Below are 144,179 nucleotides of genomic sequence, written 5' to 3'. Positions count from 1 at the left end.
GTTGATGTAGACAATAATCACTGCTCTCGTCTCACCCATTGAGGTAGTTGTTTCATTGCAGAAGGCAAATCAAGCATGACTTACCTTTAGTGTAAATCAGTCAGTATGCTGACTGCTCCTGATCACCTTCTTGGCAGCCACATGGACAGAGATGGCCTCAAGAATGAGGGATTCTATCACCTTTGCAGGGACTGAGGCTGACAGGCTGGTAGTTCCCTAGGTCCTCCTTCTTGCCCTTTTTGAAAGACTGGGGTGACATATTTTTTTTCCCCAGTTCTCAGGCATCACTCCTGACCTCCATGACCTTTCAAAAATGATCATGAGCATCCTAGCTGTGGCATCTGCCAACTTCTCAACACTTGTGGATGAATACCGTCAGGGGTCATGGTCTGGTGGATGTCAAGTTTTCCTGGGTGCTCTCTAACAATCCCCTGACCAAGTGTAACTTTTCTTTCCAACATTCCTATATCTTGGTCTAGTGCATCAGAAATACCTGTGGTCAGCTGCTGGCTCATTGTAGGTGATCTCATGCTCACTTCATGAAAGCACAGCACTGATCGATTTAGACAATCTATATTCTAGTTCAAAACAGGAGCAATCTGTGCAATTTTTTGATTGTCTAATTGTGTCAGCACACTTCATGTTTGGAAATTTTACCCTTCAATGCAACTCAAAGTCTTATCTGTATACCTAAATATGACTTCTTAGAAACTCTAGGAACAAAGAAGAAAATTAATCAGGAAGTTATCTTCCTTTTTTAACGGATAACCCTGTTATAAATCAATGTTGGGATGGAGTTATTAATTGTTAGTTGTAAATAAATTAATTTGGTCTCTGTTTTTAAAAATATTGGAAAAAAATAGTGTCTGAGATTGGTTTCTAAGAAAGGGAGAGATAAAATATAGGTATAAGATGGTTCATAATAAATAAAGTAGGATAAATCTCGGTAAGACTTGTATTCATGATTCCTAGATATAGAACAGTGTCTAGTTCTATGATAGAGGAAGAACCCCATTTAGGATCTGCTCCATTTTATTTCATGACAGCTTTCAGAGTACCAGCAGTCTATCTTACCTTACTTTCCAGAGAAAAGAACACATTCCCCTACTAGTGAAATTAATCACTTTTCTGGATTCCCTGGCTTTGGGAAGGATGGATTTTTACGTTCACCCTTGTCCAGTCTTCAAAACCTTGTCAGGAGATATGTATTTGTATTCCATGCTAAGCTTACCCCTATATAATACTAATCTTTATCACTTAAGGTTTTGTTCTTCCTTTTTATTTTTTTTTTTCCTCATTCAAATAATTTCTCTGTCTCAGAGGGCAAAACCCTAACCTGTCAGGGTAATTTTAGATTTTTCCATACAGATTTGTAGTGGTTGGAAAGGTATAACTTAGCAACTGACCTTACTAAGTGTGTCATTACTTCTGGAGTGTTGTTTACTGTGGCCGAAACAAATGGAAATTATTAAAGCAATATTTTACTGAATTTAGTAGAGAGGTGATATGAGAGAAGATAGCATGGAGATGATTAACTGTAAATCAGTCACGTAAGGTATCAGAAATGACTGGAATAAAAAAATTCCTCAAAACCTCTCTTACAATGTATCTAGAAAGAGGAAAAATATTCTTGCCAACAACTAGTATTAACTATTACATGTTAGTAACTTTTACTCAGGTTTTTGACACAACAGCATTGTCTCTTTTGGGCTGGAATTTTAGTCCTTGAAAAACGACATAAAGACCCCCAACCAAAACACTCAGACATCAGTCAAAATAACCTGGGAGACACAAGGTTTCTGACTGGGCACATGCAACATTACAAATCTGCCCTGATTTTGGATGGAGTGTACCATTGTTCACCCCTAGAACATCACAGCTCCAGCATTATTCAGTTTTTTTGCCCTTCCCTAATGTAGCCAGCTAGGCTGGTTCATGAGGCTGGAGAGAGAATTTTACAAAGGCTCACCAGGAGAACAGAAACAAGCTTTGTGGGAGACATGCTGCGGTAATTAAAACAAAATCCCAGAAGAACCTCTTTCCCTGAAAAATGCATGCCAGTTTGTAAATAAAAGCAAAGTTTTTTTCTTGAGACCTACAGGAGAGAGAAAAGAGGTCGGTCTTGGAAATGAGCCTAAGTCCAACAAACTGATATTTACAAAGCTACTAAAGTGTAAATGAGTAAGTGACAGGTCAAAGAATTTCACTGCAGCAGCATCCTTGTGTTACTTAGCTACTCGTCAAAGACTGATTTCTTGGGAAAATATGTATTCAAAATTGACAAAGATAAATAGTCAGTTGAAGAGTATTTGCCTAGAAAAGCAAATGGATGCTGCAAGAGAATTAGAAAACTTTTGCTCTAGTACTACTGTACCGTACTGTGCTTACTGGTATGGTATTTTGCACAAAATCTGTCATTGCACAGAAGTACTTTTAACCTTGCCATTTTCAAAAGTTCCACTAGATTCTGATTATCTTCTTTTATTGTTTTCTTACTCTGCCTAATATGAATTTGGGGAAATAAAAATAACCTAGCTTTACGACCAGGGCTGAAAATTACTAATGTGCTATTTTCAGATTTTTCCCTTTTTTTTTTTTTCAATGGAAAAATGTTATGGTTTTGTCTTGTCTGAGGGTTTTTGGGTTTTTTTTTTGGGGGGGGAAGGTGGGAAGGTGTATAGGACTACAAGTGATAGACCTCTCTGATGTTAGAAATTAGAACAAATTAAGAACTTGGCCAGAGTTCTGCTCTTCATGAAGACATGAGGTAGCTTCATTTAGGTAGAAATTATTGCTTAGAGTTTAGTATCACCACAGGACACAAAGTGAGAATTTTGGGTTGGATATAGGGGAGTATAGGCCTTCTAAGTAAGAAAATTTGCAGTCCAGAAAAAATGTATTATAAGTCTGTCTGGAAACAGAATATTAAGAATCACTGTAATGCTACTAAACATTAAATGGTACTCAGATTAAAAAAAAAAAAAAAAATTACTTTGGGAAAAGTATGTGATAGAATCACCACAAAAATGAAAAAAATTAGTTTCTGTTACAACTTGAGGGTTATAGTGAAAAGAACTTTAAGACAAACTTCTGAAGATCATACCAGCATTTACACTGCAAAGCGTATTTGCCATTTTTCACTCAGGTTTACAACTGAATGAGGGTGTTAGAACTGACATCAGTCCTTTCAAGTAGCAGCAATAGATAGGAACTTTCTTCCATCTCCACTTGGTAAAGAAGATGCAACTGTTTCCTCTAGGTGTAAAGCCCAAAACCATTGCTTGTTTTTTCCTTCTTCTATTTTTTTGTGGGTTTGTTTCTTGTACTGCTTGCTTGGAAACCCATACCTTGCTATCAGAAGGAATGAAATGAGGTTCATTCCTTCTGAGCTCTCAGTGGGTGCTTTTTTTTCATTAATTCTTCTCAGGTTTACATCAAAACTTATAAGCAGAACTTCCTGGAGTGAATTTTGTAATAGTGCAGATCAGTTTGTCTTTAAGTTGTTTAGAATACCTTTTGGCCAGAATTTCAATAACCATAAACAGTGCAAATATCCAAGATGGGATACTATTCTGAAGCCCATGAAAATCAGGTTTAACTGTCTCAGCAATTAACTTTCCTGCCTTGATGTGCCAGGAATGATTTGTCGACGATGAGAACATGTTGTAAAATTCCCCTCTAGTTTTGTAGGCAGTTTGGGAAATAGAGAATGAACATGTAGGATAGCTGAAAGAGTCTAAGATTTGTGCTTTGGATGGATGATAGATGATATGTGTTTAATTAAATTCTTTTTATGTGAGTTTGATGTGGAAATTTTTGATTTATTCTACAGGTATACAGAGTAATAAATACATGCATGCTATTGTAATGAATTAAAGATATACAATATATAATTATGCTTATGATTTGCAAGAGAAGCTATAATAAAAAAAGAATTTGTTCAAATAAATTGGATCTTGAGGACAGTGCATGTCATGAGATCAATAAACAGCATTTGTTAAGCAACTCTGAGATCTCACTGGAAATGCAGGTAAATGGATGAGGGGGAAGAAACCAAATGTTAAACCACTAATGTTGATAAGTGGAAAAAATGATGCTATTGAAATGTGTCTACTTGAATTATAATTTAATCAAGATGTCATTTGTCCTCAATTACATAAAGATACCTATAAAAATACCTTTACTATGTCCAGTGCAAGTTTATTACTTTTTAATATAAACCCAATTGGCAGTCATATCCAGTTAAAGGATGAAAAGATGTAAGATGGAAAGTCTTATTGAGAATATTAAGGTGTGTAGATCTGCACTTTTACATTTTTCACCATTCAAATCACAGTGGAATGCAAGTCTTTGATGCCTGTTAGATCCACTTTTTATGAGACAGAATTTTTAATATTAGAAGTTGGATAGCACTACAGCAACTTCTGAATCCCTGTTGGTAGGTTAAAAAAGAAAAAAAAAGAAGAATAAAAAGAAAAAGAAAAGAAGAAAAAAAGAAAAATATTTGATTAATTTGGTGATGAAAATAATTGGAGTATGCATTAAATTCTCATTTCAACGGTGGTGTGTCAACCCAACCACACTCAAGTGTCTAGTGCTTTTTTTTAATGTCTCCTGGAACTTTGGCCTCCAGCTGTCAATTCAGAAAGGCAGGGTATCTCATAGGGACTACAATATGTCCAGGAGGTCGGTATGGGTGTCTCATATGATGTTAGACCACCACGTGTGGACAATCAGGTCCTCACATTTAACCAGCTTAATAGCTGTTTGTACCTCACTCATCGTAGTGTTTGCTCCCCATTGACATTATATGGATATTTGGACACTTGGCTCAGATGTTGAGACTCTTACAAATTGAATCTTGAACTGGATCCCATCCCAGTTGTTTTGGTTTGTTTTTTTTTTTAGAACAGTCACAGAATCATGGTGCCTAAGAAGGCTTAGCTGCTGATCAAATAGGGTTCTATAGTTCAAACTGTTTACACAGGAGTGAATTCCAAACAGGCACAAAATAACAGATTTAACATGCCTATTTTCTCTAAGTATCATGAGAGCTCAACTGAATGGGTTGAATTAAATTTTTTGCTTGGAACACAACACAACATAACATTAGCTACAGCTAGATGGTTCCAATCTGGAATTAATTTGCATGCATGTAGCATGGAGTCTAGGAAGAAAATGCCTGTGTTTGCCTGTATGAGGTGTGTGTATCCTTGAAAGAACTGTATCTGCAACTTTCTTCTTTGAGATTCTACCAACAGAGGTGAACAAAGCAACCAAACAACCTGCTTCTGGCAAATGAAGTTTGGAAAATAGAGGAACCTGGAAGATAGTCTGTATTATACTTCTTTATCTCAAGGTTTGCCATCTACTCTTGGAAAGCTGAACACGCTCAGCTTTCTTCCTATTCAGGCATCTGTGCTTGCCTGAAGAATTTTTAAACTACAATTTCTCAGGTGTTAGACAGAATTGTGTTGGTTTCTGCTTCCTCTCTCTTATTCAGTGATGTGGACATCTTGGAAGACCACTGACTCCACCCCATACACAACTGCATATATGTGTAGTCTTGCTTAAGTTCTGAAAAGCAGATCACTTCATTCAGTGATCAACTCTTTTGTTAGTCCCCAGCACAGTGATCCTGACTGAAAATTCTGACCATTAAGGCAAATTACATGTAAGAGTATTGTTAAAATTCCTACTGTTGCTACTTAAAACTGCTACTAACTGAACTTCATTTTACTAAGCTAGCTAAAATGTTTTTAAATAAACAAAATCAGCTTTATATTGTAAGATGTGTTAGATAAAACCCTTTTTTAAAAAATGAAAATAACTTTTGTCTTTTAAAAAATATTTTCTTAATAAAAAAGGGTTGGTTTTTTACTTTAAAAACATTTAAGCTGAAATTTTTTATCAGGTGTACCATGTATTATCAAAAAAGAAGGAAGGCAGGATGGATGGCTACTGCAAAAAACCCCCAAAAAACCAAAAGCAAAGCAGAGTTTTTATTGTGATACACAGTCATCAAGCAAACCTCAGCATTATCATGGTGAACTGTATGCACTTCCATGGGCGATGATGAAAAAAAAGATAAACCTTAGCACACAGAAACTCACTGTTGCAGTATGATGACTCATAATTACTAAGGCAAATGCTGAATTATCTAAATAAACTCACACTGAACAAAACAACAGTAAGAGACAGAGTTGCATACAAATGCTCATCTTCATTAATGCTGAGCTAAAAATAGGCAGTGTGCCAGCTTAGTACATGAGTATTAAGGTCAGACCATAATCTTTTCCAATAATGGCTACAGGTATCTTAATTAATTCTAAAATTACAGTGGGATTCCTACAATGCTGCATATCACATTTTCATGAATACCACATTCATTCTTGTTGGTTTATCAAAATAATAGCTGCATTAATAAGGACTGGTCATTTGTTTCAAAGTGATCCTGTCATCTAACACATGGAAAATCCTTATTCATTCCTTCCCTCTTCACTGTATTAACATTATTCATGCTGTACCCTGCTGGCATGCATGCAACAGAGTATGGAATTTGAGAACACTTGGGTATTGAGCAGCACCCAATTATCAGAAATTATTACATTAACAGAAATTATCCTGATTTTATCAGCAAGGAGTACTTTGCCTCAGCTGTAGCCACAGGATCTCTTAGCCTCCCCATTCTCTTTGTTGATTAAAACCAAAGCACAAGTGGACGAATTTTTTTCTCCCCCCTGCCCCGGCACCCTGCCCCCAGCCCAGTATCCTGATATCTGACTAAATTAACACTGCCCTCTGATCACCAAACGAGTGGTCTTTGTGGGCCCAAACCATGGGTGATCAAACAGAACGTCCGCCTGGTTTGACAGGTACAGAGCTGAGTTGCACATGTGCCTCTCCTGTGCCTGACATCAGCAGCAGGAGGGGTGGAGCAGTCTGGGGAGTCAGTGCATTTACAGTTGTTACCAGGGAAACGAGAAAAATTTCAGACATTCTGTATTATAGATAGTATGATCTGAATCTGGCTGTATCACAGCAGCATTTGGCTAATATAGCAATGTACTGTGCAATATTAGCAAAAAATTTCAATATTTTTATGGCTGTAGCAGATACTTCAGGATTTTTATGGCTGTGCTCTCTTATGTAAAACATTAGTCATTAGAATTTAAATTAGACTTAAAAGAGAAGAAAAATGGAAATATCATGTTCAGCTAGCTCCTCAGAATAAAAAGACCCTACACTGAATTTCCACTGCAACTTCATTCATCTTCACAGATTTGCATGGCTAGTAATGCAGATGGTGCCTTTACTCTCCGAGACTTTCCCATCCAGTAGGTCCTATATTCTTGTCTCTGTGCATGGAGCCTAAATTCCTCCTTAGTATTGCATAATTCTCCCCAATTTCACTCCAGTTTAGATCCTTCTGTTCCCTCTGACACAGCACACAAGCATAAATAGCTTGAAAATAAAACAGGCTAAATGAATAACTGAAGATAACTGGAATCAAATTTTTGACACTGCAGAAGAAAAGCAATTTCTGCAATCTCAGCTCTGCCTTCTGTGGTGTTACAGGGCTATGTGCTATCCCTCAGGACAGTAAAGATGAAAAGGAGCAGGTCTACACAGTGAAGCAGCTGGGGCTGAAGGGCTGAAGGACTGAGGTGCACACAGTATGAAGCTTGGACTTCAACTAAGGCTGTAAACTGACCAAACCAGCCTGTAAACTGAATTCCTGCTAAGGCTGCACAGAGTTAGACATGGAGAAACTTAAGTTTTTTGGTTGAGAGATAAACTCCAGATATGAATTGAAATGTTAATGCAGATGCACCCAAAGTAACCCACCATGTCGAACAGCCAGTGAAACGGCACAAAAAGATATCCTGCCACTTATATTCATCTATCCTTTCTACCACTCCTTCTCAGCAAAAGTGGTGTGATATTATATTTGAATAGTGTATCTTGTGCTCAGAACAACTAAGCCAACTTATTTCTTATTTCTCCTAGAGGAGAATGTCTCTTCATTTTTAAGCTTTGTTTTACCTTGGCTATATCTTTAAGGTTTGGAGTTTATTTGTTTGGGTTTTTTCAGCAAAATTGTTTTAGGCTGAAAGACAAAATTGTTTTTCAGCTGTCTGAATCAGAGATCTTTTTAGATACATCATACATATCTCTATAATTTAAGCCAAAGCAGTAACTGGTAGAAATAGAAAGCTGCCACTCTCTCTGAGTTATAACTACTTTCCCAGTGCCTTATGCCAAGCCTTTGTTATATGTCAAAGGAACATGAAAAACCATGAATCTCAGCTTTATTTTTTTAGCTTCTTTTTTGTTGAGAGCAGTCAAGTAATTTCCTTCATACATTCATCCTGAATGGCAGACACACACTCCCAAAGAATCACCAGAAAAAGGACCCTTAGCAACTCCAGAGCTCTCTAGCTTGGTATCCTAATTGTGGGATGCTAGCAGAGTGCACTTCAGAAGTGTGAAACAACAAAGTACAATTATCCACAACAAGTAAAAAAAAAATAAAAATCAGAAATTCACTGGTTTTGAAGCATCAAGATGTTCACTTCTGATATGACCTCTGAATTTTAGTTTCTTAAGGATGGGTGCTGCTTGGGTATTCAAGCAAAGACTCAGACACCAGGATTTGGGACTGGAGAGTGCTCAGTGCAGATTTAGTGATAAGGATTCTTTAACAAGCCCTACTGCAGGTATACAGCTGTAGTATATAACCTGGTATATATATTTCAGTTTCAAAAGTCTGCAATATGATCAAACCCAGCTGGTTTTCAAGGTGACAACAGAAGAAAATATTTTCTGCAATATTTATGCAAAGTTTCATCTTGCAACTAACATTCCCCTGAAAAAATAAATGGAAAATTAATTTAACACTATCAAAATAATCAGTAATTCCCTACCTTTCCTCTTATAAACGGTTTTCATTTGTTCCTTGTGTTCTAGGGTAAGTAAACCTTCATGAGAGGAAATAGTGAAAAACTATAACCAGTTAAATTTGCAGAATTATTGGCAAGAGAAAGCATACTAAACTAAAAAGTGATCGACCTGCTCTGTGCCCAAGTAGTAGCTGGCATTTCTGTTTCTGTCCAAATGTTCAGGTGCTAAAGTTTAGCACCATCACAGCAGTGGCTCTGACAGGGACACTGCAGTGATGGGCAGGGAGACGGGGACTGCTGCTGCTGTAATTCATCAGAAGCGCAGGGAAGGGAGCTTTCCATCCCCTCCCCACCTGCCTCCCTTCTGCCTCAATAGTGGGTCCATCTCAGCCTGCAAAGTGCATTAAACACCACCCCAACTCAAATCATGCCAGTTCCCTCTGAGTGACAGCAGCACTTTGTCAGCCTCAGCAGCTCCCGGCGCCTGCTTCAATTTTAATTACAGACATTTTTACTCAAGGAGAGGAAACAAACACAAAAAAGTAGATGTATCACAGATCTACATAGTCAACTGTGGCCCCAATGAGGCTGACACTGGGTTGCTGGCAGTCACTGGGCGTAGTAGCAATTTGAGGATGAGGGGAAGAAAAAGGAAAGGGACACAGGCATTGGATTATATGTTTTAATTGAGAGCATATTAAACCATTTCCACCATACTTGGTCATCTTACCAAGCTACATGTTCATTTAAAAATATAAATAAAAAATTAAAACTGTCTAATTATTTTCTTTCAGAATTAAAGTCATAAAGAATCCCTCTGAAAGATTTTTTAATCAGCTTCCAAGAAAACCTTCGAAAAGCAAGCCCCCCTTTCACTTTTTAAATGGAATTTGTAATCTAATGAGGAAATTATTTATGAAGTATTTGCTCTGCACCTGAAAATACCTCCAGTGAAATTATGTTTGGCAACCTGAAGCACTTTGAAGTCGATGGAGTGGCAATAAAAATTAGGCCTTCATTAAAGAGAAATGCTTTTTCTCCTGTAAACTGGCACCACCTCAAGAGGTCAAACTCTGGGAAGGCCACAGATCTCTGCCCAAGCTGTGCCTCTGCACCACACATGGAAGCAATTTTGTCCATATTCTCTGCTGCTCTTTATGAATTTCTTCTTCCCCCCTTCCCCACCTTTTTTTCAGGCTTCCCTCAACAGCTTTCATGTTGCATTTAGGAAATTAACAGTAACTGTCAAATTACTCTGCAAATAGGAGAATATAAGTTTGGAAGGAGTAGAACTTGCCTTTTGCCCTAGGGCCAAGTCAGTGGAAAGGCAACAAAGGGATCCTTGAGAAGTGTTTGGATAGACTGTTTTAGCAAGCCAGGCTCTTATTTTATCAAGTGCACACAATTTTTCCATTGGCAATTTTTTCCCCCCTTCCTGTAAATTATTCTTTCCCCTTGTGCACCCCACTTGCTGCATGGATTGGGAAAAGTACTGGGAAAGATTACAGCTGCAAAGACTGGCAGGGTGGGTATTAACCCTTGGAGAGAGATGGAAGACGTCCGGAAATGGAGGATCCTTGTGGGATTACGTACAAAAGGTGCAGTTTGGTTTGGGAAAAAAACACCTCACTTCTCACATGTGCGTATAAAGACCATGTAAAGGAAGGAGTAGTTACTTTAATTAAATACTGAAATCTTTTGGGGAAAAAAGTGAGAGAGGAAAGCTCAGAGGAATTGTAATCTATGGAGATGTAAGCTAATTACTTAATCACTTGCATTTGTAAATCTTATTATTGGAAAAGAAATTCCTGTAGTGATTAAATTACAGATATTTATCTGCTAATAGCCCTGATTAACTGGTGATGCTAATCTGTCATTCTGAAAGCCAATATTAACGGCATCAATCTCACAGAACAATAAACAGTTTATATGAAAGAAAACTTTGTCTGTGCACAGTCCAGATGTGCGAAGGGAATGCGAGATGTGTGAGATTCTGGAACCAGTTTGCTGGACCAACACAGCCGACACTCTCAAAATGAGTTGTTTTGGCCCATTAACCCGTTGTCAGGCACAATGAGTTACTTAGCTATGAACAAGTGCTGTCTTATACTGCAAAAGCAATTTAGTTAGCAGAACTTCTAGAGTAAATAAATAAATTCCAGGCTTAATTTATTAACAGAAAGTTATTAGGACTACGGTAGGTAAGGCAGAGTGAGTTGTTACTACATCTTGTTTGCAGGACCTGGAAAGAAAAGGTAGCTGATAGAAGGCAAAAAGAGGTATAATTTATTTATTTTTAACAGATACCTGACTGATGCTATTGATTTTCACTTTGGCTAAATAAACTTTTTCTTTTTAATCAGTGTTTCTTACCACAAGGGAAAGTGATGAAGAGGAAAAGTGGAAAGACCAGTACCTTAATTTCCTCTCCATGTTGCAGGGCAGGTTTTACAGGGAAATGAAACTCCAGCAAATAAACCCAAGTTAGCCCTTCAGAGGAAATTTGCTGTGAAGCAGACAATGGCAAAGTACCCAGTGAAGATCAAGTTTCCTATTTAAGCTGTTCAAGAAGTACTGCAGGAGAAAAAAAAAGAAAGAAATGAAACAATTACAGTAAGTGCTCGCCTTACAGAGGTCCTATCTCAAATATAACTGGAATCTACCAATGTAATCTTTATGATGACCAGATGTTACTATTTCTGGGAATATCCTGAGTTTTCAAGGGCTGCTCAAGTTTCCTGGCTGATTATATTGAAACTGGTGCTTGCCTCGGTTAAAATAAAATCTGCCAGCTGGCTCATCTCATCCTATCACTGCTTCCCACTGCAATCTCCTTTATCCCAACAATTTAAGCAAGATTTCTTTGTGCAGAAAGCACTACAATAGTCTTTAAAAAAGACTCGAGATCTTTTGATTAAATTGTGTTGTGTTGAGAGTTATTGGTAAAGGAGAAGGAAGTACGGAAGGTGAAAGAGCATGTGTTCCTTGTGCTGGATGCAAAGGCAAGGATATACTGATAGCATTGATAAGAAAGGGTAAGAAAATGCATCCACTTCATCTTAATACACAACAAATACTTTTTATTTTACCTTCAAGATTTTCTGTGGCTTGTCTTAATGGATTTTCTTTTGTTTTCTGAAGATTTCCAAGAATGACAGAGATTTTGCTATAACAATCAAGTCAGATGTAATTAAGTATTTACCATTGGTTTAAAAGGCTGCCACACATCCAGAAGTCCCAGAAAAATCTACATCACCCACCCAATATAGTTCTACAGTCTGAGGTAAGTGAATCCTTCCAGAAAACCCCGGACACATATTAGGCCCAGTCTTTGAACAACTGCCCATGAAGTTGCCTATACAGCAGTCCCAGATAGCACCTGACATAGTGAAAACCTCCTTGCAATAAATCTGGGCCTAGGAAGTCAGTCTGAAGTATCTCAGAGAGTGCTGGCTTTATGGTCTGAGTGCAGGCAACCTGTGCAGTGCGTGCACCAGTATTTTTCTGTTGTAAGTATTTAGAGGATGCCCAGTTTTCAAAGGTTTTGTTCTCAGTAGCAAGAACAAGCCAAAAAAAAAGGAGAACAATAAAAAAGATTCAAGAGCCTGAGCACTGAGAGAGGCTTTTTGAGGAACAGAACCTTGCCAGACATTTGATGTGCTTAATAATAGAGAATGCTTCCATGGATAAAGACAGATTACCATGTGTTTGCTAACTCTGCATTTTGAACTAAATGTGACATACACATATATGGTTAGGAACATGGGAGAAGAAAATATGCAATTGATTGCTTCCATTGCACCAGGCATACACAAGAATGATAGCCAAGGTGTTACTCAAGCTGGTTGGTAAGGTTTGGTTGAATAATGATGCCTGTTTGGCACTCTTGGGCAGCTCAACGTGATCTGGATGTCACCAGGAGGGTGAGAAAAGCTCCAGGGTCAGATAAGATGAAAACCTGAAAACCTGCAGTGGCAGGTGAAGAAAAGGTAGGGGGACCTTCCCATTATCTGATGAACACCTGTAGGGAAGAGGAGACCCTGTTTTCAGGTAATGTAGAAATGCTCTCAATTTATGAATGCACAGACTGGGAAGTGCAACAGAGCGCAGCTCTCAGGTTCCCTGTCAAGTTTTTCTACCAGAAAATTGGAAAATGCAGAAAACCCTGTGACTAAGGAGTGACATTGAGTGGCCACTGATGAACGTTTCTGGTTTCTGTTGGCTGCAGTTTTTTGTGTGTTTGTAAGACTGGGGAATTACTTCCCCAACATATAGTGAGCTTGCTATGTAAAGATTTTATCACAAGATTCTTACCACACAATGAAAAATACTTTATCCTTGGCAGTGGTGACTTGATTACACAAAAATACTCAAATAAAATGGACCTTCTGTTTTTTTCATCATATTTGAATGAATATATATCTCATTGGGAATGAAACACAACGAGCAAACTCAAAAGAACATAGTGTAGTGGAAGATCAGTGAAGTTCTGAAAGAAGAGTGGGAGCTCAGTAAGACATTACCTTTTGGTTCAAAAAGTTGTAGGTGAAGCTCAGGAAAAAAGTATCCCCAGTGAAGAATTCAAAATAATACTGGAATATTTCCATTCACATAAGGGAATTATTCTTTATTTATCATTCTCTATTTTTTTCTGAAATATTTTAAATAAAAGGTCTGTTTTTATAAAACTTTGGTGGTAAATGAGTAAAATGGCAAAATTATTCTTTTTAATTTAGGCCCTTCATTTTCCTTTCCAAGTGTCTTATTGGTGTATTTTCTCTTCCATGGTTGTACTAATTATGGGACTGTTATAAGTAGTGTTATCCTTTTGGTAGCAAAAATGACAATTATGAGAAACAAAAAAGCTTTGTCCTGTTTTCAGTTTGTCTTGTCTCTTTTGACTGGGAGGTTTGCAAGTCACTCTCTTAGTCTCTGCTTACCAAGTAGGGATAAACACGATTCTGCTGTCAATGGGAGCTGCGGGAATTCTGTAATTACTTCTAATGTTCCTGTTTTCCTGGTAAGGGAGCTGGAACAATGTTAGAGCCAAGCACACATCTTGAGCGTCTTCTGAACATTAGGAAACTGAGACTGCTTCATCCCCCTGAAACCCTCTTTAAAAAAAAAAAGTTTTATTTTTTTAGAAGAAATACATTTTTCAGGTTTTGGGCCAGTAATGCTTCATCAGTAGAGACGATGGACAAGTATTGAGGAAAAGGATGAAAATCTTGTTTTCTAATTTATATGGTATGTGCAGCAGGAACTCTTATTAAAGTTGAAATATTTGGGCATAAAAGAGGCACATCCGTTTTTATCTGAGCCTAATGGTAGCTTCCCAGTTTTGTTTCCTTCCTGATAGAAGTAGGTCTGTCTACCATAAAACACAAATTCCAAGGGGCTTTACAAAACATTGCCAGTATTTATAATGATGCCTAAATGCAAACCTGCAGTCAATCTGTTTGGACAACAGCTCTGATGTTATCCTTATTTTTGAATAAACATGTCTAATAACACACCATTAAATAAATGATTTTTCACAGGCTTTAGCAACTGCAACTGCCCAAACAGCAACTTGAGCAGCCTTACACACACAAATAGTACATTATGAGCTATAAAACTGCCATGAATTCATTTATGAGAACAAAGTCTTTACTGTGCAAAATATCAGAGGACAAAAATATATTTCTCTCCATGTATCCCCCAGGTCTGTGATTATAAGATGAACTTGCAGAAGTTATAATTTTGGTTTTGCAAGCAGGCCCATAAGATTTCAGACAGCATACATGCCACCTGCCAAAATATTTTCAGAAATGGAACCTAATCTGGGGAAAGACAAATCTTTCTAAACCTTCTGGATCTGGATGAAGAAAAACAGGTGTTACAAATAGGCATGAGATGAGACTGGAGTCACAACCATTATTGTTGTCTGAATGCTTGTGTTCAAGATCTTTCTTTTACATTATTTGCAGGAGCTGTAGAGCTTCCTCAAAATAGTAACCACACATCATCGTTCTGTCACCCCATTATGAGACTGTCTACTGAATTTGAATACCTGGATTTGCTCAGGTTGCTTGCCCAGTTACAGAGACAATTCTGACCCACTCAGGTGTGGGTGCAGATCCCCTGACCCAGGCAGCTGCCTGTTCACCCCTGCCCAGAGATCAATCTTTCCCCAGGCACACCAGGACATTCCAACCCCATGGGTGTGGCAAGAACCAGCACAGCAGAACGAGGAAAGCAGGTCCTGCTTTCCAAGTTTGGTAAGCAGAGACTTCTTAAGGAAGCACACGAGTTAATCTTTGGTAGAAAGACAGTCTGGAAAACTTATTCTGGGGTTTGAAGGACTTTTCAACTTCTGCCAAGTTGAAAAGAAGACACTGAGCTCCTAGAAGTTCATGAAGGGTGTTTTCCCTGGATGTGACTGGAGCCAGACTGGTTGTCAGGATCACAGGTAGCCGATAACCTTTTGTGTAAGTGTTGACAGAGTCTTGGAGATTTTTCCTAGGAAACCCTGAAGCTTGATACATGTTGGACAGCAATCAGGGCATAAACTACCTAAGGTCAAACACCTTTCGTGCCTGACTTGGAGGAGGTTTCCACTCTTGTGGGTATCTCAGGGACATGATGGGGCATTCATTTCCTTTATCTTGTAAAAAAAGGCCTAGACCTGCTCTGAATGTACCTCACAAAATGTTCATTTAGAGAATGCTGCTTTCAGGGTCATCTGTTAGTCAAATTTAATTTCCATACAAAAGTAATTATGACTATTGGGATAATTCATATTTAAGTGACGCAAACTTCCACATACAAGAAGAGGAAAAAAAAGAGTTTATCCGATAGCATCAGTGTAGTGACAACTGCATAAAGATGTCCCAAACCAATAATGTGTTAATTCTGTCCTTATCAAGAAATATTTTATTCACCTAAAGTCTTGTTTTACCTATAAATAACTGTGTCCTAGTTAGGAAGTGCATAGGAAGGCAAGGAATTGCATAGTTTTAACCTTATCAGTACATTCAGTACATCATTTCTCAACTTTCTAGCTGAATAAAACCATATACTTTTTCCATCTAAAAAAAAGGAAAAAACAGAAAAAAGTATATTCATGTGGATAAATTATTAAGTATAGAAAACCTGCTTTGCTGTACTTACCAAATACCTTGATTTGTTAAAATTCTACTATATTTCTAGACATTTTAAATTGTGATGTTGTGTCAAAATAGATTTTGTTTCACTGTCAGATAGTTCTTAATTGCCTTTCGAAAATGTAATTTTCCTCCTTTTGATACTCAGAAGTGAAAATTAAAGCAAAGAAAAGGTAATGCATTAAAATAACTTACATTACTAAAAACAAACAAAAAAGCTGCATTTTCCTCATAAGAATTTTGAAAAACACTAGGAAAGTAAAAAGTTTTAGTTTGCTGTGAAACAATTTCTTAAAATTGTAAAGAAGGTCTAAACAAAGCCAAACAACACCTCCTAGCAGACCACAGAATTGCTATTGATTGAAAGCACAAATTAAACTCTTAAATAAAGCACAGGAAATGAAATTAAAAACTTAGTAAAGAGAATCTGTAGTATACATACACAAGGCAGAAATACCAATACAAGTTTTGTTCAGTTTTGCTCCCTTTGTACTGATCTCCTTGGAGAGGCTAAATAAATGACAATATCTCCCATCTTACTACACTGTCAGTTTTTTCTAATGCAAACCAGCAAACCCAAAAGTAATTTTGCAAAAAAACCATGTGTCAATTTATGCAGGTGTGTGTGCTCCAGCTGGGTTATATTGCCAGTGATATTCTACCATGGAGAAATAAAGCCTGTAAGTATGTAAATATATACCTATAGTATTTGGAAAACAAAGATGCTGCAGTTGCACTGCTAAAGGAAAGAGGGCACAGTTTTCCTGATATAGAATTCATCATTCTCCTGAGTTTAGTTAAGTGGGAGGTCTGTTTATGTGGTGGTTGGGGTGTCTGTCAAAAGAGCGCTTGGCACTTCTCCTTTGTGCTTTGAAGTTCATTTCCTACAGTAACATGTTCCAGTCATAACACCTCCTCCTTCACAGCTAAAAGTCAAGTCTGCTAGTCATCCCCTGTGCTTCAAAATGTAGAAACCATAATTTAGCCCTAAGGAAATAAACCAATTACAAGGAACCTGGTTTAACTTCCTGCTGTGGTAGACAAATGGAGATCTACTATGAAAGTAAGCCTGAAAGCTTAAGAAATATGTGTAGGTATTGAGCAATTACAGTCAACTGGAACACGCAAAGCAACAAACCAAATCCCCTTCTGAAAGCACCAGTTGCTGCACGTAGCATCTGAGGATAACGAAACCATTATGGTTGCTGCACTCTGGAGAGAGAGGTGTGTGAAATTTCCTGTTCTGGTTGTAGACTTTGGTGTTTTCATGATAATGAAATAGAGGACTACTCTATAAACTGCAAAGAATGTGGTTCAAAAAAAAAAAAAGTTTTGATTTCTGCCAACAGAAAAACAGAGGTATCCTGCAGAGCTTCATACACATAAGTGGTATGGATATATTCACAATTAAATTCTTAGTCTAATAACGAGTAAAATTCTGGAGTAGAAGTTTAGGACACTCATTACTTGGTGCCTGAAAATTTAATATTTTCTCTGAAACCTGGGAAATACTGTAAGTTATATCAGTAATAACATCAGAAGTTAATTACCTTCCTTATTTCATCTTCTAATAGTGCTGATTTAGGAATGGTAGTCCAAGAATACAAAGTAAACAAATCTTTTACGACTCGTCTCTACTGAATTTTATAATTTATTGGCTGGGTTTATATCATATGTAATCCCAATACTATTTATAATTTTTTAACATTAAAGAATTTTTCTTAAAAATCATGGATTACTTTTATCCTGGTAAACAAATAAGGTACACTATGTGCACTCAATACAGACAAAAAATATGATCATGTCATACTGTATTATTAATCAGGTTTGAAAAAATATTTTAAAAATTATTGCAGTCAGCTTTCTATAGAAACTAATATAAATATTCAATATATTCAGCAAACATTTGCAAAATGCCTAATGATATCAGCAAAACTGATTTGCTAATGCTGCTTTCTTGAGAAAAATGTTTTAAACATGACCAACTAATGGTTCATAAACATTTTTGAAAACACTCTTAAGTAGGCTGTGTTACTTATTTTGCTGTTGCCTTTTGAGATGTCACTGTATAGTGTACTAAACAATGCAGTGAATAATGTAAGAAGTGCATAACAAAAGGCAATATAATGCTCTGGAAAGAAATTATTACATTTTTATGAGTACCATTTCTTGGCATTTTTTTTTCATTCTAAAGCGCATAAAAATTAAATAATGAAGTGTCAGAATAAGGTGAGGTGAGCAATCGCAGTTTTGAGACATTCTACAAATACTATAGAAAACTGGTAGACATTCAATCAAATATCTCCAACACAGGATTCCTCATTTCTTGTTTACTGGATAGAGAGCAAGCATTCTTTCTTCCGTTGGAATTTCTGTAAATTCCTTTAAGCTGAAATGATGCCATGTAGTGCAATTTGTTCAATCCTTCACCAGCACTCACAAGGTAAAGGAAGGCAGTGTCAGACTGGGTTAGGATTGCACATGAGGCCTCCAAAGAGAGCTCAGGATGCAGCAGGAAGAGGTCACAAGGCACAGGGACACATCCAACACTCCCTGGCCCTGATGGGAAGCAGTGCCCTGGATGTTTGGAGCAGCCTTGCAAGCAGACCTGCTGTCTCAGTTTGAAGTGAAAGCCAATGCCTTGCCCCTGTAAAGGAGGATATCCAATTGCATACTTGGCAAGCTTGAATAAAGTCAAGCATGAATTTTTTTTGACCTAAAGCTCATCTGGGACTGTGGTTGTGTTGGCCAAATTAATTATCTGTAGTTATGTTGGCCAAATTAATTAATTTAGGCAATTAATTCAGTCTATATATTTGTTTGCTTGTTTTGTCACCATTTATTTTCCACTTAAAACATGAACAAATGTTTACCTTTTCAGGATGTTTCTGATGAAAGGGTTTTGCAAAGAGTTTATTTTTTTGTGATCACATTATGAACCAGATGACAATGAACTGTAATTTTCTAAAGAACTACATGTTTTATAGACTATAGCCACATGTGCTGTGGAGTCTTTCAGTATTAGGTACTCATGATAAAAAAAAAACCTTAAGCAGAAATAAATTTTTACTTAAAAAAAAACCCCAAAACACAAAACCAAAATCTGAACATGCCCAAACTAAATTTTTTCATCTCAAAAGGTATACATTTAGAAGACTGAGACTATGCTGCATATTCACATATTCATCTCACTTCTTAAGTAATTTCCCAGCACACTGGACAATTTTTTTAAATAGGTGAAGAAAACCCAAACTAACAACAACAAAAAAAAAAACCCCCCAAAAAAAAAAAAACCAAAAAATATCCAAAAAAAACCAAAACGAAAAACCCAACCAAATAAAAAAAACAACCTCCAGCAAAAGGAGTAGATGATTCAAAATCACATTCTGTAATTTTTAGGCATATCAGTGTCTTGTCAGAGGAGACTCAAAGCAACATCTCCACTGCCAGGTGTGACTTAACAGGCACAAAAGGACTGCTCAGCTGAATATCACGGGTTTATCTCCAGATGAGCCAGGAGTTGTTTGCTAACCAGGGAACACACAGAAGGGAATGGAAAGTATTGTTATCATGAGATAGTTGATGACTCAAAGATTATAAAACCACAGACTAGGAGGCTACATTAATTCCAGTGAGCATGGACTAACCTTTGCTGATATATGGAAGGAAGATATACCAAAAGTTGGCATTGTTTCAGAAAATATTGATATGCCATAGGGGTAAATAAAAACTAAATTTATACAATGATTTGGTTTTCATTTTTGGATTGTCTGTGTTATTCATATGTTGTTTCATAACCTGCTGTGCCTGTATAGATCAAAACAGGTGTCAAAATGCCAAACATTTTGTGCTCAGTGAGAAACCTGAGTATCTGTCTGGCTTTGTTTAAGTATCTGTTTTGTAGACAAGAGTAGAACTGAGCAGGCGGTTGCTTATTTATTGTTAATTTTATATTCTCTTACTGGATGTTATTTCATTTTATTCTTCCATCTGTGTTTCATAGGGAAATAAGATAATTTCCAGATATATGTGTTCCTGATTTGTAGTCTTCTTGCCAGATCCCCACCCTCAGACCACAACCTCACAGCAGTCTCCTCATCCATCTCGCTGTGCAAGCCTCAAAAGACTGCTGCCTCTACATCCCACCAGTTTTGGATGTAGCCATGCGAAGCTGCCTCCAGCCCTGCATCTGGACAAAGCCTCAAGCCAGGACTTGTGATTTACCCTTTCCCTCACCAAACTGGTTCCCTCCTTGCAGCCAGCATTTTGTCTTGCATTTCACACTCCCAAGACCTCAGGAGACCAGACGGAGCTGCTCCTCCAGCAAGAAAACATTTGTGGATATCCTTTTTTGCTAGGTAGTGTTTTCGTGATGATGAGATGACAAGGAAGGCAGCAACTGGGGCAGTTCTGGAGCAAGAGCCATGGCGGGTAGCGAGGCAGCACCTCAGATTTAGCCTTGTCTCAGAAGTTGAGGAGCTCCCTGTAGTGGAATGCCTGTCCTCACGCTTTTGTCTTGACATTCCCTTCATAGTGAAGGGTTTGGTAAACAAGCTATAAGGTTACATGCCAGTGAAAAGGACACAGTCAGCGATGTCTTGGCTTCACCAAATGTCTTATTGTTCTTTGGTATCTCACCCTGCAGAAGCAGTTTTTGTCCCATGTGAAGGAGGAAGGGCTGACCGAGGAATATCTGCTTTGAGGCTGAGGAGCTTGTGATAGTAGTGCAGTAACTGTAGCTAGCAGTAAATATTAATAAATCCAGGCAATGATGGCAACCTGTAAATACTTCCCCCAGTCAGGTGACTCTATCAGCACACTCCTGGGTTCTGAAATATTTTTAGAGTTGATTGTTGTTGTTTTTTTTAAAATTTTCTTCCATCCAAACTTTGCATGTCCCTCAGCTTCCATTAAATACAATCCATCTGACCACTAACCCAATACATCTGAAAAAAAAAAAAAAAGTAAAAAAGTAAAGGGGTCAGGGAAAGGTTGCTTGAATAGGCAATTAGTGGGAAATTTCATAAACAATAAGGGAATATTGTTAGAGAGCAGCCTATTTTTTTTTATAAAGGTCTCCATTTCATCTCCAGGATTATTCTTTTTATGCATACTTTGTTTAAGAAGAAAATCCCATAATACATCTTTCAGGATATTTTTCATTCTTCGTTTATAATCCTATAAATGTTTGGGTAATAATGCTGGTATTGGAAACAAGTCAAATGAGCACAATTCAAATTAGTGGGCAAACTAGAGCAGAGTCTTTTATTGAAAGTCTGCTTGATCAGACCACATTAAAATCAGCAAGAGTTAAACCTACTCTGTTTACAGCCCACAGGTTGTTATCTAGTTTCAAACCTTTCTGTTCAGAATTGTTAAACCAGTGCTGTGCTGCATGCAGCTCAAAATTAATTGGAAGCTTGGATTCTAATGGCTGTTTTTTAGGGCGGGAGTTGGAAATCCTGAATTCCAAACCATGCCCTAAAAATGTATTCATTTAATTTAAAACCTTTACATTAAATTACAGGTTATTTGAAAGTTAAACACTTAGTCACAGCATTCTGTATCAGATGCTGTGAATTTATTCACATCTAGATTTTAAATTACCTCCTTTCCATTTCAGATGCCAATTTCACTAGGCTACCTGAAACATCATTTACATAGAGTTATTACATCAGGAAAGAAAAAAAATCCTCTCTTGTGTTCAGTGCCTTGTTTCTCTAATCCCCACAGACAGTGAAGAAGAAAGGCTGGCTTTATACTGTCAATTTCTTTTACTGCACCCATTGGCACTTGTCAATATTCCTTACCAGAAAAGACGTGCAAATATTCTAGGATGTATAACAGCTTCAGAAGCTTGCTGCCACTTATATGTGGATATACTGTAAATGTCTACAGATTAATTAATGGCAAACTAGGAATGTTTTGATGTTGTAAAGCCACAAATAGACGTCTACTAGCTGAGTTGATTAAACAGCTCCATGAAATGTTCATATTTCTATATGACTATCACATTTAATAAAAAAACTCCAAACCTTCTTGTACTATTTAGTGGGGAAAAGTCACTGTATAACTAACAGAATCTTGTAAACATACAGTTCCTTAGGGCTTTTCTGGGAGATGGAGTAATATATGCTTCCATAAGTCTCCTGTTATTTTTAAACATGGATTCAAACTGAAACATAAACAAGATCTGGGGCCATTCAGCACTGGACGTGTACCTTTTCCCATAGCTCAGTGCCCTAATTTATACACATTCTGCTGTTTCTTGGTAATGGTATTCATTCTTCTGCAGTTGTGCAAATATATCCCTTTCAGTCAGACAGGATTCAGTCACACCTACTTGCAGACATTCTCTTGTCACACTGAATTAGAGTGACCACTTACAAATGAGAAACAATTGAGAATCATGCCAGTATTTTCTTTTCTTACCTGACAAGTCCTCCTGAGAAGCCCTAGGTGTTAGACCTGTCTAAATGTAATTTGAGAAACTGAGCTCTGTTTAACCAGCTCTCCCCACAGTGATAACTCAGTGATACATACTTCTTTGCTCCTTGCCCTCTTCTCTGAGCTGGACTTGCTTTGTGTATCATTTCTCAAAATAAAGAAAACAATTCTATTCTGGAATGTCATTGAGATGACCCTTCACACCACCACCTGCTTAAAATTTAATCATGAAATCAGGTCTAGAAGGTGTGTGTTGTGGAACATCTGAAAAATGAAATCCTTCAGATGCTGGGTACTAGAGTGAACTGTATCAGGACTCCCATCCAACCTACACACAAGATTTTATACCTTTCCAGCAAACAAACAAAAAATGGGACAGGAATAGTTGAGATGAAAATGAAAAGAATAATTTTTTGTGTATGTAAGATTCAGCTGAGATGTGGCAGGTGTGTGTATATGGACTCATGAGATCAGAATTATTTCCATTCCCCACAACTTATATCTTAGAGATCAAGTACTTAGACTGATATTGAAACCCTGAATGGATTGATATGCCCTTTGAGGGTATGTTGTCTTTGAATAATTCTAAAAATTGAGTTATTAGTTACTAAGAATGATGAAATAAAGAAAATTATAAGGCTTTTATTTTAAAAAAAAAAAAAAAAAAGGATACCGTTTTACAAATTGGATGGAAACAGAAGTTTTCTCTAAGCTTTGGCTATTAGGAAAGTTTCAAACCTCAGGAACTCTGATTATGAAACACCCACATGTATTCCTGAACCACGATCCCGTAATTCTTCTGGTGCTAGCATTCTGACCTGATAATGCTTCAGTCCAGTATGAGGCAAAAGGAAAGAAAAGCAATGAGATGGCATTTTTTTGTTGAATACAAGACCTTTTATGATTTAGGAGTCCCTATTTTAAGTCTGCACGCCATTTAATGTCAAGGTAGATCATGCAATTTGGAACAGCCTGCACTGAGCTATGCTGCACAATATCACATTATGACATTTAGGTCATTTACATAGAGGGCAAAAAAGGAAATCTTCACTACCCTGACTTTAAATATCTACATCTGATTGTGAGTGTCTACATATGACCTAATAATCCTGAACTCCTTCTGCACTAATGAGAGAAACACAGTTTCCAGGAGTGACAGTTTTCACTAAATATAGATGTCTACTTTGGGACAAGACGAATGACTTTCTAGAAATGCCTTTTTCTTTCAATTAGCTATAAATAGACTCACATTGATTAACAAAGATGTAGACATCTGGGCTATAGATTCTGACATCCAGTCAGTTGAATCTCATACACACACTTAAGAGACTTAGGAGAAAAGAAATATATTATACAAGTAATTGACAATGAATATTACGACATCATCAGATAAATCCTTAATCCTTTTCTCTGAAATAAAATGGAATTCTGTCTTCCTGGATTGTATTTTTCTGGTGTAATTTTAGATGAGTGTATGAATTTGTGTATGTTTACATGTTCTTCCTCTAAGGCCTTTTAAACTGAGAGAAAAAAGACTCAAAACTTACAGAGTTAAAAAAATACAAATGATTGGCACCTTTTATACTTGTCAAATAATACTATCTGATTACAAACTAAGTTTTAGTAGTAAATGTATGAACTGTAAATGATGTCTTCTCTGAACAAGAGTAATGATATATTTGTATAATTTCCATACACTGCACATATGACAAAATTTCCCCTCTACCACTCTGTTATTCTTGTTCATATCTCACAGGACCAGGAAATCCACCTGGCCATGGAAAATAAAAAAGGCTTTTAATGTTGAAAAAGAAAGCTGAGAGAAGCTATGTATGGTGTGTTTGGTAACTTTTTGTAATTATCTTCACCAAAAAGTCAGCTAAACCAGGGTAATTAATTTGCTATTTTCTGCAAAATATATGTATGCTGTGTGGGGATTGATTGCAATTACGGTGTTAACAACTCTGTGTCACAGGATTTATTCCCATAAGCACTGAGAATCTTTGACGACCACTTCCTAAACTACTGCATTGACTATGACTGTTTCAGTGCTGATGCTCTGAACATTTGCCTAGATTGAGGGGATACAGGCTTCATGGGAAAGACAGGCAAAATTACCAGACAGCCTGCATAGATGAACAAGGAGCTCCTGGCCAAACTTAAAAATAAAAATGAAGCATACAGGGAGTGAAAGAAGGTACAGACAGCATGAGAGTAGAGGCACTGTCGAAGCATGAAATGTGCTTAGGAAGGCCACCTGAAGTTACATTTTTAATGCAAGGAAAAACTTCTGTACATACCTAAGTGGCAAAGAGAAAGATGTGGAAAATGTGGGTCCATTGCTGAATGTGGCAGAGGACCTTAAGTATTAAATACTTTCTTCACTTCAAGCTCTACCAGCAAGACTAACCTTCAGAAAACCCAGGCATAGCGGGAAAGCCTGGACCAGTGTAGACTTACCCTTGATGGAAGGGTACCAGGTTAGAGAATATGTAATCCAATTGGACATATTTAAGTCCTTAGACCCTCGTGGGGTGAACTGATGAGTGCAGAGTGATCTGGCAGATGTCATTGTGAAGAATGATCATGACAAATAGGACTGGAGAAAAATGCATTCCTCTGTCTTCAAAAAGGTCAGGAAGAGTAAGCCATGGGACTGAAGGTTGAACAGAAATAATAAGCATTATTTCACAGGATAATATAATGAATTTTGCATTTATCTTTTTAATCTCGAGTTTTCTATCTTAGCTTTAAAATACCAGTCAGATTTAATTCTAACCCTTTTATTAAAGGACCATCTGTATCTTTCCCTTGGCCCTGGATCAGGCCTGGTGTGCTTGTCCATCCTTGGAATATATTATCAGCTGCTGTGAATGCTGTCTTACCAGATCGTGAATTGACTCACCAAATTAATACCAAGGGATTTTATTTTCTTTTGAGCTTTTTTTTCTTCCAAAATTGGCTTCCATTTGCTAAAAAAATATTGGCCCTCTACTGTAGACAATAAATCAAAGCAAGCCTCTTGTGTTGCATCCAAGTTGCTTATCTACTGTTCCAACTAACAATAGAAAGTATCACATTAGGGAAATCTATTGCCTCATCTGTGGAATCTATCCTGAAATTAAAAAATGATTGGTTGCTCTCTGAATCAAATAACGAAGCTAAACTTGCAAATTTTTGTGGTACAGGAGAAATGCATTGAAGGAATTCATCTATAAAACCAAGGAAATAGGTTTAAATCTTCTCCTAAGTGGATTTTTAATTTTGGAAGTGAAGCCTTGTGTTTTCAGAATTCCCCTAGATCTACTTCTTACAATAGATTATGAGTTTTGATATGCATATTATTACATTGTTTAGGAAAGATAAAAAGAACAAATAGATATCTGAGGTTACTTGAAACTTTAGACTGCTACTGATACTTGTGAGCCAATGAACTTCATGGACTAAGCTGGGATTTTAAAGTTTTTCCCCACTATATTGCCTCGTTCTATTAGCACAGTCCCGAGAGCAGTATTTAGGAATCTCACCTTGCTGCATTATGGGATCCAAAAAGACAGCACAATTCAGTTTGAAGATGGACTTTAGAGAGGAAATGGGTTGAATGTAAAAGGTTTACTTATCTGGAAGAATTAATGACAAATGAGATGATGGGGGAAAAAAATGATTTAGTTTTAAACCGTAGAGACACTGGTGATTACAGGTTGAATTTCAAAAATGGTGTTGAAATTTTCTGACAAGTTAAAGGAAGAACTACAGAGATATTTTGATGACCAAAGAAAAAAAACGTTGAAAAACTTACAGCACATGCTTGTAAATAAGTAACTAGGTGTGAACTTACAGAGGAGTAATTAATGGTTCATATGTTAACTTGTCCTGCTGTAAATTATTTATATGTCCACACTAACAAGTGTTTCTCTTTTGTTTACTTGTTTTCCATCAAGGACTGCTTTATGTAATTGCTCAGAATACATAAATACTTCTACAGGAAGAAATTACTGAGAGCTGCAGTGAGAGAGAGACTTAAGTGTCTGGCATGGAAACTTCTGTTCATATCAGACCATCCCCCAGTGGTCCTTGCTTACTCTGTTGAAGTGCATATTACATTTCTCCTGAATAACTGCTGGTAAAATATCTGAGATGAAACTATCATGAAAAATGTTTTAGTGAATTTGGGAGGCTAGAAACAACCTCCAGATGATACAATGTTGTTTCAAAAGCACTAATGCTCCTTAGATTTCCCATTGATTTTTCTTTTTATAACAGAAGTAAGTCTGAGGATGTCAGAAGATTTTATATCTGATCGATTTAAAAAACCCAAAAAACGTAGAGATATATTTTCTTCATGTAATTTTTAACAATTGTTTTACCTTGTCATAATATGTATATCATCATTTAAATGTTATTAAGAGGGTTAAATGAGATGTTAAGCATCTTCTTTTATTGGGTTGCTGCTGGATTGTACACATGCACACGTGACACTAATAGCACCTCACTGTATTTACTTTAAGGAAAATATTATCAGAAAATATTATTGATGTGACTTAATAATAGAGAAAAGATGTAACAAGTGCTGGATCAAATTTCTCATGAGAATAATAATTTCTTTTTACAAAAACCAGGTCTTTTTTCTCTTCTTTTTCAGAGTCTCACTTTAAAAAACAGGCTGATAGAACTCATCATTGATCCATCCAGCTTTCTGCAGCTATCTGTGCTTCTTAATAGTCACATAGCTCATACACTTGCTTTGGGGTAAAATTCCTGTTTAACTACTCCAGGATGTTTAACTTCATGACTGGAACCTTATAGTAATCTATTACCATACAGGAAAAATTTGACATACTTGTGCTACTTATATATTTATATTTTATGTGTGCTTTTTACATAAGCGATGGTATTTTACAGTGTCATATGACTTGAAAATATACTGTACAGATCAAAGCAGATTTTGCAGCACATATGAAAGAAATACAGCAAATAAAATATACAGGGGCTTTTATTTAATTTTTTATAATAAGTACTTCTGCTTTACTTCCTCCCATACATACGGTGCTGGAGCATCTTTCATACAACTACTACTCCTTAGTACTTATGTTTCCAGGGGGAGGTTTCTGGGCCATACTTCAGCAAAGGTTTTCAGATTTTTTTTGACTAATGCCAAATGGCAGCTGTTCCTGTATGGCTTCCAGAGTGCCCTAAATATGAAAGTCCATAGTACCAAAAAAAAAATTTAAAAAATCAACAATTATGCAAGGAAGGCATCCAAAGTAAGAGAAGACTTGGAAGCAGAAATAAAGAATAGGAATTGTATGGTAATATGGATGTCAAATATTTAAAAAATTTAGCAACTAGACAGATTTTATATTCACTTGATAGTAATAAGTAAAGCATTGCCTGGTTAAGTGTATTCTATAAACTTGAAGCCAAGAAGCAGGAATTTGAAATTAAAATAGCTACAAGTAAATTCACAAATTGGGAATTAATCTATTCTGTCATATAGACAGAAGAATTTGAAGCAGTGACATGGAAGAGTTGGAAGTGTTAATAAGGTATTTTTTGCTATGTTCAGAATGAAAATGTGTTTGCAATAAAACCTGTGTCATATGATGTACCTGAGGCACTTCTTTACACTAAAATCAAATCTTATTTGGTCAATACACCCAGAAAAAAACCCATGCATTTGAACTTTCAGGAGATAGATAAGGAACTCTCTTAATCAAAGAAGGGCTCAAAACAGCTGTTTGGAGAAGGGCTCAAGGGCATCTCTTGCCTTACAGTGAAGGGTTCATGATGTGCTGAATCATGGTCACACCACTACAAACTGGTTCAAGCTAAACAGACTCTTAAATAATTTGTAAACTCTTTCCTAGAAAGATTTCATTATGTAGGCAGTATGGTTTCCAAATTATGACTGAGGTATAACTTTGTTCTTAAAACCAAAAACAGCTGAAATGAGAAGACAAATGATAGTACTGATGGATCAAATCTGAAGCGAGGAGAAAATGGCACCAGGATTTGAATGACTACTCACTTCATCTTTTCAAAATCACAATGTTAACAAATGTTTACAAGGCCATATTCTTTATCCTTGATCCTGGTTTATAAGTAATAGGATGTACATTTTACTTCTAAATCAGGATCCTTTTCTAGTTTAGCAGTAACAGTGGTAGCAGTTTTGGAGCTCTGCCTGCATCCAAACACATCCAATTTTAGCAGATGCTTTGAGGCTCAAGTCCCACTTTTTTTTTTTTTTTGCAGTTGCCTATATCACATCACAATATTTAGCCTACTTGTCACCTTAATCAGTTGTAAACACATAACACCAGCGTTTACTATTCTACTTCACAACATGCTTCCTAAATGGATTATACATCTCATGAAAATACAACAGTGTATTCTGGCACTTTGGTAAGTCTGGGAGCTCAAGACCACTGGGATTTAGACCCACATTCCAGCACTGGAATTAGACTTAATACAGAATAACAAATCTGAAAAGTTATTCAGCTCCTCAAAGATGCATGTCTATCCAAGGCAGAGTGAAGCATCTCTTCAGGCTCTGTATTAATGATAGTGGGAGAGTAGCCACCTAGATCACACCTAGACTTGGTCATGGATGACTTCAGTGGCAGGTCTGTGAATCTTGAGTGCTAAGATCCAGGCAGCATGCTCTTGCATAAGGAAAAATCACCCTGGGCCTCTTGAGGTGCCTTAAGAGCATCAAAGAAATCTGCACAAATTGGCAGGTATGAAGAAAGAAAGTGAGACCTGACCCTTTCTGCACTCCATAGCACCTGTTTAGCTGACTGAATCCTACTTTTTGTGTTCAATATATTGTTTTAGCTCACATGGCTGTCTTGGATCTCTGCTCTGTCAGGCTGCCTTTCAAGGAGTGTTATTGGATGATATCATTGCATCTAGGTTTAGCCATATCCTCAAAAGACATCCTTGTATCTATCCAGAAACCAACTGCCCTGAGCAACCTCATCTAAGTTAGTGGTTGTCTCAGCAGGAGCAGATGATCCACAGGGACCCTTCCAACATGTAGGACTTACATCTGAAATGCCTACCCTGGGGGCACTCTGGGACATATCTGACAAGTGTAGGCACCAACCCTAGCATGAGGTGATTCACACCCCATATGTACTTATTCCTTGCCACTGACCTTAAAGATGCAGACACCTGCACAAAAGATTTAAATACCTGGTCAGGTAATCCCCTTTCTCAATAATTCTGAGATCTCTGTCTTCTGAAATTTTTCTACCCCCATCCATAAGGCAGTAAAACCCATTGTGGCCAAATTACACTTGTTTCCTTCAGAAAGAAAGTTTAACAATGTAATGGGGTAGCAAAGTTTAAGAGAATAATGACAGGGAGCACATTTAATTCTTAGTGAGATGACAGATTTTTTTCCTGACTTTTATCCCCACTTGCTGTGTGAGCATAGGCAAGGCACTGTGTGTGCCTCAGTTTATTCAAATGTAAAATGGTTACAATTAATATTCAGCATAATTAATGATTAAGTGCCTTGAGAACATGTGATGAAACAAACTCTAGAAGAGCAGAGTATTTTTGCTTCAACCTCTTTAAAACTGTATCCCCTTGCCACATATTTTCAAAAAGTCTACAACTCCTTACTAGAGCTAAATGACTAATTCAAATGAATAATTTATCTGAAGAATTTTGCTTTGTTTTCTCTTTGCAAATTGTTCTCAAATAGACTGCAAAATTCTTGGGCTTATTAGTTATTGCCAAATTATGCACAGATCTCTTCAGTGACTAATTTTATGTCTGAAGCTCATTGAATTTTTTTTCCTGAAAATGTTAGCAATTTGCTGTTTGTACTGTGCTGGTAGTTCTTTCCTATTATTGAAAAGCATATGCAATTAATCAATGCAGTCATAACTATATGTAATGATATTTTATAAATAAATACATTTATATGAAAAATTCCTGATTCATGGACCTTAAAGGTCAGAGAGCACCAGGAGACCACCTACTCAGAACATCTGTAGAGTCAGTTTCCCCAGAATTGAGACTAATAATTCGTGCTTGACTCAACGTGGCAGACCCTTTTTAAGAGGATCTGCAAAAGATTATCGAGAAAACGAAGCATATTTTCAATAGACTTAAATTCACTATAGTGGGATTGATTCTTTCTTCTCCTTCTACTATGAATCAAAGATGACTAGAAATGATTGGATTAAATTACATTCTCTGTTCATTCTTGATTGGACCACTTCAAGAGGCAGAAGACAATGTACTGCTCTTGGTGTGTTTTTCCAATACTTAATTACACTGTCTGTTAGAAATGTTTCTTACTAATAGTATGAATTTGTCTCAAAGGCTTTAATTTCCTTTTGATGGTTCTTATTAATAACTTACACATCACAATCAAGTTACCTCTTGATCTTTTTCATGAGCTAAATAGATCAAGTTTACTGTAAGCCAGTTTTGAAGCCCTCAAATAATAGTTTCTTCTGAACACTCTTAAATTTGTTGACATGCTTTAATATTCTACTGTCAGTCTCAGCAGTGCCATTTATATAGCTAAAGTTCATGACATATTGATTAAGAACATCCATTTCCTGCCTGGAGATCAGGAGAAATATCATTGTGACTGATGTCAGACAAATGATGAATCACACACACTTAAAAAAAAGTTGCAGTCAAATACACCCATAACACATGCACACAGAATTTCAATTTTGGTCAATGTAAATATTTCATTTGGCTGAAAATTGAATTTTCTTTTCAAACATATTTTTGTGTCTACTCAATCTATTCAAAATTATTTTGTTAACACTGGCATATTTTTAAAAAGAGAAAGAAGCAAATATTTAATTTCTAAAATAAGTAAGTACAGTGATTCATTTTATGTGTTTTTAAATTAAAAGCAAGACCCAAATTTTGATCTGTTTCAGGCTTCTACTTTTCAGTGATGCTGAAAATTATCTAAATAACTTTAATCTCTCTGTCTCTGTGACTTATGCTGTTAACTGCATGAATTGCTATTGTTAGGGCACAATATACAGTGAGACATTTTTCCCAACTAAGATTTGGAATTGAAATTAATTCTACACAAATAGTTAATTTTTATTTAAAGGAAAGCAAGCAAGAAATAAGGTCACCCACGGGAACTTGAACCAAAAATTGCCTTAAAATCAGAAAAACCAAACCAACTGTGAGGGAACTATATTCATCATGTACATATCAGGAAAATTGTTTTCAGGAAAGCCCTGTGGTCTCCTCCTGACCCCTGATATTTGACAGATATGCTCGTGCTGGATTCAGTAGAGCTTGGATCAGGCTCTAAGCACAGGAATTTACTGGCATCACGTAGCAGGTTATATGAATGGACACTTTCCTTTACTTTGTGCCTTCACCATCTGTTCTGCCTTCTAATTAAAAATGCAAAATGAACATAATTAAATATTGGCATCACAAAAATAAGCTAGAAGTTTTTTTCAATGCATATGCATGTTCTTTATTAAATGCAACAAGCATCTGTTTTGTTTTCTTATGTTTCAAGACACAGATAGAGAGAAATTGCTTTTTCCTGACAGAAAGGATATTTTTCATTAGTAAATTGGAATTAAATAGAAGAGGTAACACTTTACAACAGTTGGTAAACAGCAGTTTCTGTAAATGGAGATTCAGGCCCAAGATTTTTTTCTAAGAAAACACAAGAGGAACAGGAAAAAAACAGGAAGGACAGTCATTACTAAACATTGTTTTAACTGACTACTGAAGTCAAGCTCTTGGTCCAGGTTCTACCAGAGTTGTGAAATTCAGGTATAAGTAACAACTTTTGAGTAGGCATCAAGACTTGTGCCACTTCCTCCAAGAGCTGCTGAATCAATCTTCCCCAACAGTGTACGCCTTGTGACTAATCCTTGCAAACAGCTACTAATTAAGTGTCTTGGCACTTTACAACATCTAGGTGGGCTATAAGCACGTATCACCATCCCTAGTTTTCAGATGAAGATGGGCAACCCAAAACCATTACGGCCTGTATGTACCACACATTTAAAACACAAGTGACCGGGAAGGCCAGTGGCATCCTGGCCTATATCAACAATAGTGTGGCCAGCAGGACCAGGGAAGTGACTGTGCCCTTGTACTTGTCACTGGTGAGGCCACACTTTGAATCCTGTGTTCAGTTCTGGGCCCCTCACTACAATAAAGAAACTGAGGTGCTGGGTCTGGCCCTGAAGAGGCCAATGGAGCTGGTGAAGGTCTGGAGCACAAGTCTGATGAGAAGCAGCTAAGGACAGTGGGTTTATTTATCCTGGAGAAAAAGAGGCTTAGGGGAGACCTTAATGCTGTACAACTACTTGAAAGGCAATGCTAGTCATGTGAGTGTCAGTCTCTTCTCCCAGGCAACAGTGACAGGATGAGAGGAAATAGCTTTAAGTTGCACCAAGGGAGGTTTAGAATAGCTAGTAGGAAAAAAAATTGATAGAAGGAGTTGTAATGCATTGGAACAGAGTGCTTGGGGAACTGGTGAAGTCACCACCCCTGTAAGTGTTCAAAAAAAATGTGGATAGGGCACTTGAGGATGTGGTTTAATGGTGAACATAGTGGTGGTGCTAGGCTGACTTTTGGACTTGATAATCTTAAAGGTCTTTTTCAACCTCAGTAATTCCATGATTCTTTGAGATATCTATATCAGTAAATAGAAACAGGGAGAGGGACTCACTTCTGGGCTTGAGGATACGTGGCACACAGTGGATGTGTCCTGGCCACTCAGGATCAACCTCCTCCAGAGGTGCATTGGTATTACATAGTACATTGTCCTACATTTCCTCCTACATTTCATTGTCCCAACCCATGATACGTACTTTTTGTGTGATCAGTTAGTTCAGAGTGCATGAAATAAAGAGGCACTGCCTCTTTGGCTGCAGCCAACCAGAGCAATACTTTTGTAGCTTGAAACTGAGGGCACATGTAGCATGTCTTAGCAGCCAGAAAGCACGTAACCGGCCTTCAGGACAAACTGCTCTGAAAGAGTGTTGAGGTGTTTGAACTACAAGGCAAACTTGATTCTAGCCTGTCCTACCTGCTTTGCAGAGTGAGGTGTCCTCCAAAGTGTTCCTGGGTTTTGTGTCAGAGAGCTGAGGGAGCTGGCCCAAAAAGCCAGGAAGCAGGTGATGTGCCCTAGGGGCTCAGTAGGCTGCACACAGCTGAGTAGCAATGCTCACTGAGACTAGACCCACAGGAGAAGTCATTTGCTATAGCACTTGCCCTGCAATAATAGTCAGACCTTTGGTCACTTGACTAATTCAAAGTCTAGGATTAGGTTTATAGAGTTCCTGCAGAGGCTGTAGGAAAACTGAGGCATCCCTGACTGGGATCTGCAAAATGCCACCTGACAAGGGCTTCCTGTCTTATTCAGTAGTGTAGCTAGGGAGAGAAGTTTGTTTTAAATAAACTGCACTCTGTATGTTAATTTCTGAAATCCAAGCTTCACTTTGAATTCCCAGACATGAATTCTTTCCATTAGCATTATGCTGAAACTACTCCTTCACCACATATTTCATAGTAAGCATTTACTGGATCATAGACTAGAATTGAAGTGTCCCAGTTGCCAGGCTGTGGAACAACCTGGTCAGAAGCTGCTTGATATAAAAATATAAAAACCGCGAGAGGTGAGCTGACTAGAGCATCTTATCTTGTGGATCAAGGCTTAGGGTCACCCTTGATTAGACAAGCACTCCTACACTTTAGTTCAGTGCTCAAAACACCAAGCAGCTGGGTAACACTACTACAGACCATGGCTGTTGCAGTGCACAGGTTAACAATACTCACTCAGCCTGGACTGGCATGAAAGACCCAGGAAAAGAACCTGGTGTTTATGAACCTGTGGGACTCATCTTAAGAGAAGTTAGAGAAGATTATCAATGTGGAACTTGCTCTTTGAGAGGCAGGGCAGTGCACTCTGTTGTAATTCTGTTTCGGTGTTGTCTTCATTGTTCCTTCACCTGCACCAGCAAGGTCTTGCTGGAGCTGAACTGAGCGACTTCTCAATGAGTCCAAAACCAGGTCATTAGGCTCTCTCAGCTGGGTTTTCTATGCCCTAACTTCAACTCTAAAAATTGGGTGTGCAGTCCAATTTTGTCATTTGGGCTCCCTCTAGAGCCAACTGAGGAAGACAGAGGCTCTACCACATTTTTCCAGTCACAGGATACGTGTTGAAGACAAATAGTGTGACTTACTCAACAACTACAGAGGGAATCTTGCTCATTAGCTCAGTCTAATGCCTAAAATTAGGAGAGAGGAAAACTACTCATTATGGGTTTTCCTAATGAAAAGTGAGGAATGTTTCCAGTCAGTGCAGTAATTTAACTTTTCATCTAAAATACAACTCAATATCTGTGGCTACGGGTGTATTAAATACTGAACCAAGCAGTATTAGGTATTTTTGAGAATTTTCTACTGCTATTAAATCAGTGGTGAATTGAATGTATAAACCAGTCCCTATGTACAAATAAATGGCATTTATCTTTTCCTTGATGATCTGTTGAAAATTTATAGTGACTGTTATACTGTTGCAACTCTGTTGCAGGGTAGATCAGCTGCTAAAAGTCTAATTTAAGTATTCTATTAAAAAATAAAGTAAACAAGGCCTATTTTCAGATTGAATATTTGACTATAAATGAAAGTTATAACAGAGGACAGGTATAAACTGCTCTTATCTCCCTGACAAGTTTTTTCTCGGAAAAAGGAAAGGAAATTTCATCCGCATCTGCTGACCAGAGCCTATGGAAGTCCTATAGAAAGACTAAGCAATATTACTTCAGAAAGTTCATGTGGCTTATGTGTATCTGGTAGAAAGAAAGAGGGAGAGTAATAGAGACATGAAGTATGTTTCTAGAAGGAGGTGTGAGATACAAAATTCATATTCAAGGTACTACATACTGTAATGATGTTCAAAATCACTGTCCCCATTTCAGGCACTCCAAAAAAATTTCACTACATGCCCTTCAGTGCTGTTTTTTAAACGCAGTTTGTCTTGGGGAGGATAACAGAAGCTTGGTACTGTACCTCACACAGTGTAAGGAGGAAAGAGTTTGTTTTTCCTTGAGTCCTGTTGAAGTGTTAATTTAAAGAAGTAATAATGTAAATCTTATTTCAAACATTCTTTCCCCCTGGCAGACTTCTATATTAAGACATTTGGGTAATTGACCAATGTTACTGTAGCTCAGCAGGCATTATTTTCTTTTGGTAAAAGGATACCATAGTAAATTTCAATGAGAAGGAGCAAAAAAAAATGAACAGACTTAAATAAGACTTGAATATGAAAGGAAAATATAAACCAGATGGGAGTGATGGAGACAGGTTTTCATATCTTTCTTTTCTTTTAAGATCGGTTTAAAAGTTTCCCTTCACTGCATTGGCTTTCTGCCGCTGAGTAACATGAGGCAACATATTTGTTCAGCAGCAGCAGCTGGGAGCGATTCACTGGCTGCAGAATGCTGGCTAGCCACGACAGGGATGGATGTGGTGTCCAACACAGCTCAATGGGAACATTCCTGCTGCCTGCTGTGGGTGCTGGAGCAGGTGCTGGAGGGGAAGGGTCTGGTCTGCCTGACACTGGTGGCAAAGTCTTTGGTGAGACCAACCTCTCTTTAGGTCCTGAAGGCAAATCTGGCAACTTCACCTCCAGTCTGTTTGGAGCAGGAGGCTTTATGTTGCTCCTGTGCATCATATGCCTCTCTGACCATTAATAAGTTTAGAACTGCAAGCTAAGTAACTGTGGGGCCTGGTTGTGACAGTGCTGGACACTTCATCCCTCTTGCACCCACTAACAGAAAGGAATTATCATTTTCCTTCCTGCTCCTCCTAATTAAGCCGTAGCAGCCATGGTGGCTCTGAGGCTCTTTCTTCAAGTCATTGTTTCCCACTATGGTTTTACTGACACATGAAAAAAGCTCAGGGGCAGGAGGCACATGGTGTTTTCTACTGAAGCTTGAGCTTTAAAGCTGGGACTCAGACTGCTTCACTCCACTGCTGACAATTTAGCAAATGGTCCATGTTATGCCGCTTTGATCTTGTGAAAGTTTTCAAAAATTTCATCCTTGAAGAAAGCTACAGGCCCAACAGATCCCCCAGTTCATTAGCAATCCTTTAGCGGTTCCCAACAATTAGAGCTGTCAGCCAGTCGAACTCCGTTCGGAGGCCGTGCATTCAAAATCCCTGACTAATGACTTGGTAAAAAGACTTGACAGTGTGTTGCAATTTGTTATAATTGAATCTAAGCTGCATCAGCTGTTTGAGGGGCTGAAATGTTTTCAAACATTACATTGATTTAAATTAATGCCACAAAAATATTCAGAAATCGTGTCTGTCAGATTCAGTGCTAATAATCATGTTCTCTTCAGATACGAAGAAGACATTTCATCACCATTTGAAAGCATTGTCAGGCAGGCAGTTTAAATTCCCCCTCCTCTTCCCCCTTAGCTGAAAAATAAGTTGATAATCATTATACTCATGAAAGGAAAGTGCTTGGTAGCTGGAATGGGACAGGGTAGAAGGGAGATGCCTCCTGAACTCTGGTACCTTTTGGAAAAAAATTTGAAAATACCATTACAAATGGTAATTTTCACTGACTATATTTCAATGTAAAAAAATTTAAAAAATAAAAAAAATTGAAACCAATTCTGCAGCAACTGTTGGGAAAAGTTCAAAAAGAATCTCATTTTCTAACTCATTCTCTGCCTTTATTTTAACTGTGGACACATAAACTGAACAGTGGGACATTTGGCAAGCAGACTTCCAGCACAAGCTCTCTGGTTAAAACTTACATCTGTTTTCAGAATACCTTTCTCTCAAAAGCAGTGGGATGACATGAGATATCAAGGCAGCTTTACTTTCCAAATAAATTGTTTGCTCTGTTTTTTTAATCCTCTGTTAGTACTGGAAAGCTTTCCATTTAAATTAAGAGGGGCTCAGACTGTAAGCACTAAACCTGAATTTTCCTACTTGTGAATGCTCTAGGGTCTAAAAATGGAATTTAAAGTCATTATTCCATTTGTATGAGCACTATTTAAAAGCCAAATCCAGACTTGTGACTTTGTCCATCCAGAAAGTCAAGGCAGTTTGGATTCTGTATTTGTTCCTTCTTGAAGTACAGAACACCTTGAGTGTACAAAATAATGAGTTAAGGTTTAGTCGGCACAGAAATTTCAGTAGTGACAAAAAAGGTCACTGAAGGAGCACATTTCTCTGTAATATACCTATGCAAACTAGGCTGAGCTGAGACACTACAGGTTTTAGTTATCACATTACTTTGCCTAATAGGCAAAAAATCTATTGACAAATCCGACCATAGAAAGAACAAATGAACTCTTCTGACCTCAGAAACTGATTGCAGCCTTCTGTTAACACCAGTTTTACTGCTATGTGGTTCTGAAAGTCACAGAATTCACCTGGCCGGGAGTGGATATCTACTGTATACATACCAAACTCTGAGCTGTTCCGTGGATACACCTGATGGGAACAGCTGATAATATCTCAGCTTGAACTGTAGGAAGTTGATATAACCTCAGTTCCTAATCAGGAATTAGATGTTCTTAGAAAACTGGCTGATTACAAAATCAGGCAAAGAAAGAAACAAACAGCACCCACTCTGAATCTCTTCACACTGATAAACTCTTTTGAAGTCCCATTTCTTCTTTTTGAAGTTCATATACTTTTCCTAAACAGTGTATTATGAATAATTATTAATATTAGTAACCACATTGTAATCTATATTTGCTATTAATATTATGGTCTGGATATTTAATAGATTGCTAGGAAAGTCTCAGGAAAGTCTTTAGTATCAATGCAAAAACCCTCTGATACAAGTATATAAACACGTCTGTGTTATGTTAGAGGTAACTCATCCTTTTCTATTCCTTTCAAAGTTTTGTACATTTAGACTTCTGTATTAGCTAGATGGTATGTGGGAAACTAACAAAATACTGGTTAGTTTTTTATTCTTGCTGGTTTCACAAAAGACTGTGGCTCATAAAACTCCTTATACAAAAAGGCTTTTATGCAATATCTGATTATTAAAAAATGTCAGTGGACAGCTTTGAGTTCTTATGCTTCATCCTTCCCAGATTTTACAAAGATGTGTGTTACTGGGATCATGGTTATCATTATATAAATCACAGAAGACTATTCCACTAACACATCCTATGTTCATTTAACATATTCGTTTTCTTTAACTATTATGGATCTGATTCTACTAGGCAGGTATAATTTCAGGAATGCTGATGTATGGCCTGTATTGAGTGCTTCAGGGTGGATTTATTTGAATAACCTGATCTATTGAACCCAGTCATCTAGGCTCCTCCTATAGTCCCAGGAACATGAGAAGTATCTCCAGACAGTGATTTAGCTCAGTACCTGTCTTACACAACCATCTCCAGATGCTGCTCCTGCCATGGGCATGTTGTTCATCCAGATGCCTTGCAAGGTCAGAGAACACTGCAGCTTTTCAGATACAAATATAGGGAGAAAATTCAACAGGTGAAATCCATGAAACTTTGCCTGCCTCAAGTCAATCTTCTGTATTTTCATACCATAAACTGGGGAAGAGTTGCCATGGCTCGTAATAACATCTTAATTCCTCTTCGTGGTGTCCTAGCCCTGGTATGGGCTTTCAAACTAGTTAACCTTTAAGGTCCCTTCCAACCCAGATCATTCTATAGCCATCTTTAGTCCATGTAAAGTCACAATACTAAGCCATCCCCCAAAGTTAATACTGCAATAAAAAGGAATTTCCTGGACAGATAGAACCTCCACAAGATTCTTCAATCCCTGTTAGAGCGTTTTCATTATAATTATACTCTGGTATACTCTGAGTTCTTAACCACTTCTGTTGAAGTCAGAGGGAACAGCTTCATACATGCTTGCCAGTAAAATTTGAATTTAGATGCAACAATGTGCACTGGCAGCTTGATATTATGTGCTATTTGATAAATGTATAGAAGTTGAGATTTCTTCTTTTATGCAGTCATACCTTACCTATTTTATATCATGCCAGTTTGTTACTGCAGTCCCCATATCATCATTGAATCCCTGCTGTGAATTGCTACCTTGTAATTATTTCTAACATCTTTTCATGTTTTGTATTTTGCTTTATTCTGTGAGAAGTTTGTCTTCTCAAAAGTGTAGTTTTGCTTCTTCTTTCATCACAATCAAAACATGCAAACTAAGGCAAAAGCTGTTTCAGAAAGGTGGGAAGGAGGGAATGTTAATTATCTGAAGGTGTTATATCTACAAAAAGAGCCAAGTCACAAAAGGGTTATCCATTTAACCTAAATAGCCAAGTCAAACAAGACACAATTGGGGTTAATTTAGCTTTCCAGGCTTGCATAAACTCATACTTGGGAGGTCGAAGGAGGGAAGTCAATTAGCCCCAATTGTGTCTTGTTTAACTTGGCTGGGGTGAATCACTAGCCTCTTTGTAAGTTGGCTCTCTTTGTAGCTATCACACCTTTTGTATGACCGTACAGTTTTCTAACTCACTTTTTTATTGACGTTAAATATTTTTTATCAGATATCACAGTTTCTTGGGGGCAGTGGTCTGATAGCAGCATAATTAAATAGCAAGAATGCATTCACCCATTTCAGTGCTCATAGAAAGCAAATAAGTATGGATACAACTTTGTATGAAATCACATACTCAACAGGCTTTGTATTCATAGATTCCTGAAACAAAGCCAAGTGCATAATCCACAGGGCTGTGCAAAGCAGTCAGTGAAAACTGGCTGGAATGTCCATGTGTTAAATTAGACACCAAAAGAAACATCAACACTCACATGAATGGGACAAAAACAACAGACAAAAACCTACTTAAGCACCAAAAGAAACATCAACGCTCACATGAATGGGACAAAAACAACACAGACAAAAACCTACTTAAGTTTGTAAAATAAGCCACTTACTTGGAAAAACATATTGTGCTGATTTTAGAGCTCTTGATGGGTCATCTTCTTGAATGCTACTACTGAAAGTTTTTAGATTTTTTTTTGTTTGTTTTTTATTCTACAAACTTCTGAATTTAGTTGTAGTAACTGTTTCCACATAAAGCAATAAACTGTACCTGCTGACTGGGAGCTGAGTTATGGCCTTTGTAAGTAAGATGCAAATAGCGAGTGGAGAAAAAAACTTCTGTTAGGATGTCATCAAGCAATAATCCTTCCTTTCTGAAACAGAGTGGAAACATGGCCTAGACACACAAACAGCATGTCTGCAATGATTCCCTGTCAGTTTTTGTCATTGCAGAACATGTGTATTCCAGGAATTGCCACTGCACTGGCCTTCATCCATCATCTACCACACACACGAAGGCTTCCAGTTCCCTGTATATGTCATATACATGCAAGCTACTAAAGTTACTTTAACACAGTATTTCTGTCCCAGTAGGGTGCTGTAAATATTTCAGCACTGAAATCAGTGAACAGACAAACAATATTTGAATAAGTAACAGAAGTGTAGGGTCTGGATCTCAAGTAAGTGTTTAGAAGTTCTTTTAGATCATAGTGTATCTGATATGAGGTGCCTTCATTCAGATGTTACATAGATACGAGAGTTTAGCAAGAGACTTTCCAAAGCATTCTGGTTCTAGAATTATCATTCCTCCTTGCAGTGTTGCTGGGTGATGTTGCATTTCTTTCTCTGTGTGTGTTATTAGAAATGTTTTTCAGTTCCGTCTAGAAATTACCAAAATATTTGAATTTTTCACTCTCCCCAAGTGTGCATATTAACTATCATTAATCAGAAAGATTTTTGGCACTTTAAGAGAATTAGGATGAATTGAGCTACTGCCTGGAAGTAATATGACTTAGGTGAATATAGCTTTCTTCAATTTCTGGATAACAGAAATAACTCAGTATGAGCTCTGTCTTGCTCTTAATATGTAATATGATGGACCCATCTGATGGAAACAAGTAATTAATTAATTAAAGTATAAAGAAGCCAGATAAATGCAAAAAGTTTTCCTTGTGATAATGACTGTTTGAAAACATTTAATTCTAGAGCCATTTATTAGGTGTGTTGATAGTTGCATACACACACTTATGTTCCATGTGAGCTCATAGCCTTGTAATGTTCAGTGCAGTACTGGAAGCAAGACTTTAGGTTGCATCCAAACTGAGCTGACAGATTTTATTTTCCTCACTTCCAAATTATCTTCCCACGTTTCTGTTGTCTCACCTTCCTAAACACTTCGTTGCCCACAAACTAAGATTTCACACACACAAATATTTCAATAATATTGAATATTATTTTGATATATATTATCTAGCATTTTGCTTTTGCAATTATTGTAGCATGAGACAGAAGAGACTAAGGTAAAGAAAAGTCTCTGATTGGATATCATAGGACAAAGTAGCTGTCACAGGATGTGCTCATTTAAATTAAGATTTTTTTGTCTTAAACTTGTGTTATTGTGATATTTGACCAGACTCTTTGGGGTCATTTATCATCATCCATTCTTATTATTTCAGTAGATTCCATCACTTCTTTGATCTCATTCGGTATTTTGTGCTGATCCGGAGGCCGGTAGCATAAGGCCACTAGTGTATTTTTACAACTTAGTGAGACTCAGCATACCTAAAATAAGTGCCAAAATGGCATTTGATCTTGTCACTACCACCCTCAGCAAAGCAGCCACAACAGAGTCAGAGAGGCTTTTTCTCGTTATTACACTCCAGAGGATCTCTGCCTGCCAATAAGGAAAAAGGTGATTGTGAGTTCACATGCCTACCATGGCTGTAGTTTTGACTATTTAGCAAGCTCCAAAAGCCTTAGATACTTTGAAGTCCCTTTCTTTCATTACAGCCAAGGTCACATAAGTGCTGTGGAACATAAATTCCCTGACCAAATATGATATGGTTTTCCTTGGGAATATTGTTTCATGTTACAGCACTTGAACTGAGGTGTACAGTGCTCAACGGTAAAAAAGAAAAAAAGAGAGGAAGAATGGAAGAATCGTTGTAAACTTTTATAATAGTTGAACCAAAGCAAATTTGTTTCCAAATGATCAGTAAAATAGAATTGAGGCTTATGCTGAAAGAGAATAAAGTCATTTGCCTTTGTCATAGAAAATAAAGATGGTAGAAATCAGTCTGAAAATCATAGAAACATGGAGTGGTTTGGGTTAGAAGGGACCTTAAATTCCAACAAAATTCCAACCAATTCCAACCTCTCTGCTTTCCAATCCTGCCATGGGCAGGGATGCCACCCACAAGAATGTAATACTCCCTCTTAGTTTTCTGAATTTGTTCCCTGAAATCATGTTCCATTATGGAAAAGATAAAATTCATGACAAAGGCAATGATTTCATTGTTTCCAGGGGTTTTGTAACTCTCTGTGTATGTCTCCTGACATTCTGAAATCCTGTTTGAGTTTTCTACCCTCTTTCTTAGCCTGCTCAGATGACAGCTTGCAAAGTCTCTTAGTACTTTGCATCAGATGAACCATATTGTGGAAAGGCCTTTTATTAAATGAACAACTGCTTTTGAAGGATTTCCATCATATGGGGAATCTTTGAGGGCTCTTCAAAATTAATAAAAAAGCAACCAGATAATTTAAAAAGTTACACTGTTCTAGGAAAATCAACGATATTCAAGCAGTGTGGATAAGGTTGGCAAATAGGCTTAGGCTGATGTGGACAGGGAAGATCTTGTAATTAAAAAAAACAGCACAAGTGTGCCTACACCAACTGAGCGTGCACAAAAAAAGAAAAACTAAGAGCCTGGCATGGGGAGGAAAAACACACATGTTTTCCTGTGAAATTAGCACAAGAAAGTAGCTTTCTGAAGTGCTACACACAAATATCTGCAGCATGGATAAAAAAGAGAAGGAATCGGATGTCTACATGCAGTTACAAGGCTATGAACTCACTAGGATGAGGGAGATGCAATGGGATAACTCGCACAGCTGGGTGCTGCAGTGGATGTGTACAAGAAAAACAGACATCCTGGAGGGTATCCAGTGTAGGGTCCTGAAGAGACTAAGGAATTGGAGTATCTGTCACGTAAGAAATCTGGAGACATCTGAACATCTTCAGTCTGGAGAAATGAAGGCTCAGGGGGATTTTAACCATGTGTGTAAATGTGGGAAGGGAAGGGAAGGGAAGGGAAGGGAAGGGAAGGGAAGGGAAGGGAAGGGAAGGGAAGGGAAGGGAAGGGAAGGGAAGGGAAGGGAAGGGAAGGGAAGGGAAGGGAAGGGAAGGGAAGGGAAGGGAAGGGAAGGGAAGGGAAGGGAAGGGAAGGGAAGGGAAGGGAAGGGAAGGTGGGAAAATGGGAATTCAATATATTAATTCTGTAGGAATATGTAGAGCATGACATGAACAAAAAAATACTTCCTTCCAAAAGACAGGTACATAGATACGTTTTGATGCAGAAGAAATGCACTAGATAGTCCTGGTAATCTTTATTTTCAAAAAAAAACCCAGCCTCTACATTCAATATTACCCACCAATGTTACCTTGAAGTCTCCTGTCTTCTAACCAATTTAATTTTTAACCAGTCATCTTGTCCTTGAAAGCCATCAGCCATCGACAGGTCAGGGTCTAGCTGCCAGCTCCTCAATTGTCCATTAAGGTAATAATAGTCTTTTGGCAGCACTGCTGTTGGTAGACTCAGGTGATTATGGAAACTGCTTCTGGCTGGTGGAGTGGTGCAGTTCTCACTGAAGAGCAGATTAGCTCTGTGTGTGGCACCTTTCAAGGAAACCCTTCCCTTTTAATCAACCATTCCTATACGAGTGAAAGGCAATGAATAAGGAGAAAGGGAGTTACTGGAATTCCTTGTCCATGTGTGTCCCACTTCTGTTGAGCATGCACCAGAAATTGAATACCTTAGCCACAGGGGTTTAATAGGTTTCACCTGTACCCAGAATCTGAACTATAAAGATGAAAAGGGAGCAAAACATACAATCTCTTTCCTGTTATTGCAAATTTTGTACCTGGCAAAGCCCACATTGTGACATTGCTTTGCAGCAGCCATCTGCAGCTACCCTCTTCTCTCAAAAATATTAAAAGTCATGATGAGGATGGAAACTGCTTCTGTGTAGCCTTGCCTGCATTTTCCTTCAGCAAAAGGACTTTGAGTAAACTTCACAGAGCCTGTGCACAGGCTCCCATGCTGATGTGCAAATGTCCTTAAGTGTAAATTCCTAGCACAGCCCTGACAAGGTTCTGTCCTATATCAGATAGATGTTTCCTGAGTTGGTCTTGAGGAATACTTGGGACATAGTGGTATCCCTGAAATAAAGACTGTCTCCAAGAAGCAGTTATGAGATTTTCCTGTTCTAGATGAAGATCATTCTGTCATATGTACAGGAGGAAACCCACCCTATTATTATATGGTGTATTGTATCAGTATAATATAGCCCTGAGATTCCAGACAGTTCTTTCCCTTTTCTTAAACTGCTCTTATCCTTGCTATAAGACAAATAAGAGAACAAGGGGTACCTACATAACACTGCTGAGAGAGGTAAACAGAAGAGTCTCATAAAATTTTGTGATAGGAATTTACTTAGATAGCTTTCAGATTTTAGACCAGATTACTTTTTGAGAAGTATCCTCAGCCATATTAATATTTTGTGTCATGTTCATAGCAGACTATATAAATACAAATCATCCAAGAAGAGCCAACATTTCCTCCACTCTAGTATTTGTGTTTGCGACCATACAGAAAGTAATACAAGTTATTTGTATCAAACCCATAGTTAATTCATGGGGTGTTGTCAAAATTTGCTATAATTGTTCTTGGGCCTACTCATTCCAGTGTAACTGGGATTGTAGTGGTGATTGCTTCTGCAGTAGACCTAAATATTTCCAAGAACTGTGCCTTTTTCTACGCAATACCTGTAATCTGTCATGCTCTGCCCTTGCTCTTTATATTTGTGCCATGACTACAGATGTCTTTCAAGCAAGACTATCAAGACGATGCATTTACATTCTAGTGAGCTCAGCTGGTGCTGAATGATGTTTGGCCTATGCAGTGTCACCTCCTCTCAGCCAATCTGTGTGATTCAAAAGGCACAGCTCTTGTGTAAAGGGGAAAAAAACCTACTCACTGCTGGATGTTCAGGCATTCATCAAAAAATATCAGCTACTGAAATGCAATAATCACATGTTATAGGTACACCTCAGAATGGGCATTTCCTCTTCCATCAGTGCTGCTACCTCACTGTGGCAGTGTGAAGAATGGGCAAGTCTTTTTGATATATGAATTCTTAATCTTTTATTCAGAAAGTATATCCTGATCTGTGTTTAAATGTGATAGATTACAAAATGAAGACTCTTACTGTTTAAATTGCAGCCTTCAAGGCACAATGAATCTGTTAATCTCCCTGCATAGTTACACAATGGCAGCTATCATGATGGCATTTCTTCTTATCACAGTAATTTTATCCTAGCAGAAACCCCTCCCCCATCTTTGATTCCCTTTCTTATTCCTGGAATCTTCTAGTTTAAGAGGTTACCAGCTACCCTTGTTCACCCACTTTCTAGCCAGCCTTTTTGCATTTATGTTACATCATCATAATTAATTTGGAAACTTTCAGCTAGAAAAGCTAGTCATAGATTGTCTTCTAATCAGTCGAGCAAAAACTCAAAAAACCCCACAGATATGGTTGCTGACAATGTTCCAGAAGCAAACATCAAGGATGCAGAATCTCCTGTGTTGTCTACAGGATATGTCATTATGGCAATCTCCTCAATTAACCTTTTTAATAGAAACCCTCAAACATAGGATGCTTCTTCTACTTGAGGATTTCTAAGGCCCCCTCCCCAAGTGCTTTAGTTGTGTTTGAATTAATGTATGTTGTCATACAAACATATCTTGGGATGCTTTACAGTGGGAGCAAAAAGCCAAGCAGTTGACTTTTTAAAAATAGTTGAAAATTTGTAACTGGTTTTTCAACGTGTTTTAAATTGCTCCAAATGATAATAGTAGAAATTGCAAAACTATATCAGTTTATTCTCATCAGACAGCCAAGCATGCCTCAAACTATGCCTTTTTTCCCCCAAAAGTCAGAGGTCTCCTATATTGATCTGGAAAGAGATTGCAATTCATGCATTGTCCCTGAAAGCAGGTTTTTTCTTGGCTCTGTTGGGCTACTTGTCCTCTTGACCTGTAAATGGGATGTATTTGCAGTAACAGAAACAGAAAGTTAAACACTTCCAGCATAGGAAGAGCAAGATGCTCACATCAGCACTGTCAGGCTGCTAAAGACATAGCCAAAATTGTTTAGACAATTGTTGGGGGTGGCTCAATCTAGGTTCTTGTTCTTACTTGTGATTACAGGAATTAAATAGCTGTGAGCTAGTGTAAGGAACAAAAGAAATGTTTTGGGTTTTTTTTTTACAGATGGATAGATTTCACTGCATTTGATGTTAGCTTAATAGAAATAAGGCAATAAATAAAATAGCATCATGTAGTATCTCTCTGGAAAATGGCTGGTATCATCAGAGAGCAAATATTTATGGTAAATTCCTCAGATAGGTGGAATAAATCACCTGCTGGAAATGCTTATCTACTGCATTTAGGGCAGAAGCTGAGATCATTGGTTTATTCTAGATGTTTAAACTTCAAATGGCTCAAAGTCAAAAATTTTATCAAGTCAATTCCAGTTAAGTTTCAAGCTTTTCACTGGAGAAGATTTCAACTTGCATTTCTCTGCAATGTGTACATGCACCTCAGCATAAAGCTTGTACATCTGTTGCAGTTCCATTGTGCATTGTCTTGTGACATACTTTGTGTATTATAGTTATCCTCTGCCTCATGTCAATCAGGGAAAAGCTAATACAAAAACATGGCTATGCAGAATTATACATTTTTGATGTTTTTCACATAAAAGTACTAATATTTCCAGACACACATAAAAAGGGGTTTTTTTCCTTCATAAAAAAGCTCAGGTAACTTTTATCTACATGAAGTTGTGAAAAAATATTGAATCCTTGACCATTATGTTTCATTCTAGAAAATGAAATATTCGTAGCTGCATGTGAATTACTTTAGTCAAATGGTAACAGCATTTGAAAGAGAATGTTGTGCAGTTACAGGGACATTCTTGGAAATAACACTGTTCACTTGGCCTATAAAATTTTAGGATGTTCACATAATATTAAAAAAAAAGGGTCTCTCTCACTTACAATGAATGTGTAAACAATTAATAATTTATAGTTTAAAAATGTATTTAGTAACAATTAGGAACAATTCTGTTCCAAAGGAAGAAATGGTGAATATAGAAATGAAAACCCAGTTGACTCCAGACCCTGTTGTCATGGCATCAGTTACATCACAATGAGCATCTGCTCACAAACCCAAGAAATTCCCCTGGAAGTTTAGGCTGTTGATTCCCTATATATCTACTGGGCATACTGTTCAGATACTTCTGAAATGTTTATATACCTTCTTCAGATTTTAAGCTTCAGTATTTTATGGTCAGTTCATATCTGCTTTTTTCTTATGCCATCACTTTCTTTCAAGGTGGAGAATAGTATTCACTATATTGTTAAACAGTCACTGAAAATCAAGGAATGGGATTGATCTCAGGAAAATGGTTTGGAAATTGAGTATTCAGTCACTCAAAGCTTCATTTACACAGCTGATGTAATGAAGCAATCAACTCTGAAAGATATGACACCTCCTTCTAAACCAGACATATGTTAAGATCGTTAGATACCTTTCATAACTTCTTCACCCAGTGAATACTGATTGTCAGATACATGCAGATGATGTCTGCAATGTCTTTTTTAACAGCAGTATCTATTTGAGTAGCTGAAGTTCATCCTGTGTCATCCTGTCTAATGGACATGATCTGAGTCTTCTACCTTAAAGCAACAGACTTTTGCAAAAGCTCCTGTTGCCAGTCCCTATTTCCCTTGATCTCAATACTAGTCTGCTTACATTTCTAATTCTCTTGCTCTCCTGATCAGCTGGTTCTTCCAGTATGTTCCTCCAATATTCTTCTGAAATGAATATTACAGCCCCACCTCTATGTCATCAGCAGTTTAACTAAGAACCTGATTCCTGTGCTGAAGTTATTATTGAAAATACTAAGTACTAGATAATATTAGTCCCAAGATCAAATCTTTGGGATTCCTATTAGGAATCCTAATCCAACTCATTAGCTGTCTCTTTCAGCTCAACTGACTGTAATTGTTTGTTTATTCCTTTCTGCATCTCTGTCATTATTCTGTATCTATCCAGTCTTCCTCTCATAACTAATACCTTCCTATCATACCAGATGCTTTACTGTTGTCCTAATAAAAAAAAAAATAAATTCAGCAATGACAGCATTTTCTGTTAGTCTGCTACAGAGTAGACTACTTTTGCAGAGTTCACAGTTTGCTTTAATTCAAGAATCACAGAGCAATAGAGAAAGATAATTAATGATAAAAATAACAACATGCAGATTTATTTAGTCTGCAGCCAAAACCTGAAGTCTGTCTTTGAGGAATAAATCAATCAGAAACTTTATTCAGAGCTTCCAGCTTATCTGTGAGCCAAGTTTACATCCAGAATTGGAAAACAAGGGTCTTTTCATTCTCTTCCTTGTGTTGCCTTCATTTTACAAATACTTAGTTTTTATATTTTCTAATAAGCATATCCAATAAAAATCTAGACCTCTACCATCCGGTATTTTCTTCCTACAAAAATATTTGTAGGAAGAAATCACTGTCTCCATTTCTCAGGCAAATATTCAATGGTTGGCATGATATTTTTGATTACAGGTAACTTTTTCACTAGTATTCACTAATATAAATGTTATATTTTGCAATGTTTCCAAAGTACTTTGCAACAATTTTGATGTTTATATATGGTAAATCTCTTTGTTCAAGCACAAAAAAACCTATAAGGGATTTCTTTGTTAACATTTTGCCCAACAATATAGTGATAGTTGATAAAATCCTACATTTTTTGAAGAACATTTAATGATAGAATTTCCATTGCTTTACAGAGAGTGACACTGGTCTAACAACTTTTAAATTTGCTAGTAATGTGCTTGGATACTGCCAGAAAATTTGCCATCTTCCTATTTTTCATACTACATGCTAACCATGCTAACAATACACTGATACAATGTGAGAGAACCTCCTGCAATATGTGCAGTATTTGTTATATAATCAAAGCATGTTAGTGGAATTAGGAGAGTGGAGTTCAGCTGAAACTGAGCCATGGCCCCTCTCTTAGCAAATACAGTCACACAATGCAGACCTCTAAATCTGAGTGAGTCACCTTAAGAGTCCCTTCACAGGTGATGCAGAGAAACAGATAGTTCTACAGCATCATTCCTTTCCTTATAAATAAATGTATAAAATAGATTAAATGAGTCACACCTTAAAAATTCTCATTTCCTTCCCTGAATATGAAGGAGAACTGCAATAACTCACTCATCTACAGAAATGTAAAGCAAGGTGGAATAAATTGTAGCCTTAATATGTTTGCCCCCATCTGTGACATGAGCAACAGCATAAACACAATGACTGAATATTTCTGAGTCTTTATTCATTAATATTTATAAAGTACTTTAAGATCTTGGGATCAAAGCAGTAAAAAGAGGCAATCAGCACTACATGGCCAATCCACTCAAGTGTCAAAGTCCTGTTTTATAAAGTATTGTATGTCTAGGTAGCCCTTCCTTAAAAATCTTATGAATTAATTGAGAAGATAGTTGGGCAACAGAAGCGGGATGTTTCTGTTCTAGCACACGAGAATAGGGGAGAACTTTCAGGGGCATCTTGCTACTCTTAACCTTGCCAAAATATCAGAAACATTATCCTCCACACATCCTACATATGCTGCCAGTTGCAAGAGTTGCCTTCAGCCACTCTGCACTGTCCTCCAAAACTCACCAGCCTGACCAGGGGGATTGTAGGACAGTCCTTTCCATCTTCAGGCACATCAGTTCCCTGCTTTGCTTCATTGTGACTCCTGGGTACTACTGCCAGTCCAGCAGGGAAGGCTGGCTCCTTTCTCACTGGAGGAATCTGCCTAGTGATACACTCTAAACCTGAACATTTACTTTAAAAAGGAGCAACCAACCCACAGCCACTATCCCCACAGACCACCCCAAAGAACTCCATTGTCAGTGACCCATATACCAGAAGTATTTTTTAATCACTGAATACATTTGGAAAGCTAAAGGGGGTTAATGGTTGCTGATTTCCCCTTTCTGTGTTTGGGAGGGCTCTAACCACCACTTAATGACTGTGCAAAGTCCTGTTTGCTCATTTTTCTGAAAAAATTGTACACTTGGCACATGGATCCTTCTGATCAGATTGCTGGAAAGGTAAAAGGGCTCTATAAATCCACACATCCAGCCAATGTGCACAAATGTTCTTTCAGGTTTTCTTCTTTTTCAGTCTGAGCTGGTTTTACACACACACACACACACACACACACACACATACACACACACACACACACACTCATTTCTGGTATATTTTGTATAATTTAAGTTATTTTTGTGTTATATGCTCTTTCTGGTGTTCCCATGGATTCGTTAGGATGAATAATTTCTGTCAATAATGAACACAGGAACCCAGTACATGAATACTTGACGAGATGAATATATGCATAGGTTATACATATCAATTTGTGGTGAATGCATGAAACAAATGCATAAGAAACTGATTTAACTAGCACGAAACACAGATGAAATAGATGGCATATAAATGTAATTATATTACTTTCAGGCAAATAAGACCATGTAGATAGGAGGGTGATGGGTATGTGGATTCTCTAATGAACATCAGGCCAGTGGAGAGGCCCCTTGCAAAGATAATGCATCATTTTATGTCTTTAGAAAAGCCACAGTTGTACAAAAAGCCAGTAAGGAAGCACTGTTAATAGGTGGGAAAATAAATATATTCTGTGGGTTAAGGAGCTAGAAGGAGTATAAAAATGAAAGCTTGTGCATGGAAAGAAAACTAATGAGAAATATATGAAATTACTATAAACCTATTGACCAGGTAGAATTTTCATTATCACCTTCAGTGGATTTGGAATCTGCCCTTAACAGATTAACAGACATGCAGCATCAGCACGAAAATGGTATTATTTATTTTTATTTCTGATCACAGTAAGAATAGATATTTAAGATAGTCATATTTTGAAAATTTTAAAACATTTTAAAATCCCTTTTTAATGACTTGACTATTTTTTTTAAAGAACTTAAACCTAGTGTTTTCTAATGCTTAGACAATTTTGATACTAGGCAATAATATTATGTGATAAAGTTCACCATGCTGGAATGCCTCTGGGGATGTGATCTCTAGCAGTGTATGTGTGGAGGTCCCAGTCTGCTAGCTGATTAGTTTTACTTCCTCCTCTCTTTCATAAAGTATCTCAAGTTACCAATAAAACAATGTACAACTTCTTACCTGCTCCAACATATATCCTTCACCCACCACCATTTTACTCACAACTCTTTTCAGGTACAACCCTAAGCCTACATTTCACAATCAATGTTTCCTTGGTACTTTGGTTGAGCCTTACACATCTTTTAGCATTTCCTCAAGAGTTTCTTTAAGAAACTCACAGTTAGAGTAAAAGGTAAATAATGTTTATTCATTTTGTGATTTCCCCTCATTCTCCCTGTTGTCTTCCCTGTTTCCTGAGCTCCTGGATACCAAGGCACTAACCAGCTAGATAAAATTTGAACCTTGGTCCAGGGCTCATCACCATTCCTCTCCCAGAGGAACGACCTCCATCAAGCATGTGATTTCTCACAGGGTTGCCTATAATGGGTCTGTGGTCTCCTGTGAACCCTTTTGTTATGAGAAAGGTTATGCCCCATGTCATGCAGCATAAAAGTGAACACTCTGAATAGTTAAGAGTTAAAGCATACCTTGGTTGTTTCAATAAAATGCAATTTAATACGGCAAGAAACACATTTCATATCTAATGTTGACATTGAAGGATCTTGTATTGCTTTTTTACCAATAGAAATGACAGTGATTCATCAGCTTTTATTCCATTTTATATTGCTCTGGTGCTCTATCAGCCAGAGAAATGCTCTAATTTTTGGCAAAGTTTATCCACTGAGTTCTTTCCTTGCTGCCTTTCAAATAAAAAATATTTCTTGTAGAAGGCACTCACATTTTTTGCTATATTCCTGATCTTCCCACCTTATAGCTTCTCTGTCACTCTGGAATCCACAGCTCAATATTTCCTATAGTTTCTTTTTCAAAATGAACATATATAGGAGTGTGAATTCTGTCAGACTTGACTATTTTTCATGTCTTGGCATCCTCTGTTTTATTTTTAGAGTTTCAGCATGCATCCCTAACTTTATATGCTGTGCACTTTGAATTGCCCTAGACTCAGAGGATTTTCTGAGATCAAACAGCATCAATATTAATTACAGAGAGTTCACTTTTAAAATAAACTTGGATTTAGAATACTGAGACAGCATGTTAGCAATTAATGCATTACATTTACTTTTACACATGATCCATATATTTTAAACATGGGAACAAGAATTGCTTAGATTCAAGTTCTGTATTGAAAGAGGTTCAACATCAGCAGTTGAATTGGTTTGTAGATTTGAGGTTTGGACTGAAATTACATAGAGTGTAAATCTCACAGAGGCAGCTGTCATGAACCCTTTACTTCATGAGTTAAGGGAGCCTTAGTCACATCTATATGTTGCACTCAGCTAGAATATTAAAAAAGAATATCCAGAGAGAGAAAAAATTAAAAATAGCTTAATATTAAAACCTAAACCAAAATATGTTCCTTTGCACATTCAGTTTTCTTTTACAAATTTGACTCCTTAAACTTTCACCTCTACTTGTATTTCGGAGAATTTGGGATGTGGAGGCTTAGATCCAAGATGAAGAATGAAGCAGACCATATTTAAATGAAAACACACACCAAACTGTTCCTTTTGCAAATTGGATTGCATATCCTCATCTGAATGGGGGAAAAAGAAAAAAAAAAAAAGAAAAAAAAAAGAGAGACAAGAAAAAAGAATATTTAGAAGAGCAGGAAATGTGGGAAAGTTATGAACAGTCAAAGACTGTCCTCCCACCTGACACGGTCTGAGTGGCAAGCCCTGGCAGTAAGAAAGCACAACTCAAGCAAAGTAGTAAAAATAGCAAAGCCACATCTGTAGCCACAGATGTCTGCTCAAGATGACTTAGAAGTTATGTATAAAGCAATAAAATAGAATTTCATTTTTCTAAGGAGCATTCATTTTCTAAAAAGATGTGGCATATTTCTGTGAGCCATCAGCCAACTCTGCCAGCTAATTACAAGATCTGAGCTCTCTGGATACACCATTTCATGGTACCAAAGTATATTCTTATGCTCTTTTATTCTGTCCATTTCTCCTCCTCACCAACATCTCCACTCCAAAACCAACACCAATGCTAAGAAGATACTCAGAATGAAATTTATTCACTCTGTCCTTCTTCTAGTAATCAAGTTGTAAACCCACATTCAAAGTAGGGCATAATTTCTTTAATATACTTTGCTCTGGAAAAAAATATTGTGGAAAGATAGAAAGAAAAAGACAAAAGTATAACCTCTGAGCCAGAAGAAGCATTATTAGAGATGTCAAATGAGGCAATTTTAAGGCACAGTGAACAGATTGAGGCTTCGAAATACTTCAGCATTAAGTTAGAAAACAGCATGTGTGCGAGAGGCTCTAGAAAGGCACTCAGTATGAGACACACCAAAAAAACACCCTATTCTCCTTTTTTATATCTGAGACATCATAGGAGAAATCATAAGCTTAGTGTAGATTCTTTATGTTTTGCCAAAGGTCTGGCTGGAAATGATTCTGCTGTCATAAAATCTGTTTATGACAGTGTTAAAGTAAGTATAACACTCTGAACGTGCTGTCTATTCTACCCCAAATAAAGGCAGCAGGGAGAGCTGAAGCTCATGTTAACATTGGGGTAGGGAAGAGACCTCAGCAAAAGCATTGGCACAACCTCACCACTGTATCATGCAAGGACCATGGGCTGCCAAGAGGGAGAGGGTGGTTGGTTCTCTTTCAGAAACCAGCCTGAAGAACTTTCTAGGAAAATGTGAAACAAATTTACTGACAATGTCTGAGCTGCATGTATTTTGGTGCCACGGGAGCAGCAATAATTGTGGGGCAGTGTGTCTGCTGCTGCGTTGTAGGGTCTGCAGCTGTCAGTGTTGGTAGTAAATGAGTATCCAGTGGGCTTTGCCCATTTTCCCTTCAGTGTTCATATGTTTTATGGGCTTGAAAGGTAAGGAGGAAATAGAAATGCTTGTAGGAGGAAGTGCTTTTAATACATCATAGTAATTTTTTAGTTGTGACTTTAGTGTTAACATAATTTGTAGCTCTTTCATGTTCTCCTTTCATTCTCTCTCCCCTGATTTTTGCTGTGCAAACACTGATATTTCCTGATAGAAGGAGACTTTAAACAGCCCACAAAGATTGACTGTTTTCATGCTTCCAAATTTTCTCAGGCAGTTAAGCTCAAGAGACTTGTGCAAGTGCATGGATCAAGTAACTTATTGACACACACTCAGACAAGCACTGGGGAAGGGAGGACATGAGCCAGCTGCCCTGACATGAAAGGGCAGTATGATTTTACATCACAGGGCCATCACCCCACTTGACCCATGTGAAACCAGCCCAGGCAAGCCAGTTTCTCTGTGCCAAATGACTGCCCTGCCTCCCATTCCTAGGCTAGTTTAGAAGTAGAAACCCAGAAATACCACACAGGCCTTTTCAAGGAACAGTCATCTTGTTAGTAAAGAGCAAAGCTATTCCTAATGGTCATCCCTTCAGTGTTTGTGAACCCTGAAATAGATATATATATGGATATAGCTATAGCTATATAGCAATATAAATATATATAGATATATGTATGTACACACATATACATGTACATTGCTCCATGAAAGTAAATGGTGCAAAAAAAAAAGAAGGAAGGAAGGAAGGAAGCAAGGAAGGAAGCAAGGAAGCAAGGAAGCAGGGAAGCAAGGAAGATCAGTACATAGAAGCAAAGAAGTAAAGAAAAAATTTTGGATGTGGTCAAGGGGAAAATGGAAGAAAGGTGAGCAAATAGTTACAAAATCTAGCAAATGCTATTAAAAGCATGAGGGCTGGAACACAGCTAATTGGGAATAGCTATAAAAATAGTAGGGAAAAACTCTGCTTTCTACAAGAAGGTAGCTCAGAAGCTGAAAAATTCACTAGGTGACCTCAAATTCAAGGGCCTGAGCTCACCCTTCAGATATTTTTGACCACTAAGCATATTTCTGCTAGAGTAAGGTTTTTTGTTTGTTTCCATTCCAATGACACCACCTTTCTGTCAACTAACAGAAGAAATCTAAACCATTTTGAGCTAGAGGCCAGGTGTATTTGCAGTTTAATTTCTTTTTGGCATGAGCTGCTGCTAGAGCTAGGATAGTTACAATCAGCAGGCATATCACCTTTTCTTTCAGCAATTTCGATACAAATGGGATTTGAGACTAGGTACAAAGATGAATACAGACACAAATATTCCTTGGTGCTCTCCGGAGCAGCATTTGTACATTGTACATTTCCCCCACTGCAATCCTGCCATTACACGAGGATGTAAGAGAAGATATTCTCAGTAAAATAGAACTGGTGTTCCATCCAGTCTGGCCCTCTGTCTGCAGAAACAGTGACTGGGAATTTAACACATGAGCATAGCCACTTCATGCCAGACCATTTCCTTCACACTGCACCAGTTTCTGCAATTGTTTGATTTGGGATGTTAGAAGTATTTTCCTGTTTAGTTCTCCTGTATCTGTTAACAGACCTCTGACCATGAACTTTTCTTCTCCCTTTCTCAGGTTGCTGGTACTGCTTGCCTTTTCCCTCACTGTCAGAACAAGTTCATGTGCATTCAGTAAAAGCAGTCAGCTTCTTGCTTCATCAGCTTCAAGGGCTCAGTCAATAACAGCTTTGCATCCAGCTTACACAGCACCCTCTTGATGGAGTCATGTTCATTCTTCCTGTTCAAAAAGATGGGTCCCAAAGCTCTATATCCTTTTAGAAGCCAATGACCTAATCCCCTGGATCCTTTTTATTGCTCCTCTCCCATATCACCTCCAACTCCACTAAGTCCTTCCTGAATCACAGAGCTGGGACTGCACACACAACACTCGAGGTATGGCACATTCTAGCTTTATATAGTGGCAAAAAATCTGTCTTGTTCTCACTGATAGTGACTTTCTGATGTTTTGGCTCAATAGCACCTAATATTATTTCCTGTTGCATATTTCACTGCCATTTCACTGACAGAGATTTAGAAAGTCAGCCAGTGATGACTCCAAGGTCTCTTTTTGGTAGTTGAAGTTCAGTTACAGCTGGCATTTGCAGCTCAGGTTTCAGTGTCATACAAACTTGGTTCAGATTACAATTCCTGAGATGCATTATCCTGCATTTCTTGGTACAGGAGCTCATCTGTTCCCTTTTTTCCAACTCATTGTTGGAAACTCCACAGATTTGTGAGGTTTTCCTAGGATTTTTACAGACAGTGATCTATTGTCTACCCAAGGCAGACTTGCAGTTTTTACTGTGCATCTGCTTTCCCACATCCTTGCTGAGCACAGCCAGCCTTGGCACAGGTGTTGGTGGGCAGAACTGGAGGCAGAGCACGGGGGCACAGCTTCCACACCTGCCAGGTCCTTCAGCACAGGGGAGGTACCTTACCCTGGCCTCTGGCCCTCTCTACACTTTGGTGGCCACAGGATCTCACTAATCTCCTGGGCCTTCATACTCTTTGCTTTCTTTTTAGATATTCTTGGTTTTTTACTTACTTTCAGCTTGCTGTATATATAGGTTTTACTGTTCTTATTTTCTAGGCCAGATTTCTTTTTTTTTTTCCCCCATGCTTTTCCATGCAATAGCCTGCACAACTTTCCAGTAAAGGCTTGAAAGGATTTTCTGGATTGCTTTGTTTTCTTTCTGAATTGTGGTATACATTTTACCTGGCTTCTAGCACTTATTTTTTCAACAGCCTCCAGGCTGCTCCTAGGCTTCTTTTGTTTTGGAAAGCTGCTTTTATGAGGCTTTTTGCTTTTTTATTTGTTCATTTTTGACCAGTTACACCATTGTTTACGCAATTTCTCTGCTTGAAATTCAGTACTGCAGTCACTATTCTGTCCTTTACATCACTCTGCATTATATACAAAAGGCCCTCCTTTCTTGTGATTTCTGAGGTTTTTTGTTCCAGGAAACAGCCATCTACTGTCTCCAGAAAATTTATGTCCTGGTTCATTTTTTTAGTACTGATGTGTAAATGCACATGTAATTTTTATTCTCTTGCTCAGTATTGCTCAAGGAAATCAAATGGTGGTCCATTTTACCTTTTTTTCTTAATGCATTGTGATTTTTTTTTTCTCTCTTGGCCTTTTCAGGGAGCCACTGCACATCACACACATCCAATTTGTATGTTGTATTATCCCATATGTTCTTCCATATCCATTCACTTTCTCCTGTTTGTAGTTTAGAGCACATCATAGATAAGTGTTAAGTTACAGTGACACCTTGTGAAGTCTTGTCCCTTTGTGTGCAAAGGCCAGATACTGTGCCATCACAAGAAGTTATCTGAGTGTCTGATAGTTGATTCTCCACTGTCACCAGCTGTTTCTTTCTCACTTTTCTTGCCACAGAAGCAAGGGCAGAGCAAGATGACACTAATGTCAGGTGGAGTGAAGGGTTTCATCCAAAACAACCAGAACACTCCCTTGGGATATAGTCCCAGGCATCCCAGCAGACCCATGTTTGCCTGGCACACAGGGTCAAAGAAAATCTTCCCAGCATTTCTGGTCTTTCAGGAGCCTTTTTTTTCCCTTTTTTTTTCCTTCCTTGCAGCTTTCCTGAACAAGACTGCCCTGCAGTTGTCCCCTTTGCCACTTGCAGCAGCATAACATTTCTCCAAAAGCCAATGGCGCTAATGGACCGCATACAGCACTGCTGCCTAGTGAGCCTGGCCGGGTAAAGAATGATCTTGTGGCACAAATCACTTCATGTATGGGTCACTGACCACAGTCAGAAAATTTAAATTCAAATACAAAGAGGTGGAAGAGTAGGAGAAGGAAGATTTTCCACCAAGATGGTGTATTGTCTGTTGTCTTTCCATGGAGTTTAAACTAACCTGCATGCCAACAACAGGCATTACTTGCTCATCAATTGGTAGGTGTGACCTGGTGCATTTTTGTTTCTCATCATGTTTTTATATCTGGGAGCAGTTCAAACGCAAGGGACTCAAGAATCATTTTCAGGAGAGAGAAAAGAAGCAGATGTGCTTTTTTGTTTTCCAGGGGGAAGGGGGACAAGTAATGCAAGATTTTGCATCTCTGACCATAAATAAGAAGCATTTCCTCCATGCCAAGATGATTCCAGTGACTTTAGGATTTTTTTTCAATAAAAATTCTCATTCTAGAGTGGATTCAGTTTCTTTTTATCTGTTTTATTTATTCTTTTTCTTGGAGCTAGCAGATGCATACAAAATGACATCCAGAACTTATTAACAATTTGGAGTAGGAGTGTTTCAGCTCTTTCTTGACTTTCCTGACTATTTCTATCTGCAGAATTTAGACAGCAGCTCAGAATGTCCACCCACTCTTTACATAAAGTAAGCAGTTCATTACAACCAGTTTAATTTCTGAGTTTGATGCAATAAGCCCCTTATCTAAGAGACTCTTATGCTCCTGTGTATTCTTTTTTTCTCATTTGCACCATCCTCTCCATTCTCAATATGTTACACATAAAGTCCTAATTCAGTAGTTCTTGAAATAGATAGGAGCATGCCAGAAATTTTTTATCCATCACTTAACATTATTCTGTAATATTTTATACAAGGATGTCCTTGTTCTCTGTAACCACATGATGAGTGAGAAATTAAAGCATGAGGTTTTCCAAACAGCATTAACTGCAATTCCTGCAAATTCACATGCCTTTGCCAGATGCAATGTCTGTGACTGTTTCTGAAGCGTGCATGCAACAGAAAAGCATACTCTACATGGAAGAAAAATCCCACAGTTTTATAGAAAAAAAAATATCCCCACTGTAAACATTAGGAAATGACAAATACTCTTAGGACATATTTATGTATCCAAAACAATATCAATTATTAAAGCAAAATGGGAAAAAAACAAAATTTAACTAAAAATAATGCAGAGTGTTTAATAGATTTGTTTAATAGTCATAAACAAATAACCCATGAATACTTTAAAACAGTTAGTGTTGCAAGAAGCAGACACCCAGAAGATTTTATTAAATATTCAAACATTTATGGAGTGTGCTCTAGAGGTTAGAGCAGAGGCCTGACAGTCAATAGAGCTGCCTTAAATCCCTGCTCTGCTGCACATCTTTCCTGGAGTGAGCAAACCACCACGCACACAGTTGTTCTTGTGCAGTACTGGGGGTGGAATTGTGCTGACCAAGCTTTGTGTCAGCTGTGCTGAGGAGCAGGTGCCAGTCTCAGGCTGAGGAGAAGGTTTTGCCACAGGAGTCTGTGTGATGACAAAATGCTCCATGAGGATGTGTTTCTGGGACACCTCCATGTCATCCTGACGCTGTCAGGGCATAGACTTTGGCCACTTTTATCCCACTAAGGCAACAACCAGGAGTATAGCCATCCCAGAATATATGACAGGTCTCAAATAACCCCAGCCTTTGTCTCATGAGCTGCTGCTGTTGCATAAATGAGATCCCAGTGCCAGGGAGACCAAAACACATCAGGAAAGGGGAGAGGAAACCCATTGGCACCAGGAGTTCAGAATACCTCATTGGTGCTCACTGTAAATGGAAACAGGTCCAAGAAAGCTGCATGAGGCAGTTTCCACCTTTTCTCCTGCTGCTTGGGATGAGGAAAGCATGAACAAATAGCCCACGTTGTGGTAGCTTTACAAGAGGGGAGCTGGAGTAGTGATTCTGTTGTATAATGTGAAGACAACACCCACTGATGATTTTCCTGCATCTTCCTTTGCAATCTGAATATATACTTCAGGCAACCTTAAAACTGGTAAAAGAATCATTTCTATGCTACATTTACAAATGAAGTATGTGTGGGATGTGAATTAATTAGTAGGATGAGTGTCCATAAATATCCAGAGACTCCGCTAGGATCCTTGTGGAAAAAGTCCATGTCCCCAGTTTTCAGCTCTCCCTAGGTGCATGATCACTAAATCTTGAATGAACTACCCTCATGGAGTTATGAATATTAGAGGAAAAGGACAGGTGGGCTATTATATCTTGCTAAGAATTTTGGTTTTTCTCAACAGAGTGTGATTCTCCCAAGATGCTGCATAGGAGAGTGTCAGCACCATGCATGACTGGCATGGTCCAAATTCCAAAGGGTAAAACATGCCCTGAGGATACTGGGTGTTGCACCCACCCTTGCTCAGGTGTTGGTGCTCTGGGAGATGTGCTTGAGGCCAGAAAGAAGGCAGCTGACAAAAGTGGGTCCAAATAAAATGTTGCCCTTTTCTCTTAGTTCATTTGGCTTGCCAGTTGGTCTTCAGAGAAAAGAAATGAAGCAGAAAAGATGGCAGCAGAAAAGATGTGAACATTGAGGAAGATGCCCTCTGAGCATTCCAAAAGTCATTTACTGCCCTCACAGATTCCAACCTAATTTGCCTTCTTGCAGGTAAATATGATTGAGGTGATTGATCCTAACAGATTGTAAATCTAGGGAAAAATATCCAGCCTTTGGTTTGTTACAAGGTATTGGAGGACCCCTAGTAGGGTGCTGTCTGAGCAGGTGGGCATTCCCTGAACAGGTACAGCTGCAAACTGGGTCAGATGGTGATTCTGTGCAGAAATTTCTAATGAAACAGACGGATTTATTTCTTGTGACATCTCTAAGCTGAGGTATCCCAACACTCAACACTACAAGCTCTTAAAAAACTAAAGTGGCCTTGAAGAATTATTGGTTCAGATGTGAGACCAGCACCAGCAGGTGAGTCTAAGAAGTGAATTGAGGGTTGGAGGGTGGCCCTGAAAAGTCACAATGGCACAACAGCAAAAACCCTGGTGAGCAGAAGTGACAGCAGCTTAACTGCTCACCTTGGACTCACTTGTGACAGGGGTGAAACTGTGAAATGCAATTGCTTTTGTACCTAGGTGGGGAATGGACACTGTAAGATTTTGTGGCTGCTCCAAAGCCAACCACTTACCTGCATTAGGAGAGTGCCCATTAAGCCTCTTGTGAGTTGCACAATCAACCATAATTAATGGTTAAAAAGGAAGTCAGTTCCACAGCTCATCCTCTGCCCCACTGGCCCTGCCTTTTTCTCTGTAAATCTTCCCCCAGAGAGGAAGTTTTAGCAAGTTTATTTTGTTTCTTTAGAAAACATCTTAAGGCAGTATGCAAGGCATGCATTTTTACTTTCAGAAAAAGGTAAAAGAGAAGACAAATATCCTTGTTTTCTTGTAATCCAGATTCTAAGTAGGTTTAATGGCCCTGTTAGTGCTGGGCAAAATTAAGACCTTATGAAACATGTTACAAAGTACCTTTGTAGATCTCATTTTCAATAAAAAAAGGGTTTAGGTCATGTTGAACAATCTGCAACTTATTAGCACTTTGCCTTCAATAGGTCACCTTTCATGGTATAATACTCTGTTTTCATTAACGACTGAATCCAAAAAGGCTATATTTTTAGAACTCAAGCAAAATATATTACTGATATTGTAAGCACAAAGATAAAGAAACACAAAACACTTAACTACAAAACTCGTTTCTTACACAAATCTGTCAGATTCAATGCTTTTCTCTAAATGCAGTGATCATTACAAGAACAGCTTGTACTCTTTAAACTTGAAATATTAGGTGTAATATTTGTTGTCCAGCCAGGAAAGAAGGGGTGGGGGGAAGCAATAAACAAAAATAAACAGAAATTGCAGGCTTTGACATGTTCAATCTGGTCTATATCTCAGAATCATGCACACCTGAGAAAGAAAGAATATGAGGTAATGTGAAACTTAGTTTACTTAGATTTTAATAGATAAAACTAGATACCAGTTATATCAGGTTTTTTATTTTTTTGTGAGACCATTTTGTTTCAGGTTTGCTCAAAGAATATTTTTATTATTAATAAAAAGCCCCCCTTTTGTAACAGCAGTTGCTTTTAAACATAAAAACCCAACACTGCTCACATTTCTTAAAGACTATTCCACCATATGGAATTCTTATTATTTTTCATTGGTCATTTTCTTTTGAGGGCTTGTAGTGATCCAGCTTCTTTTATATGGCAAAGTAAAGTTCTTCTCCACAGAAGGGAAGGAAAAGGAGGAAGGATAAATAATCTTTTCCTTCATCCTTTTTAAAAGTGATGTATCACCTCTAGCCCTTCTGCCATAGACAGTACGCTTGTTCCTTTAGGAGTAATACATTATTTGTTTTGACAAAACAATCCTCCCAGCTGATGAGTCACATGCAAGCAGTGCATTTGCATGGGATGCATTGATGGACATCAATGAAAGAAGTACCAATAGCAGGTGAGATCAATATTATCTGTCAGAAGAGAGAAAAGTTTAAATTCTCTACATCTCTGCTTCATAAATGCAGCCTGAAAGCTGAAAGTAGTACTACCTTCAGTCCTCTGTGCCATAAACAGTGGCAAGGAATTTCAAGCACCAGCAATTTTTTCCTTATTTGAGTGATGTTCAGGGGGATATTTTAATTTTTTTTTTTAATTAAAAAGAAAATATTGTGGAATAAGATATTGGAAATGGATACACTGTCTCTTTCTTCCCTGTTAGGTGCATTAATCGTGACATAAAAGACCCTCACACACTTTATTTCTCCAAAAGAACAAATATGGGGAGATAACCTCAGTTCTTTGCATCTCATGAGTGGAGCACAGGCACTGAAGGATAATCTTCCTAAACCATGTTTAGAGAGAGTTCAGCAACATTCTTCAGCAATTCTCATTTATCAGAGTAAGCTGAAGAAGCTGACAACATGCTGGTCCTCCTTCAGACCACCAGCAGTTTTGATCTGAGCACTGTTCCTCCCATCACCCACAGAGTCCCCTCTGCACCTGCTCCTCTATGAGTCTGTCCTTTTGAATGGGGTTGTGAAGTGCCCGTGACTTCAGATTTAGCTAATCCCGATGTCACGTGCAAAGCCAGAAGTTCCTGCCCTACTGGAGACACATCTCTCTGCATCCTGACAGTATGTTTGCCATTCTCATGCCAGTGTCTCTCTCGTATTGTTCATTCTTTGCTTCAACAGACTGTGATAAAACACACCCAAAAAAGTTTAATATATGAACTACAGTCCAAAGTAGGACATCTAGGGGTCACTAGTCCCTAAGTAACACCTACAGTCACTCAGGAATCACTTTTAGAGCTCAGAACTGGAATAAGTCCTGCACTTCATGTTGCCCTTTCCTCTTCCTTCTTCATCTTCTAAGCAAAAAATTGCTGGTGTTTGTTTTGTTTTGCTAACTATTTTTACATGCCCTATCAAATGAGTTATGAAAGCTCTGATTAAATAGAGCTATCAAATTTCCCTTGCTTACTAAGCAAGTGCTCTTAGAAGAGGGAGGTAACTGGTTTATTTGGAGAGATCTACCATTCCTAATTTTATCACATTTTTAATTTACCTCAGTGGCTTACTTGTTCTTCTGTTCAAAATACATTAACAGTACCACTCCATTAAGGATCAGCACTTCATTGATTAATGTTTTCCTTTCATGGTTTGTGGTTTGATTTGGTTGGGGGCCACTGTTGGGGTTTTTGTCTGTTTGGTTTTTTAATAGAACAGGAATCGAAGGTAATTTCAAATGTTAAATCCACTGTCTAAAACAGTAATTAATATTAATTACACATATTAATAACACATTAATATAGTCAAATAGGTAATATTTATACATAAATTGTATGCAGAATGTACAAATTTGAGCAGTATATTAATGTCTAAGTGAAAAACAGGTAAGATGATTTATATGAGAGATCTCTTTGTGCAGAAGAATAATTTTAATTCTGTTTCCATTCTGCGTAGATTGGAAATGATTTCTCACCATACTGTGGATTTTAACTGGTGTGTACATCCTTGCAAGTGATAATCATACACGTTTGGGAAATTACTCCCATAAATGTTTTTCCATTTGAGAATCTTACGTTTTAAGTATCATGTTCAGCACATATTGGAAAGAAGGTTGCAGTTAATATATGGAAACATCATTTGTATTTAATCACACAGTTGGGAGTAGTTATAGTAACTAAGTAGATGCAGACAGTTTAAAATGCACAGATTGTTCCTGCAACCTAGCTTGCCACGGGCACTTTTCCCCTTTGATAGCTCAAGTGCCGAATAAATAAAGTACAATCAATGCTCAGAACTGGCCGAAAAAGCTGTTCCATGTAGGTTATGCTGTCAGACCCGTTAAATAAGGCTTCACAGCTCAGCTATGATAGTGTGAAAACAAAGGGCAGATAGGCAGCTTTATTGCTGCCTTTTGCACGTTGTCTCTGGCATCCAGAGGGCACAGTGGCGATTTCACCAGGCTTAGCTGGGTTCCCCTTTGTGCCTAGGTGTTTTTCACAGCAGATGGAAGCTGGGCCAGGACATTTACCATGTCTCCAAGCATCTGTGTGATGCCAGCTGCATGCACGGGGTCAAAGGTGTGGCGGGGTGGCTCTTGTACTGGGTCTCACCTGGCAGTTTCTGTTCAGCACCTTTCTGTTCACATAGTGTTTAATCCAATGTTTGACAGATATTGGAAAATAAACATGTGTTTTTACAGTCATCATTCAGGGACTGATTTTAAAGAAAGAAAAATAAATTTAAACAGAACCTGAAACTATTTTCTTAAACATTATCAATCTATAGACACAGTTACAACAGTGGTCAAAATACAAATGTATAGACCTTCTTTTCATATTAAATTTACATAAAAACTGTCAGAATAAGGATGTTTGGTTATTAAATCTTAATAAATTTTCTCAGTAGAAATAGTAAAAAATATATGCTGTTATATACATATATTGTATATATGTTCTGATATGTGTGCAGATACATGCAAGAAGCCCTACAAAGAAGGAAGCAAATGATTCTGTGTTTGTATGAATACAGTATAATTTGTTGTAAGGCACTTACATACTGCAAAAATGGCCAAGAGAGAAAAGCTGATGCTAGAGAAATCTAGTACCATGCCTAGTTTTTAAAGACTCACTTATGCAAGCTTCCTATAAAACATTGAAACACATCTATGACCTTATACTATGACAGAATTGTTGATACAAAATTTGCTGCCTCCTACATTATTGTTACACATGATGTTTGTTTTCCCTTCCCTCCTTTTCCAAGGTATAAATGAACTGCTTATGTGGAGTTCAGTAACATAACTGTACAAAATTAGTGACAAAGAGAAATGTCAGAGTTGATATTCCTGATACAGCCTTTTTAACTCTTGTTATGTCTTAGGTTTGCATATCAGAGATGGAATAATGCAGCAGTCCAAGATCCCAGGAGGCTCTCTCTACCATTGTCTTTTAGGTTTTTAGCCTGTGGCCTTGATTGAAAGGAGAGCTTCAATTGGGACTAGTCATTCATTATTATTAAAAAATGGGCATTCTGGCATGCCTTTGTGAGGGAAAAAATGGGGGGAAAAAAGGACGGAAGTTTAAAATATTTGCTCTCTGTTCCTATGTAAAAACTTCTTAGATAGAGTTTGGCAATTGATCTTGAAGTAGAGTTAGACAGCCTTTGAAACACTTACCTAGTTCACGAACATTATGGAGGATCTAGTTCACTGTAGTTTAGATTTATAGACAGCATTTTGCTTTTCTGTGATCAAAATGCCTGTACAGTTTCAAGGGCTTATCATCAGAGTTGAATCCACACAGAGCCTAACCTAAGAACAGCGAAGAAAAGCATACATTTGAAGGGCTTTGATGCTCCATCACATAGCTGTTCAGTGGCTATAATGGAAGAGGAGTACATGACAGACTTTGGTCGTGCCTGTCATTCATAAATCTTGGTAACACATACCAAGTGTTCCAGATTTTACAGAGAAATTGTGCCAGTACCTCACTCGGCTGCAGAATGAGCTCTCACTGCTTTAATTGTGTACATTATTTTTCTTTATTCATATTACTGAAGATATATATATATGCTAAAATTAGATTATTTTCTTTTCAAGGAGATCTCTTTAATATATTTACATCTTTTGGCAGATGGTGTAACCTACCAGATCACAAGAAACAGGAATATTGACATATTTTATACTTCTGGTTAAAGTGCAGGCACTTACAGCTGAGAAGTAAGAAGAAAAATGATATTTAGTATTATATGCAGGATAATATTTTTCTAACTTCTTCAGTCTGAGTCCTTTTTAGAGCAGTTTGGAAAAGGATTAGGGCTTGTAACATAGATGTGGTTGAGACAGTAAGTAGATTAGCCAGAAGCTACGTATTTTTGCCACTGGCTTCAGCAGAGCTAAGATTTTGGCTCATGGTCTAATTCTGTAGTTTTTCATAAAGAAAAATGCATGAGGATCAAATATATCAGAAGTGTTCCTGCACAGGTCATCATCAAGGCTGTGAACACACAGTAAATAAAATAGAGAAAAGACAGAACTTTTTCTTTTGTTTTTTTTAGTGAATGAAGTCATTCAGATGAGTGGCATAGCCAAATGCTGCTCTGTTTGACTTCCTCAACATGATGCATTTCTGCTAATACAGCTTTCTCTTTTGCAACATATTATCCTTCCTTAATCCAAAAGCACATATTGCTTCTGTATTGTTCTATCTATTTCCCTGTCTGAGATGAACATTACCAACTGCATCGCCTGTTCTTTGATTCTCATTTCTGTGATTGGTTTTATACATTGCTGCATGGCCTCATTATGGTGAATATGTGCTTTTATACTTTCATTTTTAATCCTTAAGAAGGATCTCTTATTTTTATTAAGAATACATATTTCCCTCCTCTTTTCCTCCCAATAATTCCATCTACTGTTCTTATAAAAACAATTAACAGGCATGAATTTACTTCTATTCCTTTGATAAAAAATGAACAGTTAAATTATTTCAGCAGAGGAAAAATCCTGTTATATAAAGGCCTTTTTAATTGTTTAATTAAATGATTCTTTCTGAAAAGCAAAACAAAATCTCCAGATGCTCATTAGTTCTAAGAGTTACTAGGGATGTGCAAGTCATGTCCCACATTCCCTGAGAATTCAGAGATTCATCTCTATTAAAGAAATCCCATAGCCTTCTCTTGGTATCAGAAATCCTTTTGTATCCAGATGCATGTATAACATCTCTGTGGAAAGTGCACGAGGTGAGAGGGTCTTCAAAACGTTCAGAGAGCAAGAGTCAGGAGAGGGTGCAACCTTCCCTCGTGCTCTCCCCTCATTCCCCGTCCCTCCCTGGGTGACAGTGCCTAACTGCAGCCCTCCTCACCAACATTTCTCTGCAAGGCCATTCAAGGAGTACCCCTCTCATTTGGTGTGATATTTTTAGCAGGCCTTCTAGTCTTATCCTTGGAAGAGGTCTGCTACATCTACTCTCTGGAGGCAGCACACAAAATATTTAAAAAAGAGAAAAGGAGAAGCCTATGTATTTGTGTGGTAGCACAAACAGAAGTGGCAATTTGAGTCAAGGTTTTCACTGTTCACCGACACAGGTCTGAGACTGAACCTTTGTTTTCCATTCATACTGGCTGGAAGGTTTTAGTCTGGTTGGCGTATTCACCTAACCCACATCCATCTGAGTAATCTTTTAGCCCCTGCCAGTGCAGATGACAACTAAGCTTGCTAAGCCCCCACTTTAACTCAGATATGAGTGGTGCTAATTGCCTGCTCGTTGCCAGACTGAGCAATATGTTTTCCAGATTCCCTAAAAAGAGAGTGACTTGTTGGCTCAAAACTTCTCCTACTCCTTCATCACTTCTAGTATTTATTATTATCTTATTCTCCAGTAATACCTCGGTTCTAAATTAGGTCAGTGACTCAGTAATTGGCAGTGTTTCTGTGACATTGCCACTGAAATGGTATGGTGGCTGATTTCTTCATCACTTTTATATAACCCACAATACACACAAGTCAGGTGAGGAATTTTTCCTCTTGCAGTCTAAGCTCCAGGTTTCAGCCTCTGCTGAAACCTGTCAAGTTTCCCCTTTGACCTGACTGATTGCTGGCCTTAGATTCAAAATAGATTGCCACGTAGGTTTTTATAAGATCTTTGGGATTTACAGCCAGAAATCTGTTTTAAAATGTGTTTTCAATCAAATTGCATTGAGTAATCTGCCTATCTATTCTTTTGTAGACGATATTTTAAATCTTGTTTGTAAAATTTCTGTATTCCACTTTAGCTACAGCTGTGCTAACTCCACGGAACAGAGATATCAACATCCTCCATAGCAGAGTTCTTGCATGCCTCACACACCAGTCATTTGCAAATGGATTAGGAGTTTTTGGAAAGAAAAACATTCATACAAATGGTACAATTTTTAATCTTTTTTGATCTCCCCAACCATATGGGAGTTCACAGGCTCCTATTGTTGTCCTGCAGGGAAAACATTTCTGGATTGGCCTGTTCACATTGACTGTTACTAGACTTAATATGAGAAAATCAAAGCACTGTAATACAAGAAAGTCACTCATGCGTGGAGTTGCATCTCTCCTTAACAGGGAAACTTAAAAGAGTTGAGAACGTTTCATTGTGGGCCCATGCAAGGTATATCATGCATGAAAGCAGAATGAGGAGGAAGGAGGTAGCACCACTGAAGGGTCTTTTCCATATAAAGCCACAGTGAAAATACAGAAGTTGCACAATAACAAAAGAAAAGAGAAATGGGAAATAACAGGGATCAATTTATTAGAGGTTGTAGAAATTGAGAATAGACCATATAATCAGAAAACATCTTAAGGTTATGATTCAGTGTAAGCATGTAAGTAAACCACTTTTCCCTCCCTTCCTCCAAAAATAAAAGTAAATTTTAGGTATTTCTTCTGCAAAATATTGTCAGGCAAATCATTGAAAGAATATTTTTTTAAAAAAGAAAATTCAGCACTGAATGGGGAGTGCTGAGACAACATGGAATCCAATAGGGTCAGCCAACCACAAAAATGGAAAACTGTATAGAGATCTTTGTCCTTTATCTAAGCACAATTTCCTTGTTTCATCACTTCCCATGGCTCATGTGTCTTTCAGAAATGCCACATATGATGCTGTTACTAATCTGTGATTTACTGCAGCTGCAGAACCATAATATGATGCCCACAAAAGATCCACTTCTGCTATACCAAGCACTTCATGTTGTTTGCCCCATATAGGAAATGCCCAGCTTGGAATAACCTTAATACAAAGGAGACTTCCAGTAGATAGCTTGTCAGTAGGGCTGGGCCACCCTTGATGCTTGTGGGCTGCCTCTTACAAGCTGTCATTCCCTCGCAAACTGTGTTTTGGTGCTACTGCTGTCCTCAGAAGAAGGAAAGGAGAGCAGAAGTAGTCCAGAGTAGACACTGCTGGTGACCTTGACACTTAAAGGGAGGCACAATAAACTGGAATGGTGTGCAACCAGAAACAATGAAAGGGAAAGATTTCCTAGAATAATGTAATTAGGCTGTGTAATTCTCTGCCATAGCTATTGATTGTAATTATTTCAAAAAAGTGACTGTGTGCATACCCTTAACAAGAATATTTGGTTATCATCATTTGTAACAGCAGTTTGGGATGAGAAGCTTGAAGATCCTGGTACTGGCCTTGGCAGAGATGGAGAAAACCTCATGATCTATCCATTCATATGATTTCTGACAAACCTAACCACTCCTTAGGTCATCATTTCATTGTGCTCTAAAAATCAGGGAATAAACAAATAAATAAATGCCTCATGACTGTCAATGTCAGAAGGATACTGAACAGATGGGATTTGTTTCCCTCAGAATGCCTATTACCCTTTTGAAAATAAAAAATATTAAAGAGCTAGGTGAGACTGATTTGCCTTTGATGCTTTGTCCTGTTCTAAGAAAAGTTGGTTAAAAAGGGTACTAAGAGACACACAACATGGATCACCTGAAAGATTTCAGTAACAAGGCATACCTTTAGGATGCTTTCCCTATCAGGAGCAGATGAGAACAAGAAGTTATTTTGTTATTTCATATTTTTTGTTTTTCTATAGAGTATTTTTGTTTCTTTCTTTTGCTGAAAGTTTGCAAAAGGAAAGATGTTCCTTGTCTATGAAGCTGGCTTCATCATTTTGCCAGACAAAAATATTATAATGGTTGGGTGTGTACAGTAGGTCCAATCAGTGACAAGTGCTGCTTTATCGTATTTTTTTTTTTAATAAGACTGTTGCTCAGTTCCTTTGGAAATCATAAAGAGGATTATCTGGATTTTAAATCAATATCAATAAATCTGGGGCAATTTGCTTGGAACATCTAATTACTTTTCCCCTCCCACTAGATTTTCAGGCCAGCTTCTTACCTCAGGGCTTCAAATACCTTGGGATCCATCTTTCTCTCAAAATTGTTCTCAATTAGCTTTGCATGCCTGCTTCAAGACCTCGGAATTGGCAGTCTTAGGTGGCAAAATCTTGTATTAATTTACGGGCAGAACCATCATAATAATAGGGTATATGTTTTTTCTGTGTATTGTATTTATTTCAAAATAAGCAACAGTGGCTTTTAAGACGTTACAGGAAGGAATTGAGAAAGAAATTTTCTCTGGTAGTGAGGAAAGAAGCCCAAAAACTAAGAACCACCAACTTTCTCTGAATCACTTTTTTAAGACTACCATATCTAAAGCTAGTATTAAAATTCATCTAAATATCCACTCGGCAAATACTCTGTTTAAAAGACTTTGGCTCTGTTGTGACAGAAATTAAACAATTGGCAGAGCCTTATCTGATCATTCGCTCTTGGCTTCTTCTACTGATATTCATCTTCTCTAAATCTGGGGTAACCAACAGTAGAAAGTCATCACAAGGACTGTAGCAACCTGTTTGCTTTCCCTTCTGTCACAAAAGGCAGCTCCCTGGGATGAGCTCTCTGAGAATTTAGAATAGTTCCCCAGAGGATGTGTGGGGAAGCCTCATCATCACTAAGATACTCTTTGTACCAGTTACAGCACTAGGAAAACCATGGGGATATCCTTTACCATCAAGGAAAGGGACTAGATACTATGTATTCAAATAATATCTAGATCTGGAAAAAAGTCCACAAGTAAAGGAGTGATGGAGATCTCTAAATTTCTGAAAGCAAAGTCTGTTTGGAGCAGTTCACTGTCTTCTCCAACACAGGAACTAAGCTGCACCAACATGCTGTTGAGAATTCCAAAGGAAAATATGGGTAAATTCTAATTTTGTACTTTCTTGTCACAGATGGAAAATAGTGTGAAAGCATATAAAGGTTCCAAATAGCTGCTCAAGAAAGAAAATTTTGTGCAAGACTTTTCAGTACAAAAATACCTATTCTTGCTCAGGAACATCTCAAACGTCAGTCAGCTGTTTTCTGTAAATCTGTACTGGGGAGGAAGCGCCATTACACATGTTCTGATTTTCATCATCTTCCCCAGATAGCTGATATTGTTCACTGACAGAGACAAGATAGATAACTAGATAGTTTGACCTATCACAGGCATTCTTTTATATTTTATGTGAAATATTGTCACTGACTGTGAACTGAAATATGTTCCTTGAAATATGCTCTCTTTTGCTCTCAAACACAAGGGTTTGAATGAGTCTCATCACTATAAGCAAGGAACTCCAGGACGTTCAGTTAGGTATCTGCGAGCCTAAGGTGGAGCCTACTGAATGATTCCACCAGGATTTCCACACATGCTTTGTAGGATGGAGGTTGAGGGTGGGCAGGAGAAGAGAAAAGTCAGAATTTAAGACTGGAAAGAATCAGCCAAGCACCTACACTGCTACACAGATATACATGTGTTAAATACAGTTATTCACAAATAAAAAATCTGCTTTTTAGGAAGGTAAAGTTGACCTATTGATAATTTCTTGGGTTCTTCTAGTGGTTAATTCCAATTACTGTTTCAAAAACATACCATAATATTCATGCCTTCAAATACCAGCCAGAGGTTGTTGAAAGACCTGAATTTGTAAGTGTTGAGTCTGACAGAAGCTGCTATATTTTTCCTACAGACAACTCTTATACTTTGTAGTTAATCTATCTCTCAGTCTTATGTTTTTAAGAACTCTACTTCTTTCCCTTTGCTTCTTAGAGAGGCCACTTTATGTGTCTTTAAACATTTCTGTGACTTATGTATGTTTCAAATTTCTACTGTTCTTTCCAAACTGTGGGTTGCAAAATGGGTAGATGACCCCAATTACAGCTTCACCCCACTTGTAAAATAGCCTCCCTACCTTTACAATGTGGGATGGGAATATCCTTTGGTATTACAATACTGAATGGACAGCTTGCCTTCTGCTGTTTGCTGGTTCTGATGTCTAGGTCACAAAACAGATCCCAGTTAATTTTACAACAATGGACCAAAGATACAATGACAGATATACAATGCAAATAGAGATTTGATTCTATGTGAAATTTGAAGGGTGTTATTAGCTGGATAATGAAGCCTTCCTTATTGCTATGTTAAAGTCAGCCCGCTAGACCAGTTGGTACAGCTCACTGACAGTCAGTAGTTCCTAAACACCATTTCCAAAACTACCCAGAAATCCCAAAAGCATAAACTGCCATGGTCCTGATATGTGCATGAGCTAGTTACGAAAAAATTGCATTGCATGCTAATCTAGGCTCCTAAACAAACTACTTCAGACTTCTAGTTTGCAGATTTATTCTAGGACCCTTGTGAATACAACACTCAAAATAAATGTGCTAATTAGGTGCCTCATAGCACTTGGTGTTGCACATGACTGATCTATAAACATATGCACAACACAAAACTTTCAAATGTCTGAAGACAGATGCATTTATCACAGCTCATCAGTATTGTGACATAGTTTATCAGCAAGGGAATAATGTAGTGATTCTGCTGGGACCTGAAGAGGAGTAACCACCATGTCTATTTGTATATGAATGGCAGGGCCTTAACAGTAAGCATAATTTGCACCCAAGTTCATCAGAACCTGAGGAGTGAGGGGAGCATCCCTGCCCATGGGAGAGATGGAGGAAAGGCACACTGTCCTTGTAAGTTAGCAGTGAAGCAAGAGGTTTCACAAAACATTGTTCAGTGCTTATTAAAGCAGAGCAGTGAACGAGACAAGGGCACAACACCAAAGCTCTGAATTTCACTTCTCTTGTAATTATTGGCAACTGTTGACAGTAAGTCAAGCAACAAGCTCAACACCTTGATGGTACCTGTAGGGTTTCAGGATTTCTTAGGAAAGAGGGTTGGAAAAAGCCTGGTGCGAAATATCGGCAATTCACATGCAGTCAAGTTTACTTTCACTCAACCAAGAGTATTTCCAAAAAACAAAAAGTAGGTCCATTCAGCTGCCTGTAGAATTTCTGCCATTTTATCTGTCATTTCTGTGGATTACACTGCAGGCTGCAAAGAAAACTAAATACTGAAAGAACTACCTGTCTCTTCCTGCAGAGGAGGAAAACATGATCCTGACTAACGGGCATACTGGGAATATGGAAGTTGTCAAGAAATTCTTGTTTTGAGGTTGCCAACACTTTTTGCCACAACTTCACTCCTCACCAGCTCTAGCCCTCTTTCAGCAAGCACACCAGTCAATTCTTAATTGCACATTGGGATATAACAGGCACTTTTGACACAAGAGTTTAATTTAATGAAAAGGTTTGCCATCTTTATGGCTAGAGAATGTCAGAGGTGGTGCATAGACATTGGGGGTTTTTTTTCAACTGGTTTACCAACATCAGATTGCTATTTGTACCTAGGGGATTTAGGAAAAACACAGTTCCTGACACAGTTACCATGAAGGCCTAATGTTCATAAATGCCAGGTTGTCAGTCTCATCAGGTCTAAGCAACTGAAATAGAAGGTGCTTTTTAATGCTACCCTAGAGTCAATTAAAATACAGTAATGCTGACATCTGCAGAATACAGAATGATCAAAGTAAAGAATGCCCATACAGCTTCTGACATAAAAACAGTGTGTTTGGCGGCAGAGTGACACAGTGTAACAGGTCAGGTAATTATGAGAAAATCTATGATGTATCTGTTGCAATTGCTTAGCTTCTTTCCATTATCAGAGCCATCAAACAGAACAGTGCTCTCACTTCTCCTGATGGATCGTAAAGCTAGTGACACCCTCGCTCTCCTGATACAGATGGCATCTCAGGAGCAGCTGAATTAATTTGACAGTAAATAGATGATAGCAAGTGCTGTCTTCTCTCTCTCTCTTTTTAAAATTTTTTTTTTAAATATTATTTTTTTAATTGCACCAAGACAGCTTTTAACACTTCTGGGAATACCTAAGAAAGCCTAAGCCATGATTAGCAGTGTACCCTCCTCTGCTGTAAGTCCCTTCCAACGCATTTGCTGCTGTTTTGTTTACACGATAATTGCTCAATGGCAACAAAATTTTATTTTCCCCCATCTCCCCACCCTAACTCTCAGTCTGAACTATGTGCATTAATTAATTTTTGCCTTGATATGTTTATTAAATTAATGAAGGAATCTGACAGATGGGTTTACATGCTTAGGGTACAGTTATGCAAAAGTCATGGGTTTATTTTAGATGGCTGTACATTTTCTGCCTCAGTAACATTATAATTGGCTTAATGGATTTTCAGTTATGTGCATTGGCTTTCTCCCCTCTCTGAAGCAGACTAATTACAGCTTTTTACATTAAATTCTAATAGATAACCATTTATCTTCTCTAAATTATCACAATAATTACAGTAATAAATTAGGCATGTAACTGTCATTAATCTAAACAATTTTAAGTGGGTATCATAGCAGCACAACACAGACTATGTTTCCTAAATGTGTATTCAAATATGTTTCTAACTGTGTAACTATTGTGTGGGAGGGCCTAGTTTCTCAACAAGCTGCAAAACCCAGAAGGCAGAATGGAAGAAGACAGGAAAGGAAGGGGCTTGGGGGCATGGAAATGGGATGACAGAATGGAGTCAAACAGACAAAATTTGAGGGTCCACTGCATACAATCAGTAATGTCTGAAGAATTGTCTTGGACAGTAACATCCTGGCAGACCTCAGATTCCATCAGTAATTCATGACTGGTTTTTTCCATCTTACATAGAAATGTGTTGCAAATGTTTCTTTACTCAAGAACACCTACTTGAAACTATAGCTGGATGAAACACAAAATTTTACCTTTCACAGAAATTTTGGCAGAGACGACTTGGTTTTGTTTCTCACTTAGCACAATTTCCAGTTATTCAGAATACATCACATAATGGAAATTCTGAAAAATTTCATGGAGGAAACTCATGTGATCATTGCTTTTAAAGTAAGACCATTCCTCACTTTTATCTTTCCCTCCACAGAGAGCTAGTGAGAGAAATATTGACTAGACTCTAGTCAGCTTTATAACTGCTCTTCAGCAGAAAGCTGAGGCATTGACTCGCTCATTCCATTTTCATTGGTAGCTGCCAGGCTTGTAGGATTTAGGCTTGGGACAAATCCCTCTGCATCCCTCTGTTTCTTCCCTTCCTCCCTAGGCATCTGGACTTCCAAAACATCTCTGTGCGCCTGAACCCCAGGCAGATGGACCCTTCATGCAGCTGCACAGTCAGAACCAAGTCTGCCTCAATAGCACTTCAGGCAGGACTGTGGCAACCTTACACCAACAGACAGATCAGTCTGGCTGTGATGGATGTTGGGTTCTAGATTCTTACAGGTCTCCAAGAGGTTACAGCTGGTTTGGCAGTGCCTACACTAATGCCCAGCCATGCTGATGTGCTATAAAGAAGGGCCACTGCTCACCAGGATGACATAGCCAGGGCCTAGACACTCTTCTGGGAAAACAGCCAGCCTGACCCTTGAAAATGTGAAATTCATGTTCAAAGCAGCAGCTCTTTCATGACTGCAGATTCATGAGGATGGGTGGGAGCACAAGAGTTTGCTGCCCTGGAAAAACTGTGGACAGGAACATACATGTGTTCCCACCTGTGGGGACATGTGGACCCCTTTCACTGTTACCAAAAAGAACCCCTAGGCTCTTCCTCTAATGCAAAGCACTGCTGGTTCAATTAAGTGCAAGTTTTTATGGCACCTCATCTGCCTGAGCACTTTCCAAACAGCTCTACTGAAAATACATTTCAGTAACATAAAACACTGGGATACTTTTATCCTGCAAAGGGGAGAAAGATTTAGATCTGTGTTGCTAGCTCTGCTTTTTAATCCCAACATGTAAAAACAGAGGCCAGAATTATGCAACACCTGAAAGCAAATTTGTATGTACTGAGTAATTTTATATTTTCAATTATCAAAATATTAAGCATTAAAAATTCTTATATGGTACATATCTGTGAAGCTTTTGGCTGTCTGTGTCACAAGAGGGCAATGGAACTTGTGTAAACATTTAAAGCATTAGAAAAGTGAACTTTGTGCAAAACTCCAAATTTTAAACCACCTGTATTGCAGTTAAAGTGGTCTTAAAACACTGGTACTACATATATATGTGTGTGTGTGTGTGTGTGTGTGTGTGTGTGTGTGTTAAATAATGTCTACAGCTTTCCTGAGCACTAAAAGGGGACACTTAATTTGCAGTTTGAATTGAGTTTCAATATATAAAAACAGTCACTACATTTCTTTTATACCTCTGCAAGATGAAAAAGAGTCACTAGCATTTTTCCTAGTGACTAAATCATTTTGCAAATTCAGGCTGTTCTGTGAATTTAGAGAGGTTTAAATTGGTAACACTTAAAATAATAGCACGTTGATTTGTGCAGCTCTGCAGTGGAATTCCTCTGGAAAGATGTATGACCTCTCCATTAATATGAAATGAGCTCCTTGTGATACCTTAATGAATATGCAGCGTCCCCTTAGTGACATGAGTAACATTTGAAACCTTTATGCATTTTCAACGGGCATTCACCTCAGCTAATCCTCAGAGCAGGTTCATTCATAGTCATATTTCCTGTTATCTGCTTACAAAGTTAAGATGTTCTTACGGTTTGAAATTTGTCACTTACTCCAGAAGAAGACGGAAAAGAAGGAAGCAATGGCTTTAATAGGCAATGTGCCAAGATAAATGGGTCCCTGCTGTGTGTGTTAGATTTGAGGCAAGTGTTCTTTCTGTAGACACTACTTCCTGTACAGAATATTGCAGCCTTATGGCAACCTTTGTCCTTTGTCTTGATGATTGTATAAAATATTAATCTCTGAAACAGTAATGCTAAAAAGAAGCATTCTGCAATGTATCTGGTGGCTACAGCTGTGGACAGGGATTCAGATGCTGGATCATCTGCACCATAGTCTAAATGGGCTCATTTTTCTGTGTTTCAGCTCCCTCACTTGTCAAAGAGGAAACATCGTTGTTAACTGAGTCCTGGGGGTTTTCTGCAACCTACCTAGATAAGCTGGTAAAACACACTGAGTCCATGTGGGAATGGGTGGTAAAGCTTTCTGATATTCTAATTAAAATACTGGACACAGAGAGAGCAACATTTGACTGTCCATAATAGTGAACACTGAACACCCTGACCTAGGCAATACTTTCCAGTCTTACATTCTTGAAAAGTTGTTGCACTTATTGCTCAGGCTAATTTAATGGGTTTCTGCTTGAAGGCATATGCATAAGGATGTATTTGGGAGGCTGACAGTCTCATAGCTCATTTTCATCTTTTGGGCATTGGAAAAGAATGGGTGCAAATTTTCTTTGTGTCCATTGATAGTAAAAATTTAGAGATGATATTTGTAGAGATGATGGGAAAAAAAAACCAACAGGGTTTTTTTCTGCACAGCACTCATGGAGAGTATGAAAGAGTATATTGCAGACTGTTACTCTACTTGTGTCTATATGCCTAAGAAAGAAATACATCAAACAAGGTATTTTCTATACCTACATATCCTACAGGAGTCAGTTTCCTTCAATAAACCCTTTTACATCCTAAATAATGTAGTGAGTACATCAGTTGAAGGAAATAAAGCCATTTGCTTCTTCCAATGGTGGGTTTTTCCCCTTTCTGATGGTTTCTACCTACTTACATCTATAGTTATTTCTCTTTCTCTTTAAAAAAACACAACAAAAACAAACAAAAACCAACTCAATTTATTACTTAAGTTTTTGGTGGGTTTTATTTCTCTCCACAAAGCCTATTAAAGCCTGGTATAGAAAGCAGAACAAAGAAGGGGAGAAGGAAAAAAAAGGATTGGGATATGTTTGGATTTTTTTTCCACTTTTTTCAGCAGTCCAAAGCTTACAATAACCATTCCTGCATATATGGCTCTATTTCTTCATTGTTTATAGCCAATGGACACAGGGATGAAAGGCATAAGTAAAGGGAGAGGAAAGAATTGCATAATTAACTTTTTAAATTAATTCATGACCCAGTTAAAAGGACAAGGAGGGGGTTATTAATTAATTAAGGTGGGAAACCCTGTGGGCATGTGAGATTTAGAAAGTTTTAACTTACCAGCCAGGTTAAAAGGCTTTCTAAGGGTGCACTCAGCACTCAGTGAATCTGAAATGCTGTTAATGCAAAAAGAAAAGGTGAAAATATATTGTAAAGGTTTTTTCAAGGGGAATAAAACTCTAAAAAGACTGAAAATTAATTAGGCAAATTTCTGAAAAAAATGTTTAATCAGAATTTGAAAAAGAGCCCAGCCCAGTTCTCAGTTTTTAAAGCCCTTCTTAGCTCTATTGAGCACACTGGATGCTTGATGCTATAGAGATTTGGACCTGAACTATATTTTTAAAATCTTTTCAGGTCCTCAAAATTTTAGCAGAACTGATGAATTAAAAACTATAGTAAAAGTAGCAATATCTGATATTACTCCAAGTGAACTTTTTTGACTCTCTGGAGACATTACAGACTTTCTCTGCAGATGTGGCACTTCTCAATCAAAACACGTTTTAAGCTGGCCATCATGGGTTCCCTCTTTTCTCAGGTATCCATGACTGCAAATGCCCATTTACTGTAATATTTGTCTTTATCACCTTAGAGGCTCACATCACCCCTGCTACTTCCAGCACTTTTCCAGGTACCTCTGGGTAAAACAGAATCTAGCTGAGGTCAAGAAGCCCTTACATCTGTTTTTTTCTTCCTATTATCTTTCTTTTTTTAATATGTTGATGTCATTGAGGTTTGCCATTTTTAAAATCAGGGATAAACCTTCCATGAACTTGTGCCACAATCCACAACAAACATGTTACTTAGGAGTTGTTTTATGAAGTTATAAAAAAGAATGTTAGTTTTGGTTTTTTTTACCAACAGTATTTAAAGTGGATTGCATGGTTCACTACTTGTTTATTTAGCCAGTCTTATATTTAAATTATCTAAAGATAGATATGAAGACTAATAGTTTTCTGCTGACTTTAATGCCACTTTCTTTTGTTAGCCAATACTGGCTATGTGTCTCTGTCTCATTGATGTTTGGCAAAATCTCAGTCATTATTCAGACATTGCCAGAAAAGCTAATTAAGCAGTAAACCTTTGCTTTTTTTTCCAGTTGCCACTTTGGAATAAGAAAGATTTGAAAAAATCCCCAAACTAATAACCAAAAGATGTCAGGCAAAGTGATGTGAAAGCATTACTACAAACTATTTGAAAATTAGGGGGAAAATAAATTTATTATTACTAAAGACAAGCCATTGCTAAGAGTATTTGGATCTCTTTATGCACAAAAAAATGCCCTACTAGCTGTGCTGCATTACTGCTCCCTAGACAAGCAGCAATCTTCATTGCTTTATGATTCTCTTTTTTTTTTTATCATACTGAAGCATTTTGGTGTGAGAATTTTAAAATTAAGTCTCCTTATTGTGCAGGCAGGATGTCCAGATTTATTCTATCAAATGCCACAGAAACAAAGGGAACAATCCATTTTTCCTGATAGAAGCCAACAGTTCGTAAGAGGTTTGAGATGAGTGTAAGGATACAATTTGCCTAGAGAGTGCCTGAGGATCAAGACAACCTGACTTTCCACGGAATGAGTCTGTCAGCTGGCATCTTGCAGTAATTGCTTCCCATGGCAGGACCTTACCAGCCGAGGGAGGACTGCTCTCGTCAACCCAAGAATCAATTTCTACAGTAGCTGAATGATAATTGTTTGCTAAGGCTCGGGGAACTTGTTGCCAAGCCTGAAACGGGGGCTGGAGCTATGATTGGCACTCATTAACCCGGGATTTGGATTTGATAATTTACCTTAGTAGAACAATGTGTGGGGGTAAAGAAGGGAAAGGACTGCAGAATGTTCTTTTGTTTGGAAGAAACAAATGAGATCAACTGCAGAATCAGTATCTGAATATCAAGCCTGAATCCATAACTGCCTTCACTCAAAGGAACCAAACAGCAGGACTAGGTGGCAATTTGAATGCTTTTCTTAAGTATGAACATATCTTTGGGTATTTTTTTTTCTGATAGATACTTCTGCTTGAGTATTTTGTTCATTATGGTCACCAAATCCCAATGACTGATGTCCTGAAGTTAGAGTGCTGACTCACACTGCAAAGAGAGTGGGAGAAGACTTGCCAGAGGTCCAGAAGACTAACTTCTGACTTCCATAGTCAAGCAAGAATTTTTGCAAGAGATAGTTACCTCTGCCTATCCTCTGTTGCAGACATTTAGGCACCGAAAATTTAGCTGCAGTTGGGCCCTGAAATATTTTCTGTAGCTGTATGTGGTATGTTCTGATCCTCACCAAACTCTGCATGGTGCTGGGTACTACAATTGCCTAAGTCCCTATGACACAGCATTTTTTCAGGTAGATGCCTTGAGCATGAGTTAGAGTATCAAACTTGGATACTGCCCTTACAGTAGTCTCTCCTAGTGCTTCTTGATTATTTATGTGACCTTTCAATCTATTGACTGACATACAAACATTTTTATTTCTGTATCACAATCAGTTCATTTACTAAAGTCTGCTGGTGCTGGCTCAGGGAGAAACACAGGGCAGTGACTAAAGCGATAATATGGCTTTTAGAAGACTGCTTCAGAGTCATGATCTCTCAGGAAGCCTCTATATCATATTTAGTAACTATCAATGTTTTGGGAAATTCCAAACTAAGCTAAATTTTTTTACTCCCAAGATACATGTGCATTGCCAGACAACAAAAAACAGACTCTGTTTCATGACTCTGGTCTCACCAAGGCTGTTCCTTCCCTATCTCTGTGTGTTATGGTCCTGGAAACAGCAAACCTGTTTCAGTATGTGGCAGACAGAAAGTGGCCCAAGGATGGCTGTCAGTGGTGGCTCTAAAGAGTTTTAGCTCATGGAGATCTCAACAGAAACTCTTGCAGCTTGTGTGTCAGCATCTTTATGTGTGTATAAAGCAATGGAAATAAAAAATAACAATATTTTGCACAATATGAACAGTATCATTATCAAGATAATACAGTATAAGGGTGTTTAGGTAAATGTCGGAACCCCCTCCATCAAAATCAACCACAAAAGAGCTATTGCAACTTTCTCCTTTGCAGCCTTATTAGTGATCATCCCAAGCTGCCTCACACAGAAAAACTCCTGACACTCAACAAAAAGAGATGGTATGGATCCTGCAGAGACAAGAGGGATGTCCTGTCTTGCGCAACATCACAGCACTGGAAATGCAGCAAGATTGTAGGAGGCCTGGTTTGCAGCTCTTTCCATGCCTTGTTTGGGTGCACATTAAAACTGGCTTACCCATCCTCATTTTTAAAAGAAAGGTATGGGGGACTGTTTCATCATCAAATGTAAAATATCTACTCCGCTGTTGTTTTATTCCACACCTACAAACCATGTGGATGTCTTTCATTTTCTGCCCATCCAGAGATAGTTTGGAGTACTTTTCACAACTTTCCATTTCCAGGAAGCTCTGAAACTTATCAGGCAGTAGTTTGCATTGCTTTCTGAATTCAGACCTGGTTATTCAATTTACACGGCATGGCGCTAATAGATACATCACTTGTAGTTCCATGGAAGATCATTTGTGTTTTCAGTGGCAGTAGTACCAGGGTGCTTGGATGTGAATTAGGCAGTTAGAGTAGCTAATCCCTAGATATGTAAGGTAGAAAACAAACATCCTGAGATGAACTAGCCCAAAGAAACCTCCATCTTAAAAAGGACTCTCGTGTAATATGTCCTGATTTGGGCTGGTTCACGTAAAATGCTGGATGACTTGAGTGGAACAGGATAGGTTCAATGGCTTAACAGATCAGAACTCCTCAGAAACTGCAGGCCAATTCTTTACCTCATGTGACAATTATATCTCAATTTGATCACAGGGGAATACATTTCCTCTTTGCTAAGAGTTTGGACATTACACGCTATCCCTTCAGAGCAAGTCTACCTGCAAATCAATGTGAACAGATGTCAAGTTACAGAAACCCAGCCTGGCAATGGGTTTGCATTCAGATTCTGCTGGGGGAAAGCAGCTTTGTAAAAATGCCAACTTTTCTAAGATTCACAGCCGAGAAAGGTACATTAAATGAATCTTGCACTTTCAAAAAGCTGACATCCCTTATTAAACCAGTCCCAGAAGAGCTCATGTCCCTTAACTAGAAGTATGTATTATCTAAGGTACATGATTTTCAATCTCAGTCTAGAGACCTATATGTGCAATATGTGCACAACCAAAGTAAACAGAAATTTTATGTCTGACATACTTTCTCATGCATTTTCCAACTGGTTATGAACTGCTCCTTCTTAGAGAGCAGATATGGTGCTTCACAATTATGAAAGGTTTGTTCTTTATACTGCAAGAAACACTACAAGCTTAGTTCTTCTGATCATGCATCCAATGGTTTATATAAAACAACTAGGGTGACATGCCTCTTTGATGTGTCAGATGTATTTAATCTGTAGGCCTGATATTTTCACAGAACAAGGACCTTAAGTAAGTATCTTCAAAGGATCTGTGGGCTTCCAGCTGTTCTGGAAAGGTATTGCCTAGCCAGAGGGGCAAGAGGAGTGACACCAGGTCCAGGTAATTTGTCTTAAACTTTAAGACCCATGAAAGGAGAGAGCAGAAATCATGCTCCGCAAAGTTGCCATGGAAAAATTTTGGGACAATGCTCCATTTTGATGGCTGGCTTGGAAAAGGTAATAGCCTCTCACCTGCACTCTTAGTTTTGTTGGGACTACCTCTGTAGTTCCCAGCAGGAAGGCTTGTTACTCAGAAGAAGCTGTATTTTGAGGGCTATATTATATAAAAAAATGTAGAATTCAACATCTGTGTCTCTCATGATCCTGCCTCTAATCTACTTCTGGAAAGCAAAGTGGCACTGGTTATCCCTGATGTACATTTTTCAGTCAATAAGCATTTGCATTCCATACCTTTATTTTCCACATTCCTCTAGAACTGCAGAAACTTGTGCTATCAAATAATTTACACAGAGTTTGAATTATGCAACTCACTGAGTTGAGGATAGAATAAATCCCTGCACACTACCTTGAAAACATTAGGTTTAAAGTAAATATTATAGTATCGAAGCATTGCACAGCCAAGGGTCTCTGGTTAAAGGCTAAATTTATGAAATATGATGAAATTAACAAAATTAAACCTTGTGCTTTCTTTGTTCTTGAATAGATCATCTTACATCAAGGTGTCTATTTGAATGCCCTCACAGCATACCAAAATAACAGTGTTAGGAAAAAGCCCCATCAAGTTATATATTTTGTGGTTAATGGATTTTGCTGTGTTTCATTTCAGAAAAGCAGTCCAAGAAATTCTTTCTAGTTTATATTCTCCTTGGGAGAATTCCTAGTTCTAAACTTGTATTAATTTTCTAAATCATCCTCTGTACAAAGGCCTTCATTTATATAATGGAAATCATTGCAGTTATTATGTGTTTCCATCTCTTCAACCTTCTGCTGCACCCATAACCCATGACATCCTATCTCTGCTCATGTTTGTCATTGCACTCTCCTGGAATGACATGTACTAGACAATGTATCAGCATCTTAATTCCTAAGGGCTGTCTAAAAAGAGGATGTAAAGCCAGCTCATATGGCTGACAGCAAACAAGGTATTTTCCATCTCAGGTATTATGAGTGTATTTGGAGAAGAACCTCTTATGGCCACAGTGAAGCACAGACAAATCAAATTGGCTGTAAATCAGGACTGTTTCACTAACAGTGAGGTGATTCCATGGTGCAGCCCCAGTAAGCAATTAATGATGGTGTCAGCCTCATGGTGTGAGCACTTTTAGCAATTGTGGCTTTTTCCTGAATGACTAGCCCAGTAAACTGACCTCAAAAATGGCAGTGTTTCCTCAGGAAAAGATTCTCAGGACTTAGAACAACATTGATTTAAAATATAGATCAATAGCTCATGAGGGTCTTTTTTTTCCTGTGAGAACTTATGACTTTTTCCAAATTTTGTGTGGGCACATCTGTTAGTGTCCCCTCCACAGAATATATTTTGAGTCAGCAGGACTTAAAACTGTCCCCTGTTGCCAAAAAACACATAGCTGCATGAGTGAAGTGCTGAATCTGACCTTAGAAACCCAGCTGGCTTGTGTGCTCCTTGGAGGATATTTTTATTCGAACAATGACATTTGTTTTCTTTAAACACATAAATCAATTAATGAAAAGTCCTCCATTTACACTGATGGTTATTATATCACTATAAAGTGTAGTGTTATTAGCTTGGCCCCTTCACTATTGTTATGTAGTGTTATGGCTCTTGAGTTGAAGATGGCTTCACTATTTTTGTCTTAGGGCACAAAGATTCATTCGGATGCATATCTCTCCATGGACAGCTGTGTACTCATGACTTGTGCCTAAGGAAAACTACGCCAGTGGAATTCCTAGTTTGAGTTGATTTTAATTTTGATTGCCGTCTTCAATTTTTGCCCTTATGGTTGTGAACCACCAGGTAGCAATACAACCTACACCAGTTTTTATGATAGTGTTATAAGCACGCAGTGCCTGTTTATTCCTCAATGGTGAATAGTTCTCTGTTTAATAAAAAGTCCACACCACTGTTCTCAAATCATTTACTATAAGTAAAACTCATTTCTCTTTATTATGTGGTGTAAGTTTCTTACCTGTTCCATAACTCAGCAAGTAAACCCTGGAGCTGGGTGATGGGGGCATTAATAGCATCCTTATTGCAGAGGTGGTGGGTAGTGAGAACAAATCAACACAGAGGGAATTACACTGTCTGCAGTGCCAGCCCTGCTGAGCTCCTGGCAGTGTCAGCAAGGCACCAGCAAAGCCAAGAGAGCACAGGGGCTCTTCCACACTAGCACTCTGGTAGCCTGCCACTCCCAAAGAACTCAGAGCCTGAAATCTGCCCTTTGTGTGCTCCCTATGGCCTGTGAAAAGGAAAATAAAGGCTTCACTTGATTTTTTTTGTTAGAGATCCCAATGAGGCAGACTCTTCGAATACACACTATGTGAGGAAGATTTAAATGTTTGGGAAATGTTGTATTCCAGCACACATCACTGGAAGGCTGCCAGAGGCAGCCTGGAGCCAGTGAGGAGAAAAGTGTTTATTGCGGTCAGTGTGGTAATATTGAGGGCAGCAGGGACAGGCCAAAAGGAGACTGAAACCAGAGCAGCTGAAAGTACACACAAATTATAATCTAATAATGAGCCTCTAAGAAGGCAGGCGTGAGAAGGAGATGCCTGACCTGTGGAAAAGCTCAGGTAGCTAATTTCAGGAGCCTGGCAGAGGTAAGAATGGCAGCTGTGGCAGGGGCAGTGATTTGTTGGCAATCTTCAAACTAGCAACAAGGGTGGGGGCAAAGGGCTCTATCCATACACCTCTGGAGCTGCTTAAAAACTCTGACCTCAGCATCTTCCCAGCTCTCACTGATCCTGCATCTGACAGCAGGCAGAAATGTTCTTCTGTGTTTTCCCTGCAAAAGGGGTTTACAGTTATTTTTCTGCTTCCTTGTAGTTGCCTTAGTTCCCTTCTTTTATTTTTCTCTTTTTTTTTTCCCTCTTATTTTCCCCTTTGTAATGGAGGGAAAAAAGGTTAGATTAGAAAACTTCAATTAAGCCTTTAAAAAGACCATCTGCTGAATGCTGACTGGGGTTTCATGTAAACAAAATGCCTGTGCTGGTTACAAACAAATGATCTTATCTATTGTATTGTGTTACAAATTAAAATTAGATTAAGCCACCTACATGGTACCGCCGCTGAATCTTAAATTTCTTATGGAAACTGAATGTTTGCTGCAAGTATTCATTCGGCCTGATGAGAGCCTCATTATTTTTGTACCAGCAGTACACACTGGGTATAGCATAATCAAAGCCTGGGGGTACGTATTAATTATCCTTTTGAATAGTGATGAAATTTTAAAAAGATCTCCTTTAGGCTCACATCATCAGCAGATGAAACAAAGCTTTGCACAGCTTGTGAGCAGTGGCTCACATGTGTTTTTACATCTGTTCAGGATATTTCAATTTGAAGCGCAACAAGCCAAGTCTAGGATTAAAGACCTGGAGAAAGAGGGGGGAAAAATCTGCAACAATAACCAGACCCCTCCCCTTCCTGTCTGCAGTGAGAGGGAGAGTGCCTTCTTGGTAATAAAACCTGGCTCCATTTTGCTTTTGCTTTTGGTGGAGTGGTAATGTTATTTAGAAGAGAGGTTTAATGCCATGAGCCAGTGCACAGTCGGTGGGTGCTAGGGATGATTTTAGCCTGTCACCTGTTCTTGTCACCTCACTGTTTCTCCTTTAGGCTGCCAGCACAAGGGGTTCTCGTGAGTTTACTAATACTTCCCTCTCTAGTGTGGATTAAAGTCCAGTTAAAGTCAAGAAATGTTTGTGCTCTCCTGGACTCCTGCAGATCTATATTTGTGAGCTAGTGCGGAAAAAAATAGAAAAGGGGAGGTCCCTTGTCAAGAGTGTTATAGTGTTATGTCGTCCTCTTCAAATGGTGTCGGCATGCACCATAATTGCTTTGCTGGAATTTAAAAGGATCAGTTTGAAATACTTTTTTAAGCAATGTCAAAGCTGCAAGCCACAAATTGCACAGGTTAAGTTCTACTGCTGTGATGAATAAGAGCAAAAGCGGTCAGTCAGAATGGAGATGTATTAGCTTCCAGTGGGAAAGGATTGCTGTGGTTCGGTGCTCAATCGAAGGACCGGATGCTCAGGCAGCCTTAGAGCTAGAACCCCTCTGAAGTCTGCATGAACTCTGACTTGATAGATGCTTAAAGATAAGCTGACCATGTTCACAAGTCTGTACACATATTGCTATTTAGTGGGCCTTCGTTTCATATTTTTTGCACTGCCTCTCTTGAGAGTGAGGCAATAGCCATTCAGCCAAATTAAAATAAGAGAAGCACAGGTAGGATAGGAATGGAATCAGTGCTGTTGACCAGACATGAACAGAGATCGGGTGCTTTTTAAAAATTTATTCATTTTTACTTAGCAGAGCTGGCTAAATTCTGCAGTGACATATGCTATTTCCTAAAGACACATCTTGACTATTGCCTAGAATGACATACAGAGCTTAATTTCATCAATGGATTTGAGCGAGTGATATTAACCGTTAGCAAATAATCTGGAGTTTACAGATTAGAACTTCAGGTTTTATGACAGAGCAGAAATATTTTAGATAATTGTCCTCAAAGTACAAAAAGAAAACACCAAAGGTAAGCTATATAATTTAATTTATTTAAATTCTTATTTCCTTGGCCATTTATGGTATTTTTAAAGCAGAATAAAATCTTGTCAAAGGATATAATTTTATATAATTATAACCCATTATAATTCATTTAATGGGTTGAGGCTGGAAGAGTCATAGAAACATAGGATTACAGAATGTCCTTCTGTGGGCCATTTTGACATACCATAAGTATCCCCCTTTTCGTGTATGTGACAAAAGGACTCAGGAAAGGATCCCAGACTTGCTAGAACCTCTGTTCCCTGTGGGCCAATTGTAGTGCCAGGGTATAACCAACTATTCAGTGAGAGCATGGTTTTGTTCACAAATCACTAGTGAAGGATGTGAGCCCTTTTCCACTGGTGGGATAAAAGTGAGCTCTCTATAAGTAGGGACTGGTGGGAGAACGCCTTGAATACTCAGGGAAAAAAAATGAATGCTGTCATTATTAAAAATTAATTATGCTAATGAGCTGAAGACTACACTCCAAGTTGTGTGGGTTTTGCAAACTAACAGCTGTTGTGGTTCTTCCTCTGTGCTCAAGCCTACATGGCCTGTCATTTACTATTCCTTACAGAGTCCAGAGCATGGATCATAACAATATAAATATGGATATATGCTTAAAAACATGATTAAAAATAGTTACTTCTTATGGACAGTAGCCAATTTGCCAACATGAATAAAAGAAGTGCTCTTTTTAAAAATGCAGCATGACATATAATGGGCAAGCCTGTAAAATTCAGATAATTAAACTTTTTCAGAGTTAAAAATGACTGAATGTTAAAATATACCTTCCTATAAAGTTGACCAAAAGTTTTTTGGAGTTTTTTGTATTTCTAAAATAAAAAATTAAAAAAAAAAAATTTAAAAAAGTTTGCAGGCTGAGGCTTGGCATGCCAAGTTTCAGCCTAAAGCGAAATTTAACAGCTGAGTGATAAACCCCTAAAAATAGGGGTTTTTAATGAAAGTGCTGACACAACTATATCTATGGCAGTAAGAATGGCACAGCTATAATTAAAACCACGTAGTGTACTTTGACTAATATAAATAGCTGTCAAGATGGCCTTCAATACAGTTCTCCATGTTATTTTGACTCCAACAAAATGGTTACAACTCCTCATTCCTGCATGGTGAGACAAGTTGTCTGAAATTATAGAGTTCTTGGATTTTTCTACAAATATCAACCAGACATGCTCACAAGTTGATGTCAAGTGGCACTAAGAGCTCCAGCTGTTGCAAGTGACAAGGATCTTATACTGATGCAGCCCTATGAGACCAAGTTGCTTGCTTTTTCTGCTCCATTTCATTAGGTGGATGATCAGTGTGTTTTCACTGAAACATCAAGGTAATGTCTACCTACTAGACCAAGCCCTTGGCTTTGGGTGCCTTTAAATTGCTAGATATCACTGTGGCTTCTTGCTTTTGCAGTGACTTATTTTTAATGGTATTTCACTGAATAAGTGATATGCAATGAAACTTTTTTCACAAAGCTTCTTCTTTCTGACTTTTTTCAATCCTTCTCTTCTGGGAAGAACCACCCCCCCGCCAATATATTTACGTATTTAATGTCGTTCTTTGCTTTGTGTCTGGTAAATCATCTTCTAAGGTTGGTTTGGCCTTCCACCTCTTTCTCCTGTTTCTCTCTTCTTCCCGTTTCTGTCTTCTGCCTATGTATGTTGCTCTCCCTTCTTTCCTCTCCTTTCTCTCTTTAGGGCTCTTTTCCCTCTAGGGGTCCCATCTCTCTCTTTCCCCCCATACTTTGCATCTGCATCTGGCTTTTTCTAGTGAGGCTTCTTTCTGAGATTTTCACACATCCAATTCATTGCGACCAGTGAGTATTTTGAGTATTATGTGCCAGAATCCTAACTTCTGTCTCTCCTTACCTAAAGCACTTAAGTTTAAAACTAACAGTTGAAAAAAAAAATTTCAAAAGTCAAGGTCCTTATTTTGCAAACACTTCTACACATGTGTAACTTTGTGTGAGTTGCATTTTTATGGCTTGAGTCTGAGAGGTTGGGATCAGGGCACATCTTTGCAAAATACTTGTGATTCGACTGGTTTATTTTGCAGACAGAGTCAAGGTTTCTCTGGCCCTTGTGTAACAACACCTTGTACAACTTGTTCAGCATGCTGCCATCTTCAAAGGTGGGCTTTAAAAGTGAATTCTGTCTGAAAAGAGGATTCCTCAGCTAGAATGTTCTCTCAGCACAGGGAAACACCTCACACCTCTGCTGATGCAAATAAGAACAACTCTTATGGTTTCTCTTCCAGGAGGCTTAACTGATTTTACTGTTGCTGCAGCAATTTAAGCAGGAGGAATTTTCAGAGACAAATATGGGATACACATTGTTAACCATCAGGTGACAAGAGATAGAAAGCAGACAATATGAAACATAATTCAATACAATACATCATAACAGCATCCCTTTTCCAAATAAAATATTCTGTAGGAACGACAAGAGAAGATTTGCATTTCTGAAAATCAGTGAAAACCAGAATGAAACCCCAGAATTGTAGCCAGATGAAGTTGAAGAACCTAAGATTTAAACAATTTTAATTCTGTTTTACATATGTTTAGTTTAGAAATCTGGAGAGGTTTTATGAAATTGTAGGATATTTAAAAAATAATGAAATTAGGATATTAGAGAATTAATTAATTTTAATTAATTTATAGTGCTTATTTTTCACTTTTAAGCCAGTAGGGGGAAAAAATTAAATGCAGATTAAATAAGAGATGCTCTTTTATGGATTATGGTGCAATGAAAAGATGAAAATGATATTTTTTTTTTTTTTTTTTTTTTTTTTCATCCTGACTCTACTCATACAGGCCCACTGGACGATGCCAAAAACTGTGCAGCATCCCGGGACAGACCCTCTTCCAGGTGGTTTCAGCTTTCGATTTTCGGCCTCCTGCCTAACACAACTCACCCGAGGCGCGGCGACATCCCAGCATAACACAAACCTTGTCATGTCTCATTGCTTAAATAACACAATAAGGAAATGAAAATCCTCGCTGGTTATGATTTTCATTGTTACGGCTTACGAAGCCTTGAAGAATTTCAGGAAATTGATGACCCGCCGGGGGCGGGGGGGTGAGGAGGAGAGGCGGGGGAGAGGCGATGGAGGGGGGGTTGTACCTGAAAAAAAACCCAACAAAATCAAACCAAGAGCAACAAAGAACCTTTAAGTAAAAGTGTTTGGGTATTGCTAGAACGCGTTTACCCCTGTCCGTGCTGGCGGAGCCGCGCTCCGGGATCCAGGATCGGCGGCATCGGCGGGGGCCGGCCGCCCTCTGCCGGGCATGCGGCGCTCGGCCCCGGCGCTGCGGCCTGGGCCCGGCCCGGAGCGCGGCTCAGGCCTTCCCTGCGGGACGGGGCGGCCCCCGGGACTTGGGCAGGGATGCCACCCGCTAGCCGGGCCGCCCAAAGCCCCATCCATAATGGGGCATCCACAGCTTCTCTGGGCAGCCTGGTCCTGTGCCTCACCACTGAATAATTAGCACGACCCATTTTACCTACACCTACTTCTCACCAAAGTCCAGTGGGAGAGCCGAACATACAAGACTCTGTCAAATGCTGCAGCCAGGAATGAAACCAGTGTTATAGATACACCAGTGTGGGGGAGTTGAGCACATGAAGCTTCTCTTTTCCTCTATTGCTCCTGGCATTGCCCAGCATTGCCCCTGGCAGGCACCAGCCCCAGCACAGCCCCTCTGACCAGGCCAGGGACGCCTCCTCTGCATTCATGCACCACACATACGCAGCACTCTCTGCGTGCCTGCACTATCTTGGGACTCTGGCGTTCAATAACACCTTGAGTTTCATACCATAGGGGAGCCCAAATCAAAGACAGGGTGGGCTGCTGGCCATGTTGAAAAGCAAGAAAGATGGCTGTGGGGGACCTGCGCATGGTACGGTGCTGCCCGCCCTGGCCTGCTAGTTGGGGCAGGGCTGCATTCACTCCTGACATTTTTCCTTCCCTCTATCCTGACCCAGCAAGGGCAGTGAGAGGGAAAGTGCCGGATGGCTGTGGTTCCAACACAAAAATAAAGGCCAGCCTGGCAGAAGCTGGTCTTTGACTACCTTCTGCCTCCTGCAGGAGAGGGGCCCGCAGCCAGGTTGGAGGGCAGCAAGAAATAGGGAAAGAAAAACAGGTGTTTCCAGTGGGGAAGCACTCCCTGGCTGCAGGTGGGCTTGCAGGTTTCCCTCTGGCTCCATCCACAGCTGTATCAAAAACACCAACATGGCCTTTGGCCTCCCCAGCATGGGGCTGCCCCTTCCTCTACAGGACACCCAGCCACCATGGCCAAATCTCACTGCATGACGTCTGGTTTCAGCCACATAGGCAAGAAAATTCAGTCTATGTGCAGCAACTCTCGTCCAAAGTCAGCAGCTAGTGCAGTGCACCCTGCCAGCATACAACTGGGTGGGATGAGGCTGGTTCAGCGTTACCCCAGGATCTGATCACTTACAAAGGCTTCAATTAGATCCATCACGTTATATGAATGGTTATTTTGTGACTTAATTCCCCCTGCTTTTTTGCAGTGGTAATTAAATGATCGAGGGGAAAAAAGAAACAGATTAATTGATTGAACTGATTCCAGGAGAAACCATTACTCCTGTTCCTCTTCTGCTCTATACAGTGTTTAAACAACTCTGAGAGCTGGGTGAATCCTGCCAACATATTTCTGTGAGCACTGCTTTGATTTTCAAATGAATTGTCTTCATCTGCTTTTATCCCCCTATTGCCTTGGCTTTATGTGAACATTTGTACAGCTTAGTTTGCTCATGAAAAGCAAAAAAAAAAAGAAAAGCTAGTGTATTTCAATACAATGGAAAATTAATTTCATTTCTGGGAGCTCAAGAGTTATGTAGTGACAGGACAAAAGTAGTGTCGTGTAAAAGACCAATAATCAGTAATGACATTGTTCAGATATGCCACAGTGCAAATGAATACTACTATGTCATGGATCAAACAAAGTTTATGAAAGTTATTTAACAGAGCTGCCAAAATCATAGTGTACAGAAACTCTGCATTTAGAAAAAGAGGTAAAATATACCAAATACTGCCATTATTACCAGTTATTCCTTCTTTTATTGAAAAGATTAAGATTATTTTTCTTTTAAATTGCATTCAGTTAATGTACATTTATAAGTGTGATGGCAGCAAGTATAGAGCATATTAGTCAAATCTGTGTTTAGGGAATATGAATAATGTGAATTAATCATGAAAGTCCCTTGGTAGTAACAAATATACTCACAGATTTTTTAAAAGTATTTTAAAAGGAAGGAAGGAAGCAAGAAAAATCACATAGGAGTACATTTTTAAAGGAATTTTACAAAACAATCATCAACATTAAGGAAGTGCAATTTTTCATCTGGATCTAATCTATAGCTTCATAAAATTTTCTTGTTGAACAATTATTCAGAAGGAGACTAAATAAATATAGTGCTAAAAACAATAATAAAGGTTTCCAGGAAATTTGAAAAGTAGGCAGAAAAATTACGTGCAGTTACATTCTCTCCGTCTGTAAGAAAGATCACTATTTCAACTTGTGCTTATAGGGGACTTTTCTTTTTCATAAATTGATCTATGAAACAATATCATATTATACAAGTTTGTAGGATGTTTGAGATTTGTCAAAGTTATGTTTTGAATTTATTTAGCAAACAGATCTGATATTTAGGACAATGCATTTTCCTAACCCCTTATTTAATTGTCAGCATTGGGATTCCTGTTTCATCTTGGATGATGGTTCACCTCAGGAATGTACTGTGCAGCCTCTTCCTTCCCAGACTGAGCTACACGTTTGGAGAAATCACTGAGATTTTAAAATCTCTCAGAAAGACTGCAAAAGGCAAATTAGAATGGTTAAAAAATATAAGGGAGTTAGGAGAAGATTTCTCACTGTGTTCTTTCACTTAGGGTGTAGCTGAGTATATACACAGCAGACACAAAATTCTCAGTTTTAAAAATGAGTTCCTTCAGAAAATATATAGAAAACAAGATACAAAATTTGTTTTATTATACAGTATATAAGTTTCACATACAATTATCTGTAAAAAGTGACCAGACTTATGTGCAAAATCAACATGAGGCTGTGTGAAGGTAAAAAAACCCCAACCAAATACTAAGTTAATTTCAATTCTGGCATGAATGTAATTTGTAAGTCAAAAGAGGTATTATCTTACTTATTAGAAAGGTATTTGCTGCATTATCATCTTGGGCATGTTTGTTTTGAGAATGATTTAGCCAAACAAGGAGGAAAAGTTTCAAGAGAAATAGTTTGGAAAATTTGATGAATGGAAAACTATTCAAAATGGTTTCTGATTTGTAGTAAATATATGTTTATCACTTTTTGTTACTTTTTTCCACATTTATCTCCATAAGCAGATTGGCTAGATGTTGGGATTTTTCCTAAATTGAAAATAAACTTAGGAAAGATGGCAGCAGGACAGGAGAAACTCTGCATGGAAGGTGAGCTTCTTTCTTTCTGTACCTGCACGGGTGGCCTGAATTCAGGCAGATGAATATCATCTGCAAAATACACACAATAAGAGGGGAAAAAGAAGCCTTATTTAGCCAGAGAATTAAAATGTGTTGTTTGGAAGTAGCTGGTAACTTGAGGCTAGTTGTGTATGTGAGAGTTTATAAAGTCATTATTACTGAACAGTGCCTGGTTGCAACCTGCAGGCTAGGAGGGCTTTTTTAGCCAAAGAGGAGGGGAGAAATCCCTTTCTGGCAGAGCACAACTAAATACATTGGAGAAAATAGTTGTTATTTCAGGTGTGCAGTTTCCCAGTAGAAAATAAGTTTAATTAATTAATTTATTTTTCTAATTTGTGAAAATATGTGTAGGGTGACCTCCAGGCACAAGTGCAAAAGCTATAAAACCAGATTCATTCATTAACTAGCTGACATAATGTCGACCAATGATACTCAAATAAGCAAATAACATGTGAGGAAAACTCAGACTCCTCCCATCCAGCTCTCTGTAGGAAAAAGCCTTTGAGTGTGAACACACTTGGCAATGTGCCTTGAGCTCCTTGCTCCCCACTTTTTTTGGGTGGCAGAGACCATGGAGTCTGAATCACAGTGATGAAACCTCTCAGTTTTTATTTAATGTTCGTGTAATTTAACTAAATACCATAAATGTACCAATTTTTTTCTCTCTTTATTTTTTCAAATATGTTACATGCAAGAGTCAGACCAGGTACAAAAAGGAGTCTGTAATGTGATTAGACCTCTGGAATTGGAGAGAGAACAGGGAACTAGGATTTCTGGCTTCTTCTAGACCATGGCTGGGTGGAGTAAATACTTAGCCCAAATGGTTAGATGTGCAAACTTCACCATGCTGGGCTCATTGTTTCTTAGCATTTCCCTGTATAGTTCTTTTGCCAGCGTGTGCTCTTTGAACTTCTCTCAATGCTACAGAGTGCTATAAACAGTGATAGCAGCTGAGGAAAAGGCAGTACTGAGATGTACCTCAGTAATGGCATTACAGAAGCTGTGGAAGGAGTCCAGCCACTCCTTGAAGCACTAGGGAGCATCAGATTCCTGCAGGCAGGTGACAGTGGTGCTGAGACATAAAGACAAAAGGCTTTATACCTTTCCCAGCACTTCTGCATGATTGCAGTGACTTTGCTGTTGCCAGCATCTTTGATGTCCCTGACAAAAATACCTATCAGGACTTGAACTGCCACCATTGTGCTTATTCACTGTTATGCCGCCAGCAGCTACAGTTTTCCTCCCACAACATGCTTGATATGCATTGTGAAATAATGTGCTATGGGTTATGTTACAAGTAAAAAAATTTTGAGAACTTGTATTTCAGCTGTTTGACAAGCAAGCTTATTCCAAAGTAATAAGAACAGGTTTGTGTCCAAACACGCCTTATAACCCCTTATTTACAATCAAGTGAGTAAAAAAAACCCCAAAAAACCTTTTCGGCCACAACTTCATATTTGAGTTCTAACAGATGAGATTCTGTTCAAACTGGAGCACTGTGGCTGTGATGGACACAGAACAGGGCAAAGCATATCTGGTTTTCAACCTGAGAGGAAATCTTCCCCCTAACCTGCCCCTCTCAAAAATGTTTTCAAGAAAAGATCAGACACAGGTTTTAATGCCTGGGGAAAAACAAAACATGACCCACAATAGATTTAGGCAGTTCCATTTTTGCTTGCTATTTTTAAAAGCATACATGTTATTTAAAAATAATTAGGCTGAGCCAATTTATGTGCAATGTATATATTGCACATATGTCTAGAGGAAACCAGAAACAGGGTTGTATAATTGTAACCTTACTGCACTGAAGGCCTGGCATAATTACCATTGCAAGAGAGAAAGCCAAGGAGATTTTATCTGTCATATTTATTTCCCCCATGTAAATATATTAAAACCAAACAAAAATAAACTTTTGATGCACAGCTTAACCCAGTTTATATAGTGTGCATTTCATTCTTTATTATTATTATTAATAATAGTAATGATTTTCCACATACTCGTGTGCAGTAAAGCACTTGAGATGGCAATCTGGAAGGCTGTTTTTTCAGCAGCTGCAAATTTCATCTGTTGCTCATGAAAAAAAGGCATCCTCAGATATGTCCAGGAATAATTCATGGGTTTTATCTCTGAATGGCAAGTGAGGCTGCATGGGACAAAAGTATTTTTACTGTATAAATGTGAGCATGTGAATCTGCATAGCCTTCTGGCCCTTTAAAAGGAAATTAGCCAGTATAATAAGGCTGTTGTCTATGTGTAATATCATCACATGCAATGAATCGTAGGACTGAATGTGAGGAAGAAAGTCTGTTGAGTCGAGATCTCCCAGAGGCTTTGCTGGAGCTTGGGCTGGCACGTGACCGATGCTTTTCTGTATCCTCAGATTCAACACCAAGGCCAGCTTTACTCGCAAAGAAAAGATCCAGTTAAATAAAAACCATATGAACCCTGCTAAAATAATACAATTTGAGTAAATCAATGCCTTAAGACTTTCTCAAAAGTATCTTAAGAAACTCACTGGAAGGGAACCGTGCATTTCTAGCGAGTACCAGTTAGGGATTTTAACACGCTCCACTCTATCTTTGTGATCTTGCAGGAGGTGGGATAGATTTTCTTCACACAGAGCACACGTTTTCATTTTTGCAGCACATTGTAAACACACTTTTCATACTAATGCCTTGTTTTGTTTCGGTTCTTTTCAAAGATTATGCATTAGTAATTTGTGCATCACATGTTGGCAAGCGGAATCACAGTGTATTATGCACACTACTAATGTGAGACAGAAACCTCAGCATATTCTAGCTCTCTTCTCATATCTTGTTAGCATCTGTTTGTGGTAGGCTGGGATGATGAGGTGCTAATATGATACAGTGAAGGAAGTGTAATCCATGAACATTTTTGTGTCACATTTGTGTAATATATTACACTAATCCAACCAGACTTTCATGTGTTCTTGCCCAAGGAATGCCATTCCAGCCTCTTCCCTTCCCCCATCAATGCCTTTGAAGGTTTGTGAATGATTTCCTGTACACAGGCTGTGTAAGAATGTGCTCACATTCTTTCCCCGGTTGAGGAAGGAGTTCTTTTTATGCCCACTTGCTTTCAGGGTAACAATGAACATGAACAAATTCATGAACAAATTGCTCTAAAGAGGGAAGCATGTTCAATTATGCTCTTCTTTCTCAGCTTAGAGGTAAATGAAGTAGAAGGTGCACTCTTTCCAATAAGCATCAGATCCATTCAGAGTGTTTAGTGTGGTGTCTGGGGGCTGTTTTTGAACAGAACTTTTCTGCAGCAGCAGTCTGCAATTTGCAATGCAGTAAGCAGAATGTCTCGACTGGCAGCCATGGTTTCCTCCCAAGAGATGCCATCAACCAGTGCCATCCTGCGGACTGGTTCCAATTTTTCACCTTCTTGGCCATACACAACTTACTAGGTCTACTTTTCCTATCTATGAATAAGTTTTGCCCTGGATTGTTCTTCAACAATCTACAATACAAACAGTATCTGCATCTTTTCTATTTAGATGCTAATGTAGGTTTAGCACACTGGGATCCTAATCCTGACTGGAACTTACTGCAATAGAAATAAATACAGTAACCAAGTGAAATCCTGAACTCAAAAATTTTATTATAGTTAGAGTATATAATTTTACATCTTGCCTACCTGGTTCAAGAAGCAGAAGCCCAGCTAAAGTCTGGATGGAAGACATGAAATTAGAAAGCCATCATGGTTTTGGCTAGTCATTGGGCATTTCTCTTTGATCCTCAGCCTCACTTAGAATTTATAAGGAGTAGTGTAAGAAAAATATCCAACGATGAAATCTGAATGGACTGCGGAGTCATCTGACACTAGAGTGCCCTGACACCTATTGTATGGTATAATTCTTTCGGTAGATCATCCTATAACTTCCCAAGTGCTGCATGTGATACAAGTTCACAGCTTGACTATGCCTGTGGTGGAGAATGCAACAAATGCTCCTTCTACCATAGGAAAATCAGTTTTTCTGGCTGGTATTAAACTATTTTGCCCATTAGAGAGGCTGCAACTGCAGGAAATGGTCAACAGTCTTGGCAGTAGGGGAAAGATTATTCCTGTTGGAAAAGAAAGGAGAAAGTGGGTGCACATGTTCTAATAAATTAGATGGTGTCTGTAAAATTTCATAGCTCTAAAATGTAGTCTTGTACACTGTCAAGATGTTAACATGGTTTGTCTTGTACTAAATAGCATTTCTTGAGGAACTCTGAAACAACAGCCACACAATGGAATTGGACAATCTACTCAGGCCCAGATGATTAGCAGACTTCTGCTTTGGACTGCAAGCAGCTCTTTGAATTCCTTCCTGGTAGTTCCTGCTTGATTTGCTTTTTAGCTTTTGTGTTTTGCCAGATATGGCAGGAAGGAGACTCAGTTTAGGTGCCATCATTCCTTGCAAAGGGAAGGTGAGTTTAAAATTATTTCTCCTTTTGTTTTGAGCCAAAATTGGGTAGGATTATACTTTAATTACTTGGGAAATATTTATCTAGAATAGCACAGCATGTCAGCATAGCTTCTTAAGATGTCAAACTGCCTGAGTGTAAACCTCTGTATTCTGTGCCCAAACTGTGGTCCTGTGATGCTTCTCAGCTGTGTTCCTTGAATCACCCTCAAACTCATCCACAATTTCAGGTTGGAATGATACTCAGCTGCACATTATCCCTTCCTGAACCTTGACGGGCTTTCTGTTTGCTTGTTTGAATTTTTTCTTTTACTCATGAGAAAAACCAAACCAACAACCTAATGCAGAGTGAGAAAGAGACATGGTGGTTTTCCTGTCCTGGACAGTGACCAGAGTTACTGCAGCACTTTTGTCGTCAAAACAGGAATAGATTTTGCAATGCAAAGACAAGCCATGCTCGCCTCTTTCCTTAGCAGGCAAGCTGTACATTGTAATTTCATGAAGCATAGTTAGGAGAATTAATCTCAGCAGAAGAATGACAAAGACCTTGAGTAAAGTATTTGAGGATAATGTTTATGTGAAAAAGACAAGTGAATATGTACTAACAGTACATTAATTTGTTATTACAATATGGAAAAATAATGTATTTTATTTCATGTACTGACTTCCTATTGATGTGATGAAGATTTGAGTATAGTTAGTTTACTGAATGTCCTGGTGAAACAAAGATGAATAAAATTAAAATAAAGAATGTATAAATTGTAAAACGGAAAAAAAAATGGAATAGACAGAATCTTTCAGAATCCCATGAGCCGTTCTTAAAACATTTTTTCCTCTAAGAATTACTCTTTTACTTGTGTCTTTCCCTGACAACATTTTACTTTTTATCTCATTTTAATAAAAAGATAGCATTTGAGAGCATCTCAGAATCCAGCATCTCAGCCTCTGCCTTTGTTGTTTAAATTACAAAAAGAAAGGGGAAAAAAAGAAAAGCCAAAATCCAAACCCAAAGCCTTTCAAGAGAACCTGATCAATGTGTTTTGGGCCTGGGCTTTAAAATTCAAAGCTTCTTCAACAGCCATTAAAATCAGGAATCTTGATCATCCACTCCAAAAAAAAAAAAAAAAGCCCTTGTAGCAGGACTCCAGTGCAATAACAGAGAACAATACTTTATTCTGATGCTATCTGTTGGGAAGTGGAGTTTTAAGAACAATAGGAAAAGGTGCTACCCCTAGGCTTTCCCTGAGCCAGTGTGAGCCTCTTTTCACTCATCTTGCAGAAAACTTAAAAGAAGGAGCATTCCCCAGAGGTCAAGTGTTGGGCTACTGAGGCTATAAAAACCTTGTGACTTCTCAGAAGGCCTCTCCAGGCCATGTGCCACAAGCAAAGGAGAAAAATGGAGACATGAAGACTCTGCAGTGTAGAAAGATGCTGGAGGCATGGAACTGAGTTGGTAGGGAATTGCCTAGAAGGAAGGGTTGCTTATTTTTCAGATACCAAAGAGATGTTACCATGGCTGCCCAGCTGAGACTTTTGTAGCAGGGCTGAACAGGATTACTTCAATATTTATAAATGTTTTGGAAGGAATGTATAATTTCTTTTGCAAGGTAGTGAAAATTGTTATTTAGTCTGGAAAAATAGAGAGAGTCATGTTTAGATGCTCTGGTAGGTTAATTATTTACAAGAGGTAAAAAAAACAACCCACTGTGTGGAAAACCCTGCCTTTCCATGTTGGCTTTGAACAACATTTGTTTGCATTTTCAGTTTGTTACTTTTACTTTCATGTTAATAATATATATCTATGGAAGGAAATGTTTTTTCCCAATATCTGCTTTCTTAGCATTTGATCCTATAAGCTACACTTTATGTGGTAAAAAGTTGCAAATGCTTTTTCCAGATCTTGCGAGATCTGTTGGCCATCTAAAAATTTGAAAATGTATGCTTTTACCATGATGAAAAAATTCAAGTGCATATGGAACAGAGATATTATACTGATAAATTGAATTATTTCTGGTCAGCGTAATTATTTGCTGGAGGCAGACAGAGTTAAGGGTAGCTGTTGACCAAAGATCTGTATTAAGATCTGAACTTCCTAAGTGTGCTGTTCTGTGACATCTGACAGGGAATAGAGTAGAATTAGTCTATTTTCTTTACAAACTCTTTGCTGATCAGCAAGGCCTCTTTTAAAGATTAAACGTGTCAATACAATCACTGTTCAAAGCATGCAGACAGTCTTATCTGCTGGGGGAAGAGATGTTTGGAAATACTTTTGTATCATCTTTGATATTTGAGCACACTTTATGAAAGGAGCCTCCTAAAGTTATAAAATTGTAGATTCATTAGCCATACTAACTGTCAGCAAAGGGTAAGTGATTTGTCTAAACAATCAAACACTACACTAATTAGCATTATAATACAACGTTCAGGAAGTCTTCAAGTCATATAAATATGTGTAAGACATGGGAAATTGGTCTTTTGGGGCTGATTTGATAATAGGGCAGTCCAGATAATTAAGTTAGTGCAGTAAATGAAATACAATATAAAGGGATTTGATTTTAACATATGCAGTCTTCATTGTTGTAGATTGGTGTCTGCTTGAAGGGCTATTGATAACCCAACATGACATATAGGAAATCTCATGAATTAAATTTAAAACTGGAAGGTTCAGATAAGACATCACATTTTCCCTTAAAAAAAATGAAGGATGAAACAAAAGTTTCAGTATGAAAAAGGTGGTATTTAGAACCACTTTCCCACTGGAAAAACTGAAAAGAAAAAAAAAATTTAAAAAAAAAAAGATTAAAAAAAAATGGTAATCCTATGTAATCCTATGTAATCCTATGTACAAGCAGTTAACAATTTTAGCAAATATATCTATCTTCAGTTATATTTTTAAGAATGAAAATAATGTGCTGTTTTATATAAATGAAATAAGCATAGAAACATCTGCATTCATGTAATATTTTTCATATTTATATTTTATAATTTATTATAAAATATTTATGTGATTTAAAATATTTATTTACAGTACAAAAATTAAAATATTTATTCCTAATATTTCTCATTTTTTCTCATTCAAACAATGAAGAAAATACAATATAAGGAGAATACAGGATGGTCATAAAGGTGAAAAAATTCTTAATTCACTTGAACTAATGCACTAGATTTCATGTGAATAATGTTACCCAAAATACAGAGGAAGTTCAACCCAACTCAGCTGTATATTTTGCATTACAGTCCACTGCTCTATATGATGGTTAGGTCCATATTTTATATACACACAAAATAGGGTTCTCAAAGGATAGAGTAAGATTTTCAGCTCATGGTGCACAGGACAGAAATTAAGATCAAATTGGATAATACCATTTTCTTACTACAACAAATATTGTTTACATTTATTCCTCTGTAAATTTTAGCCTGTACTGTCCCATTGAAATATTTAGCAGAAGTTATTTGACCTCAGTGGAAACAATCCTCTCAGCAAGTTGTGATCAGGTTTACAGGGCAGAGAACTATAATTTCTCCATTATGGTTTTGATACAGATTTTGTGATTTTTTCTTGGTTCCTTCATTTTGATCTCAATGGAGTTCAGCAGCTCAGTTACTCAAGCAAAAGTTACCAGGGTAAAATTTAAAGATCCTTGAAGATGGCTAAGCAGAGCTGGCACAGGAGCTGCTGAAACACTTGATGGGAGCAGGATTGTAGGCACAAAAGAGATCTGAGGGAGGAAGTTCTTAGAGAGTTTCCTTCCTCATATTTATGTCCCAAGAGTTTTGCTCATTATTCGATACTCAGAGGCAATCTAATCACTGCTGGCATCACTTAGCACTTCTGGGTTCAGTTTCCCAGTCTGCCACTTGCACTTAAGAGTAATTTTCTCTAGTTTCCTAGTTTGTTTATTTAAAATAAAACCTGTTTTGTTATTTATTCTGTTCACTTGAATTGAGTAACATTAATTTATTTAAAACATTTACATAAAAAATAAACATTATATATGTAGGAAGCTACCTATTTGATTTTAAATAAAATGGCATAGTATTTCCCTCTCAATATATTATCTACTTATAATATAGACAACTGCAAAAGAAATTAAACACAGATATTTATATGAACAGATGGATGTGTCTATATTATTTAAAATGAAATTGGTACTTGTGAACAGACAAAAAAGTAACTTCTGACATTATGATGAAAGTAATATAATCTTTACTGCCTTCTGCCTCATTGATTTGTATTTTTTTAGTTGTCTAATTTTTCTTTAAGTAAAGACTTTAAGTAAGGAAATGTCTTTGATGGTCTCCAAATTAAGAGTGAATTTTCTTCTCAACATGTTTGGTTCAAGGAACCATTTGCCTTCTAGTCACCTCCATTAGACTAAAATGTATTTGTCCCAGATGTGTATATAAATATATCATGCATTCAATATTTCTCATCAGGCAACTTAAGATTTTGAGAACATGATTTTTAAGGTGTCTCTCACCAGATGTTCTTTGTGGTCCTTCTTACATTTCTTTGATCATCTCTAAACACATTACCCATTTCTGTGAGGATTCCATTCCCAGGAAACTTCAAAAGCTCTGTACCAGTCCCCCTGTTGTATAGGACACAAGGGGACCCGAGCCAGCAACCCTGCCATGAGCCATTTATTGCAACTAAAGACACTGTGTTCATGACACAGCTCATCATCAGTCAGGCCTGGTGCAGAAGATGTCAGATCCACTGCTGGAGAACAAGGATAATATGGACTTTGCTTTTTGAAATGGAAAGATGTCAGGGGCTACAGACAAAGTCACCTGTAAATTGGTTGATGATTTTCTAATTTTTTTCAAAGTAAATTCCTGCTGTGATCCTCCTTTCTTCCCCTAATTTTGCCTTTGAAAGATGAGCTAAATTTATCCAATCTGGACATTTTAGTTTACCCTCACATTTTAAATTTAAAGGAATTTTATACTTTTGAATTCCTGTTTTAGTGTGTAATGCTTTTATTTTTATGATGCTGTAATTGAAAGGACTGAGAAATCAGTACTATAAAAATTGGAAATATTTTTATAGAAGTCTACAGGACACCATAAGCCTGCCTGACACTGTCATATATCTTTTAAGGGTTTGGCCTAACTTTTGACAGCTTCAGCACTAAGGTTGGCAGGAACACAGCTGCATGTTCTGATAGGAGGACATCAATTTTAATCTTCAGTTTGGATGGGAATAATTGTGCATGCTATTCAAATTCTCTTTCTCATTTCTTTTTCTTCATGAGTTTTTTATAAAATCTTTGGTTATTGGTGTGTGAGTTATTGTTTTATCCTTTATTGTTGCACTATTTCTGATTGTTTCCCCCTTAAATATATTACTAAACAAAATTGAGACTTATCTGTCACTGAGAATTTAGGCATGATGTATAGCTCTGCATTTGGGGTTTGTATTTCTGGAGATAAAGACGTGAAACACAGTAAGACCCCATATTTTTAGTAACCATTTTTGAGGCAGGAAAATAAGCCACCATCTTGCAAGCACATGCGTGACTCATTTAACTGCAAGTAGTGTTTACTTTCATTTACTCTAAACACATGCTTAAAATTAAATATGATCATAAGTGTTGAAGAATCAGCACCTCCACAGATAAAAGGGAAAGTGAGACATGTAAGCTATTTGCATTCAGCTAAAGCATTCAATATGGAGTCTCATGAAAATTAGACTAAAAAATTAATTCAGTTTGGTTTGAATATACATGGTCTTCTGTGGTTTGAAGAGTGTTCAAAGGAGCTTGGTAAACAGTTAAAGTAGCAAGTACCAAACTAGGTTAAAGTGTCTAGTGAGGTACCACAGGGATCTCTATTAGGTTTTATTTATTTAAGTGTCTTTAAGAACTAGAAGAGGGATTCAGTTAGCGAGGCATATAAAATGAATATTAATGACCACAGTTTAATTGAATTCACAGTTAATGCTAAATTGGAAACAAGGTGCAAACAATAAAGGAAAAATAAAGAAAGGGAGAATCTTATGGACAAGACAAAATAAACTGAGGATCAATCAGAGAAACCTGATACAAATATTGTGATGCCAAAGGCAGGTGTTCCATAGATGGAAGAAAAAAATGCTGCAGAGACATTTAAGAATGACAGTGAGTAGCACAAGGTTCCACATTACTTCTTCTTTGTCTTCTTAGTCTTCTTACTCTTCTTCTTTGTGTATCACTATTGAGAAAGGTTATATCATTGAGCTATTTTGGGCGCCACCCTATGATATTTTGTTCCTATATTGAAATTTTTAATTGAGAATAAATTGATTGGTTCATTTAATTGATTACAAGATAAAAAAGCACTGTCTCAGAATGCTGGAAGATATAAAAAATCAGATATGCAGGTAGTAACCTTGAGACCACCTGAAGACAGAGTGCATTTTATTTTGGACAGTAGAAAATATATTATCTATAGATAAAATGATGAAGGTAGAAGAAAATTTGATATGGGTTCCCTTTTAGTGTGGTTGGGTGGGGTAAGGGACTATGAGGAATGATTCTACCTGAGACTTACCTTACCAAAATAAGAGCCCTACATTTTATTGCCATCAGTAATTTCCTTGACAGAGGCCAAACCCTTTTAACAAGCCAAACATTTTTTAAATCTGACTCCCATGTTTCTATGTCACAAATCACTCTTACACATGAAATGCCAGTCAGGAGTCTAAGTGTCAGGTTTATAGTCTGCTAGGAGACAAGATACTCTAAATTTCATTAATTTTTCTTTGTTAGTCACCATGTGTTCTATAGCACTTGTAGCGTTATCGCTGGTTGGGAATACACAGAGGTGATCCTTGCAAATTTTGAAAGCTCTTTGAAAGTTTGTTTTCCCTATTATATAGCTTTGGGGCACAAGACCCTGAACATTTCAACATGAAAGTTAAAAGTTAACATGAAAGTTAACTCATTTGTTATTTTCTGCATCTTACTGATGTCCATTCCTTCCATAGGCCCCTCTGATTTATCATCCTAAAGCTACAGAATGGCTGTAGTTGATGTTCTGTCAAAGTTGCAAAGAGAATAGCTTACAGCTGTGCATGGATTGTATTGAAGAAACCCAGCATCCTATGATTTTACTTGTTCCTTTGTAGATGCAGTTTAGTATCCTGGCTAAATTACAAGTTTTTTTGTCTCTAACATAATGTGTGCAAAGCAGTATTTAGAATTGATGGCTTATACAAGACAGTTAAACTGTAACTTATGAGCTGAAATGCACCTAATGTTATCTATTAGCTCTGTGTTTATTACCTAACACTCATATTTTCTTTCTCCATTTGCTTCTCAAATTTGTGACTCTCAGCATGGTGTGCTTCTTTGTCCAAATTAAGGGTGCATAGCACTTCAGATCAGGTTCCAAAATGAGGCATTAGTCGTATAAAGTAAATTGAAAAATGATTGAAAATGCTAATGGAGCTGCCCCCAGTTGTGAAGATGTCACAGCTTTTTCCTTGCTGAAGGCTCCCAGGAAACCGAAGCGGTGTCCATGCTAAGAGCTACAGTTTACCTGGGCTCTATCTCACAGCAACATCTGAGGAGGATTCTGAGGGCTGTCTTCCTCTGCCAAGGCCCCTGAAGCTGTCAAGCAAGCCTTGCTCTAAAACAATACCAAAAGCATTTGGACAGAAGTCCTTGCATATAGAAAATCTCGTAACAGATCACAGAGGGACCATAGCAGGAGATTGTTTGTGCAAACTCATTATACGTCAAGGTGATAGCTACAGAGCATTTGACCAGGTCATGGGAGGCCCACATTTACTCTTTTCTGTTTGACAGGATTAAAAAGTCCACATCTCAGTTTCTTCTAGGAATGCCCTGTTTATGTGTTTTATACAGTGACAGTTTCAGATAAAACAGATAAATACTCCCTATAAATACACTTTTATATCAAGCAGTCATTGAACAAAACACAAAGGCATGGCTTTCGATGTTCTGACTGGAGTCTGAGATTTTCTATTTCCTCTCTCTTTCTCTCTCTCTTAATCTCTCATTTCTCGTCCTTCCATTTCCGTTCACCCAATTCCATCTCATCTGTGAGTTAGCTCTAGTACACTGTATTCACATTGTAAGACAACCAATTCTGCATGCATTGGATTAAGTGCTTTTTGTCCAATTTTTCTTCAAGATTTCTTTCTGGGATCTGAATAAACTTGCAAATCATGGTGATTGTGTTTTGAGGTGTCTATTTTGAATGTATGTGTTCCTACAGGGAAGCAAATAGCATCCCTCTGAGAAATGGTGGCAAAGATGTGTTGTGAGCAGGCTGATACTGAATGCATATATTCATCTAGATAAAACTGTGAAAAACATAACAAAAATTTTATGCTTACATTATGAGAGCACTGAATTCAAGTATTGTCTTGGAGACATCATGACTAAAAGGATAATAGCCAATTCATCTCAGTGTGTCATTAAAATTGAAATGAAAAGCAAACAACCTGAATTATCCAAAAGCATGGATACTAGCTATTGCTTTAGGTTTCATGGTTTTAAACTTTTTTTTCTTCTGATGTTTATGATAAGTGACCAAAAAAAAAATTCATTCCTGTTTTTTTCTGATTATACTTTACTTTCTGGCTCCAGGAAGGTACCTTTACCCTCAAGGTTAAATCAGTAGCTTACAGATATTTATTATTTCTATTGGTCTTGACTATGGCAGGAGTGATTCTCCTATAGTAAAATTCAGTTAAGTAATCAAAAGCAAGAACAGACTCTTCTTAATAGGCTGATTAAAATCAGCATCTCATTTTTACTACACATATCAAGGTCTTATCTAATGCAAAATCAAGAAATGGAGTGAAATCAAGATAAAGTGTCTCCATCCTAGGGTACACACTCCACTATAGCACTTGTACCAGTTTCACTTTTTCAGAAGGAAACCAAACACCTACACCCATGTCTGTACTGATGTGACTGCAGACCAGACCTATACAAAATGTTCTATGTTGATGCCAGGAAAAAATTCAGTGGGAGTCGACAAATATGCAAGAAGGATAAATTCAACAAAAAAATACTTCCTAATAATTAAAAAGAAGTGCTGAAGCATTCTTTTTAATTTAAAAGACTAGCATTTTGAATAGTTCCTGTTACTCGTAGAAAAGGGTTGTTTGGGGTTTCCCATAGTTGTGATTCCGTTATCAGCTCCTGAAGTACTTCTTATGAAAAGTAAAAATGAGATACCTGCCATCTTTTGTTTTCTGCAACTTTATAAAGAAGTAATAGTTTATATATTTCTTGATTCTAATGCTGCTGCACTGAAAGTTTTTTTTAAAGTTTTTTATTCCTCACAAGTTTTCAAGTGCCATATTCACTCAACCCTCTGCAATGAGCTTATATCACACATGACAAAACAAGCAAACAAATTGTGTGTCACATAAAAGTAATCTCATTTGCAACAAAAATGGGGCCAGTTCCAACTGTTTACCTGAGTTAGTGAGATTATCACTGATATCAGGCTCATCTCTTTCAATCAGAGCAGTGAAGATCCTTGGGCTGCAGATGGTTTTACACTCCAGTATGAACAGCTTGTCCTGTTGAGGTCTTTTATTTCAAGAGAGTGTTGGGAGCCTCAGAGAAGAGAACCTGCAGGTGCAGGACACAGACTGTCAGCACAGGCAGAATGAAATGTCAGTGCCAGCAGGAGCAGGACCCAGGAGGAGCACTGCACACAGACACTGTATCCAAGGATGTGGTGCAGGTGTATCTGGGGTGGCTTTAACTTCCTACTGCCCCAACAGTACCACATGTGTGTTCATATGTGACTCATCAGCTGAGGGCATAAAATCATCTGGAAGGTATGGCATCTATGGCTGAGCTCCTTACCTTCACAGTAGCTGATAATGGAATAACTTGGTTAGATGTAACATATATCAAAGTCATTACATTGGATTTTGGTGTTCTTTTATTTGGATTTCAGATTAAGAGAAGAGACCTTCTGCAAGCAGTGGGCTGACAGCAGATTTGCTTGAGGTTGCTGGCTGTGGGGCTGCAGAGTAATTCCTGAACCCTGATGTTTTTTAACAAAAACACTCTCATACTTGTTCTGGAGAAATGTGTGCCATAATCAAACACATTTTGCCAGGTTTCTTCTGTGGGATTTGCCATAAATTCTTCATTCAGGAGCTAAAAATGTAAAATTAACAGCATTTAAACAAAGTGAGGAGCCACAGAAAGTTGTCTATTTTGCCTAGGATGTATTGTGGATAGCTGATAAGGTGGATTCCCTTCACTTTTCCATAATCTTTTGTTCTATGTGATTGCACAGACAAACTGAATTATTAGTACATACTCAATTCCTAGTTGCCCCAGAGTCCTCTCTCAGAAGAGTAAAGTAGATGACACAACAATTTCATTACAGCTTCCTTATCAGTGTGTCTTCTGCCTAAGAGGGATGGTCTATGCTTCCCACCTTCTCATCCTTCCTCCTACCCATCTAAAGCACAGAAATTCATACCTGGAATGTCCCTGGGGCAATGATAGCACACAGAAATGGTACATGACTCTCTCACACAGCTACTGAATTTTGAATGAAATGTGTCTCTAAAATGACCATTTAGTACAAACTTCAGGAGAATCCCCAAGTTGCACAAACAGCCAGGTATAAAACTTCAGTCAGCCTTTTAGATTTTAATTGAAGCTTCATATTGAAAAAGGTTTGGGGAAAAAAGGAGTGTAAAGGAACATTTCATGGCTCAAATTAAACCATTGTTTTTCAAAGGAAATGTAGCTTGAAATAGTCATGTATTTCTTACTAAGTGGAAGCAAGTGTTATGCAAACAAAGAGTCATGTGTGAAAGTAATTCTTATCTTGCTGCCTGGTGTAACTGGGGAATAAAATAAAATAAAATAAATCCAGGTCAGGCCCAAATAGAAAAATGGAACTCAAGCCTCTGAAGCACATGGGGCAGGGAGTGAAAACGTTGTAAATCAGGGGAAGTCAATTGACTGCAGTAGGAAACATGCTCTCTTTGTGCACACCTGTAGGTCAGGACTAGCAAAAGCAATATCCCCACTTAATTTTTAAGGATTGTTTACAGATCAAAGTGCACTCATTATAAATATGGATGTCATGTTTAAATAGTCCCTGCTTTACTGCCATGGAAAGTGCTCTTAAAGTATTTCCTTTTTACTGTGAAATAAAACATTCTTTTCACAACTAGTCCTTCCCTACTCTAAATATTGCTCCTACTAGCAAATAGTAGGTATATAAAAGAGCATATTTTAAAAGTTTTCACTGTAGCTCATATCATCTCAAGTGGACATCAGAAAAAGTCCAAACTACAATCATCTGTAGGACTCAGAGTAAGTTCAGGTTGTTTAAAAGACCTATTGAACCTGATACAACAAGAGGTAATACTTTACTCTATAGATTATCTCACAAATTTTACAAGAGTTTATTTGACAAGAGCTACAGAATACAATGAGTAAGAAAACAAATACCAGTAGGTCACAAGTGCATTTTCCCTGTGCTTGAGGTCAGTATCCCCGTTTCACTGAAACCAGGGAAGATGCCTGCTCTCTCCTCTTGCTCTTAACTCCTCTACTGTGTTCTCAACCATCCTTTCCCTTAAACACCTGCCCTCTCCCTCCACTGCAGGCTGTACAAAATTTTTTTCATCTAAACGCAAAGATCACATGCGCGGGAGCTCTTGAGCCATGAATCAATAGAGACTGGGTAATGTGTTTCACAAAAGTATTGTGATTAATTTTGTCTTTTTTTTTAGGTTCCTTTAGAAGATATTAGATGGAATGGATCTTTGATCTGACATACTATGATATTCTTGGTTTCATGTGGTTTTCCTCATCTGTATGGGCTACCTATCACCAGTGTTTCACTTCTAAAGAATTTAATTCTGAGATACAAAAACCAGTAGCTGAAAAGAGCAAAATTATTTCTGCCCTGTTTTCTTCAGATGGTCTCTCTTCTCCAGGAAATGTACTTCAGAAAAAATGGTGTTTGTGGTATGTTTTGAACATGAGTGCATTCAGGTCAGGATGAACCAACTGATCAGGAAACAGAATTCTCCCTATCTTTTGGCAAAATCACTCTGCCTTCTGCCTGTTGGTATAGTGTGAGGTCGTAGCTCACGTGTCATAGCTTGAAAGAGGTAACTCGGATGTTTTATTGCTTTCCCCATTTCCAGATTAAAAAAAATCTTGAACTTTTGATGGGCATCACAACTTTAACTGCAGTTATTCTCTAGCACAAGTCTACATCAGGAAAATTGTGACTGAAGTCAATGCAGCCATGCATATGTAAAGACAGCATGGCACAAAAAACCATGACTGACCTAAAAGTTGTTTCTGCCAGCATGATTACTGGTTTACATACCATTACTTTCTCTATAGAGCAATGAGTGTAATAGTACATCCCTTGTAACTTGTAAAAATCATGGCAAGATTTTTATTTTTTTTATTCATTTAACCAAGAGTTTAGTCAAACTTAGAAAGCAAATATTTAAGTATGACTAGATCTATAAATAATAGTAACAATCAGCTCAGGTTGGTGCCATTTTAAAAATAAGGGAGTAAATGGAAATGCTTTCATGTCATAGTTATAAGGCAAGGGAAATCAGCATCCTTTAGTCTTATAAAATAACTTGGGAAAAAAGACACTAAGAAAGAAGTGGTTCTTATTCTTGTATCAGTTTCAGTTTGAGTTGCTAGAGGTGGACCAAATGTCTCACAGAGTCTGCCCCTCACACCTGCGTGGAGTTTCTTTCATCCTCTAAAGCATGGATGGCCAACTTTTATATTCTAAAACTATTTTTATTCCAGACAGGTGTAATGAGACCAAACAGGTATAGACATATTGCTACAGTGCTGCTCCAGTTGACCAGACCAAACCCAGATCTGCACCTTCTCCCTCCTTCAATATGGTACAGAAACAGGCCCATTGCTGACTGGTCAGTGCTCCCCAAGGTAGAAAAATGTCCTTACAGGCTGAGTCCTGGCCCTGAGCCGTCTGTTGACTAGTTTGGCACAGAACTATTCCAAATCTCTTTCCTTTATTCTTCTTACCTCAAGGTTCTGAATGATTAGATTCCAACCTCCTTTCCAAAACCACCTTTTTTAACAATACTGGCACTGTTTCTACTAGAGACATCCCTTTCCTAAAAAATGAACTTCTTCCTGTAAATTATCCTGAAGGATTTTGTAATACTAATCTGGCATAGCTCCACCAAACAGCATCACCCTTTGAAGCCTCTACTAAGAACTGCTTGTCTCATTATTTTCCTCTTTTTCTTTTCATGCCAGTGGTTGGGCCTTTTGTGTGTTATCCTTCATTTCAACTGAGATGATGTTTTAAAAAGCATCTGCTAGAAATAGTCTTTCTGAACTGTCTCCCTCTTCTAGGAAGGAGGAAAAATCATTTTTATAATAATTTATACAAAGTATATTATATTTTAATTATATTCACACTAAATTAAAATAACCATCATAAAAATTAACATTGTAATTAAATCGAATTAAAGTACTTTAAAGCTAGCTTCTGCTTTTAGTTATATGAATGGAGAGCCATGTAACATAACTTCAGTGACAGCACTAGAGCTGAGCTCACTAGATCCACTGAAAATCAGAGAAAGGGAGGTGGGGAGTCCTTAACATGAGAAACTGGTCAAGAAGAAGATAGCTACCAGCTTGAGCTGTACATTATGATTTATTTCTTTAACATTGTCCAGTGGAATATATTCTTATCTGAAGCAAAGTTCTGAATACTGACAAATTGACAACTTCCTGCTGGTAGATGCAAACTGCAGCCACAAGAAAACTGTGGAGTGCATGGTGCAGTGAAAAATCTTCATGGGCAGATGAACAAGATTTCCCATTTCTGATTCTAGATATTTGAAGACTTTTTGACCAAGTCTCTGTGAGTGTATTAATTTATTAACTGTCCTTGTGACTCTAGCTGCTTCCTTTCCTGTATCAGTTAGGAACATCCAACCTGGAAATTAGGTATGATGCTTAACTGTGCTGATAACTAATCATCAGGGCTTCTCCACTACCTTCCATGCAGTCCTTAAGTCAAACCTGGTTATTTTCATAAGAGATGTATTTTAAATTAACCACCCACATCGCTGTATTTGATGCAGTAAAAGCATGTGGCTTATGTTGTGGTCAGGTGAGAGGCTCATGCCACTCTTCTTTGGATTTAGGTATCCATGAATCAGACCTAGAGCTTTGGTTTATTTCCAAAGGAACTAAGTTAAAAAATCAGAGACAGTCCTCGAACAAACAAAGCTGGCTGTCTTGCCCCAGTGGAAAGAAGTTCATTTAAAATGTGTTTTGACACCTGAGATCAACCTAGAGAAAGAAAGCTCCCCTTCATTGGTAAGCTCCACCTCACCTGCTTAAAAATATTAACACAGATGGAGTTTCCCTTTTTAACAATGCACTATTTAGTAAATGTTGGGCTTCAGCTTCTCACCTTTACAGCTAAATCATTAATTACGACCTTTTTAGTGCTGTTATTAAGCAGTTCCCTCCTTCCCCTTCAAATTCTTTTCCTTTATAACAGTGAACCTTCTGTGCCAGTTGCTCATAGACTGGAGCAGTTGCAAACAGATCAAAAGTGAAAAAATAAGTTTACTGAAGAGGACAATGCAGCAAAAACAGGAAGAGGTGGGACATGGACAGGGCCATCAATAATTACTCTTTGCCCCTGTTATGAACTGGGATTGTTTGGGGGTGAATTCACAGAAATGTAGGATTTTGAATCCTATAAGTGTCTAATTTGTTAGGGAAGATGTGAAGGCTGCAGACATCTGTCCAGCAGGTGAGCACCCAAAGCAAGCATGATGAACTGCCACGGGCATCTGATCCCATTCCTGACTCTTACATGGCCTGGACACTACTCGGGGACTCCTGTGCAGAGGGAAGGCTCCCCATCTGAGAAGGATCCATTGTGACCCTTCTCAGACTTCCTCAACACCGTTCACAATAAAAAGGAGCAGCTTTTCCCTTTGTATAAAAGAAGTCCTCCCTCTACATCTGTCCAGGCATTGCTCCCAGAGGGGTGGAAAGGCAAATGGGTTCTCGTCCTGCAAGGGATGACAGCTGCATTACCCAAACCTCTCGACTCGACTACAGATGCATCAGGCTTGTGTATAATTTTATTTGTCCAGTGTGGGTAAAGATACAATGCTGGTGAGTTTGGTGTGAGAGCTGAGGCCACTTTTGCCTTTGGTTGCACATTAACTGAGGTCAGTCACTGTCTGGCCACTTCCCAGGCTGCCATTCACACTGGGGATGCTTCCCCTTTTCTGCTGAATTTTCAAGGCATTTGGTGAGGGACCTACTATTGAATTAGTGCAATGTGATCAGCAGAGGTCAGAGACAATCCTTTCGTAGCTACTTGTGGCATTAAAGTTGAGATACCATTTTTCTTCATCGAGTTAATTTAAAACTTTATTCTTTCCTTTCTTCTTTTCTCTCTTTCTGAGCTCGAGGGCACCTCAAGAGAAATGAAACAGGGATTTGCTGCCACCTTCTGATCACTGGGAAATCCTTCCATGTCCTCAACACAGCAAACAGTGCTGTGGGGTGAAAGTGGCTTCACTGAATGGTGGAAAATATCCTTCTGACATCTGCAGCTGCATATTATATTATTAGTTTTCATAAATACATTAAAACCTTGAAGTTAATACAATATTGAAGGAAATATTTAGTGAAGGGGACCCGGTGTTATGCATATGCTGTAGCAAACGATCACATGTCCAGCTCTAGTGTAGGAACACAGAGTTTCCAGTGAGCTCAGTCAGTGTTAGAGGTGGAAATATGTTTATATGGCATGACCAAAACTGAAAACAGACACAGAATTCACCTTACTCTGAACAATCACAAGAACTTTAAACCAGTCACTACTTTAATTTCTTAAGAACCTCTTATGTTTATAGTTTTGAATTTTTGACATGCAGGGATGGAAAAGGACATGCACACTCCACACACTCCCAATGGGAGCCTACTCCCATTGATGGAATCTTTAAAACACTCAGGGAGCTATCCCTTGGCTGCTCTGTAATCACTTATTTCAAACCTTGAATTACTCTGGTATGTAAATACTGATAATAGCTAAATATAATAGAAAGTGGCCGCATACACATATGTACACCATATTCATATATCAGGATATTTTTCCTGGGTCTTCAGCACTAACTCCCTGAACTTTAGCACTTGAAACAAAGGCTCTTTTGTCTATAATCAAAATAGCAGGCTGAACAGCAATTTGCCCAGCCAGAAGAAAGGCAGTATTAAGCATTCACTTCTTAGAGGCATCAATATTGCTAATGATTTCAAACCCCCGACTCAGGCCTCCTGAAACCATTAGACAAGCCTTACAACCGTCCGTGCTAAGACAACAATAAAAATGTAAGGAGATTTTTAAAATTTTATTTTATTTATTCATCTGGTTTTTGAATCTTTGCAATCCTGTGTTTTAAATTTTCGTCAATCATCCTGGCAGACAGTTCTTTTAGGAGAAACTCAGCTTCTCCTGCTGCAAGAACGGGGGCTTGAAAGGGGGCAAAAGCAACACAGACACAGACACACACAAAGAAAACTCAGTGAAAATGTTAAATATTGAATGGCTATGAAATCAGAAAGTGTGCAGAATATCAGAGTCTGGTTAGGCTGACATTTTATGGAGTACTGCCTCATGCTGGGGGCGAGGGCAGCCGTGATTCAGACTGGCTGCTGGGCTCGCATGAGGTTTGCCGTCCTGATGTGGCCACCAAACAGTAAGGCTCCTGTTGCCCCTTTGCAAAGCAACAAACGCTGGTCCCTGGGAGGAATACACCTTGTAGCACCCCTGCTTAAGCCTTGGAAGTCCTTGTGTCCTCACACTCCCTAGCCCAAAGGCAGAGGTGACTGGGTTGTGTTCTGTACTTGATCCAGTCATGGGGAAAAAGAGCCAAGTCCTTCTGCATGCAATCAGCAGCCTAAACCACAGAGATAAAACTGTATTATTTATCTGGCAACATCAAGAACACTGAACATCAAAACTGAGCATCTTCAGTGAATTAGGTAGAGGAGCTGAGGACCCTCAGGTTTTGTTGCAGGGCTTCACAGAGACTGATATTAAGAAAACACTTAGAAAGCAGCCACCCTTAGAAAATCAAAACCAGTGATGATCCCTAAAAGCAAAGCTCTGACAGTATTAGTCTCTTCTGAAAATCTCAGCAGGAGTTTTTAATCAGGGTCAGCCTTGAAACGAAGAGACAAGTAACGATTTCCTACAGTCTGTAAAATTCTGATGATGGTAAAGTAAACATTGTTTTTACAGGGTTACAGAGTCAATTTCCTATCACTTTTCACTAGAACTATTGTAGGGAAACATTTGGGTAACCACATGTTGTGCTAAAAAAATCCTAAACACCAGCAATATTTCCTTTTTAGGCAAAGAGAGTTGTGAATGATTTAAAGCCTGATTTGGTAAATTGGGCCCTCTTTTGCTCTGGAAAGGAATGGGGGAGAAGGGGGAGAGTGCCAAAAATATATTGTGCATTACCAGATTTCCAGGATTCTGCGTTTTCTTACTCATTAAACTTCACATTGAATATGCATCACTTCTCTGCACACCGTTCAAGCCCTAGGGATTACGGAGTCCAAATGTATTTTAATTATATTATTTATTATTTAAATTAATTTAATTACAAAAAATAACAGACTCTGCACATGTTTGAAAATGCCATGGTGTACAACTAAATCTTGAGTAATTGTTAAATTTCTTGCAGGCCTCCTGCTAGGAAGTACTGTTTTTCTTTAAAAGTGAGAACACTATTATATCCGTCAGTGGAAAGTTTACACATTGTATTTCTTCTTTCATATGCCGTTAAACATGAGGCTCTCTCATTTCCCCCTTTCTTCAGAAGGTAGGAGACCCATCTGGTAATATTCTGCAGATCAGCATTTCTTAAGGAGAGTTTGATTTAAGTGGTGGTTTTGTTGAAGCAACGAAAAAGAAACTTATGAACCTGGGTTATAGTACTATGTCGTGTGTTGTTATTAAAGTTGCTCCATGCTTGATCCATGCCAAATATAGACCTGTCTTTAAGCTGTGGAGAGTAAGTAACAAGTATTCTTTTCTCATCCCACTGTGTTTTGGAGTTGAAGCAAAGAAAAAGTTGTCCAGTGTTTGCATGGCTCTTGACTTGCCAGCTAATTTTGTTTGTGGAAAATTTATGTGGAAAAAAATAAGACTACCTTCATAAGCTCAAGAATTTGGAAAAAAAAGAAAATACAAAAAGAATAATTTTGAAAACTGATAAGTGTCTATGTGCCTTTTCAGTTGTTTTCTGGCTGGCACTGCATACGCAGGTTTTGAGATGCTGCAAGACAATATTGCCATATTTCTTCCTTGGAAAAAAATTTAGTGGCTAAGCCTCTTTTCCTTTCTCTCTCTGAGCCAGGAATCCAGAGCAAAATGTGTGAAAACTGGGAATAAAGCTTTCTTGGCTGAGAGAATGCAGCTAAGGGATTTTGCTGTAGAACAATGTTCCAACAAAGATCAGGAAACTTTTGAAAAGTTTCCTCTGAAAAAATCCCAAATGTTTTGAGCAGAAGTCAGGTTCATAATACGTCTGTAGTCTTCTTTTCTCAACCCTTAAATGCCCCAAATTACCCCAGACTTCTGTCTCCTTTTCAGCAGGACTTTGATTCCATAAAAGAGAGCGATGTATGAAATCCACTGGAGAGTTTTCCGCTGCTGTTGCTGGTGGGTTTTATGGATTTTAGTCAAGAGTGATAAAGGCTCAGTATAGGCATCAGGCAGGGAGTATGCTGTACAGGAAATACCAAGTCAGATCAGCGTTCTACATAATTCATATTTTGTTCCAAGAAAGGGTAGTGACAGATAATTCAGCCCTGGTCATTTAAGGAAATGCATCATCTGCAAATATTACCATCTCAGGATTCAGCATCCTAGCCAAATGACTAGCAATTATGTTAAACAGCTCTACTCAAACACACTGAGACAGCAAAATGCTAAGGTATGCAGTGCTGAAAAATGCACTTTAAATTGTAGCCTGATTTCAGCCAATCTGGGCTTTAAGAAATTAGCTGAGGGTCCAAATATATAACCGTATTCTAGGCGGTCTTTGTACTTGTTGTGGAAAGAAAAGCAGTTGTAGAACAGTAGAAGCAATCCAATCTAAGTGTCCCACTTGCAATCTATAAATATCCTATAGCCTACCTTTATCCTCCCTTCTGTAAAAAAAGGAAGAGAAGGACTTTTCTATTGGCAACAGCAAAGGATATTTTATGAATGATTTTTTTTTTTTAATTGCACACCATAAACCAGCTTATTTGATGGATTTGCTTCCCTCAGACACTTAGACAACGACTTTCTGAAAGTCCTTGCTCTCTCTTTGGTAGAGAGAGCAGTGGATTTTGTTTACTTTGCCTTCAGAAAGGCTTTCAATACTGTCTCACATAACATTCTCATGGGGAGGCTGACGAAGCCACAGGGTGGCTGGATGAGAGGTGATGTGGATTGAAAACTCTTGAATGGCCAAACCCAAAGGGCAGGGCTAGTCAGAGGCCAGTAACCTGTGGTGTAGGCCAGGGATCAGCACAGACTTCAGCCCTGTTTAATGTCTTCATTGGTGATCTGAATGAAGGGACAGCATGCCCTCAGCAAGGCTGACAATGACACAAATTCAGAACAATCCCATGAAGCCATATATGCCTCATGCTGTCCAGGCCAAAACTCAGTTTCTCTGTTTCTGCAAATTTCATCTTGACTCTAAAAAGATGCGTCCTCAGTCACCACAGAAGAGCTCACAATTTATAGGCCCAGAGGTGAACATTAAAAGTTTGGTTAAAAGCCTCAAAGTGAGGTTTGAAAAGGTCTCCTCTCTCATGAAAAACTTAAGAAATTTCTGGTTCAGAGAGATTTTCCTTCCCTTAAGACAAATAACATGTAAGAAATTAATCTCTCTCCTGGATTAAACACTCTCCTATCTCCTCAAATCAAGCTTTAGTAGCTGGGAGAGTTATGAAAGCAGAGATGAAAATTTTCAAATTCTTCTGGATCTACATTTTGGGTTCTTCTGAACCCAGTATAAATTCCCAGCTGTGGTCCTTCACATGTCTGTTACACTCCTCTTTCCTTGTGTCAGGGTACACCTGATGTGATTCCTGGTACCTTCAGCTCCTGAGGAAGGTGGCACCAGGCAAATTGCAATGTAGAATAATCCTACCAGACAGAGCCATGCTTTGGAAATAGCTGTTCTTCTAAATGAGAAAGAAAAGTCTGAGGAAAAGGGAGGATGAATGAATAGAGGGGAAAAGTGATGACTCCACAAAAAATAAGTGGCCTTTGCTGAAAATGAGGTGAGCCTTTGGGCAGAGTAATAACAGAATAAATTGATAAAATACCTTTCAGCATAGTCTCAAAGCACTACACAGTTATTAAAATCTACAGCCAAATTTAGCACTACAATAAAAAGACAAAACAAAAGCAGTTTCATGATATAATGAAATGTATATAAAATACCAAAAATAAAGTGACTCTAAACCCCAAACAATTTTACCTTCACCACAAGCTTGAAAATATGAAGTGATTTTCAAGGCATTGAGTACTGGGTTGTACTGTTTTACAAACAGGGCTGCAAAGTAAGTAGGAAATTCATATTTTTGGGGCTGAAAACAAACCTACTAATTGTGTTGTGGAAATGCTCCAGACTCTTGTAAATAGCTTTTTAATGTTGCATTTTGACTTTAGATTTAAGATGGTATAAGAGTTTTATCCCATATGAAGAAGAAGACAGATAAGGAAAAATGGTCTTTTTTCATTGGGTCACAATTTGTTTGGCTCAGTTAAAAGATTATAGTGTAAATTACCAGGTCTTGGTTATTCAGGAAATCAGATTATGTGATTACAGTGGTCCTTTTCAATTTCAAGAACATTCACATTGGCCAGTAGATAATATAATTTATCATGTATATAAGCATAGGTGGACATATGGGAGATTCTTCTTGTATCCTAGACTTTCCTTAAAATTAACAGAGATATATGGGCCCCTTCAAACATCTTTCACCCAGTTCACTATAGTTATCTTCATGAAGAAAAGAAGAATCATGTCCTAGAAATTCTTGTTTACTTGCATCAGCTTTTCAAGGAGTTTATTAGTACAGTCAAACAGCTCTTCACTCAGTCAGATGAATTCTGCCTCAGGCTACGGGGCTTAGGAAAAGAGAAGTATTTTCCATTTGTGCAAAAAGAATAAAAGAGGCAAAAAATACTGTATTGACTGAAATTTTAAGTACCCAGACTGGAAAATATGGAGTTTGGTTGAGACAGCTACAGTTATTATTTCTCAGATGATATGAAGCTATTTTTTAATTTAGTGTACACACCCGTTTCCAGGTAATTTGTGCAAAATATTTTTTCTGTTTGGTCAAACTAGAACTGCAGTTACCAAGATATTATTTGTATGTCTTGCAATTTATAAAACAATCTGTGTTCTCTCTTTTGTGCTCACCTTCCAGTCCTTCTCTCTCTGATTTGTTGCTGAGTTGTAAACAAAATCACAGGGAGTGTAATGAATAAAACAGGCTGTTTTGATATCCTCTACTTTCTCTATAAAATTAAAAATACTGTCAGAACTATATAAAAGTGAGCATTTTTGCATTCACACAATCTGAGCAAATGTATTGTGACTGAAACCTGAAGAAATATGCTCAACTGGAAACCCCTTAAAATGGATATGCCAGGAAAAATTCACTATTCTTTCCTCTCTGGCTTAACTTCAGTAATCTGATACCTAAATTTTCAGTGCAATCAGAATTTGATAGATTTAAAATCAATTAGAAGGAGTTGGAAATAGGATTGGTGATCTAGAGATGCTGAATAAAACTGCAAAATTATATGAATCTGGAAGATGAAATTTCTGTTTTAATCTTTTCTAAATTTAGAACCTCAAGAAATAAGCTAAAAAATTAGATGTTTCCAACTAGGAGGAAAATAAAGGAACTGGGTGAGACTACTGCCCATATTAAAAACAGAAAAAAACAGAGACCACTTTTCTTTCAGTGCAGTTTGTATTGTAATTTATTTTACAAATCAAGAATAGTAGCGCATCAAAAAGGAGAGAAAAGAAAGGAATGCAGTTCTACAGAAATTGAATTTAGTTTAGAAATATTATGAGCCAAATGAGTTAGAAAGTGAAAGGCTCCACAATTTTAGAGAAGGCGATTTTTTTTAATCCAAAACAAAGATGTCATCCATAGCAAAGAAGGAAAAGTGGCAAATAAAAGGAATGAGGTTATGGTTGGTTGAGGGAATTTAAGTATAGTTGAGAAATTATATGTAAAACAGTAAAAGAAATGCTGTTGGTAACAGACAATCCTAGTTCCTGCCATGACAGGGTTAATTTTTGCAGGAGTAGCCAGGAGAGGGGCATGGATGGGACCCAGAGGTTATTCCATACCACCTCACATCATTTCCCAGGATGGAAATCCTGTGAATGCACGTGAATCACTCACTTCTCTCTTGTACACTTTGGTCATTAATATTGTTGCTGTTACTGTTCATTTTCTTATCTCATTGCTGTTTCCTGTAAATTGGTCTTGTCTCACCCTGTATTTTTCACCTTTTGTGTCCCCAATTCTCCTCTCCAGCTCTTTCCAGAGGGCAGAGGAGAGGGAAGAAAGCAAGCATGGTTTCAGTGGGAACATGAAATTGAAGAAAAGAATTCCTAAACCACAATACAAACATATGAAGAAACATGAGTGTTGTAAAGCACCATTCTAAACCCAGGAAGAAAGAATAGAGGAATATGAATAGACTAACACAGGAAATGAGAAGGAGGGTGTCCTGCAACAAGGAGACATACCCTCCCAGCTCTGCTCAACACCAGTGTCTGTCTCTATACAATACTGCTTCACCCAGGTGACAGACTGAATCCCTGCAGGGGAAACTTCTTCTGCAAGATGAAGAGAGGATGGTTGGTCTTCGTTCCAGGGTGGGGGTTAGTGTCTAGGTTAGAGGTAAAAGAAAATATGTTTGTAGAAATGATTATTTAGGGATCCGCATAGATGGGCATTTGAAATAAGAAGCAGCAGAGGCTGAGAAATTGTCTGAGAAGACATATTTATCTGCTTGGGACCATGGTTAAAAAGTTAATTTTTGGAGGTAGTTTTTATACAATGATGAAAGAAGATAAAAATAGAAATCCATATATACTGGGAGAATAAGGAATGACCAGGAAATACATTATATCTTTATTGTAAAAATGTGAAAGTCAGTTTTTAACTATATACTCAGTATTACAGCTTAATACTATCTTGGCAGGTCTTAGTCTGACAGGGTTGGAATTACATTGTCAAGACAAAAAGTTTAAGAGAATATGCACTGATAAACTGTGGACTTTTGAGTCAATAAAAATTACATCTATAAAAGTTAAAGGTTCAAATAGCTCTGTCAAGAAAATGAAGGGTTTACAGGCAATACAGGTAGATATACTGGGTCATAGACTGTAAACTGAACCCATTTGTAAGCTGGGGATACAAAAAATAACTAGCAACAACATACACAGCACATTGGTCTCAACAAGAAGTAACTAAGAAAATGAAAGTCACTTTATTAGCTAGAAGTCACAGTGGTTTTAGGACAGAGTTGGAAGAACAAAGAGGCAGATTAAAAGAGGAATGAAAAGTAATAATTTTCCTATGAGCCTCTAGGCAGAATCAATTACTTTCTTTTTATTGTTTTTAAGGTATCTTAATAAATTCAGAGAGCAAGAGACTGCTGAAATGCCCCTGTAGGACAAGGGAGTAGAGAACTGGACAAAGGAAGTGACACAAAGAGCTAGTAAATTGTTATAAAAATGAACAGTATTTGGAAAAATATTAACTTTGACATTAGAACTCATACATACTTTTCACTGCCACAATGCAGAATATATGGATATCCTCCCTCCCAAATTCTTCTCAGCAATCAGCTGTCACCATCACTTACAATTGGAGTTAATATGCTGGTAATCAAAAAGCAAACACTACAAAGTCTGAGCAGAATTATATTCTGTGACCACATAAAAGTACAAGAATTTTACAGGTGCTTCTTGAAATTTCCAAAAGAAAATACTAAAGATGAAATGGATTTTTAAATGTTGTGTGTTGCTGGAAAGCTGTAATGAGAGATATCTTTGTTACTGAAGTTTTCCAGCTTTAAAAAAGAGAACAAGAACTAAGAAGAAACAGTATCTGTCAGAATCCTGGAAGAAGAATAAATTTAGAAAGTTCAACAACTATACCAAATTACTGAATGTGAGAAGAGATTGGACATCCTGCAAATTAGTAAAATGGAACAAACTTTAAGATACAGTAAAAACATAAAAAATGTGACAAAGGACAGTCAGATCTGTAACAAGAGGGCTTCAGAGAAAATGCCTGGTTTGGCAATCATTTTAATTAGAGATAGTTATTTCATTTCAATCATTTTATTAGAGATAGAGATAGCATACAGTTCAAAAATGACTGTATTTTTTGAGCAATTCTGTGGATATCAAATTTTCAAAGATAGAGGTTGAGGGAAGAGGTTGTCTTGTTTTATACCTGCTTCAGCAGCTATAAAAATAAAAATAGAGACTTTCTGCAGAAGTGTAATACACTGGACATAGTTATTAGGAACCTGGAAAAACATGATAACAAAATTTTACAAGCTGGTGAGAAAGTTGATGGTCTAAGGAAAAAAAAAATTCCTTTCCAAGCAAGATATGTATCTGTCAAAATCCATAGCTGCAAAATAAATGAGCAACTTTGGAAATTGTCTGTGCTGAAAAGAGACTATATATTCATAATATCCATGTGCAATTCATGGATGTTTATGAGAGGTATGGTGTCACAGAATATCTGGAATTGGAAGGGATCCATAAGAATCATCAAGTTTCAACTCCCTGCTCCTCACAGGATCAACTAAAACTAAACCATGTACCTTGTGAGCACAGTCTCCCTGAACACAGGCAGGCTTGGTTCTATGACCACTTCCAGTGACCAGTCACCCAATCAGATGAGAAACTTTTCCAAATGCCTCATGTTGCTAAATATCTCCAAGGAAGCTCAACAAGCAACTTGTATTCCAAAAATCTGGAAGAGAAATGTAAAAGACCAAATGATATGAACGAGGATAAAGGGTGGTTTTGGGACTAACATTAATTTTGAGAAAATAGATATTTTCTGAATTTATGTATCTTCTGGTTTCGTTTGAGAAACAATGCCTGTAATATGATGTTCTCTTTTTTGCTAATTTCATACTGTTGAAAATAACACTATTAGTATTTTGATATTAGAATACAACTACTGAAATTTTAACTTCAATAATGCCCTCTCAGGGAATTATTTACTTCTTTCTTCCCTCTTCATAAATATATAGAAGTCATTAAATCACCTCTACTGCATTATTCAAAGTATAAATATAGTGCTTGATGACTATCAATATTCAGAGTTGGAATAAAATCATGAGACATGATTTTCTACAAGTCTTGTAGGAAATAAAAAATTATCTCCAAGCAACCACACAATGTTCAGAGCACCTGGAAACCAACCCTAGAATGTAAAGAGTAGCCAACCAAGCTGTAGGTGGTATCAACTGAACAGAAAATGATAATACTGAGAGATCTAAAGGGGCCAATCTGAATGGTTAAAGGGACTGACAGAAAATATCACATCAGTTATGTGTGGTCCTGTTTGACCATTAGAACTTCAAAGTCCCATTTTTCCTCTGCAGTAGGTACCACTACACCTCTCCTAGATGGCACACTCCCTTCCAGCAGTCCTTTTAGAACGAGTCTAGCACTCCAAGTGTGGCATCAGACAAGGGCAGGGAGCACTGAAAGGCCACCTCTGCCTCACACATGCCTGGTGGGTCCCATTTCCTCATCCCTCACCATCCCTGTTCTGTTCAAGCATTTGTCAAGCTGCTTTAGGAACGCTGGTTGATTCTTCATGTGTAGAAGTGCCAAGTTGGTCTTTCCAAAGCAGCATAACCCACCATGTCTGTAAATATGGCAGGGTCTCAAGCATCTCCTGACTCTTCCCCCATTAAATTGGGGTTCTCATCCTGGCAACTGTATCCATTAGGATTGCTACCCCAATTCCCTCACCCCAAAGTAACAGAACCCAATTTCATCCTTCTTCCTTTCTTCCTTCACAACAATGATTATTGCTGAGATTGGAGACACCTATCTGAACCTAATACACGGTAATAGCGCTGGAGCCTGATTTTTCCTGAACAGACCCCTTGTTTAGATTCTTTTGTCACATCATTCATCACAGCCATTGGTTTTATCCTGTTCCTGTGACTTGGTTGCACTCAGTGCAGCAGTTCAGCTAATTATGTGACCTTGTCCACAGAGCAAAAGTTTTGTCTTATTTCTTTCTTCTGAATTAACATTATAGGACCAAGCACCAATGACCATCACTATTCAGCCTCCTATCAAAGCCAAAAAAATCACTTACACCATATCACACTAGAAATGTAGATCATACAAGGGACATAATCTACTCAGCTGAGAATTGCTACATGGACTTGTTTACAGGGTTAAACCTCACATAAAGCAGAAAATTTTATCCCTATTTTATAAAAGATAAAGCAATAACAGAAATAGACTTAAAAACAAGACAGTATCTTCCCCTTCATATTTCTTGGCAATTTGTTTTGGTGCTGACTTGCTTAATCACGAGACTCAATACAGAAATGTTCATTTTCTGTTGGAAAATCAGCATGTCTATAATTCCATATTGCAACCGTTCCACAGATTAGTTAAAAGTGGACCTTGTCAGGTTTATGTAGTCTTAAATATATTATGATGAAGTCTAGTGCTGTCCAAATTTTCAGAGGCACTTAGCTACTATTATACTAATAAAAGGTAGTCTTCAGTATCTAAGACTTTATTTTTATAAAGTCTGATGACTAACCAATAAGTTAATAGATGAAATTAAGGTTTTAAGGTTTTATAGATAGTGTGTACACACATACACATATGCAAACATACATTCACACAAACATTCATTTGCAGATAAAAGTATATTAGTTTCCTCTTGAGAAGAAGTAAAACTCATGCCAAATAATTTATTTAACACTATAAATATATGTTTATCATCCCAACATATAGTAAAGAAATTTTACAAAGTCAGAAACAGAAGGAAGAAAATTACAGTGGCCTGTATTATTGCAGTCATTAATTCCACTGTTATGTCCACTCACAGGGGTCCTGCTTCACTCAGAGCAAAAGGCAGACTGTGTTCCCAGAATGATCAGCCATGCAGTGTTCCTTTTTCATCTCACCACTTAATATATGTCCCCATGCCTCATTTTCTGTACACCATCCAAACCTTGCACTGAATACATAATTATTCATTTCCTAATGGGCTTTTCCCCAGTGCTTTTTTTTTCATAGTATCCTGCTTATTAACAGAAATTAATGGATTTATCTTCATAATGTCCCTGTGGTATTTTCCTCCCTATTTTATAGATAGGGAATTGTGAAATGTGCCAGCTAATTTGGGGTGTTAATTCGAGATGCCCGAGGTCTGATTTCTCAGACTATGTAGCAGCTTGTATGCTCAGGGTAGTGCTCCTATTTATCTTAGTGGCTGCTGCAAAAGCTCAGCAGTTCTTCAAACAAAAAAAATATTTCAAAATCACTAGCTATAAGTCCAAAATGTGAGAATATATAATTTATATTATTTTAAAGAAAATCTGTCAAAGACAGGATGCAACTGGTTTTCTAGGAGCATTCAGTGACTTTTTTCACAATGTCTTTTGTTCATCTGCCTCATGCAGTGCCTGTCTCCAAAGCATCAAGTGATCTTCAGTCATGACACAAAATTGATTCATGTCCAAGCACTGTTCATCCTATAGTTTTAATGAAGTGGGAGTCTTGTGATCTTTAATTTCAATCCTTAGGCAAAACACATATTCATATAGTGATGAATTAAACTTAACTTTAACTTTGTAATGTTGGACTGCTGGGGAATTTTGCAGTTTAAAGATTCTTTCAATGTAGCCTTGTGGTTTAGAACTAATTAATTTGAACATGGAGAATGTGGTGAAAAAATGTGGTAAATTGAACATGTATGTATGTGTCCCCACACAAGCAAAACCACTGAAGGGGTTGTTGGGTGTGCAGAGTAGCCCTTCATTCTTCAAAGCATGGTGGAAAGTGGGAGAGGGAGGAAACACTTGCTGTGTGGACCGCCCACTAGAGGGGGGTGGAGGAACACATTTGATCAGTAACTTTGGAGCCTGACAAAACAGCAGAAATATTGAGAAATATTCAAAAGCTGTTGAGGTTACACTGGCACATTTGTTAAGGCGTGTTGGAGAGCAGTAGGAAATCTGTGGCACCGAACTTTTGCTATAGACATGTTCTGTATGGCTGGCTAAAGGATATGGTGCATAAGAAGTGTTCTCTATCCTTCAAGGACAAGAGGAAATGACCTCAAGCTGGACCAGAGAAGGTTTATATTGTATTTTAAGAAAAGTTTCTTCAGTGTTAGGGTGGTCAGACATGGGAATAGGCTGCACAGGGAAGTGGTGGAATCACCATCACTGTAAGTCTTCAAAAAATGTGTAGATGTGGCACTTGGGAACATGGTTTAATGGAGGACTTGGTGCTGCTGGGTTAGTGGCTGGACTTGGTGGTTTTAGACTGGACTTAGTTCTGCTGGACTTGGTGGTTTTAGAGGTCTTTTCCAACTATGTGGTTCTATGATTCTGTGATCAAGCAGCATCCTGTGGAGTTGTGAGACTGGCAAGACTTTTCAAAATGTATATGAGGTTTCAGAGATATTTTACAAATTCATAATTGGTCAGATTGGGCAAATTTGCATAGTACAAGGCACAGTATTTATATGAACTCATACCAAATTTTTCTCATACCAGAACACAAGACACCATTTTGTCTTTTCCATTTTTTATTTTTTTTTTTTAATAAACTGAGCTAAAGCATATTTTATGCAGTATCGTTCTCAGAAGTGGCTACACCATTTATACTGAACAAGGAAAAAACTTTGTTACTAAAACCCTAAAACCAAAAAGCATAGCAGAAGCAAACCTTTTGTCAGCAGTTGTATGGCATGGGATTTTTCAGCTCTATAGCTGAAATTTTCCAAGCTTTAAACATCTATGGAGTTCCAAACTGTGTAGCAATATGAATTTTAGCTGACATCATATATGTTGTAAACTTCCTGCACTATAAACCCATTCTGAATACTACCAGACTCCCAATAGAAACGTGGTATAAAATCAGTGACAGACACTTGCTGAATAACTACTTGGTGAGGACCTATCCACTGATGGCACGTTCTTGATTCCCATATTTAAAACTGTATTTGGCAAAATGCTCCATGTCCTCATCATAAAAAACTATGTTGGTTCCTTTGTCATAGCAACATGATAGACAAACTGAATTCATATAATCAACACATGAATATGTCACTTATAACCATGCTATACTTCTGTGAGAGTGAGCACTGTCACAAAAATGAGATTTTATAGACTTTATGACCTTAGTTTTGGCCAGCAATGCTTTAAAGAAACTTCAATGATATTCCAGTTCTGATATCATGGACTTAGTTTTAGATGGCCATATGTGGAGACAGACTCATAAAAGAAAATATTCAGCTTTTAAAATTTTCTGAATGGTTATAAAAGCTTTGAAAGAATAAATTATTCAGATAAAAATACTTTTAATAACTCAGATCAGAACAGTTTTATCTCAAAAGAACACAAGTAAAATAATGTGGAATGTCTCTACCCATATTAAAAATATTAATATTTGGTATGTTTCCATTCACAATTATTTATTTTCTTTTTTCAGATAATTTTATTAAATTATTTTAGCATCTTATTTCTTGAGATCAAACAAATCTGCATTTAATATTTCATAGGGACAATTGTCCGTGTGGTCTCATATTATCTTATTGGAAAATCAAAACTTGTTTTATTTTTCTGCTAGTACTCCCCATGGCAAGTTCCATATTCACATGGAAGCTATTGGTTGAGATGGAGGACTGACTTTTAAGTGGGGGTGGAAGAAAAAGACTATCTCATACCTATGAATGGACCACCAGGGTATGCTTTGAAGATGGGTTGGAGGCAGAACTTACACTATGTGTGAATGATTACTTGGGAACTTCTTTCATGTGACCGCTGGAAAGAAGTTTTGTTTCTAATGGACAAACCTGATGACAGACCTGGGGCAGTTTGACATCTCCGTATGCTCTTTGCTGTTTTGCCTATGAGTGTAGGCAAATGCTCTGTAATGAGTAGCTGTTGTGTACAGGAATGTCTTTTTTTAAACATTTTTGCAATGGCTATAGACATTTGTTGTTCATATTCCTTAGAAGCCTCTGATAACCTCTAAGTTTAGAAGAGTCCATTTTCAAGAAGTATTTAACATGAGTATGCAAGGTTTCAGTGCCTCCTGTGTAAAAAGCAAACCACAATAACCAGCGACAGCTGAACTTTAGCTTTAGCAACACTCTAGTCAGTGGAAAGAGAACAGGAAGCCCCAGAAGTTACTCAGACTGGTGGGTATCTCAGGTGATGTGGACTGTACCTACAGCTATCTGTTGCTTTCCATGGGGATATCACTCAACAATCTCCTCGACTGGATATGAGGGAACCAACACTTTGTCGACTCAGCAAGGTAGATGTCAAAGCAAATTTCATTCCAATTTGCTTTTGGAGAGACCGCTAAGGATGTCACACTGTTTGTCTAGAGCATTGCTCCTGGACATCAAGAGGAAAGTGCTACCCAAAGACCCATCTTACTGCAGCTCATGGACATTACTGACATTTTTCATTAGATATTAGACAGTATATTTCCTCCTTGTTGAAAAATGGTGAGGTCTGGTGTAGCAGTTGGAGAGCAGGAATAGCATTATGAGCATCTTCAGTGATGCCAGATACCTACCTATATGTGTGCAATTAAATCCAAACTCTACATTCATATACTCACATTTAACTACTTGCAGTTTGATGTTTAATCTGACCAGCACTGCTCATCTGGCTTGGAGAAAGAAATTTCCTTTGTCATTTAATTGTTGATTCTGTGGGATATATATCCACTGAAACACCTAGCCATCACTGAAAAAGGATACTGCACTAAAAGAAACCTCAGGAAGAGCTCATCCCAACCCAGTTTAAATGCATACTCACATCTGAGTTAATTGTCCTGAGCCTACATTGGTATCAGCAGAGAAAGGAAGGATTTAGGGGTATAATTCATCTGACCTACTATTTGTATTTTCTTTAGGATAAAATTAATAGTCCCCTGAAAGTGGTGGCTTTTCTGTAGTGACTATGAAGAGAATGGAGTGTGAGTAGCTCTGAGGTGATGTCTGCACTAGAGCTGATGTATCCAGTGTATAAACCACGCTGACTGTGACCACTATCCAGCTAGCAGCCCTCTGCAAAGGGCTCTGAAACAAAGCCTGTTGGACAGGGGCATCACTAATCCTGAAAGAGGTGAAGGGAGGCTGTGACAGCTGCCTCTGCAACCTAAAGTCATAATTTTGGCTTAGCAAAAAAGCTGGGCTTGCTTTACTTGCCCACCCCTAAATCTCTCCAGGGAGGAGGTAGCAGGGTCTGATTCAAGTAACAGTTGTTACCTTTAATCACTATTTATTCTCTCTTGCCTTTGGTTGTGTATGGATTCACCAGTAAGAGCAAGAGAATCCCCATGAATCTTTCTGTAGTTTCCCTCAATCAGATTTCTTTATCTTGTGTTCAGATGATGGCAGTTTCAAATGAGCAAGAAAGATCACTTCTCATGGTATGAGGTCCTGTAAGTCTGGTGCATGTCCGTAGGGGTATTTTAACCACTCCAAACTTCAGTGTTAAAAGGAAACAAGAATACAGGAATTATTATGCTGAATCAAAGAAAAAAAAATGCTATCCTGTTCTACCATTACCAGTATATACTTTATAAAAAAAGGTGAAGAAAATCTTCCAAGTAGACTAATGGGGTACTGTTATGGTAACACTCACGCTTTAATCTGAATTTAGAATAGGCAGTGGAAATTTAGTTTATATGCTTTCAATTTCTTAAACTAATCATTCTATTTTCAGATGCTATGATAATTTCAGTGAGACCTCTTTACTGGAGACTTTGGAAAAGAAAATAAGTACTAGAGAGCCAGAAATAAATGTTCTCCTGGAGTGTGCAATACTCATCTATACTGTTATTCCATCTACATGGAATAACAGTGAAAACACAGTTCTGTCTTTTTAGAAAGTTAGAATCAAGACTATACAAATTGGAGAGTGCATTTTCTCTTATTTGTAAACACCTGAAAGATTTTTTTGGCCTTATTTTTTCATTATTTGTCTAGAAAAAACATTGTGATGACTTTTGACAGCCTTTCACATGTTATATGGCTTGTATATAGTATTTTGCCAGGCAGAAATTGAAGGAGAATATCTTGTGCTGGTGTTCTATTGGACTGTAAATGTAAGCAGCATGAAAGTTTTTATCCCTGATTTCATTGTACTTGGTGGGATTGTTCCACCCTGGAGAATCACCTGTTCTGATTGAAAGTGTCTTGAGTGATTGTACAGGGTTTGGTAGAAGGAATACTGGCTGCTTCAAAATATTCTCATTATGTAAGCAGAGAGAAAATAATGTCCTATTTTAAGAATATTAGATGTACATGTTGGTTATTGAATTGTTTTTTAAGCAAAAACCTACAGAAATCCAATAACCCCTTTATCTTCATCAAACACATTAACTTGCTGTGTCAGTTTTTCTGACCAACCAGGTTGTCTTCAGCTCTCTAACACTTTTTATGGGCCTCCGCAGTATGATCTGAGTGCTTATCTAGCCTATAAGAATCTTTAAGGCTTCTTGCACTTCAAAGTCAATATGCTGAAGAATTAAACTGAACTCCTATTCAAAATAACGCAGGACATTGTGATCATGGTATTTTTCCAAAATAACCAGAGGCAGCTATATTGTCAGAGTACTACAAGAGCAGAAACACATCTGATCCTAGTAAGATGCATTCTCTACTGGTGTGTGGTCCAATAGCTTATCTGTGTCCTAGAGGACTTATTTTTATTAGATTTGCTAAATCATTTTACCCCTTAGGCTGACTTTGTTTGCAAAATTTCTTTTGTGTCTTCAAAGACTGAGCTGCAAACACCAATGTAAATGCTGACAGAATGTGTGAATGATGTCAGAGCATTTGTATTTCATCTTCAACTCATGTTTCTTTTAAAGCCATAAGAGTATAATCACATAGAGAAATCAAAAAGATTTGTTGTCTACTGTTTGAGAGCTAAGTTTACTACAACGTGTGCTATACTTTTCTCACCTTTTTAGCTTTATTTTAATTCATTTTTTCCTCTCTGTAGATGTTGTCTATAATTCTGTGCATTCTTTGCATGGTTTCTGTTACAACAGTTTTCTCTTCAATACTCCGTGACTAAAAAATAATCTATTATGCTGTTTTTATAATAATGTTATAAAAAAAATGTTGAATGTTATAAAGTGTTAAAGTGTTTTTATAACCACCACAATGTACTACCAGTGCTGATCAAAGAGTGGATGAACCATGCCTTTGGCATTGACAAAGGAGTGTCATCTGTGCAAAATAAAATGTATACCTTTAGACAGTGGTCTTAAAAGGCTGGAGAAATGGGGTGATGGGAACTTGAAGTTCAGCAAGAAGAAATGCAAAGTCCCGTACCTGGGGAGCAGTATAGGCTTGGGGATGACCACTGGAAAGCAGCTTTGCAGGAAAGACAAAACTAGTACAAAACAAGTTGATCATGAGCCAGTAATGCAGATTTGCAGGAAAAAACAGGTCAGTGACATCCTGGGCTGCATTAGACAGAGCTTTGCCAGCACATAGAAGTAGGTGATCCTTCCCTCTGCTCAACTCTAGGAATGACTGTCTTGTCTTTTTGTGACGGTTTCAGCTGTTAATTTCAGCTGTTAATTCAGAGTTAATTTTCTCCTTAGTAGCTAGTCCAGTGATGTGTTTTTGATTCAGCATGAGAACAATGTTGAAAATACACCAAGATTTTAGCTGCTTTTAGTGTTTACCCTGTTTACCCTAAGTCAAGGACTTTTAAGTTTCAATGTTCTGCCAGTGAGCAGGTGCATGGGAAGATGGGAAGAAGCGTGGCCAAGACAGCTGACCAGAGATGGGTAAAGGGATATTCCATACCCTGGAATGCCATGCTCAGTGTATTAACTGGGAGGAATTGGCTGATAGGGGCCAATCACTGTCCTGGGCTGGGCTGGACACTGGTCAGTGGATGCTGAGCAATTCTGCTGTCCATCACTTGTCTTTTAGTCATCTCTCCTTTTATTGTACTCATTTATTATTATGATTATTTCTATTATTATCATCACCATATTTTAAACCAACTACTAATTTTATCTTATCTCAAACTACAGGTTTTGCCCCCTTTTTTTTTTTTTTTTTTTTTTTTTTACATTCTCCTCCCCACTCCACCAGGGGGTGTGGGGTGTAGGTTTTAGTGAATGGCTGCATGGTACTTAGTTGCTGGGATTAAACAACAACATTCTCAAATGATATCTGGGATAAAATTTGGACTGTAACAGCTAATGGAGGATGGCTATAGTGCACTGGCTATAATTTTTCTGACTCTGTGGTGCAGTTAATGTACTAGAAGCACAAAATCACAAAAAAACCCCTTATATAATAAAGACATCTAGTCATGACATTCAAAAGTGTCCTTCTAGTAGAACTGCTCTTCCTTTTCTTAAAGGAGTAATTTAATTTTTCTATGAACTTCCCTGTTGCTGTATAATCAACACTGGAACAAAAGGTTACTTAGGTTCTCTGTCTTTCAATTTATTTGATTCCTCAGCTTCAAAGAACCGCATCAAAATATCTTGCCACAAAATAAACATCAACTGGATTTTGTTTCTGCATTCAACAGATATCAGATTCTGCCAACTGCCCAGCAGAATATGGGGAAATGATGCCAAATTCCTCCTTGACATACAACTGACCCCATTAATAGTGGGTGTGTTGCAAAATATTTTGCATGGTCTCTATAAACACCTATTCACATCAAACCAAAGGTGCAGTAAAAGGCTGACAGATAACATTTGAGGTAAGATTGTACTATTGAAACCTATTATTCAATTGCCCAAGCTTTGTCAATGCTGTGGCCTGGAAATGCTCACACTTTGTTCCCATTCCTTGGGCTCATTGCTGAGCACAGTCCTCCCATTGAGTGCCATGGCAGCAGAAGGAGCACCTCAGCCAGGGTGCTGAAGTTGAAAACAGTTCTGACTTAATTCATTTCAACCCAAGGTGTAGAACAACTTCACAGCTCTTCTGTAATCAAAACTGAGAGGAAATGCAGACTCTTTTCTGGCTGCCTCTTTTAACTCTTGTTTTTAATCTGTAGCATACTACTGGTGTTGTTTTAGTCGGGGGATGGTAACCCCTGAGTCTTTTCTGATGTGGAGATTTTTCTCCTGTACCTGGGTGTTTAAATCCTTTGTGTTGTTGATTGTGATCTAACACCTGCTACTTCTGCAAAATAGCATGCAAGAGACAGGAGATATTTGCACGCACTGAGATACCATGAGTGATAACTCTGGTATCAGCCATCTGCTAGACCCTTTGTTTACTGCCTTTCTTTGTACTGAAGTTCAAATATTTTGGAGTGAATGGGGGAAAAATTACACAAATTACTCCCCATCTCAGCTTTAGTTTCCTTATGAACAACATCTGCAGAATATGATAGGAAGCAAAAACATCTGTTTCCAGTGGCTTTGCTGTATTCTGCTTTTCTATTGATTCATACACAAACCTGAAGCTGGGCTGTTTGGGGTGTTCTCTTCTTGTTTATTATGTGAAAACCCCAGGCAAACTCAATACACAATGGTAACATACTCAAAAGTGGAGCAGGTATTTGTAGGCCCACAGTAAGCCTGAATCAACTTCATAACTTCTGGATGAAGAGTCTTTCATATGGAAATTAAAACTGAGCTACCTAAAGAGAGAGAAATCCCAAAACACATCCATTTTCTAACGGTAACAGCATTGCTCATGGCAAGATTTACTGTAAAGCAGAGGTGAACTTGAGAGGTCTATATTGATTAGTTTCATCTGGTCTGTGATAATTTAATGCATTGGAAATGTGCTTGTTTGCCTAGCAGACCAGTATGCCTGCTTCTAATGTGGTGGTCTATATTTATCTTAGATATTGGAGAGATTCTGGGCAATGCCTGTGTGACCTGGAAAGTGGCAGTGGTTTCCCAGTGCATCCATTAATGCATTTAAATTGAGATAGAATAGTTGAAAATCCATCCTTTAAGAATCTTCGGTGGAAAACATTATTTATTGTTATTGTTGACCAAGCACAGCTTTAAATAGGCCTCCTTGTGCATGCAAAATTGAAATTTTTTCCTTCATCTCTACCAGGGCTTCCCCTCTCCCTCTACCTATCCCTGCTTAGCCTTATAGCTCAATATTTAAAGAAGTCACAGGGTGTGTAGAAGTCAGGCTCCCACTGCTCTTTTTAGTAAGAAGGGCCTCCTATACCCATTAAAACCTATGGTGCATTTGTCTTTGCTGTTCCCACCCTTCTTTGGAAGCTCAGCTCTTTCACAGGCAAAAAAAAAAAAACCCTTTTCCAAACGGGCTGACTCAGAGGGGTAAGAAAATAAATGTGACTCCACAGCCCAGGGATGCAGATGCCCACCAAAAAGGGGATTGATGCTTTTTCCATAAACCTCATCCCACTAAAAGAATGACTGGCCAAAGCAGAGCTGTTTGTGCCACATAGAGCAGCAGGGTAAAACATGTCCCTCCCATCTTACTATTAGTGCCTTTAACCTCCTCCTCAGTTAAGGGATACACTGATGGCACTTCCTAACTGTTACAGGGATATCTCCTTTAAGGGGCTGGGCTGAAATGCTTCCTCTTATTTACAAAATTTCCTAGCAATGTAGAGAGTTAATGCAGAGAGCTCATTCTCTATGTAGACTCTGCAAGACCTAGTGCCTACAATTTATCAACCCATCTAACTTTCTTATCAAAAATCTGAAACTGAATATGCTCTTGCCTTTAACAATCTTCCAGGAACACAGTGATAAATGCTGCCTTTTAACAGAAGACTTTTGTAGGCCAACGTAGGGACAGGAAAACATTTATCAAAAAGGGTGATACTGGGGCATACTGATACAAAGAAAACAGAGAGAAAGAAAAACTAATAAAATAGTCATGAGACAGTGTTTTTTTTCTCTTTTATTCAATACAATTATAATGTAAAGTACTTCAGAAATGTGAAGATATTATTTGACCCATCTTCTGACAACATTTTAAGCCTGCCTAGATACATATATAGGGAGATTTTTTCCAAATATGTTGCATATTGTTTCTTTTTCACATTTATCTTCTAAGACTAGGAAATCAGAAGCCCAAAGAGCAAGTAAACACGAAACCTATCACTAAACCAGGGGATTTTGATTTGAAAAAGCAATTGTGTTGTTTCACTAGGGAAGGGACACGGGGCTCCTTCGCCTGCCACCCATGATAGAGCATTTCCTTGATAGCTGCAGGGCATGAAGAGAAGATAGGATCTGCCTCTGCCTCCTCCCCTGGCCCTAGTGCACCCCAGTAAGGAGGAGAGAGGAACTCCAAACAGATGCAACTTCTCAAGTTAAGAGTTGTAAGTTGGGCTCCTGTGCAGCTTGCAATATGGCACAATGGTGCCCAGGGTGAGTGTACAGCTGCTATTTCCCACCCACAAAATCCCGTGCCAGCAGTTTCCAGCAAGAAACCAGGCAGGAGCCAGCCATGCAGCAGGCATTAATCCAGCTCTCAAATCATCAAGGTTACAAGGAATTTCCAGGAGAGGAGGAGTTATTGTTGTAGTTCATCTCTTGTTGCACAATGCTGCTGTTTTGGCCTCTAGATTAGTCAGTGACAGATCTGTACTCAGGTATTCAGTGACACAAGATCAATTAGGGTCATGTCTTTCTTTCCCACAGAATGTTGACTTCTTGTCCTTGGTATTTTGACAAGTTTAGACCTGTGTCGGTGTCGCTTTTCCAAAAAAAAAAAAAAAAAATTATAGTCTAGTCTTTCAAGCATTTAATGAGCATGACCCTCCAGGTTCATCTTTGCAGTTTGCATTGTTTTCAGAAAAAGAGAAAAGTAAAATAAACAATGTTTTGATGTTTTGCATAGCTGAATTCAGTAACTGTAAAAAATGTAAGCTACAAAAAAAAAAGCAAGAATGATTTTGAAAGCTTTGTTTAAAACACAATAAGAAGATTCTAACCATTTTCTGGTCAAAATTATGCATTTTATAGTTGAGCAAAGCATATTTTCAAATAAATTTAAAAGCACTATTGCTAAAAAAAGACAAAAGAGAAATGTAGAAGTTACAAGATTGGTTTCAGTAATTCTGTTAACTTGTTTTAGCAAAAACATTTCCTCCTCTTCTTCCTCTCACTGAAAATCAGACATGAAAAACAAGACAAACAATAGAGATATTAAATCTATCAATATAAATTGGCCTGGTACTGCTATAGCTAGCACATAAATTGCATGAGGAGAGGAGAGGAGAGGAGAGGAGAGGAGAGGAGAGGAGAGGAGAGGAGAGGAGAGGAGAGGAGAGGAGAGGAGAGGAGAGGAGAGGAGAGGAGAGGAGAGGGGAGGGGAGGGGAGGGGAGGGGAGGGGAGGGGAGGGGAGGGGAGGGGAGGGGAGGGGAGGGGAGGGGAGGAGAGGAGAGGAGAGGAGAGGAGAGGAGAGGAGAGGAGAGGAGAGGAGAGGAGAGGAGAGGAGAGGAGAGGAGAGGAGAGGAGAGGAGAGGAGAGGAGAGGAGAGATGGCAAAATGGTGGAAAATGGCAGATGGAAAGGGGTGATTAGGGAAGCCTCCAATACCCTGTAACAATGAGTGTGGTTAATCTGGCATGTGTCTTCCACCGTGTTTGATGTAATCATCATCAGTACCTGGGCCAAGACCTTTCCTGTTCTTTAAATTGTGTGTTTTATGACTTTGTAGACATTCTTGCAGAGTTTCTAAGGAATGGAAGGCTTTTTTTTTTTTTTTTTTTTAAGGGATGGGGAGAGGGGAGCTTTGTTTCGGATGCAAATAATTTCCTATGATTTATTTTCTTCTTGGGGGACATTTTTAAAATAAATATTTGAGGCATGTGGGTGTTTTAATTGTTTTATTTCTAATATGTTATATACAATATAAGTGTGGTTGCACAGATGCACAAGAAACCCCTTTCAATATATAAAATACAATACGAGATATAGTTTGTACTAAAAACTTACATGATTATAACATTTCAGGACAGCTACTTAAAATTCAACATGATTTTCTCCTCTTTTTTTTTTTTTTCACTGTAAAATTTCAGGAAAATGTACTTAAACATTTTGAATTCACACAGACAAGTATTTACCCAACAGAAAGTGCTTTAATTGAAGTAGCTGGCTTTACAGGCAACTATATGTTGTGGATTGAAGAGGAAGCAACTAAGCAATATATTCTGTGCTTTATTCCCCTCTTTATTTATAGAATTATAACTGGAGCAGGTTCTTGTGTGTTGTAATTCACTATAACATCTTTGGTGCTTAGGCAATAATGACAGTTTATATAATATACAAAGAGCTGAGCTGAAATAGTTTCTGCTCATCAAATTTTATAGAGCTTGAATTAGCTTAAAATTCAATGCATTCTTACAGTGCTATTGAAACTTTGCATAGTTACCTTTCACAAAAGTTTCCAGAAGTGTGAAGTGTACAAAAAGACCCCCAAAAAACTTGCACACAAGGCAAAATTGTTTTCAAGATTATGGGAAATCCTTTGCTACCATGTTAATCTTGTTAATGAACAGTCAAATCTGTGGCCATGTTGAAAAAAAGCATGGGGAATGTGGCTGAACTGTCCTTCCAATTAAGTTTCCCACTTACTCGGCAGAAAATGTCTGTGTTTTCCCTTGTAAAATGAACTGGAACACCTAGACAAACACACTTTGACACTTTGTTTACTATTCTTGTAAAGATCTGGAATTAAAGTTTTTAAAGCACTGAATTAAAATATTTTTCTTATCATTGTAATTTTCTGATACTGGAATTTCCAATTTGCACAATTAATCACAGTGTTTACATAATAAAAGCGTGTGATTGGCAAGGGTTAGTCAACTGATAAAACCATTTAATGACTGGCTGATATGCAGGTGAATAACTGCAGCTAATTCAGCATATAATCACACTATATCTGCTTGGATGATAGACACTTATAACACAAATTTTTTTACAAAATTTGCTTTCAAATAGCAAAAGTGATATGGAGAAACTCAGAAAGATTTCTTTTTCTCAAGTCTGCTTAGTATATTGCATTTTAAATTTGATTTTAAACATACTTTAAAAGATACTATGTTTGCAAAAATTTAGAATATTGTTCTAAACTTAGTTTTTAAACGTTAAAAAAAAAAACCAAGGCCCCCATTTTCTAGAGCAAAACAAGAGGCTAGTATATGCAATATGAATAAGAAGTCCTAATTTGTGTCTACAGCTGCTGATTGCACTAAACCCCAGTTTGAAATAAATGAAACTCAGTTAAATACTGTTCAAAATGAACTTCAGCTTTCTAAAATAAAGGCTGTAAGGTGCTGACTATTCAAAGACTGTAAGATACAGAGGACATGACCTTCGGAGAAAACACTTGAAGCCCTGCTGTTCTGGAGCAGAAGTGTCTATCTGCAGGCTAAAATGTAATTCAATAATGTGCATCCTCACTCCTATTCTTAGATGAGGGCCTTATTCCTTCTCTATAAAACCTTTAAGGTGTGCCATGAAATGCAGAGTTACACAACAAAAATCTCTTTACGTGGGACAGCAAAATCTTTTTATTTTCTCTCTTCATTTGAGAAGAACGATTATTCTTTTGCCCTGCTCTACACACTCCATAAGCAGAAGGACTCAATCTCAGCCCTGCTGACATATATTATGGAAGAGTTCTTGTGCTCTCCTGTCCATAGCAAGAAAATGAGGCTTAGGGATAAATCCCAATTAGAAGAGCAAATTCTAACTCTATAAATCATCAGGAGTTTATTTCAAACACTTGAGTCTGTCCAAGAGATCCTAACTGTTGGTAAAGTACAGATTTAAAAACACAGCCCAGTGTCTTTCTTGATGTGAATCTTACAATGATGACCTTTCCTATTCAGTCACTCTCCCAAACTCATCAGGATTTTTATGGAATTTCCTAATACCTTCTGCATTATGCAGCTTTTATAACATTACATACATGTCATCATTCATTAAAATATGGAAGCCAGCAAAAGAAGCTGCAGTGTTGGATGCTGGTATCAGGCAGGCAATCTCAGCTGCTTTGTCATCATTATTTTCAGCTGCTCCTGAAAAAGTGAAGATTTTTTCCAAAGGCCCTTGTTTGTCACTGTTCTTCCCATCTTCTTGCTGGCTTTCTGCCTCAGTGATGGATTCTGGTTCTTCATATTCTAGTTTGGTTTGCAACACCACATGGTCATTTTTGTCTAGCCATTCCTAGAAAAGTTAAAATGTTAATGTTGGCAGAGATGAGTTATCTGTCAAAAGAAACTTGGTTGTACAGATACCAATTAACAATTTTGCTTTTAGATTGGCATCTTTCCAGGATAAGCCACAATGGAGAAGGTGAAAAGGAAGCACTGTAAAGAAACAAGATAAAAAGCAGAATGGCAAGAAAGCAGATAGGATTCCAGAACTGCATACAAACTCCTACTTATTCTTGAGACCACATGAAATACATTTTTGTATTTAATTAAGGCCCTTAGGAAACCTTGGATGTGAAAAAATATCTGGTGTTCTCTCTTTGATAGTTTCATACTTTCTTTGACCCAAGCCCTGACTTAATCTAAATTAAGACTAAATTTAGATGAAGATTTAGGCAACATAGTACATCAGTATTAATGCTTCAGTACCAATTTAAATTTGTATCTTTTTACTTCACTTTGAGTTTAAAACTATCTTTTATATAAAAAGTTTTCATCTTGTCACTAAAAAATTACTAGTGATTTTTGATATTCCTTTGGGTCTGAAAATGTAAATATTTAACCTGTTTCCCCTTTAGAGGAAACTTACTAGCAATTAAGGTAAATGCTAATACAGCTAATACAGAAAACTACACCGCATATGTGTTGTCATAAGAAACATTAAGATAAGGAAAGCAAAACCTGTAGTCTATTCATTTGATAGCCATTCTGTGTATAAAGGCTGTGTGAACATGCACCTCTCTGCCAGGAGAGGATGTTTCCTACTGTGTCTGACACCTCCAAAGGTGTGAGTGCCATCACTGTGCCAGCACTTGCACACTCAGCACTTCACAAACATAAAGGACAAGATCAGGCTGAAGCAAGTTCCCTAACCTATCTTGTGCAGGAAAGGATGCAAACACCACAGTGTCATTTCAGAGCATGTTGTGCCTCTCAACACCCTTAAATTCTTCTCCAGCAGTTTCTCTCTCTCTATAGCAAGTGTCTTTTCACAGTCCCAAAGTGGCTACACTGATTTTATGAGCTCTGCCATTTGCTCCGTGGATCCTCTTGGTGATGCTGTGCAAGGGGAAGGGTTTGGGGCTTTTATTTTGGGTCAGAGACTCCTTGTGGTAGTGTCTGTGCAGAACAGGAATCAGTAGCTACTTTGACATTATTCTCAACTTTTTGGAGTTTACAGCCCTGCTAAGAAGGTGATTTTTACCTGTAAGTTTCCATTGTGATCATTGAAGAGATCAGCAAATGGGTATTTTGGGTCTGGTATAGCAGGCAGAACTGACATCTGAACCCTGCAAAAAGGAAAGAAAAATATAAATCGATGTTTTGTTATAGCACAGTCATTCATACAAAAATCTCCTTCAGCACCATTCTATACCCACAAATATATTTTACATGACAGTACTATGTTCTTGATTTCTTTTAAATGTGGACTAAAGTCAAAAAGCAATTATAACAGTCTGATAACACCATTGGGCTAAGAGAATTTTGGATTAATTTTCCGCTCAACCCCAGTCTAGCAAAATCCAGACTTTACACAAACTTCCAGCTAGTCAGCATGTGCCATTCTGCTTGATGCTGTAGTCAGAGCTTGCATTCTCTGATTACCTTCCCCTAGACAGGGAAGATAGTGTAGCAACCAGCTCTATTGGCTGACTTAGTAAACACAAACTTAAATGTGAACCATAGTGGTGCAGAAGAAAAAACTAAATTTATGAACTAAAAAGGCAGTTAGAGTCACAAATACTTTCATCTCTGAAAATATGTCATTTTTGGCGCTTTTTTTCCACCAAAAAAGTAAAATTCTGAGGCCTCTGTGGGTTTGCTTGTTGTTTGGGGTTTTTTTCCAATTATAAATTCTAAACACCATTATTCAGCTACCAATCTAAATATTTATATAGTTTTTTTAAAGTTAAATGCACTCAAGTTTTGTCCTACTGCAAGCAGATATTTTGATTGATTGATGAAGGTTGAACAAAAGAATGTCTTTTGAAAAGAAGGAGCTAGAAAAATTGGCTTCTCAGGATTTAAGTTGATTTCTAAAAAAAGAGAAGAAATTAGGTGGAAGAGACAGAGGTTTATCCTGAAACTTTGCCTTTTATCAGAATTGTTCCAGTTTTGCAAATTAAAGGCCTGGGTGTTCGGAAAGCCAGGATGTATTATTCCTCAAACAGCAATCAAGTTACTGACTTCTGCATCTTCACCATGACTTCATTTATCTGATAAGAATTCTCATTGCTAAAAGGCTTCCTCCAGAATGATAGCTGGATTTTCATGACATGGCTATTTAGTAGTAACCAATAAAATTGTATTTACCTCTGCCATTTACACAGAAGAATCAGGAGAATAAGCATCATTAAGAGTACTGCCTGCGAACAACTTAAAACAATTACTGTTTTTGACTGAGGAGTTACATCATCATCACATGAATCTAAGAAGAATCACAAAAAGAATATGTCAAAAATTTTTTTGCTTTAACGGTGCATGTTCTTACTCATGCTAAAATGTTGACTTTTCTTTGAAAAAAAATACAGAAAAAAATTTTAAGGACAAATAAGACAAGTTTAGGTATTCAATTGAGACTGAAAAGAAAATCTCTGCTTCCCCAAACCTTGCAACAAAATAAAATTGTGCTTTTTTTAATCTAAATTGACCTGGTAGAGGATAACAGAGGGGGCTTATAGGCAGTGTAGATACATTATGAATGAATCAAGTATTTCTATTCGCCTCCATCACATTGCATTTACAGTGATAAAGCAACTTTTTGCTAAGACCTGTATTACATACACCTACTAACAATCACTAAAGCTGCAAATGCAAGTTTACATGTAGCCCAAATGTCTTACCTCCCAACAAAAACAAACAAATAATCCCAGCAAACAAAGAGACAGCAAATCACAAGAGCTAATACCCAGAAAGTAACTAGTGGCAGGGTAACACCTAACATGCAAGTATATAAAACTAATGAATTTGTGCATTTTTGTGCATTCTTGGTGTTCTTCCTGCAGCTTTTGTAATTGAACCTCAAACCTCTGCCTCCTACTACTGGCCTTCTGGTCTACAGAAAAATGCCACAACCCTGGATCATCATTCATACAGAAGCAACTCTCCAGCCTGTTCCACCCCCTTGCTCCGTTGTGATGCCAGGAAGCCACAAGTAAAATTATGACTCCCCACTAAGTTAGTTCTTCAGAGTTTAGGAAATTTCTTGAAGCTTCATGTCTTCGTCTGATTATAGATTTGGAGTCAATAACTCATCAAAGTCCTGAAGAAAACTGCTTGCCCCAGTGAAGGGGCTGTGTCAATATCACTTCTGATCCAGGGGCACACAGAATGTCTCAACACTTAGACTGTCTCCCCTGTGATGTCCTTCCTTGCAGGTACCTGCTGGCAGCCTCTGGTCAAATGGCTCAGGTAAGGTTGTCTGCTATCAGAGGTGCAGAGGAACCCATTTTCCTTATTTCTTAAGGGCATTTGCCAGCCACACCTGAGGACATGCTTGCAGGCTCACAATTTGCATGGTGGAAGAGTTTTCTCTGTAGGCCAGCACTGTGGCTGTGAGTGCACAGACCACCTGTGGTCCAGGATTTCATCCTAGCTTTCTGTACCTAGATT

The 144,179-nt window shown here is 38.0% G+C and overlaps 1 protein-coding gene across 1 annotated transcript in view; it reads right to left on the bottom strand.

Annotated features, from left to right (window-relative positions):
- Positions 1-139,613: 139,613 nt before the first annotated feature.
- CRLF2 (cytokine receptor like factor 2) overlaps positions 139,614-144,179 on the bottom strand; it is a 15,652-nt gene continuing 11,086 nt past the window's right edge. Inside the window, exons 6-8 of the mRNA XM_033052871.1 lie at positions 142,881-142,995; positions 141,772-141,856; positions 139,614-140,580 (exon numbers count right to left, since the gene is read on the bottom strand). Of these exons, the coding sequence (XP_032908762.1) occupies positions 140,308-140,580; positions 141,772-141,856; positions 142,881-142,995 (473 nt within the window). The 3' untranslated portion in view covers positions 139,614-140,307. The remainder of the gene's footprint in view (positions 140,581-141,771; positions 141,857-142,880; positions 142,996-144,179) is intronic.

This window comes from Catharus ustulatus, chromosome 2, assembly GCF_009819885.2.
Source record: "Catharus ustulatus isolate bCatUst1 chromosome 2, bCatUst1.pri.v2, whole genome shotgun sequence".
NCBI lineage: Eukaryota > Metazoa > Chordata > Aves > Passeriformes > Turdidae > Catharus > Catharus ustulatus.
This window is presented reverse-complemented; position numbering and strand designations above follow the sequence as displayed.